General features: G+C 38.7%; 8 protein-coding genes and 1 non-coding gene across 10 annotated transcripts; 5 read left to right on the forward strand and 4 right to left on the reverse strand.

The window, feature by feature from the left end:
- The first annotated feature begins 8,426 nt into the window (after positions 1-8,426).
- On the forward strand, positions 8,427-15,420 carry LOC108698440 (ankyrin repeat domain-containing protein SOWAHD). Its single transcript, XM_018229924.2, has 2 exons — positions 8,427-9,279; positions 12,175-15,420. The coding sequence occupies exon 2, from the start codon at positions 12,324-12,326 to the stop codon at positions 13,200-13,202; it is 879 nt and encodes a 292-aa protein (XP_018085413.1). The 5' UTR covers positions 8,427-9,279; positions 12,175-12,323; the 3' UTR covers positions 13,203-15,420.
- A 3,483-nt stretch (positions 15,421-18,903) lies between these two features.
- Positions 18,904-24,589, reverse strand: rpl39.L (ribosomal protein L39 L homeolog). Its single transcript, NM_001171666.1, is given in 3 exon segments — positions 18,904-19,073; positions 22,796-22,899; positions 24,541-24,589. Coding segments are annotated over 3 exon segments (156 nt in total). The 5' UTR covers positions 24,544-24,589; the 3' UTR covers positions 18,904-19,024.
- On the reverse strand, positions 19,855-19,984 carry LOC121397456. Its single transcript, XR_005963681.1, has one exon. It is a non-coding gene; the product is annotated as a small nucleolar RNA SNORA69 (small nucleolar RNA).
- Positions 24,590-28,585: 3,996 nt separating the features above from the next.
- upf3b.L (UPF3B, regulator of nonsense mediated mRNA decay L homeolog) lies at positions 28,586-43,896 on the reverse strand. Its single transcript, XM_018229925.2, has 10 exons — positions 43,666-43,896; positions 43,041-43,147; positions 42,102-42,208; positions 41,364-41,462; positions 39,830-39,940; positions 39,381-39,424; positions 38,575-38,763; positions 37,669-37,814; positions 31,643-32,105; positions 28,586-29,425 (listed from the first exon to the last, which is right to left on the reverse strand). Exons 1-10 carry the CDS (start codon positions 43,777-43,779, stop codon positions 29,285-29,287), a joined length of 1,521 nt encoding a protein of 506 aa, XP_018085414.1. The 5' UTR covers positions 43,780-43,896; the 3' UTR covers positions 28,586-29,284.
- A 231-nt stretch (positions 43,897-44,127) lies between these two features.
- On the forward strand, positions 44,128-46,814 carry ndufa1.L (NADH:ubiquinone oxidoreductase subunit A1 L homeolog). Its single transcript, XM_018229926.2, has 3 exons — positions 44,128-44,320; positions 46,200-46,289; positions 46,706-46,814. The coding sequence occupies exons 1-3, from the start codon at positions 44,219-44,221 to the stop codon at positions 46,724-46,726; spliced, it is 213 nt and encodes a 70-aa protein (XP_018085415.1). The 5' UTR covers positions 44,128-44,218; the 3' UTR covers positions 46,727-46,814.
- A 6,919-nt stretch (positions 46,815-53,733) lies between these two features.
- On the forward strand, positions 53,734-59,389 carry LOC108698443 (A-kinase anchor protein 14). 2 transcript variants are annotated; one of them, XM_018229928.2, is made up of 6 exons: positions 53,734-53,869; positions 54,799-54,919; positions 55,893-55,984; positions 57,400-57,579; positions 58,297-58,349; positions 58,714-59,389. In XM_018229928.2, exons 1-6 carry the CDS (start codon positions 53,819-53,821, stop codon positions 58,796-58,798), a joined length of 582 nt encoding a protein of 193 aa, XP_018085417.1. In that variant the 5' UTR covers positions 53,734-53,818; the 3' UTR covers positions 58,799-59,389. The 2 variants fall into 2 exon arrangements, with proteins under 2 accessions (XP_018085417.1, XP_018085418.1); XM_018229929.2 differs by lacking the exon at positions 57,400-57,579.
- A 1,174-nt stretch (positions 59,390-60,563) lies between these two features.
- On the reverse strand, positions 60,564-70,414 carry nkap.L (NFKB activating protein L homeolog). Its single transcript, XM_018229930.2, has 9 exons — positions 69,988-70,414; positions 69,393-69,473; positions 69,225-69,298; positions 67,212-67,307; positions 65,841-65,889; positions 65,254-65,366; positions 64,668-64,746; positions 63,249-63,398; positions 60,564-61,626 (listed from the first exon to the last, which is right to left on the reverse strand). Exons 1-9 carry the CDS (start codon positions 70,266-70,268, stop codon positions 61,452-61,454), a joined length of 1,098 nt encoding a protein of 365 aa, XP_018085419.1. The 5' UTR covers positions 70,269-70,414; the 3' UTR covers positions 60,564-61,451.
- Positions 70,415-81,491: 11,077 nt separating this feature from the next.
- On the forward strand, positions 81,492-94,812 carry pgk1.L (phosphoglycerate kinase 1 L homeolog). The gene is given in 11 exon segments (NM_001093459.1): positions 81,492-81,624; positions 86,412-86,462; positions 87,117-87,272; positions 87,594-87,738; positions 89,237-89,340; positions 90,604-90,723; positions 91,478-91,592; positions 92,044-92,223; positions 92,717-92,894; positions 94,039-94,137; positions 94,351-94,812. Coding segments are annotated over 11 exon segments (1,254 nt in total). The 5' UTR covers positions 81,492-81,559; the 3' UTR covers positions 94,392-94,812.
- Positions 94,813-100,426: 5,614 nt separating this feature from the next.
- On the forward strand, positions 100,427-140,028 carry xpnpep2.L (X-prolyl aminopeptidase (aminopeptidase P) 2, membrane-bound L homeolog). Its single transcript, XM_018229931.2, has 21 exons — positions 100,427-100,694; positions 106,322-106,389; positions 107,151-107,261; positions 109,541-109,604; positions 114,535-114,639; positions 116,383-116,469; positions 121,329-121,475; positions 125,570-125,671; positions 127,110-127,191; positions 129,435-129,627; positions 130,985-131,074; positions 131,419-131,528; positions 133,312-133,389; positions 134,406-134,477; positions 135,142-135,202; positions 135,509-135,578; positions 136,815-136,919; positions 137,098-137,157; positions 138,695-138,771; positions 139,032-139,130; positions 139,748-140,028. Exons 1-21 carry the CDS (start codon positions 100,649-100,651, stop codon positions 139,946-139,948), a joined length of 2,028 nt encoding a protein of 675 aa, XP_018085420.1. The 5' UTR covers positions 100,427-100,648; the 3' UTR covers positions 139,949-140,028.
- The last annotated feature ends 4,151 nt before the right edge of the window (positions 140,029-144,179 follow it).

Genomic DNA, 144,179 nt, shown 5'->3' on the forward strand with positions numbered 1-144,179 from the left:
TATATATATATTGCTGTACCAGTGCAGTCTGACTAAAACATGAATACATATTCCTATAACAACGCAGTCTGACTAAAACATATATAATACACAAAAGCCATGAATATCCTGTAAATTATATCCTTATAAACGGTGAGTTCTGATGTCATCAGTTATAAACGGTGAGTAGTGATGTCATTTCTGTCACATGACTCACTAAAATTTGTGTATTATAATAAATAAAGTACCCCCAGTTGTAAAATATGAGGATATTATAAGTTACCTCGGAGTTCCATGACCTGTATAAAAACACTCGGCCTTCGGCCTCGTGTTTTTATATGGTCATGAAACTCCTCTGTAACTTATAATATCCTTATATTTTACAATAGGGGGTACTTTATTCACTATATAATACACAAGAGTTGTGCATATAGTGTAAACTATATCCTTATAAACGGTGCTTAGTGATGTCATCGGTTATAATCGGAGCTAACTGATGTCATTTCTGTCACATGACTCACTGAAATGTGTGTATTATAATAAATATAGTACCCCCTGTTGCAAAATATGAGGATATTAGAAGTTACCTCAGAGTTCCATGACATGTATAAAAACATGTCTTCTGCCTCGTGTTTTTATATGGTCATGGAACTCCTCGTTAATTTATGATATCCTTATATTTTACAAGAAGGGGTACTTTATTCACTATATATACATTCCTATAACAGTGCAGTATGACCAAATGACTATATATATATATATATTTTGCTGTTGTATATTCTATAAGCTGTTATCATTAATCCAGTTTATGATGTGCACCAACAGTTGCTTCCCTCTATGTGGGTATTTATGGTTTATGCCAAGTATATTTTTACAATCCCTGCTGCCAGTCTGGGTTAGTGGGTGGCTGTGCTGTCATCCTGGTTTTTTCCTCAGTTGAGGCATTCTGTATAGCGGGCATTGCGGCCCATTTTCAAATTTACACCGGCCCTCAGCCTCCATCATGAAATGAATAATATTGTGGCCCGCCAGCATAGTGCGATCAGTAATCGTATAGCCATAGCAGTAATATTTTGTGTTAAGTGTTAGCAATGCGCCGCTCTCACATACTTCTTTAGGGCTGAAGGTGTCAATAGACATACTGACGTGCCAGTACAGTAAACTAAAGAAGTATGCGAGAAAGGTGCGTCACTACGTGCCAGTACGTGTCTATTGCTAACACCTTCAGCACACAGGCAGCAGTATAGACCAAATGGCAGATCATTTCACTAATGTGCCCAAATATTACTGCTACGGTTATGCGATTCTTGTAATTTAATGTTAATGGTTTAAAGAATGTCGGGCTGAATGGTTGGCCCCCACACATTTTCACCTCACCAAATCTGGCCCTTGTTGCAAAAAAGTTTGGACACCCCTGCTGTATAGCAATTTTTACAACAGCTTATCCTAGAGCCCTTGTCTTTGCTAGTCTGATTTTTTGACCCTGGACCCACATGCCTTATTCCCACAAAGCTCCAAAACCAACCCAATAGCAGCCCTTGTAAAGTATCATATCAAAGCCATTAGTCAGTTAGTGGAGTGCTATAGCCTCTCTACTGTTTTACAGTTACACCAAATCCCATAGCAGTTTTTTTAAAAGAAGTCATCTCAGCCCATCCTTTTATTTTGATTTAAAATGGCAAGAGACCGTGCTGCATGGTAAGTCTCTACCAATTACCTGGACTGCTGTATGGCTTTATGTTTAGAATGAAGAATGTCTTTATTGAGTCAAACAATGCTGAATGGCAGCTGTAGTACATCTTACTGAATGCCTGTTTAGGTCAGTTCTTCTTGGTGTCCTGTGTGGGAGCTGGCAGCTTAGAAATGCAGGCAAAGTACCCCCAATCATAACGTATTATGTTCTTGTGGTTTTGTTTATGTGCCTGAGGCAGATGTAATTATAAAGCTCTTTCCCTAGCCAGCATATAACAGCATATAAACAAAGTCATGCTAGAACCCCTGCTGTGTATTTATAATTAATGCCAGCAAAAGCAAGATTATTACTCTGTGCTCTACCTATGTTATATTCAGATTTCAGATAACACATTAGCATAGGGAAAGTAATCATTGCCTTGACTACATAAATGCTCTGGTCAATGAAAGGGAGCAATTAATCCATTCAGTATCGAGTGCATGAAGAAAAGTGAGGGAAGCCAGGCACACAGAACTGGAAAGGGCTCATTTATTAATAGTGGGAAAATGGGTACCAGTGCAGTATCCAATAGCCATCAATAAGGGATTTGCTTTCATTATACTTCCTGCAGTAGATTAATCAAAGCTAATCACTGCCTAGTTACTATGAGTTACTGAACTTGTGCAATATTGTCCGGTGTTAGCAAATGAGCTCTTGTAGTATTCATAAAACTGGGGCCATTGCCAACTTTCATATGGAAGTAAAAGCAGCTATTTAGCAAAGTTATTCAGAAAGCATACAATCCAAAGCACAACATGCCGGAGAGTTTTTATTTAGCAACCTTCTGACCTCTTCATAGTCATGACTGCAATGCAGGGTGGTGGCATCAATTCAACTTCCCAAATGCAATGCTTCTCCATTGGTATTTACTCCATTGGTATTTTTTGCTTCCCAGCTCAACTGAAGGGTAAAATGCTAACCAAGAACAATTACTTTCATATACTTAGCAATTCTGGAAAAAAAAAACAACCAAAAAAATTACAAAAATGAAGATTGAAAAGTCAGTTGATATAAATGTGTTTATATGGAAACTATGAATGCAAGTATTGTCTGCATTTAAAGGAAAACTATACCCCCAAACAGTGTAGGTCTCTATAAAAAGATATTGCATAAAACAGCTCATATGTAAAACCCTGCTTCATGTAAATAAAATATTTTCATAATAATATACTTTTTAAGTAGTATGTGCATTGGGTAATCATAAATAGAAAATTGCCATTTTAAAAAAATAAAGGCCACCCCATGGAATCGCATGATTCACTGTTCACACAAACATACCAAACAAACCATACATGTTCGGTCACATGAGCCAATTGACAGACAGAGTTGCGTCTTTTACTTCCACACTTCTTCCTGTTACAGTTAGAGCTGCAGTATTTCTGGTCAGGTGATCTCTGAGGCAGCACAGAGACCATCACAAAATGGTGGTTCAAGGCAAGAGATGTAAAAGAGCAATATTTACTTAAATATATATTCCAGTTTGGTAAGATTCTTTAATATGCCACTTAATATGATGTAAACCATCTGTTGCTTAAGTATTCATTTTGGGGGTATAGTTTTCCTTAACCTGGAAACAATATGTAATACTTACAGGGATTGTAACATATTTTACCTTCCCTATTCCTATTCCCACAGGAGACACATGAAAATAATTGGATCACGTAGTGGCCATGGTTCCCATACACGGCCCAGGACAGTCCTTGGCTGATGGGATTTTCCTGCTTCTCTGACTGATGTGATAAATGATTGGGGAGAGGATCTATTTGGGTCTATAGATGGGTCAATAGGCAAACTTACCAAGGAGTACCCAAGTCTGCAGTGAGTGGCACGCACACATGGGCATTAAAGTAGTGGTTTGGTTTACATTAACTTTTAGTATGTTATAGAATGGCCAATTCTAAGCAGCTTTTCAATTGGTCTTCATTTTTTCTTTTTTATAGTTTTTGAATTATTTGCCTTCTTCTTCTGACTCTTGTTCAAATGGGGGTCACTGACCCCATCTAAAAAGTGCTCTGTAAATCTATTACCATTACTACTTTGGCATTGTTTGTCTTTCTATTCAGGCCCTCTCCTATTCATATTCAAGTCTCTTATTGAATGCACTGCATCGTTGCTAGGGTAATTTGGACCCTAGCAACCGTATTGTTGAAATTGCAAACTGGAGAGCTGCTGAAATAAAAGCTAAATATCTCAAAATCCACAGATACAAAAAAAATTGAAAACTGATTGAAAATGTTCTCAGACTATCACTCTCTACGTCATACTAAAAGTTAATGTAAAGGTCAATAAATGCAGATAAATAATATAAAAATGTGTAAATTGTATAAGAATTAATGGTCAAATTCCTACCTGCAAGGGGGCTCAAGACTAGTGCTCTGTCCTTGCCATGATCTAGTTACTCATTTTATATATGCTCCTGACCAACTGACCATGATCTGCACTTTGAAGTATGGGAGATATCTGTAGCCACTAAACCTGTATAAACTGCTGTCGCCTCGTAACTTGCCCTTTATCTGGTCTTTATATATGTTATAGTATACCATTTTAAATATATCCAGTCACCTTGCTCTCTGCCTTGCCAATGTACAGCCTACCCAAGTTAGATAATCCTATACAATAACCACTTCTCTCTCTGCAGCACAGTTCATTAGAATGAGCAATGATGGACAAGGTTAAGGAATTAGGGGTGTGTGGCTTGCTGCAGCAAATGTTGACATTAGTTATAAAATTCTCTCTCCACCATCAGGTAGGAGCATGTTTAATCATGTCTCAGAGATATACTGTTGGTACCAATTCACTCCTGTTCCCAAACATCACTCAATATTGGAAATATGATGAGAACTGAACGCAGTGGAAATTAGAGCACAAAATAGTCAATAGGAGTCAAGTGCTTCACATGGAAACAGAGACCATTAACCCAGATAATCTAAGGAAAAGGTTAAGACAACACGCTTGCTAGTTGAGAAGCTTCAATACCGTACTTCAATACTCACCACACTCTTCAGTCTACTTTTATTACTTCAGGGGAATTTACTTCAGGCCTAATGGGTGACTAAAGCACTCAGATACTTGATACATGGAATTCTAACAAGTACTGTATTTCTGAATGCTATAGACAGGGTCGGAATGGGCGGACTGAGTTCAGTAGCCAAAATGACCACATTTCATTTTCACATGAAATCCCATAAGCACACACTGTATGTACTATTTAGTGTCATACTGTATGTACTATTTAGTTATCTCTGAGCCCAAGACTGCCACACTGAAACTTTTGCTTCTTATCTGCTCTTGACCAGACCCATCCATTATTTACAAATGTCTAAACTAATAGTCTATAATAAAGCAGTCCTACCATAATACAAAATCCATTTCCAATTTCTGATTATGACTGGAGGTTTTAGCACTAGGTGTTCATGCAGCTGATAAATACTCTTAAAAGATGGCATGGAACTGGGCAGAGAACATTCAGCTTGAAGCACTAGGGCAGATAGTGACATATACGGGGCAACCAGGCAATTTTGATCATATGCCAGACTGGCACAAATTTTCGCCCTGATGTCTTGCAAAGCCCTTTCTCTCTGGCTTCTGTATAATGTACATGAGCAGATGATTGGCATGTAATGATCTGTAGAGTGGTTTATATGACTGCTATCTCTTCTTAGTTATGCCATCTATTTACTATTAAATAACCAGTTAAGCAGCTGTAGACAGTCCCATAGAGCACCACTTACAAAGTAACAAAAAAAAGGCACTGATTCTGCTTGATTTGATTCGATTGCTTTTTTCTAACAGAAGCAGCTCTCCAGTCCCATGGATTATGAGGGAGAAAAATACATTTTAAAGATATTTACTGCCCCCTGATGGAAGCTTTATTGTACAAACTACTTTTGTGTTTAGCTCTTTCAGGTAAAATAAGTGTCTATTTTCATGGGTTTTCAATGAGCTATTAAGGTAATAAGGTATTTTCCAGGTCCGTTAAAGGGATTCTCCACCCAAAAACAATTTTTTTGCGATGTGAAAGGAAATTTAATTCTTAATAATTTTCCATATGTATAATTACAGTTTTGCTATCATATGACATTGCTTTCAATGGCAATTATATTTACAAATAACTTATTTAATTATTTAATTTAATAATCACTTATTTAATCAATGCAAATTATAGCTGAAAGCTCATTTAAAATAATATTTTCTTTTATTATGCAACAAGCTATTATTTAAGTCATAAGGCATTTGGTCTGTTTGCCAGGGCCGGAACTAGGGGTAGGAACAAGAGGCACTTACCTTATGCAGCCTACCCCTAGTCCGGCAAGTGTGTTGAAAAGTGGGTGCGCTCTGTGAAGTGCTTTGCGCATAACCACGCACGCGCGCCCTCGGCTGCGCACAATTACGCACGCGCGTCCTCGGTTACGCACGATTACGCACGCGCGCCCTCGGTTGCGCACAATTACGCACGCGCGTCATCGGTTACGCGCTCTTGTACACAGCTGCGGCGGGGACCGAAGTTGCCAAAGGCCATCTTGGGGCAACTGACAGACCTGGCCCGGCTCTTCTGTTTGCTATCAACTCTGCTGTTTCTGATCTGTCTCGAAGAGCCATGCTAGTAAAAATGATTATATTGTAGATCAAAATATTATGATTTCTAGAAATAATACAGAGTTTCAAGAGTAAATGAATATTAGGAGTATACCTCTTGAGGAAGCATATCTCCTGGCTGCTGGGGGCCCATGAGGTATTTGAGGGCCCAAGGGGATACTAATAACACTAAGTTTCAGTATTTATTTATGAAAAATGTCTTATTTCCTGTTTAGTGGGGGGGGGATTTAAAATTATTTTTCTGCAGGGCCCCATAACTTTTGTTTATACAACTGATGAATGTGTAAAAATGTGTAAATGTGAGTAAATTGCTTGAAAAAAAATGAAGATTATATAGATATATGGATTTTAGATATTAAAAGAATAAGTTCAAATGTAATTTCCACTCTTTGTAGAATAAAGGATAAGTATCGGATCCGTTTCTTTGCCCCTTATTGTGCATACCTCCCAACTGTCCCGTTTTTAGAGGGACAGTCCCTCTTTTGACAGCTCAACCTGCAGTCCCTTATTTGTACTGGAAAGTCCCGTTTTTCTCTGCACTGAACAGCCAGAAAAAGAAACAAAGTGTCTAATGCAATTGGCTTTTGGCAGAGAGCCCAGAACAGCCACAGCAGCAGATAAGATACTTTGTAACAATTTTAAGATAAGCAAATAAGTAATTGTAACAATATAAGATAACAGGTCCCTTGGGAAAAGTCTCAATTTAAGCTGGCAATTCACCTTCATTAGCAAAACTGTAATAACTGGAAAAAAAAAACACAGAAATATGTTCAAACTTTTATAACCTGCCAAATTTTGTAAAATGAACATGGTAATTAGGGGGTTTGGTCACAAAAAAAGGCGTGGTCAAAATTGCCGCGCTACGCCACAATTTATATTTATACCTCTTTTTATTTCCAAAATGTTGGGAGGTATGATTGTGTGCTTTACATAAAATGTTTGACAGAAAGACCAATATATAACACACGTACAGTGCTGAGGTGCAAAATATTCAAAGATAAGTGGACGTCAAACCACTCCTTATAGTGAGTTTGCCTGTATTCTGTAAATGAGTGCTATGTAAAATCTTCCTTGTAATTGTCAATAATCTGTTATTTGTGAGAGGGCTGGATTAGTTTTAAAGAAACAGTAACACCAAAAAATTTAAGTTTTTTTTAAAATAATTCATTTATAATGTACTGTTGCCCTGCACTGGTAAAATATTTTTATTGGCTTTAGAAAGACTACTATAGTGTATATAAATAAGATGGTGTGTAGCCATGGGGGCAGCCATTCAAAGGAGAAAAGGCTCAGGTTTAAATAGCAGATAACAGATAAGCTCTGTAGAGATAACTTTTCAGTTATGTACTATTTAACCTGTGCCTCTTCTCCTTTTTTCAGACTGGATGGCTGCCCCATGGCTGCACAGAAGTTTGTTTATATAAACTATAGTAGTCTTTCTAAAGCCAATAAAAATAAACTATAGTAGTGTTTCTGAAATATCAGTTTTACCAGGGCAGGGCAACAGAACATCTTATTTTAATTAACTTAAAACACTAGAATTTTTTGGTGTTACTGTTCCTTTAAACAATAGTGGAAGATAGGTCTATGGGGGTCTTGGGCATTCTGGGGTTCATACAAATCTCTCAGAGGGCCAATCGTGGCCTGCAAATGGGGAAACAGCAATTTACTATTTTCTATACTGCCAGAAGCAGTTTCACCGTAATGGTGTAGAAGGGTACAACAAATCAGTTTACAAAAACATAATCATCTCTAGAGACAAGTGGCAGTACCCATGGCATGGGGATGTCAAATAAAGTAACCAATATTGCCATAGGGGAAGTCTATGTGTATTACATATAGATTTTCCGTATGGCAATATTGGTCAGGTGGGATTGTCACCTGAAATACACACTCTATATACAGAAATAAGTAGGGATGCACCAAATCCACTATTTTGGATTTGGCCGAACCCCAGAATCCTCTGTGAAAGATTCGGCCAAATACCGAACCAAATCCGATTCCTAATTTGCATATGTAAATTTGCATATGCAAATTAGGGGTGGGAAGGGGACATTTTTTTTACTTTGTTGTTTTGTGACAAAATGTCACGAGATTTCCCTCCCTACCCCTAATTTGCATCTGCAAAATAAGGATTCAGATTCGTTTCGGGCAGCAGGAACAAGTATTCGGCCAAATATGAAATCTTTCTGAAAAAGGCCAATCCTGGATTCGGTGCATCCCTAGCAGTGTCCGACTGGCCCACCGGGATACCAGGAAAACTCCCGGTGGGCCCAGGTGTCAGTGGGCCCTCTTGCTTCTAACCATTTTGCTTTCCCTATATCTTTTTAGGGAAAAAGAGGCTTATTACTGGAACAATAGAGTTTAGTAAGTAAATATAAAAGACTTGGCGAATAAAAAGGTTAAGCGAGTAAAGGAGGAATAATAGTTTGGAAAGGGGGCCAAGGTTTTCAGGTGGGCCCCTGGCATCTCAGTCCGACACTGATCCCTAGAAAAAAGTCATGAAACATAAGGGACATCAAATTACTACTAGTCCTCTAGCTTTATATAGTATAGTTCCATGGATGACTGTCGGTGTATGTTGGAAGCTGTAGTTCTTGCCAGAGGAGGGGCTGCAAGTCTGAAATGTCATTAATAGAGTTTATCCAGCTGTTTACATGGGTGGCTGTTTTCTCCAAGGACTCATAGAGGAAGTGGAGCATTGCATTAAGGCCCTTCACATGTGACCTCTGTATCTGTATATATGCTAATCCATTTTCTTGCATTCTCTCTTGTGCACTGCATGCTTCTGAGGTTAAAGTCTGAGAAATCAACAAGCCAAACCTGTTCTGTCAGGAGGCAGCTGAGAGCTAAGCTAAGGAACGTTTGCATACTGCTGATGTGTTTATCATTTGGCAAGTTCCATAGAACTGAAAGCGGAAGGCAAAGAAGCCGAGACAGAAGGGAGGGAATGGACGTTGCTCAGTCTGCAGGTAGGAGCTGCGTTTTATTGATCCTTTCCTATATCCAGCATGGAAGCGCTATGTATATAGTTACATAGTTAGTTAGTTACATAGTTAAATTGGGTTGAAAAACGACAAAGTCCATCAAGTTCAACCCCTCCAAATGAAAACCCAGCATCCATACACACACCCCTCCCTACTTTTAATTAAATTCTATATACCCATACCTATACTAACTATAGAGCTTAGTATCACAATAGCCTTTGATATTATGTCTGTCCAAAAAATCATCCAAGCCACTCTTAAAGGCATTAACTGAATCAGCCATCACAACATCACCCGGCAGTGCATTCCACAACCTCACTGTCCGCCTTTTAAATTGGAATGTAAAAGACATTCAGAGGAAATTCCTTTTCAGGTGGTCCAGGTGTGAGCATTATGATATATTTGCAATTCAATGCAGAATAAATCACATTTAGGGTAAGGCCAGACGAGGGGATTCGGGGAGATCTTCCCGAACTGCCTCAGCGTCTTTTCCCCATAGGCTGCAGCACAAAATCGCCTGCGCTAATGCACATGCGCCGATGTGTTTTCAATATTCGCCCAAAGTTGCCTCGCCGCGTGTGCATTAGCGCAGGCGATTTTGCGCTGTAGCCTATGGGGAAAAGACGCTGAGGCAGTTCGGGAAGATAGTCATGCAAAAGACATGGCGATAAGTCGCCTGGCGACAAAATCTCCCCGAATCTCCTCGTCTGGCCTTACCTTAGGTTCATTCCTATTTATCACACAAAGGATAACTTGTAGAACGCACACTGTTCTGTGCAGTGGATAGTTGCAAACTGAGATTACGTATCCAGGATTATATAGGTTGTAATGTAAATGTAATAAATAGACATGTACAGAAAGGTCAATAGTGATGCAGTACATAATGTAAGCTGCATTAATTGCTTAGTAGCAAATATGATCATCTATGCCCTTAAAGGGGTTGTTCAATTAACTTTCAGTCTGATGTAGTGATTGATATTCTGAGACAATTTGCAATGGGTTTTAATTTTTTTTATTATGTGTGGCTTTTGAGTTTTTTATTCATCAATTCTCCAGTTTGCAAATTCAGCAATCTGGTTTCTAGGGTCCAAATTACCGTAGCAAGTTGCAACCATACACTGATATGAACAAGAGACTGCAATATATTAAGGGATACATGTACTTTTAATATGAATGAATTTTGTTAAACAGCGCCACCTGCTGGTCATTTTCCCACCAGTCTGACCACCAAGTAGTCAAGGAAGTTGTCAGGAGAAAGAAAGAGGCTGCTCTCATGTTTTTCTAATTAGGAAATATGTGTGAAAAGTTTCTATTTTTTTATTCCTATGCAGAAATACATCAGAGCAGCCTCTTTCTTTCTCCTGACAACTTCATTGACTACTTGGTGGTCAGACTGGTGAGAAACTGACCAGCAGATGGCGCTGTTGTAACAAAATTCATTCATATTAACAGAACAGATTTCCCTTAATATCTTGGAATGAAAAAAGAATAAATAATGAATGTAAAGGACAAAAGTGCTTAGAATAGCACTCTCGTCAATTTTACATTCACTTATTTAAAAGGTTTACTTATCCTTTAAGTAACTTTTATGAATGTTATAGAATGGCTAATTCTAAAAAAAACCCTTTGAATTGGTTATTTATTGTATATAGTTTATTTAATTATCTGTCTTCTTTCCAGCTTTAAAAAACAAATGGTCTGAAAAGCTACATATTTATCGGTATTGCTTCTTTTTATTACTTATCTTTCTATTCAGGCCTCTCCTATTCATATTTCAGTCTCTTGTTCATATCAATGCTTGGTTGCTGGAGTCATTTGGACCTTAGCCACCAGACCGCTGCAAACTGGAGAGCTGCTGATTAAAAAGAAATAAGAAAAAATGAAAACGATTGCAAATTGTCTCAGATTATCACTCTCTACATCATACTAAAAGTTCATTTAAAGATGAACAACCCCTTAAAGGAGAAATGTGGCTCTTGAGCTGTAGATTATGCTAGATGGTGGCTGAAGATGCTGGGAACTGTAGAAAGTTGGAAGTTTCCTATTCATGTATGTAATGATCAATTTAAGAATGGAGAATCTTTTCATGTTTGATTGGCGATTCGAAGATCATTAGTTGCTTATATTTTAAACCCAAACAAGTTCACCCAAGGGCAGTAACCCATATTAGAGAGGAATAGCAAATCAGGCATGAATAAAGAACTGTTCATTAGCCTAGGCACACCCCTCATTCTGCCCCTTCTTCTAATCAATCTTTGCATGCATATGAAAGTCCATGCACATGCCCTAATTGCATAGGAGAGCTCCCAGATCTGTCATCAGATTTATCCGCAAGTAACAAACTGTGGCCTGGTGGGATTTATAAAAATGTTTCTTTATAGGCTGGCTCCCTTGGCACATGCCCTTGGGTGCCTTTATAGAAATAAATGTGCCTTGGGAATTGTTAATACTGAATACTAGAATCCATATGAGTATTATTAGGAAACAAACAATGAAAGCAACAGTAGCAGTTTTTTAAAAAAATTCCTAGAAAAAAAAAAAAGAACTCTAAATGAATTACCATTTTTTTTTTCTTAAATTATTTTTTATTAAATTTGTAAAATAAATCCAGGGGTACAGAAAAGAAAAACGGGGGGTGCAGTAAAAGCAGTACATGCCATTAATACATTGTATTAGTCTTGAACCACTAACATCAGCATAAAAATCCACAGCAAATAGTTTGAAGTACTAATCTATGTAGGCACAGCAATTCAATACAAGAGATATAAGAATGGATAATCATGTCAAAAGGGAATTAGCAATTTTTAGGCCCCTGGGATTATCATGGGTTAAACAACTGCATTCCTCCCACTTTTTAATTTTTTTTTGTTTTATAAACAGAATGCGGAAGTAACCACTGTCAAGGAAGGAGACACTTAAATTCCCTCTTACTTAAGGCGACATCTTAAGATCAGAAAGTCTGTGGTATCAAATGACCACTAAATATATCAGTGTATCAGGGCTAGATCTATGCTGGCATAGAAGAAACAATGGCAACCGCATGGGTCAGTGCTGGAGAATCTGGGGAATTTCAGAATTCTCATTATGGAAACAAAAAAGGAAACAATGTTTGTAGACAAGAAAACACAAAGACCAGCTCTCCCAGGGTACGAAGGACAGAAAGTGCCAACAGGACTCCATCACCTGCCACAATATCAAGAAGGAAAAGAGTGGTGAGGGGCAGTATGTGGAGCACTGCAGGGTCATTACCTCTTAGAGGAGCATCCATCTCTGCAGCTAGTTTTGACACTATCGATGGACCAGAAGAACAGGTACTGGATTCAGCTGTCAGCAGCTTGGTACTGGATCCTAATGAACATGCATGGATGCTGATTGCTGCAGAGGGCAATTTTGATGAGCTAAAGGAGTTTTTATGGCTAGATCCAAGCCTTTTGTACAAGAGAGACTTTGTTACTGGTTACTCCATCATCCACTGGATGGCTAAGCATGGCCACCATGAAGACCTGATCAAGGTCATGGATTTCGCTTGTACTAGTGGTCACACCGTGGATATCAATGTCCGTGACAGCGGTGGACTTACTTCTCTGCATATTGCTGCCTTGCAAGGACATGTCATGGTTGTCAAAGTGCTGGTTGGTGCATTCAATGCAGATATCCATGCTAGGGACCACAATGGACGCAAGCCCTGGCAGTATCTAAGACCAGGCACTGCAAGGAAACTTCAGGAGCTGCTGGGAGCTCCCGAGGAAGAGAGTGAGGCATTAGCTGCAATGAACGTAAATAATAATTGCCACCCCAAAAACCTTCAAGTGTGTGATGAAAGAACTGCTGCTCCAAAACTCATGGTTGCCATAGCACCTCTCCAAAACCTTTTCAAAAGTGCGTACAGTTTTCTCAAGAAATGGTAACAGACTATTACAATGCAGACACTTTATTGAACAAGCACAAATAATATGCTGTATATGCACTATAATAGCATGACCTACAGCAGTGAATTCCTTATGTATGGTACTCAGATAACTGTGAATGATTTTGAACTGTGTACTTGGAAGGGCTGGTGATTGACCCACCTCAGTATCATACAATGTGTCTAGTGAAAGCCTCTAGCGTTTTGAGTAAGCTCAGTTTTCTGCTTCATTGGGTGCTGTACATGTATTACAAAAAAACTGAGCTGACCAGCCTTAGTATATGGTCAGAAACAGGTAAGAAGATATTTTTGGAAACTGTTTAGATGATACATGACGAGATGCAAAATCAGTCTCATAAAGCCACATTTTCTGACCGGTGCTGTAATAATTAAGTAATTTTACCATTCCTCTCATTAGTGAATGCTGCAGGGAAAATACATTTGAGTGGAATGTGTCAGCTAATATTGGCTCATAGTTATGTACCTACTATAGTTTATGATCATTAAATAGTTTGCCTGGTAGATATGTTCCAATCCATTATCTGCCAGTCCTAATCTGCTTGGAATAGTGTCAGTTTCCACCAGGCATCGTAGTTTGTCTGTTTGACTGCACAGCTCCATTATGTGATCCAGTTGTTTGAACAAGAGCCAAAGCACAAAATTCTAGTCTTGAAACCTGTGGTTTGGGACAGGTCACTTATAAGTAGGAATGCACCAAATTCAATATTCTTTTAGGGATTTTCACAAAATGTGTTTAGCCTAATTGAATACAAACCCTTAGGGTAGGGCTACATGGACGTTTTCGGCGCAATTCCGACGAGCTGTGACAAGTCGTATGCAACTGAAATAAGGCAAGAGATAGAAATGTCGGATGAAGTCACAGCGCTGATCCGTCGCGACACGACCGCCGGATCTCTCCAAAAACGTCCATGTAGTCCTAGCCTTAAACTGACCTAAAAGAACTGGACAAATAATGCAGTTGGATTTTAATTCTCAAATTTGAAATGTCAAATTTGGCTCTGGATTCAGCTTGGTATTTGGCTGGACCTTTTGTGGAGGATTCAGTATTCAGCAAATCCAAAAATGCTGTGTCTGGTGCATCTCTACTTTTAAGCTCCTTTGAAAGCAGTTTTCAATTCTGCCACTAATAAAAATGAATTTGCTTTTTATATTACTAGCCAATGAGAAGACTCTAATTAGAATAAGACATATTCGCCATGTTTAAAAATTAAAGGAATAACCATTATAGAGTTTGGCCATTCACTGTGAAGGCAACATTTACATTTTAACAAGGAGGTACACAAAAATGCTCTATAATTAGACTGTGCTGAACCCCACTAGAGATAAGGTACCTATTAAAGCATTCAGTAAATAATTACCATTAACCAATACTTCACACACTGCTTATTTTTAAGTATCATTCTCTCTTCAACCCATCTTTTCCTCTTACCAGTGGAGTAACTAGATGTTACTGGGCCCACAGCAAATTAATTTTAAGACCACCAACATATCCAGAGGTTGTTTTAGTTTTACCAATATATGCTTTTATCAGAATGTTATAATTTCTCAAAATTAGAAATACTGTAGCCATTATTAACATAAAGGCATAAAAACAAAATTCACATTGCTGCTGGTTAGTAATTTATAACGGATTTTTCTGAGGAGCTACCAATGTGATGCATGATGTGTCAGTGAAACTAGTGCTAAGATACATGCCTTATCACGCCTAAAAGCACTTCCTTGTGGAGACCCAAGGGTGTTGGCACACCCTGCAGAGGAAATGCTCAAGTTCCTTAATTTGAGGGCCTTAAATAAACATTGTAATGTCTGTTTAAAATGTAAATTTCCTGATATGAACTTGAAATGCTGGTATGTTCCGAATAAAATAAACGGAGCACAAAAAAAAAGAAGTATTCTCTATACAACAGCTACATTCCATAATGAATCATTTGCGCTTTATTTTATAACGTGACATAGATTTGTTCCTGCTCGGAAACCTTTAATGTTGCTTTAGGTTTCTGCTCTCAGGCAAATTTACATAGAGAGCCTTATTGACTTTGTGTATGTGCCAGTTTATATGCATGTAATCTGTATGTTTGATGTACGCACTCTTCTACTCTACAGCTCTGCACAATATGTTGGTACCGGTATTGGACCTTTTATCCAGAATGCTTGGGACCTGGGGTTTTCCGGATATCAGATCTTTCCATAATTTGGATCTTCATACTTTAAGTCTACTAGAAAATCATGTAAACATTAAACAAACCCAATAGTCTGGTTCTGCTTCCAATAAGGATTAATTAATTTAGATCAAATACAAGGTACTGTTTTATTATTACATAAGAAATGGGAATCATTTTTTAAAAATCTGGATTATTTTTTTTTTTACAATGGAGTCTATGGGAGAGCCATTCTGTAATCGGAGCATTCTGGATAATGGGTTTCTGGAAAACAGATACACAAACCTGTTCTTTATAAACAGTTGTTTATAATAATCACTATATATTGACTAGACATTTGCCCTTTATTTCTAATATCATATTAGAGTGAAATATTTGCCTTTCAGAGGAGTTTTTAGCAATCTCATAACTGGTTCATGGGCTGGAGAGGTAAGTGTGGTGGGATGGCATTTGGTCTGTCCCCACAGGAGACATATTTCTTTATTCCACAAGAGGTGGTGAATAGCTTGAATGCTTGTTGTTGGCTATACAGTATATAGGTATTATTGTTTTTGTTTTACACAGGCATATTAAACAATTTGATTTAGGGAAAACAATAAAACATATTTCTAGGTGGCAATCAGGGTTCTGCATCTTTAAATACAGGTATGGTATCTTATTCGGAAACCCTAGATCAACAAGGCTGCAAATTACTGCAAGGCCTGTGCCATAGTGTCCATTCTAAACAAATAATTCAATATTTCTGTAATTTCCTTTTTTCTCTGTAACAATAAAACAATGGTAACAAAGCCGTGTGAATCCATATTGGTGGCAAAAAAAAATCTTATTGGGTTTAATGTTTAAATGATTTTTAGCAGTCTTAAGTCTATGGGCGGCAAATTTTTTTTGACGCACTAGGCGGTACAAAATTTTTTTTCACCCATTGGAGTCTATGGGTGTCATTTTTGCATTAAAACATTTCACTTATCACTAACGGGGAGCCATACAAGATGCTCAGAGGCCTAATTTCTTTTCGAAAGACAAAAAACATTTTTAGAAGTACAACATAGATCACAGTAAGATATACATTATTTATGGCTACTGGGAGGAAAAAAAGCATATGGAAGAAAATGTAGAGGAAAAAAAAAACGATCAGCAGGCCTAATTTCAATGCAATCTGCGTGTGAATGTTATATATTATGAAGCCTCATACAACATCATTATGAAGTCCCTTGAGTTGTGAGTGCTACTGTTCTACACACAGATTCTACCGACAAGCCTGCAGTTGAAATGAATCAAAATGACTGCAGTTGCTGGTAAAATGCAGATGTGCAAAAGGTAAACTAAAGTTAACTAAACACTACTGATAAAACACAAAAAAAAACCTAAATTCTAAACTAAATGTAACATTCATGTATTTTCATACATTCAAAGATCACTAGAGACCTGTTAGCCGTTTCTAAGGAAGAACGGTTTCTACTCAACAATCGGTCTTCAACAAAACAGGAAGCTGTTCCTCATCTATTGTGATCTCAAGGTTTCTCTCATCAACCACTTACAATGGATCTCAACCCAAAAAAGGTCATGAGCAAGTTTCCCTGTATTTATTCATTACATGTTTTAAGTTTAAGTTTAGAAATAATGTGCAATTGCATTTGTTTACCCCTTTCTGTTCTCTGGGTCTAATTCTTAAAACTATGTCCTAGGGGACAGGGCTCCACCAGGGCTGTTTATTAGCTGCCATGCAACTTGAGTTCAACTGCGTACAGTAACACAAATCTAAGTCTATAGGATGACATTTTGGAGAGTTTTGTAGCAGTTTCTTATAGGGAATGTTCACCTTCAGATATTAACCTTTGATTTTAAAAAGTATAAAGCTAGCAGTATCTGTGCAATGCATTTTAGCATCACATCAATTGCCACCTACATTGACTGAGCTTAATAGCCTGAGGTTGCTGATAAAGCGGATTCAGAAACAAGAAACAGAGCTCAAAAAATTCTGCAAAGCAGGTCAAAGCTTGAATGGCTACATTATAGCCCACCTCATTTGCTTGTTGCAGATAATGCATTTAGGGTCCTATTTATCATGCTGTGTTATGTATATGAATTAAATCTACAAATAGGAATATAAACTGGCATATATCCCAGACAGTAATTCATATGGGTGAAATTTACAGGCCAATTACTTCTGTGACTCATTCCATTAACTCTAAACAGGTCTGCTCTTTCTTAATTTGTACTTTTTGATATTTGGTTAATTTATTAACTCTCATTGCTAGGTGTCCAGACACCTGGATTGTGTTGAGCTCAGTGTTGGACTGGGCCCACCCAAAAGCCTTAGACCAGGGGCCCACTCAGTAATATTATTCTTCCTCTTCTCACTCAACCTCTATTCTTCTAGTCTCTTTTCTTTACATACTCTTATTTTTCCATCTATTTAGCCTCTTTCTTCACATAAAAATACGGCATGGCCATGAAATAGGCCAAATGTTTAGAAGCAGGAGATCCCACTTGTATCCCAGTGGGCCATTCAGACACTGGTTGAGCTTCTTTATTTCAAAAGTTCAACCACAATTTACCTGTTTATACAATGTAATCCACGTGACACAAAGTGTAAGTAAACTCTCTACACTGGCTAAATAAACGGCTAACACTGAACTAAAACTTTAGTTTGTTGTACAACCCTGTGTGAAGTGATCAACTGTTGCTGTTAAAGGTGAATACTCTTGTATACTGCCCCACTTCAGTTCGAACTGAAATCATTTATACATTTATGTACTACAATTTCATTTCCTGGTGGGACTTGATATGGCTAGGTATGTCTAGGAATTTGTTTTATTATGGTATTCTCGTATTTTTTTCAGTAAACATTTTTGAGGCAAGGCACCATTATTGTGGTTTCATTGTAGAGAATAAACCTCTTTGCAAGCTGCACCATACAAATCATAGCATTTGGTTAACTAATAACAGGAGATTATATTTTGGGGTTGGAGGTTGATATTTTTTTACCATAGTAGTAATGTTTCTGTTCCTGGAGGGTAAAACAAGCAAGGCAAGTAAAGAAGTATCTGAATCAGTACAGGTGATTTTACATCTGCTACATTTTCCACCTACTGAAAGTGTTGTGCAAGTTTGACAAATGTGTACAACCATAAACTATGTTTAAAAATCAGACACATGGCAGGTCAAAGAGGTCTTTGCTATATGCAGGCTAACCGCACTTATAGAAGCCAGTATGCTCACGGGGAGGAATGAACTTAAATAAGTTAGATAACTTAAAACTTGGCCTCCCTTCTCCTTCTGGCACACCACATAGCCATTGATGATGTGTTTTTATTTGAAATATCTTGTAACTTTTTTTTTCTCATAAGCAATTAAGTGACTAGCTATGACTCTGCAGCATGCAACCGTTTACTAAACCTGTATTACAGTGATAAATGCACCATATAGTAAACTTCCTGTAGCATACTACGCACTGAGGAAATAGCACATAGCAAGGGGATAGAATAGAAGCTTTATGTACATAAATGCAATAAGACAGAGCAGATGACATGTTTATTTATTTCCAAATAGATACAGCAGAAACTGCCACATAAGGACTTGAGTGACAAATTCAGGCTTTAAGAAAGAACCCATCAGCTCTCTATCCTTGTGTAACTACAGTTTACAGGCCAAGCTTGGTCCTTCTCCAGTGTCTCCTCTTTGAGTTGTATCTGTGGGAAGAAACAGAAGTAGTTATGGGTAACATTTGATTGTGGCTAAAGACTCACTATTAACACTGTGATCCTAGGGTGATTCACAATTCCCTGCTTATTAGCAGTTCTCATATCTTCTTAAGCATCAAGCGCACATAAATACATCTAATCGCCTTCCAAACACTTTCAGTTCAGTTGTTTTCAGATTGCTCACCTTAAACAAAGCCTTTTTACAATTGCTTTCCATGTTATTTTTTTTTACTGTTTTACCAAAAATTAAAGTTCCCGTCTCTGGTGTTTCAGTCAGGCAGCTCACTGATCCAGGAGCAGATTCTGAACTGTTAACATTTGCTACATTTAGTTGATACATTTCTCAGCAGTATCTGTGGAATATTAGCAACTATTGTATCAATTCTAACAGCTGCCTTTAATGAAACTCAAGGATTCTGCTCAGCAGGAACAAAGATAAGAAATGTATTAACTAAATGTATCAATTTTCAACACAAAGCGTCAGTGACCCCCCTTCTCCCAGAGCTGCTTTAGAAGCTGAAAAACAAAAAAACTTTACACTTCAATATTAGAAAACGGTCACAAATAGAAAGTGATTGGAAAAATTCTATTTCTGGCAAACAACCTGAAACCAACAGAAAAAAAAAAAGTGTTTAAAGGTGAAAAAACCCTTAAAAAGAAAACTATCCAAGGAAGGGAATCAAAATCATTGCTGCCCCATTTGCCATGTTTTGTTTTTAGGAAAAAAGAACGCTTTTGCAGTAGAAAGAACAGATTCAAGAAGGTAATTAGCTGTTAATGTCAGGAAACAATGATTCCTCCTATGATAAGGTGAAACCAAACGGTCTGACATATTTACTCTCAGCAGGATTAATGACAGCAATTCCACAGAAAGAAGAGCTGCAATTGCAACCTGCTTTGGGTTCTAGGCACACTCCAAAGAAAGGGCTGGACTTTATTCTTTCAGCAAGGAAACATGACGAAATTTAAGTTACTATAGAATATGACATTTAGAACTTAATAGGAACAAATAAAGAGCCTCCAACAAGAGTCCGACACGGGCCCTCTTGCACTATTAGTGTTGATTGTCAACATATTGGCATTTATTCTTATGAATAAAATGGGTCATAGCTGCCATGATTGGAATACTCCTAATTATTTAGTGGCCTCTGGTGATTAAGTTATGAAGCAATAGTCGAAGACTTAAATAGGGTCATTATAACAATAAAAAAAATCTATTAAACCAAAGTGGTCAAAGGTTACAGTAACCATAAGCCACCTACATTAGAAAATACTCTAGCTTTATATAACATCTGTGTATTTCAAACCTTACATTTAATCTCCCACCCGTGCCTTCATTCATGGACAACTGGTCTAGAGCAAACAAGGATGGGGGGGGGAACCACTGGCAGCTCTACAACATATCCTTTTGGAAGCTATTTAAATTACTTTCAAAAAATGTAAACCTTTCAAATAAACGAATGTAGAATTGAACAGAGCTGTATTCTAAGCCCTTTTGTAATTTGCTTTTATTAAGATTCCAAGACAGAATATGTACTGCTAGTTTTAGGATTTCTGTACAAACAGCATCACCCGCTGGCCTGCTGGAATATTGTCTCTTAAAAAGCCTAAAAAATATACAGTAAATTACAGTTTTTAAGGTTCTACAACTAAACACTCCTAAGCCATGTTTCACTTGTGTTTGCAATACTGTAATAGAAGTATGGAGTTGCCTAAATGAAAGCAGACTACACCATTCAGTGGTACATAGTCAGGACCAGCAGAGCAAAGTGCAAAATGTACGGCTATTAATATCAATGTATAATTGATATGGGAAAGTAGCTTAGAATTATTTTTATTTTTTCATTAAAAAAGTTTCATATTTATGCTTACACCTTTAAATGAGAACTTAAGTTTAAATTACTGGAGTGTGCTGAAGCTGGCAAAGAGGATCTTCTACAGAAATACCCTGGGGCCAGTTTTTAATAATAAATATCAGGTAAGGATTTTTATTCAGTGGAGGGGCGGGAATTGAAGGTACTCCATGTTTGGTCCTTGCGAGGCAGATAAAGGTGACCTTTTGTTTCTTGAGCGCAACAAAAAAAAACTTACGTTTTTTATGATTAAAAGAAAAGACAAAGGGCATTTCGCTTCATTCACTGATCACACATTGAGCAAAGGAAGATTTCTGTGATTTAATTTGCAAAGTATGATCTTAAATTTAAAGCCATCACTCATTTACTCATTCACTCCCATCTCAGTATGTCAGTTAGGGTTTCTAATGCATTCAAAGATAATATAAATATATATATATATATATATATATATAATTATATATATATATATATATATATATAGAATATTTTATGATGTCAGTATCTCTAAGCAACAGCCAGTATTAAGTATTAAAGGAACAGTTCAGTATAAAAATAAAAACTTGGTAAATAGATCGGCTGTGCAAAATAAAAAATGTTTCTAATATAATTGCTTAGCCAAAAATGTAATGTATAAAGGAGTGACTGGATGTCTAAATAGCCAGAACACTACTTTTCAGCACTCTTGGCTTCCACTTACTGGTTACCAAGCAGTAACCAATCAGAGAGGGGGGCACATGGGTCATATGTGTTGCTTTTGAATCTGTGCCGAATGCTGAGGATCAATTACAAACTCACTGAACAGAAATGTACCATGTGGCCCCCCTTCAGGTTGCTGACTAACTCAGAGTTATAGAGCTGAAAAGCAGGAAGTAGTGTTCAGACTATTATGTTAGACATCCAGTCACGCCAGCCTTTATACATTACATTTTTGGCTAACTATATTGGAAAATATTTATTTTGCACAGCCTATTTATCCAGTTTTTATTTTTACACTGAACTGTTCCTTTAATTCTGCGCCCATAAATCATTTTTACACAATTATACCTAGAGCCTTTTGCCCCCTTTAATGTAATCACTTCAATGATGCCTCTCAGCTGTATGCTCATGTGTACACAATTTGAGCTCTCACAAATGTGTTTGCTTGAACAATACTTCTCACCACTACATTACAGATTTGCTTTTTTTGGCTGGTTGTCAGGAAAAGTAAAAAATAAATGAATGAATAAATCGGGTTGTTGTTTTGCATAGACAATTAGGTTAGAAGAGTCATCCTAAATTTCTCTAGTTCATTTTTTCCTGACTGTAGACAGCTGGCTAAAATGACCACCACACACCTTGTGTTTACAAATAAGAAAAATAATTTGCCACCCAAAAAAAAAAAAAAAAAAGCCAATACTCTAATGAACAATAAAAAACATTTGCATGAAAAAACCCCCATTGACTTCAACATGTTTGAGTTTCTTCCCTTTTTATTTTTGGAGAAGTGAAACGGGTCAGATTTGCCCATCACTACTTGTGTCTGATAGGCGGATATTGGCAGCTGTAATGAACAGGTCTGTTTACCTCCTGTCAATCGGTATCTGTATAAATTACACATGATATACACACACACACAGATGATACAGCCTTCTATTGGACAGTGCTTTGGAATATTTTGGAGCTTTATTCAGAAGTTAATGGCAGTAAAGGAAAACAATCAGCCGTTAGTGAGAAAACGATGGTTCTCTTAAAAATATTACATATATACATTGTGTGTGCATTAAAAGCCCAGGGCAATGCTTAATTTCCCTACAACCAATGGTGCTGCACACATCATATACAGATGCACACACCTTGACTATACAAGTGACATACCTGATCTTGTTGCCTGTTTTCATGCGGATCCACTGTGGGATAGGTCTGTTCTGTTTCTGCTTCTTGGCGAGAAACCTCTTAATTTTGAATGTCTTGTGGGATGACTGAAAGAGGGAATATTTTTGGTGTAAATGCATAGATTTTACTCTCTATAAGGAACACTGCACAGTAACAAGCTCTGCTGGTAGCAATACATCTGGCCCCATAAAAAACTGATTTTATGAATTAAAGGGCAAGTTCACCTGAATATCTTCTATAAAGTTATAGATTGACTTGGCAATAAGGCTTTTTAGGTTTTTCAATGATTACTCTTCCTATTCTGCACTCCCAAATGAGAGCATGAAAAATGCTCACTGGCTCGTGCTCTGTGGGGGTGAGATTGTATTGCTCTTATAGTTCTGAATAGGGCATCTTCCCTCCATCACCAGTTGGACTTTCAAGCCATTACCTGGTTGCTAAGGTAAGCAAGACCCTAGTAATCACAACCCATCAAATTCCAAACTAGAAGGCTGCACAAGTTAAAAACAAAAACCAAAAGCATTTTGTTTGAATAAAAGTTGAATATGAAAAAACAAAACAGAAGAACAAAGACCAAACACTAATTGTCATCATTGTTTGGAAGTAGGTGAACGTCCCCATAACTTAAAGGGACTGTTCACCTTGAGTTAACTTTTAGTATGATATAGAGCAGTGATCCCCAACCAGTAGCTCGTGACCAACATGTTGCTCTCAGTGTCCTCAAAGCAGGTGCTTATTTTTGTATTCCAGACATGGAAGCAAGTTTTAATTGCATAAAAACTAAGTATAGTGCCAAGCAAAGGCTGCCAGTAAACAGAGGCTACCAAATAGCCAATCGCAGCACTTATTTGGCACCCAAGTGACTTTTTCATGCTTGTGTTGCTCCCCAACTCTGTTTACATTTGAATGTGGCTCACGGGTAAAAAAGGTTGGGGATCCCTGATATAGAGAGTGATATTTTGAGACAATTTGCAATCTGTTTTCATTTTTTTTTTTAAACATTTGTGGCTTTTGAGTTAGCCTTTTTATTCAGCAGCTCTCCACGTTAGTGTCAGCAATCCAGTTGCTGGGGTCCAGAGTACCCTAGCAACCATGCATCGATTTGACTAAGACTTAAAGATGAATTGGAGGGCCTGATGAATAACATCATGTAGTGATAATACATTTGTAGCCTTACAAAGCATTTGGGGTTTTTTTTTTAGATGGGGTCAGTGACCCTCAATCTGGAAAGAATCCAAAGGAAAAACATTCAAGAACTAGAAAGAATAAATAATGACTGCCAATTGAAAAGTTGCTTAGAATCGGTGTAGGTGCAGAGTAGTAGTATTAGGCATCAGACACAAGCTAAGAGACATGTTTTAAATAAGTGCGTAAGTCTATCCATATTAGATGAACACAACAATAACACTGGCAGAAAAAGGAGGTTATTGAACACAGATTTAGGAAGAGGAGCAGCAAGATCGCTCCCTGGAGCTTTAGACTGACTGGGCGCCCTCATAGGAACATATACTGTTAAGGGCTTATAATTAGCGGGACTCGCGCTAACACCGAGCGCTCTAAACACCGGCTAACTTCCATACAGTCTCTCTGGCCGTCCCTCCCCCAAAAGGCAGCTGCCCGCATAATAGGCACACGGGGAAGAAGGACAGAGTCTAAACAACGCAAGGGAACCCGCCCGCTAGTTACTGTGAGTCCAACACGGGAGGATGGGTTTGGATGCAACTCACCATGGTGAACGACTGCAAACCTAGCACCACTATGGCCGCCGAGAAAGAGAGAGAAGGAAGTGGGAGGGGCAAATGTTACCGGGTTGGAATCATAGAGTGAGAAAACGCTACATATCCCAGTCTCACAATAAGACAGCGCCCCCTGCTGGAACCTAGTGGCACCAGCTTAAAACCACGTTGGGAAGTAGTGTGTATAGCCAATGACGTTACTCAGGGAAGAGTAATAATTGAGCAGTGTTGCGTTTATGGCGTGGCTCTGTCATTTTGGGGAAGGTTTTACAACAACAATCCTGGATTTAGGACTAGAGTACTGTTTCAGAAAATCAGTCAAGCTCTCAGACCATTTATTTTAATGTATACTATCAAACTATCAGACTATACTTTTCCTAGTTGCGCTAATAGAGCCATCAAGTTGACCCCCATGTGAGTCAGTCCACAGTTTCACTGTTGAAATTTAGCATAACACTGAGCCAAATTCAGGGGAATAACTAAAGAGGAAGCAGACCCTGAGGCTGCAGGGGGGCCCAGGAGGTATAAGGGCCAAATGAGACCCTAATTAATGAGTAATTCTGGTTATGGTAATTTATACACTTCATGTGCCAACTTCTGTTACCCATAGCAACAGCAAGACACATGTCCCACATATTCCACTACTACTGTTATTAACCCCTCCACCCCCCAAAAAAATAGCAATTTAAGCTTATTCAAGTTAGTAGTTAGTGGTTATAAGAAGTTTTACAGATACAATGCTTTCACCTCCACACTTCTGTGTAGCAATTTTGTCGGTGTAATCATTATGGACTCTCTCTCTCTCTCTCTCACACATTCATTCACTTACTCATACACTCAAACTCTCACTCACTCACAATCTCTATCACTCACTCTTTCTCATAGCAATATTTGGTGCTCTCTAACTCTCTATCTCTCTATTTCTCACTATCTCTCTCACACTCACTCATTCATTGACTCACTCACTCATAGACTCTCAAACTCTCACTCACTCAGTATCTCTATCACTCACTCTCACTCATTGCAATATTTGGTGTAGTGTTATGGTAAATTTCAACAGTGAAATGCCACCAAGCTAAGTGAACTGACTTCTGGGGATCAACTTCATGGCACTAGTGGTGGAATGCATGGAAAATGTGTTTTTCTGTTGCTATGGGTAGCAGAATTTGGCACATGAGAAATTAGGGTGACCTGGGAAATATGTTTCATTGTTGCTTTGCAGAACTTGGCACATGAGGAGGAGAAGGATTTCGCACAAGTAGAAATGAGTATGACTTGCAACATTTGGCGCAGTGTTACAGTAAATTGCGACAGTGAAATTGCACCAAACTAAGTGGACTGAGTCAGGTGGTTGTCAACTTTATGACTCTAGAGGTGAATTGCAGGGAAAATGTGTTTTGCTGTTGCTATGGGTACCAGAAGTTGGCACAAAGAGGTGAAATATGTACAATTTGGCATATTTGGTGCAGTGCTACGGTAAATTTCAACAGTGAAATTGCACCAAACTATGTGGACTGACTTACTTGGCAGTGGCGTTACTATAGTTTGCAGGGACTCCTCCCCCTCAGACAACTAATGAAGCACATGCTGGCCAGCAAATGTATGTATACCTTGCAAAACTTACAAACCCCCTCAGACTTGCCAGTAAGACCACTGCAAATACTGTATGTCCAATGATCACTCCATTAACTCAAGACTTGCCACTAAAATTACTGCAGAAATGGCCTCTGGGCACTGCACTGAAAGATTGAAAGCATTACCTCACCAAGCTGAATATCACACTTTTTTTTCCCACAGGTTTGAAACCTGCTTTCTGCTAGATCACTAGGCTGTTCTATAGCAGAAACCTGTAACATCAAAGATTTAATGCTACACCACTGACAAGACTGCATCATCTGAGAATCCATAGGGCATGAAATTGGCTTGCAATGTTCAGCTCTGCATGGGCCCTCCACGTGATCCAATTGTTGGCCAGAACCTCACAATTAGGTGGACAAATGGTACATACCTTTTACTTAATCCAAACTGAGATATGATTTATCCTTATTGAAGGCATTTAATGTTTACATGATTTTCTAGTACACTTTAGGTATGCAGATTCAAATTACAGAAAGATTCCTTATCCGGAAAACCCCAGGTCCCAAGCATTCTGGATAATAGGTCCAATACCTGTACTATTTTATGATATTAGTCAAGCAAAATAATCTTCCCTTGTTTTTGTAGTCTTGGAATTCGCAATCACAACAAGCAGGCAGGCGTCATTTTGTGGACATTGTTATCAAGGCAAGCTTTGCATCATGCCAAAATCTTGTGCCAGAACTGGGCACCTGATGCCCATGCCCTGGCTACACAATTAGATGAAGAGGGAGGGGGAATGTGGGGGAGTGAAGTGACAATCTAAAAAACAGAAAGTCAAAGTAATTGCCTTCCCACCTCTACTCCGAGTCCGAAGGCATAGAGGAGGGGCAAGAAATATAGGATTGACTGCAGAGAATGAGTTTGTAACAGGTATGAATGTTTTAATTAAACAAAAATGTTGGTTTTCATGATTTAATTGGAAATAAACTTTTATTATACAGCTTTTTAGGTCTGGGTGACAGGTCCCGTTTAATTACTGTTTCTGATGGAAACTTTGGATCTTCCATTTTGCCAGGTTATTGATTGTAACAATATAATGTACTGTTGCCCTGCAGTGCTAAAACGGGTGTGTTTAATTCAGAAACACAACTATAGTTTATATAAACAAGCTGCTATGTAGATATGGGGGCAGCCATCCAATCACAGGATACACAGTTGATAACAGATAAATTCTGAAGAATCCCACTTCATACTATGGAGCTTATCTATTATCTGCTGTGTACCCTGTGCCTTTTCTCTTTTTTCAGCTTTGAATGGCTGCCCCCATGACTACACAGCAGCTTGTTTATATTAACTATTGTAGTTTGTTTGAAGCAAACACACTTTTTTACAAGCGCAGCGCGGCAGTACATTATATTTTAATTTGTTTAAAACAACTTTCATTTTTTGGTGTTACTGTTCCTTTAAGTCACCACAAGTTTCCCTATAGTATAATTCCACAGAATTACAGAAGCCTTTCTGTACAACATCACAGCTTGCATCAATGTTGCTAAGAATCACCCAAACCATCAATAGATGTCATGACTAGTCTTCAGGGATGGACTGGGCCATCTAGAGACCACCATGACTGCAACTGAAGCACCCCAGCATTGAACCATGCTCCCCCCCCACTTGCGTCACTTACCTCTTCAATTTGGTACTGCGTTGGGGCAGGGGAGAGCCTACGTTCCTGAGGGGGAAGCAGACTGGGTCATCAGAGCTCATAAGCCAAGTTCAACAATGCTGGGCTTTGACTAGTAATGGAGACCTAGAGGTCAGGGCTTCCCTTGCTAAAATAAAGTGTTGTTGGGAAGGGATGTATAAGTTGACCCTCACTCGTCTGGCTACAGGCAAGAAAAACCTTGCATTTTTGGACAATTTCAGCTCCCTGGCCTAAAGTCTATGTAAAAAAAGAAAGAACTAAAAGAAAGAAGGACTTGGCACTTTGGGTTCTTCTCCAGAACAGCACAAATGTATGTATAAAGTCATATGAAAAAGTCTGGGAACCCCTCTTAATTCTTTGGAGTTTTGTTTATCATTGGCTGAGCTTTCAAAGTAGCAACTTCCTTTTAATATTTAACATGTCTTATGGAAGTATTTCAGCAGTGACAAAGTTTATTGGATTAACAGAAAATATGCAATATGCATCATAACAAAATTAGACAGGTGCATAAATGTGGGCACCCCAACAGAGATATTACATCACTACTTAGTTGAGCCTCCTTTTGCAAATGAAACAGCCTATAGACACCTCCTATAGCCTTTGATGAGAGTCTGGATGGTGGTATTTTCATGGTTTCATATGGGCTGTACTACTCTGCATGGAATACAGTGTGTTTTAGAGGTCGATTTCTCCTTTAAGATGGCCAACATTTGTTGCTTTTAAATAACAGCTGAGAAATAATCAGAGACAAAACTCTAGTTTTTATATTCTCCTTTTATTTTCCTAGAAAAAAAAGTTAAGTTTAAGAAGATATTCTTAATGATTCAGACATTCTGATAAAATAGGCTGCCCAGAGATTGATAGCTTCAAAGCAGACTTTTCATACTGTAAGTAATAAAGATTTGTATGAAAATAATTCAGAAAAACAAAACTACAGAGCTTCTCTGTCATTACAGCATATGAGAGCAGATATATATTCTCTTCAGAACGTCCGATGCAATGTAATAAAGGACAAGCAAAATCTTAGGCAACACATACACTGCAGGACTGAAATACTGGGCTAGTTCTACCTAAACAGCCCATGTACCAGAGCTGACTACAACATCTCAAAATATTCTGCCGTCATGAACCTCTGCCAACACAGGAACGGAGGACTTGTGTTTCAATAAGGCCACAAGACACACAGATTGTAAACTTGAGATTTCAGCTTTTTTCCCCCACCATGTCCACTAGAGCACAAAAGGATGTGTGTCTGTGAACAGTCCAATCACTACAAATAGAGCCATTTTTCATTCTGAGCCAAACTCAGTGGGTTTGCAGTCACCCACATGCACCATGAGGACACCTTTGAACACTTCTCCTGCCTGCTTCCGACTCCTTCTCTCTGAAGGCACTTTGGATTGCTGAATTTGTTTTCTTTGGTTATTACGCTGGGCAGGACAGTCTTCTAGCTTTTTACTCTCCTTCTTTCACCTTACTGTCACCAACTTTCTTCTCTGCACTTTGCTCTCCTGTCTTTGCCGGGCTTTCATCACACTGTGTCAGCCGGCTCCTGCTTCTACCTCCAGGCTGGTATAACTGCATCGCAGGCCGATCCTACACAAGCAAAATAAAAATTAATAAAATTAAATCAAAACACTCTCAGTAAAAGCAGAAAAGTATTTGCAAAAAGGGACAACGTGTTGCAGTAAAAAAAAAACCCTTTAGTAAGTAAATTGTTTTTAATATTTCTTTGTTTAATGCTCCTTCCTTTCTTTTGAAGGTTTGCAGCATAACTAAAAAATGGTGCCAGATCCCGGGACTGCACTGAGGAAGGTATATCTGAAACTTTCCTATCACGGTGCATTGTTTTTATTATCCTTATTTTAACACTATACTTTTGTATTGAGATGGGTATGCACTTTGTCTATCCAGGACACAAAGAATAATGGATTATCAAATCTCTAAAAAGATGAAGCAATGGACTAAGAGATTGTTGAAACAATGAGGTGCTGCAGCAGTATTTTATTCCTGTATGTTTATGCAAACCCCTGGCAAGGGTTTCCAAGATGCTTTGCACTCAGCCTACAAGCTTAAATTAAGGTGGTTGAAGCACACACAATATAGTCTATTTTGGAGAAACTATTTATGTCTATGGCAGGCATGCTTCAAGCCACTGAACTACAAAGACCAGGATCCTCTGACAGCCCATTGTGAGAATGCAATTTATATCTCTGAATGTTTGGATGATGAATGATAGTTCCAGCTGCCATCTGAGTTCAGTGGAACATTACAGAACACATATTGATCATCACCCTAGGGTTACACATCTGGAAAATGCTGTGCAGTTTTGGCCTCCAGTGTTTAAACAAGATATTGTCAAATTAGAGACAGTTCAAAAAAGGAGTTGGGTGTCTTTTTAACAAGAATATACAGGATTTTTGAAAATAGTTCTTTTAGTAGAGTACCTAGTTTATATAGGGACAGGTCTGATTGCAATATTGAGAGTCAGGAAGGATTTATGCCCCCTTTGAGGCAGATTGGAAAGGCATCAGATTGGTTTTTTTTTTTTGCCTCATGATAAACTAGCAGTTAGACAAATTTTATATAGACATAAATGGGCAAATTTATAAAAATATGAAAAGAATCAGATCACCAGAGAACAATTCACCCACTTTCTATTCATTCCTATTGGATTTTTGGAAGTATATTTATGAAATGGTGAACTTGTAACTTTCATTCATTGATAAATACACTTCTAAAAATCCCAAATGAATGAATAAAAAGTGTGATTTTTTTGTGGTAAACTATAATCTCACATTTTGATAGATCTGCCCCAAAAGACTAAACTCTATGGTCATGTTTTTTTTTTTGTTTTAAGTCATCCTTCAGAGGTACACTTGTTGCCATTTTCAAAGGGGTTGTTCACCTTCCAAACACTTTTTTCAGGTGAATCGTTTTCATATTGTTCCCCAGAAATAAAGAGTTTTTTCAATTACTTTCCATTTTTTTTACAGTTTTTTCAAAATCTTTTACGTTTAATTTTCCTGTCTCTGGTGTTTGAGTCTGGCAGCTCAGGAATTCAGGTGCAGATTCTGAACTGTTACAATTCTGCAACAATTAGTTGATACATTTCTCAGGAGCATCTCTGGAGTATTAGCAACTATTGTATCAATTGTAACAGCTGCCTTTAGGGCTAGTCCACACGAGGAGATTCGTAAGATTTTGCGATGTGTTTTCAATAGCCGCCCAAAGTTGCCTCACTGAGGCAACTTCGGGCGACTATAGAAAACGCATTGCTGCGTGTGCATTAGCGCAGGCGACTTTTCATTGTAGCCTATGGGGAAAAACGCTGAGGCAGTTCGTGGAGATAGTCGCTCAAAAGACAAGGCGATTAGTCGCCAGGTGACAAAATCTCCCTGAATCTCCTCCTGTGGCCTTACCCTAAATTAAACTCAGGAATTCTGCTCAGCAGGGACAAAGATAAGAGTATCAACTTAATGTATCAATTTAGAACAGTTTACAGGGTTGGCGACCCCCCTCCCAGAGCTGCTTTAGGTGAGAAATGACACTTTACACTTCAATATTAGAAAAAACAGTCACACATAGAAAATAGAAAGTAATTGGAAAAAGTCGTTATTTCTGGTGATCTATCTGAAAACAACTAGGTGTCTGAAGGTGAACAACCCCTTTAATAAAGTAAATTGTAAGAAGGCATATACAGCATATATATACAGAGCATGATATTATGTGTGACAGAGGGAAAAAACTGCAAGCAGTCATTTTTAATACAGGAAGATGTGTATTAACATGACAACAATAAAGAAAACATACCTTATTTCTGATTCGATCTCTTTTGGCATCTTCTTTCTTCTTCTCACGAGCTATTCTCTCGGATATCTCTGTGCTCTGAGGACTCTCTTTCACATCCTGCTTTCTTACTCTCTCTCTTACCAAATCCCGTTCCTTCCTATAGTCCTCTTCTCTCCGCCTGAAAGACCTGTCTTTCTCAAATCGATCTCTGGGTTTACGGCGATCATCCTCATGATCTCTTGATTTCTCCTTATCTCTTTGTCGCCTCTCTCTGTCGTACTCCTTATCCCTGTAGTCCTTTTCACGACAGTCTTTATCTCTGTATTCCTTATCCCTGTAATCTTTGTCTCTGTATTCCTTATCGCGATAATCTTTGTCTCTGTAGTCCTTATCCCTATAGTCTCTCTCTCTATAATCCTTATCCCGGTAGTCTTTTTCTCTGTAATCTTTATCCCTGTAATCCTTCACATATTCCACTTCAACCCTAAAATAAGAAGGCAGATAACATTTCAAAATACTTACTGCAATGAGACCCCAGCAAAGTTACACAGACATATTATCTGTTATATATAGTGCTGACACATTTAAGCACCACTTTAAAGGAACAGTAACACCAAAAAATGTAAGTGTTTTAAAGTAATGAAAATATCGTGTAGTGTTGCCCTGCACTGGTAAAAGTGGTCTGTTTGCTTCACAAACACTACTATAGTTCATATAAACAAGCTGCTGTGGAGCAATAGCGGAAATTGAAAAACGGCTATATGGCACAGGTTAAATAGTGGATAACAGATAACCTTAGACAGACAGAGCTTATTTGCTATCTGCTGTGTAACTTAAGCTTTTTCTCCTTTGAATGGCTGTCCCCATTGCTACACAGCATCTTATTTATATAAACAATAGTAGTGTTTCTGAAGCAAACACAGCAGTTTTACCAGTGCAGGGCAACACTGCATTGTATTTTCATTACTTTAAAACACTTATTTTTTGACGTTACTGTTCCTTTAAAGCCACATGCCAAGACACAAATGGGAGACAGGATTAGCAAGTTTACACAACGTTGCTCTAGTTAATAAAGTAAGTAAAATGAAAGCTACAATTTAAAGCACAGTCTTGGCCACAAGGAACTGGCCAGAGAAATTACATTTTGATGAAGTATCTTAATAAATTGAATGCTAAATGCTAAGTTACAGCCCAGTCTTAGAAGAAGTACATTTACAACAGGTTTCTGTATTAATAATCCTAACTGGTAGTTTATTTGCCTCTGGAGAGAAAGAAAAAAAAAAAAACTTCAGAAAAATAGATTTTTGTACTTACAGTTAAATCCTTTTCTCTTGTCCTACATTGGGGGACACAGGCACCATGGGGATGAAGATCCTGTTGCTTGGAGAAAGGACACTAAAAGGTTAAAGTTGCTCCTCCTCCTCCTGTTCTGGGCTTCATCCCCGCCTACCTCCTCAATCCTCAGTTTTCTGACCGAAGAAGAGATGACGAACCCTACCAATTGCCCATGTGAAGAGAAGGAGCACCTCCCCAATGCAAGCTAAGCACGGTATGAACCACCTGCTGTTTGAACTTGTTGGTATTTGAACAATAAAAATTATATAAGATATTAACTGATCAACATTAACTTGAACTAATACAGGGAGGGAAGGCCTGTGTCCCCCAATGTAGGACAAGAGAAAAGGATTTAACTGTAAGTACAAAAATCTATTTTTCTCTTGCCTAGATTGGGGGACACAGGCACCATGGGGACGTCCCAAAGCTACCCATGAGGGCGGGACTTTTTACCCCTAGTGTTCAGGGAATAACCACCTGCAACACTTTCCTGCCGAAGCTCGCTTCAGCTGAGGCGAATGTATGCACCTTGTAGAATTTGGAAAAGGTGTTTGTGGATGACCACACTGCAGCCCTACAGACCTGTTCTGCTGAAGCCTGGAGGCGAACCACACAAGGAGTGCTGAGTGAAGAAGTAGAATGAGCTGAACCCGGAAGGGTGTGGCCTTACCTCGTACCTCATAGGCCTTCAAGATTGTTGACCTAATCCATCTTGCATGGGTGGCCTTAGATACCTTAAGGCTTTTCTGTGGTCCTTCTGGTAAGACAAAGGTTGTCTAGCTTCCTTCTACTCTTGGTAGTGCTGGTGTATGTTCTGAGAGAACGAACCACATCTACGTATGTAACTGTTCCAAATGTGTCTTTTGTTCAGGACAAAATGAAGGAACCACCAGGTCCTGGTTAAGATGGAACTCTGACACCACCTTAGGAAGAAATCCATGGTAGGTCGCAACACCGCCTTGTCCTTGTAATAAATCAAAAATGGTGGACGACAGGATAGAGCTGCTAGTTCTGAAACTAGTCTAGCCGAAGTGATGGCTAATAGAAAACTACCTTAAGAGTCAGCAGAGGTAATGGAATTGATCCAATGGCTCGAACGGTTGCTCCTGCAATACAGAAGGTACCATAATGAGATCCCAGGGAGGGATTGTATGACGGTATGGAGGTATCATCCTCAATGCTCCCTGGAGGAAGGTCTTGATGTTGGGCAGCCTTGCAAGCTGCTGCTGAAAAAGGATAGATAAGGCTGATACCTGAACATTCAGTGAGCTGAGCGCCAGCCCTTTTTTCTAAACCCTCCTGAAGGAATAACAATAGGCTACGTTCGTCCCAGGGTCTTTGGCTTTAGATTTACCCCAGGATATGAATGTCCTTCATACCCTGTGGTAGATGCGTGCAGAGACGGGCTTTTTGGCCCTTAGTAAGGTCGGTATGGCCTTTTTTGGAACTCCTGATCTGGCTAGGATTATGGCTTCAAGTGTCATGCCGTTAAAGCCAGCCATGGTGAACTCGGGTGGAGGATCAGTCCCTGAGATAACAGATCCATACTGTCTGGAAGTTGGAATGGTGCGTCCACTGATGAACTTATGAGCTATTCGAACCAAGTGTGGTGTGGCCAGTAGGGTGCCACTAGAACTGTTTCTACCCTTCTTGATTACCCTTGGCAGAAGTGCCAGTGGTGGGAAGACATATGCTAGGTGAAACTGCCACGGAACCACCAGTGTGTCCAATGCTAGGGCCAGAGGGTCATTGCTTCTTGTGAAGAACCTCGGAAGCTTGTTGTTGCACCTGGATGCCATTAAGTCTACTTCCGGAGTGCCCCACCTTGCCAGAATCAGTAGAAAAAACCTCTGGGTGTAGGCTCCACTCTCCCTGATCTAAGGTCTCTCGGCTGAGAAAATCTGCTATCCAGTTGTCCACTCCAGGGATATGAACTGCGGAGATAGCTGGTACTTTGTTTTACACCCACAGAAGCATTTGCTGTGCCTCTGCGAGGACAGCTTGACTCCTTGTGCCTTCTTGGTGGTTGATGTAAGCCAACGCTGTCACATTGTCTGACTGTATTCTTACAGGTAGATCTTGAAGTCTGCCGGACCATTGGAGCAATGACAGGTAGATTGCTCTTAATTCCAGGATGTTGATGGGGAGTAGTTCTTTCTGTGACCAACGTCCCTGTACGGTTAGGTCTCCCAATACTTCTCACCAACCTTGTAGACTGGCATCTGTTGTGATGGCTGTCCACTGGTGATTGGGGAAGGGTTTTCCTGACTGAAGTGTTGTTGGTCAAAGCCACCAATTGATAGAGGTTCAAACTAGTTCTGATAGGCGAATCCTGCAGTTTAGGTTCGCTCAGTTCCTCCTCTGGTGTTGGAGTAAGGCTCTGTAAGACTCTGGTGTGGAGCTGCGCATATGGAATCGCAGGATGACACTATAGTCCCTAGCACTCTCATGGCAATCGTAAAGGTACCTAAACCGTTATCTGCAGAGCTGACAGGAGCCCCTGCATTGAGGTGATCTTGGATTGGGGAAGGAAGGCTCTTCCCAATGAATAATTTAGATCAAGCCCTAAATATTCTGTACTCTGAGACGGTATGTATCGAGATTTTTGGAAGTTTATCTGCCAGCCAAACAGCATTAGTGTCTGGAGATGAGTTGCGGCCAGTGCCATGGAACGGGCCTTTACCAGTTGGTCGTCCAGGCATGGTATGACACTCACTCCCTGCAGTTGCAGGTCCTCTAGAGCCGCAGCCATGACCTTTGTGAATACCCTTTGCGCGGAGGATAGTCTGAAGGGGAGTGCCAGGGATTGCCAATGTTCTCCTGCCACTGAAAGTGAAGGAACCAGTGGTGGTTGGGATGTATGGGGACATGCAGGTATGCATCCTTGATGTCGATCACCGCCCTGAAATCCTCTATGTCTAGGGACATTAGGACTGACTGGATGGATTCCATCTTGAAGTGGTGCTTCTTTACATGGTCGTTTAGTGCCTTTAGGTCTAGCACCAGGTGAAAAGATCCATCCTTTTTGGGTACTATAAACAGGTTTAAGTAGAAACCGAAGCCCCTTTACCTTTGAGGGACCGCCATTACAACCGCGGAGGCAGTCAGTGCCTGGGTTCTGTGGTAGGGAGCCTTGAGATGGAAAATCACCTCGGAGGTAGCTGAGCGAATTCTATGAGATAGATATGATCTGTAGGACCTAGGGGTTCAGTACTCTATGCCGTCACACCTCCCAAAAGTGACTTAAGCGTCTGCCAAAGGGTAAGCTTTCAGGGGTGGGCACCTCCTCATGCGGAGGCTGTTTTGTCCTGTGCGGGCTTAGGTGCTGCTGTGCTTCCTGACCAGAAGTGCTCTGCCTTGACTGGAATCTGGGGCGGGTCGGAGCTTGTTGCTTTTCATGTTGAGACCTTTGGCTCTGATTTTGGCGAAAGGGACGAGAAAAATAAATAAATAAATAAATAAAAATGGTTGCCTTTTGAAGGTAGTCCTCTTGGGTCTGTTTTGCAGAAGTAAAGTGCTCTTGCCTTCTGTAGCTTGAGAATTTACCTTCTCTGTTCAGCACCAAAAAGTTGGTTTCCGAGAATGGGAGACCAAGCAGAGAAAATGTATATTGTTATGTTTAAACATCTATTTATTATGTAACCTTAACATAAATATCTGAATAAAAATCATGAAAAGGCTGATTTAGACAAACTGTGTGTTGACAGTGTCTTGAGATCTACTGATGACCAGCTAAAGGTCTCCTGGTAGATCCAAATCTACCTTTTGGACATCCCTGGCCTAGGGAAATCTTTGTCAGAGAATAGCAGTGAAAGTGAAACTAAATGCCTATGGAAATCTCTGTGAGAGAATAGCAGTGAAAGTGAAACTAAATGGCTTTCTGCAGAGCTGACAGGCAGCATGTAATGGGGGGAGGGAGGAGGGAATTGACTTACCTCCTTGTGCCAGCCAGGAATGCTCAATAAAATATATACCCTCCGTTGTGGCTACTGGTGCAGCCTCCGGAGAGCGGGAACCAGTGCCCAGGGTAGTGTGGGGGGGAGCTCCCCAGCCTGCAGCCTCCGTAGAGCGGGAAGGCTACAGAGCATCTTCAGATCAGAAGTCCTTGGCTGGAGGGGTTCTGGAAGAGAAACACTGACCCCTAGTAGTGGCATGATACTGAATAAATCTGTACCATTTCTCCCAGCCACGAAGTGTCCATCCTCCTTCTGAGGACACTAAAGAAAACTGGGGATTGAGGAGGTAGGCGGGGATGAAGCCCAGAACAGGAGGAGGAGGAGCAACTTTAACCTTTTAGTGTCCTTTCTCCAAGCAACAGGATCTTCATCCCCATGGTGCCTGTGTCCCCCAATCTAGGCAAGAGAAATAAAACTGCACATAAGGAAACATGATAAATATCACTGGTGATGCTTCCCATAGAAACCAATCAGCAATTAGATTTGAACAGTCACCTGCAAAACAAAAGTAAAGAACTGACTGGCATCATCACTGGTGATATTTATCTCCAGTAATAATATACACACCCTCATGTGATCCTGGAGAAAATAAAGCTAAAATATATATGACAATACAGCAAAATAAATTATACCAGCTTTAGAGTGGGGTTATAGACTAAGTAGAGGACACAAACTGCAGCACTTTAGAACTACTTGTCCTTTTCTTCAAACATGCATCATTTCTTCAAACAACGTAAAGAAAAGAACCCTACATACTTTTTTGTTTTCTCCTCCCCGACTTCACCATCCGGTTTCTTTGCTGCAGAGCATCGCTCTTCTTTTATATTTTCTTTTTCAAATTTCCTTGTCTTAAACTTTTTCTCTGCATCTTTCTCTTCTTCTTTTTCAAGCTTTTTAAGAAGCTATAGTAAATGAAATGGGTTTATTTCTTTTTATATATCTTTTTTTTATCATATTGGGTTTATCAAGCCACTTTAAATGTAAAGATCTAAGGACAGTTCTTTAATCATTACATTTTTTTTAAATATATAGGATCCCTTAAAGGGAGTGTTCAGTGTAAAAATTAAACCAGGTAAGTAGGCTATGCAAAATAAAAGGTGTTTTTAATATAGTTAGCCAAAAATGTAATGTATAAAGGTTGGAGTGAACAGATGTCTAACATAACAGCCAGAAAACGACTTCCTCCTTTGCAACTCTCTAACCGGTTATCAATAACCAATGAGGGAAATAACTGCTAGTTTGCTTTTGAATCTAACCTGTGTGCAAAGGATGAAAAGCAAACTAACTTAAGTTATGTCACATGTGGCCCCTCTTCAAGTCACTGACTAACAGGGAGGAGTGTTCTGGCTTTTATGTTAGACAATTGTTCACTCCAGCCTTTATAGAATATATTTTTGGCTGACTGTATTATAAACAGCCCATTTAGTTACCCAGTTTTATTTTAACACTGAACTGTTCCTTTAAACCAGTGTTCCTCAAAATGTGAGGTCAATACAGGCATAGACTTAATGGATTTTCCAGTCAGCCTGATGGATATCCACCCTACAATGTTTTTTTTCCAGTGGGAAGGGCTAGGGAGTATAAAGAGGCAGAACAAGTTGGCGATGCCACATATTTAATCACCATGGTAGTTTCACCAGACAGAATGTGCCGCAGATGTACCTTAATTTTTGGCTCATCCTTTGACTGTTCCAGCTCTTTTTCTGGAGGTTTATCATATTTCTTCTGCTTTTCTGCTTCTTTCTTTTTTCTTCGTTCGTCCTCTTTCCATTTTCTCCTCTCCTCTTCTCGCTGTTTTTTTCTTTCTAGTTCTCGCCTTCTCCTCTCTTCACGTTTTTCATCTCTTAGTCTCTGGAAGATGGCAGCAAAATAGGAAATGGGAAAAAGTCATTAAAAATGTAAGTCCCCATATTAGCTATATCTAAAATTTTACACAAAAGAGAACACAAACAACACAAGCATCCTAAACAAAATCTAACAGCACTAGCTATATTTATAATCCCTTCATCTACCCACAATGGTATGCCATTTCTTTCCTTCAGTTCCTCCAAACAAAAATTCACACTGACCTAGTACCAACACGCTCTAAATTTTCTTTTGAAAACTTGCTTGGAAACTATTCATATGGACTTTTAGCTTAATTTGGTGATGTGAATCCCTTCACAGACCAAGATGGCCATTTTATCAGGGTGTAGTCCACAAATATTGTTTCAGAAACAGTGAATTGACAGAAAGAGATTGATGGAAAAAAGTTAAAACAAAGAATAAGCAAAGTACTCTCTGAGATACACACCAATGCTTATATAGTTCTAATAATTAGTATGCCTGGCAGTAAACTGCAGCACATCAAGCAAGTGAAAGTTGCATGTAATACCCGCCTATAATAATATAATAACAATGTCTAAATATGGGATACATGTCTAGCTACTAATGTATACAGCATATAAAATCTCAAAGAAAGGGCATACCTGTCTGTTTTTCAAAAAGCTTAGCAGGGGTGTAGTCTTCTTGGCTAAAAAAAGGAAATACTTTTATGAGAACCTTTAAACAAACATGAGTCACTATCAAGAAACACAATTTCTAATACAAAATACACATAAAACAGTACAGCATGTTTTGGACAGTGGGTCATCAAGGATCTTGACACCAAACTAAAAAAAAATAACCATACATGAATACTAAAAAAAACCATACATGACCAAGAAAATGTACTATACACGTTTCTGAAAATTGCATATGGAGATAAACATACATGCTAAAACAGTACTAGTCACACAAAATACCATAACTGCTTAGTTTTTGTGATGCCATGCCCAATTGTTTTACTTAAGTAATATTCACACTCATATTTACTGAACAAAAGCCAATTCTCCATATGTATACATGGTCATAAATCAGGGCCACCAGGTCATTTTACCTATCATTTCTTTATTTTTTGCCTCAATTTCTTCCAGCAAAGTCTCTGGTGTTGATGTCAGTTTCTCTTCATCATTAGTGTAAGAGTCAAGAAACTTTCTGTATTCTGGATCTTATACACAAAAGGGAAAATTTTAAAAAAACATATTAGATTGGCAGTGATCAGACATATTTTGAAACAACCACAGCACAATATTTGTGTTTAGTGACAAAGGCAATTGTTAGATGGACTGACAGCATAATAATCCCATTATAACAGATTAAGCAATTTGTTTTACAATTGTGTTCATTGGAGTTTTGGAGAGAATTTAAGAAATAGAACTAAAGAAAAGGAAATAAGTTAAAGATTACAGCTTCTCAAGTATATAGAAATGTACAGACATACAATTTTGTAAATAGAACAACCAACAGTAGTATGCTGTATTGCTAAATTCTGTAAATTAATATTACCCTTAATAAATTGAATTATTTTTAGCAAGTGTCATTCCTGTTAACCTGCAGAGAGAAGGCCAGACTCAGACCCGGATTTTTTTTTTCAAAGGGCCATGGTTCAGCTTACTGGTTTCCAAGAAAGGGTTGCATTGGAGGGTATTGCAATACCATATGGAAAAATTGAGCTGTGGAATGGCCACACTTTGGTCAGATATGTCCTATACAGAAACCAGAACTGTATCATCTTGGATGCTCATTGGGGGGGGGTCATATATAATATAGCCCAAAGTGGATCCAAGAAGGCTCATGTATATTGGTGTAATCAACTCTGGTGTAATTTGCAGATCTGTTACTAACCGTTTTTTTTTTCTTTGCCCCCAAATACCACCCCCAGTGCCAAAGTGAGTACAGACAATGAGCAATTCCGTTTAGAAAACTGCCAGGGATTCAAAGTTTCACAGCCAACACATTAGAAATTAAACTGGGATCAGCCAAACTGCAGCACCGTGTTGCCCTATGTATGGGCATCTATGACTGCAGTAATACCGACTTCATCTTCTCTTTTTTGTGACCATCCAAAAATTTGCCTAAAGAATCAACCTCAAACTTTAGTTTACAATTGTCAACATTTTGACAGTCTGGCAACATGTGTGGTTTGCATTATATGCTACTGTAGGGTTAGATTGTTAGAGTAGCTGAAATGCAGACTACAGTTCATACCAAACATTAGGCTATATAAAATATTAAGCTGCCAGAGTATTCAGTATATCAAATAAGAATTCACTGCAAATATAAAGCATGCTGTTGTAATCTACTGCTTTAGGATCCTCTCTAGGGGGCAGTCCCACAGTTTTGGAATCTCTCATTTAGATATGAATGAAAATTCATGAAAACACAGCCTGGGGCACATCCTGACATTACTTTTTACATGGTCAGCCACTAATGGTTTTCTACAGTTACAGCTTCAGCACAGACAGGTCCCTTCATTTTTAGAGACACAGGGAAACTATGTGTCCTGTAAAATGAAAAACTCATGGATATCTACTTTAGAATAAAGAACATATTTAAAGCACTATAGTGTTATTGAATTAAAACTAACTTACCCTCATCAATGGTTCCAATTTTTGAGTCCTTTTTCTTGTTTTTCTTTTTTGCTACTTTTTGAAAAGGTGCAAATTCCACAATAGCAGGATATTCCTGACCTGACATCCAAACATAGATAAAATTTGTAAAAGAAAAATAATTGGCCAGAAAGAAATGATATACTATTTAAGAATTCCCTCCCTTGACAAAACTGAAGTTACACAAATTCAACCACATCCAGTGAGAAAAATTATTTTAATTAATAATTAGCCAAGATGATGTTTCGAAATTGTAAGTTAAAATATGCAAGGTTTTCTTTACCTTCTGTATTGGTTAGTAGGTATGTTATGTGTATGTCTGATGTATACACCCTTCATTTGTACAATGTTCTGGTGCATTATAAATACTGGTTATTATTCATAATTCAAAGATTATTTGGTATAAGGGCAAAACAGACCACATTCCCATTCATTGTTTATGAAGCTTCTCATTCATCCAGGTCATGGTATATCTGTAGAAAAAGTCAAATTGCTGTGTTTGTCCTGAACACACACACAGAAGAAAAACAGAGCAAGTCCAGTTGATTTGACTTTTTTTTTTTTTTTTACAGATCCACATTCATTATATAATGCCTTACTAATCAGTAGATGCAAGTTAGTAACCAATCCCAGAAACGTGCTTGATAAATCTGCATTGCATTTCACAATTGGTCACCACCTGCCTTTATGCAATCAGCAGAAATTAAGGAAACACCTCACCTCTGTGATCGATAAATACATATCCATCAAAACGATCTCTAAATAACACAATGTCATCTGGACTTTTGAAGTTTATATATGCCCTGGAGAACATATGAGGAAAAAAACTGAAAAAGAGAATAAAAAAAACAAAAGAGACAAAGATTAGGGATTACATACATTGAATTACTATTGCCCAGAAGGCAGATTATTGAGATTATTAAACAGCAATAAGATTCATTGTTTCCAAAGTGATTCGACTACAACTATGCCCTGTAGGGAGGAAATTAATGGTATTCTACAGAGGTATATCTAATTGATAAATATGCCAATCTGAAACAGATAATTGCTTTACGTGCTACTCGCAACATTTTTCTTACATCTAAAAGGCCTACATAAAGGCGGCAGCTCTAAAATATCTTGAAAGCTATTGCTAGGTTAGTCTTAAAGGAGAAGGAAAGCTATGGAGGCATATAATTGCCAATAGAATAGCTGCAATAGTGCAAGCTAGAATGCTATATTTATTCTGTAGAATGTTTTACTATACTTGAGTAAAAAGCTGTAGAAACTCTCTGTTTGTTTAGGATAGAAGCTGCAGTATTAACGTGGTGTGACATCACTTCCTGCCTGAGTCTCTCCCTGCTTTGGGCTCAGATTACAGCAGAGAAGGGGCGGTGCAAACTGAGCATGCTCTTGCCCAGGGCAATGAGGTTTAAGCTGAAGGCAGGAAGTCTGATACAGAAGTCCATGTGTACACAATAGAAGGAAAGAAATGCAGTGTTTCTTTTGACATGGGACTCAGAGCAGCACTACTTTGGGGGTTTACTGGTATATTTAGATGGACCTTTCTGATAAGACTTACTTAGTTTTAACCTTTCCTTCTCCTTTAAAGATTCTCTATAAAATTAGAATGACAACATAATGTATTCGATGCTCTCCAAACACAAGTGAATTAATTACCTAGAGTCGCTGGAAAAAAACTCAAAATAGTCATGGTCCGACAAAGGCTGAAGATGCTCCTCCAGTTGCTCTTTGGTTAGACTGGGAGGCAAACGACGGATGATCACCTACAGAACAGGTTTTTATTGTGTGTACAAATAAATATACATTCTGCAATTGCCATTATGCAAAAAAACATACTACTTTACAAGGTGTATGAGAAACTACATGGATAAGTGCATGCTCACAAGGTAACAATAGTTACGAACTAGATTATATTTTGACAGAAATTCACGTAGCAGCGACTCATTTATAAAAGAGAAAATCAACACAACTGTTGGGTAAGAGCAAATAAAGTGCTGCAGTATAAATAAGCATTACATTCAATACAAAATGAGACCAAGTCCACAGATATTTAATTGTGGCTGGTCTCTCGCCCAGTCGAGTCTATTATTAATAGTCTACTATTATTATTATTATGATTTGAATTCTCGTGGCAGTGCATAGTGCATTTGAAGCCATAAAGTGAAGCGCCGTTTGAAACAGATTGCTGACAGACTCACACGGAAATACATGGGCAAGTTTTCCTTTGCAGTGTCAGGTAAACACGCCCATGTGGTACAAGCAAGGCCCAAATCCTGCGCACCTTACTCAGAACTTCTTTCTTTTCCTTCAGTTTATCCGATTTATCCCCTTCCTCCCCTGCTTCTTGTTCTCCTTTTCTCTCCTTGGGCTTGGCATTCTCCTTGTCCTCCTTCATAACTCTAAGGGAGGTTGAAAAGAATTATTTTCAGGCCAGAACTGGCTCTTCGTAATTCCTCTCCAGCAAACTGCAGATCCCTCCGTATGATAGGATGGAGTCACGATCACGTGATCTGGCCCGGAACGGCAGCCATCTTACGCGGGGAATATCCATAACATAAGACATTCTTCTTGTCATTCTACGGTTGTTGTAGGAATTTGGCCATTAAGACCTCTAATGTGTGGGGGTTTTTGCTTTAGCAACATTTGGGGACGCTGTTCTTGAAAAATCATGTTGAAAATATACTAAAAAAAGAACGGGTTTGCCAATCTTAAAGATGGCTGCCACATACGTCGCTGTCTCCTGACGTGGAAAAGGGTAAAGCGCACTGCGCAGTGGCCGGGTGACCCTGAGCTGCTCTTTTCGGATTCTCGCGCAGCGGAGCTAGTGAATCAGAATGTGGTACGAAATTCTCCCCGGTTACGCTATCATGACCGCCTGTCTAATGGTGCCGGGACTGGCTACAGCATGGATCCATCGATTCACTAATGGGGGCAAGGTGACCTATTTTCATCTACGTATCGGTTAGACAACGTACCTTGATCCCTATTAGCAAATGGAACAGTCGAGTCTTCTTTAGTCACTTGCCTTCAGTCACATCTAGTGATTTTGTATGCATTTGTTTTTTGTGCTTCTGTTCCTGTTTATCTTGTCAGTGTCTTTACGCCACTGCCTCCCTTATATCTTATGTGCTCCAACTACAGCTTTATCTCCAGCCAGTATGTTTGCCCATTCTATGTGCCCCTGTTACACTGGGTTCCTACACCTCTTCTTCTTCAACATTCCCCCACAGAAGAATTACAGAAGCGTTGTACATTGTCTTTTAATAAACTTAGTTCTTACAATAATATAACCAGCCAGAATTGCAGAATAAAAATAGGCCCTACACATACGAGTTTACCATCTATTGCCACAGTCCTTTAGGCAAATTCCAATAGCAATTTTTTTGTACATGTATTTTCTGTGTGTAGCAGAATTCCCCTCCATAATTCTAGTCCTGCCCATCCTCTGCATTTTTTTTTTGACTTTCTGCCGCAGATTTATCAAGGGTCGAAGTGAATTCGATGGAATTTACAAAGTAAAAATAGAAATTTACTTTGATTCGAAGTAAAAATAGTTATAATACTCACCATTCGATAATCAAAGTACTGTCTCTTTAAAAAGACTTCAATACTTCGCCAAATTAAACCTGCCGAAGTGCTATGTTAGCCTATGGGGACCTTCTACAGCATTTTTCTAAGCTTTTGAAGTCAAAGTAAAAATCGTTCGATCGTACGATAAGATCGTTCGATTCAAAGGATTTAATTGTTCGATTTTACTTCGACCGCAGAATAGCCAAATTCGATTGAAAAAAAGTTCGAATTCGATATTTGAATTCAAAGTATTTTAATTCGATGGTTGAATTTCGAAGTATTTTTAACTTTGAAATTCGACCCTTGATAAATCTGCCCCTCTGTCTTCCAACCATTATTTCCAGCATATTTGTATGGGCCACCACATTCCAAATGTGTCATTTAATTTATGTTACTGTGCATATTCATTATGTCAAAGTTCGTATGAGTCAGCGCTTAAAAAGCTCGGGGAAACAAGAATGCAGCATAAAGGGAAATCTAAGGGGGTTATTTATCAAGGTCCGAATTTATCTGAGTATTTCTAAGTTAGAAATCCGAGCCCCAAGAAAAAATAGGGTCAGGCAAACTTCGGAGCTTTCCCCGAAAACTCAGAATGGTTTCAAAAAACTCCAAAATCTACGAACAAATTATAGTTTTCTGATTTTTTTTGCACAGAAACCACAAACTCATCGGATATCGGTACAGACATCAGCGCAGACACTGGGACCTTCCCCATTGACTTATACAGGACCTTGAGCTTTTAGATGCCGGGGGTTTCGGATTCTGAGTTTTTCGACCATTGGACTTGAATAAACCACGAAAAATTTGTTGTAGTTTTTTTTTTTTTCCCTCCAAAAACCACAAATTATTTGAGGTTCGGATATTCGGACCTTGATAAATTACCCCCTTAGTGTAGTAGATTATCTGTTGTTGTAGTTCCACAACTTCCCAGTCTTACTATAGGGTGTCCGGTTACTTCTTACATTTACCACGTGTGTTCTTTAAGTTAGGTACTTACAATGTTTAAACTTTAAAACGCACTCCTCAAAAAGACCAAGATGGTACTGTCAAAGGTTGCTTTATGCTATTATAAATGTAGAGCGCAGATATGTAGTGTAAAACCTTTTATTACATACATCTAAAATTCCACCAATTTTACTCGACTGTCCGTGCTGCTTCCAAGTTTGAAAGTTAGATGGGACACGCAGGTCATTGCCTTTTGCTTACAGTTTTAATACATTTTAACTGAAATAATTTATTTTACAGGAGAAGAGAATTGCTCGCTTTGATTATCAGTGGTATCTCATGGAGAGGGATAAAAGAGTTTCAAGGCAAAATTTGTATTACAAATCAAAGGTACGAGAAACAGGCAACTTCTAATGCTTTGTTGTGACCGTTGGGCAGTTGCTGGGGGAGCAGTTGTTGCATGTTCCTGCATCATATTCTCTGTTAACTGATGGCGTGTCATATGTTAAAATTCACTTATAAATAATGCTGCAAGTAAAGGTGTTATACCGTATTAACCAGCCAAAAAGTTATAGGTTAAAACCTTTTGATGTGAAACATAATAAAAGTGGTTTAAAGGTGATATGTTTATTAGCTAACTAAGATGATCATAGTGAGCTTTCAGAATATTTTAGTTACTTTTTTTTTTTTAATCTGATAATACCTGTGTGTTTCCTTAATGTATAGTGCTAATAAAAGCTTAAATGTAATAAATGCATCAATGTAATATTCATTCCTGTTAATATTCTCTATGTATTTGTTTGCAGGGCTTGGAAAATATCGATTGAACTGTTAAAAGTTTAATAAAGAAGCTGTGTGCGGAAAAATGTAACAGTGTCTTTTCACTTAATTTAATAAAATAATACATATATATTATTTTTTGAGTATGCACACCTTTTCTTCTCCTCATATTACACATTGCTGAACACTGCAGGGTCAGATGGAATTTGTTTGTTGGAAGGAAAAGGACACAGTCTCTCATTCTCTCGTGCAGCTTACCTCCTGGAAATCTCATCTATTGCCTCTCCTTCCACCAGCACAGGAAGAGGTGCCAGCTCAGGGCAACACAATTAGCAGGATCATTTTGGTGAAAGCAACAGTACATTATTTATGGTGCCATTGAATAAAAATAGATCAGAATGGGGTGCATGACTGCAACTGCAATCAGGCAGAAAATAGCAGTGTTTAAAGGAGTACTAAATGGTTAAAGGTTAACTAAAGTCTTAAATAGAATGCTGTATTTTGTATACTAAACTTAAATATGAACTCACTGCACCAGATGCTTAATTAAACAAATGATCTACGCTTTCAAAGATGGCTGCAGGGGGTCATCATCTTGTAACTTTGTAAAACATCTTTGCAAGACCAAGACTATGCACATGCGCAGTGTGGTCTGGGCTTCAGTTGGGAGGTTAAGTTTAGGGATCGTCATAAAGTATCAAAACAGCACAAGTCAAATAATATCTGCCATAGAAGCAGATACAGCAAGACTGATTAATAATCAGAATGTGCAGAGTGCACTGGATCTGTGGATTCAAATCTCTACACAGTCGCTGCCTAGCTGCTCGAGGTCAGGGAAGTAAGGTGGGGGGGGGGCTCCCCCCTGCTATTTGAAAGAATGATTGTTTCCCTGCAGAGCAGTTAGGGTATGGCCACACGGGAGATTAATCGGCAGGCGACCACTCTCCTCTTCTTCGCATCGACTAATCTCACAGATCTGCCTTCCGCTGGCTAAAATGTAAATCGCCTGGGAGCAGGCACACGGAACGATTCATTTTCCGAAGTCGCCCGTAATTGCCTCACGAGGAAACTTCGGAAAATTAAGCGCTCGGTGTGCTTGCCCCCAGGCGATTTACAATTTAGCTGGCGGAAGGCAGATCGTGGAGATTAGTCGCCACGAAGAAGAGATTTCTCGCCTGTCGACTAATCTCCCCGAATCTGCCCTTGTGGCCAGATCCTTAGGGACCGTCTGACGTTTCCTATCTGCAGCAGTCGGAGGAAGTAAAACTAAGGGTTTATTATAAAAACAGTACACATTTTTTAATCAAAGTATGTTGGAGATAGATTTCTTTTTCATTAAAGAAAGTAAAAATTGGATTTCATTTTTTTGCCTTTACATCCCCTTTAATCACTTGGGTTGCATCTGTCCCCTGTTAGGTACCTCCTGCCATCGATAATCTCTTTCCACGCTGAAAAAGGCACTAGCTTGGACTACTATTCTAGTAAGTGCTGTACTGCCATCTGTTTGTCCCAGGAATCCATTATGATCACTGTGCACAGCCCAGGGACTGGAAGATGATTTTGGCGCTCTCTAGAATAGTATTTATCTCTGGCTATATGCCACATAGCAGAATTCACCCAGTAAAAGTCTGCCAGGTTTCATAAGGGGAATTTCAGAACTGGCTGCTGTTGTATAGCAACTAGTTATCATATCAGGCATGTTTATTTTTTATGTGTAACATCCCAGACATTTTATGACCTGCCCCTATCCTCCTGTTGCCTATCTCACTTTGTTAGAATTCCAAGTTATTTCTATATTATAGATTTTTTAAAAGTTGTATTACCATATACATCAAGTCGGCAGAAGGGTGCATTTAAAAAGATCATTGCACAGCTGAAAGAACTAGGGACCTATTTATCCTGCTGTGTAAGAAGTGGAGTGAAGCATGTTGCTGGGGAACCATTCAGCAATTAGATTTCAACAGTATGGGGCCGATTCATCAAGGGTCGAATATCGAGGGTTAATTAACCCTCGATATTCGACTAGGAATTGAAATCCTTCGACTTCGAATATCAAAGTCGAAGGATTTAGCGCAAATTCTGCGATCGTACGATCGAAGGATAATTCCTTCGATCGAACGATTAAATCCTTCAAATCGAACGATTCGAAGGATTTAAATCCAACGATCGAAGGAATATCCTTCGATCAAAAAAACTTAGGCAAGCCTATGGGGACCTTCCCCATAGGCTAACATTGACTTCGGTAGCTTTTAGCTGCCGAACTAGGGGGTCGAAGTTTTTTTAAAGAGACAGTACTTCGACTATCGAATGGTCGAATAGTCGAACGATTTTTACGAATCCTTCAATAGTCGTAGTCGAAGGTTGAAGGTCGAAGTAGCCCATTCGATGGTCGAAGTAGCCCAAAAAAACTTCGAAATTTGAAGCTTTTTACCTTCGAATCCTTCACTCGAAGTTAATGAATCGGCCCCTTAGAAAACAAAAGCAAAGATGGTTATGAGCAACATCACCGATAATGTTTCACTGCCCTTTTTACACAGCATAATAAATAGACCCCCAAAAGCACACAGTACTTCGCCTCTTACCTGATTTCTAGCTGGAAAATATCCAATTCCATAGACTATAATGGCAATCATGCTGACGCTGCTGGTGCAATATCAGGTCAAAAATTGATACTCGAAAACACAGCGTCACCCAAATTATAACCAAAATAGTTACATTCTTACTATGTTTTTGAAACTTGCAATTTGGGAAGATTTGTTTTGGAATGGGTTCAAATATTTAAAGTTTGTGTGATCCTTGACACAGCTTTTAGAATGAATTGTTTTTCTTAGTAATATGACTTGTCATGTGTGTAATTACATGACAGTCACCTATGCAGGTTTATTCTATACAAATAGGTGCGTGTTGTATACATACATACATACATACATACATACATACATACATACATAAAGTACGTACTTAAATAGTGATGAGGAGAAACTGATGAGGAATGTTTAAAGATTTTATCATGAGAAGCCAAAGCAACATCATTACAAACATGGAGCTTATCCAGGTCACTGTAGCACCACTGCTGCATGTTACAGATGCATCTGGGGAGACAAGACAATTATTCTTTAAAAAGCAGTTCTCTTTGCTATACAACATGCTAGACTATTTGATTTCATTTAACCACAAACATAGACCTTTTGGGGCTACAGGAGTATTTGGACTTTAATCAGCACAATGTACATAAAGTAACACATTCACCTGTAACTTGGACAGTGACTGGCCAGCTCCTAATTCAACTCTAAACATGTGGAATCATTAGATTACTTATTCAAAATTCACTGAAAAATTAACTTGTACAGTGAAGGCTAGTGTCACACTAGGAGATTTGTAACTGTTTTCTAGTTTCAACTCTTCTCTGGCATATTAGCAGTGATAAAATATAAGTTTTTAGCCACCAAATGGCAATTGTGCCAACTAAAAATGCCAAATGTAGATGTGCTGAAGTGATTGGAGCTAATCCTCCTCTAATTTTTCATAACTATAAAATACTGACACATCTCACAGTATGACATTAGCCATAGTTGATCCACAGAAATGCCAGGCAATGCTAGAAGGTAATTAACTCGGGATATGTTTTAAAAATTCATCTTTTTCATTGTGTGACTCACCCTTCCAGTCCAGACAAAGGAGGATCGAACAGCAAGCCAATAGGTATCAAACCACAGTTGCTCTACGAGATACATATAGGGGGAAAAAACCTGACAACAATCAAAAACACATTTGGCATTGTTGTTTCAATCAAAGATTGTCTTAAAATCACCCAAGTAAATAATGTCTTTAAGATAATAGCAGGTTCATCTGGCAGTTGAAGGTTAACATAGAAATACCTGAAGACCAAGAAGAAAATATTATCTTGTATTGGTTTCAGGTCTGTCATTTGCCCCAGGTAACCCAGCTGGCCATTAACAACTTCCGTTCCCGCAGCAGCTGTGCGCAAGGGCGCGCAACCGTGGACTCGCGTGCGTAATCGTGCGCAACCGAGGACGCGCGTGCGTAATCGTGCGCAACCGAGGACGCGCGTGCGTAATTGTGCGTAACCGTGCGCAACCGAGGGCGTGCGTGCGCAACGGCGCAATGGATCCAGATTTGCTTTTCCTTAGAATTTAACTCGATTCTGATTCACAGGTCTGTCCAGTTCCACTCCATTAACAGTCACCATAATACCCACAGATCATGTGAACTGATCACTTAAATACTGAATAGTAATTAAACAAACATTTCAATAAATGAAGACCAACTGAAAAGTTGCTAAAAACTGGTTATTCTACAGCATATTTAAAGTTAGCTGAAACGTTAACTGCCATTTTAAAAACTTACTCCAAATTATATGAAATGCACTCTGACCAATGATATATCGAAATGTGATTAACTTACTAAACATCTTTTAGTAATATGCTTAAAATTGCAGGGAATACCATTGTCATCAGTGGGAAAAGTCTTGGTTGCACACTGTCATTTACATTTTTTATAACAATGCCCCTAAAGGTGGCCATACACGAAAAGATCTGCTCGTTTGGCTACATCGCCAAACGAGCCGATCTTTCCCCGATATGCCACTGATGGAGGGTAACGATCAGATTACGATGAGAGCGCAATGGGCTCTGGAGGGATCGGTCGGGACACAATCGAACCTGTCCGATCGACCAAACAACCGATCTCCGCCGAACGAAAAATGTCAGGACTCTCCACACGGTTCGAATATCGTTCGAATCCTCGATTCGTACGATAAGATCTTTGCGTCTATGGCCAGCTTTAGTTTATGAGTCAGTTTTTTATTGGCCCACAGTATGTAAAATCTTCAACAGGCTGAAGAAACACACACCACTAATATATTAACTGTACTGTAGCTGTCTATGCAGAGACTGCATATAGAGAGACTGAGAGGTGGATAGTAAAGGGTAGCTTGATTATTTCAGAAACCAAACTGTACACAGTGTTTACCAATAATGATAAAATCATTATATTGTAACAGCTTCTTTTGCAGTGTAGATGAGGGCCCTAGTGGAACTTGAATATTAGCCACCATGTCTATATATTTTCTTATTCATATAATATGATACTTAGTGCAGGTTACCATATATTAGGGGGCTTAATTATCATTCTGTGTAAAACATTGGAGACCAGGGTCAGACTGGAGCCTAGGGGGCCCACGGGGGCTGCAAACTAAGGCAAGCCCGGATTTCTCCGGCGGGCGCCCCTAGGCCGAGCGGTCTGATCGGCTACCGCCCCGTCCTAGCAGTGGCGTAACTACCGGGGGAGCAGGGGGTGCAATTGGGCCAGGGCTCACACCCCCGCAGGGCCCCCGGCAGCGCCACACAGAAGAGGGTGGGGGGCGGGTGCCAGCTGCATGGCCCGCACCAGGGCCCGCCCCTACCTAGTTCAGTCTCTGCGTCCTAGTGCCTGCCTATACTCCCAGTGCGTGCCGAGAACGCGCGCCGGCAAATGACGCTATTGAATGAGGATGCACAGGTCCCCACAACACGGCCTCCCCTAATTTTTTGCCGCCCTAGGCCCGGGCCTATGTGGCCTTGCCACAAATCCAGGCCTGAATGAAGGGCCCTCCTGGCAGTCCCCGGGGGCCCCTCACAACCTCCAATTCCCTGGCCCGCTTCCCAAATTGTCATGGTGCACGCATGCGTGAGCATGCACACGCATGTGCGAACACATCACGCCTCAAGTATGCACGAGTGTGGCCGCACAGTTCAACACTTTAAGGGGCAGATGGGGGAGCAGTTCTGGGCTGGCAGGGGCCCATGTGGGGCAGGAACAACAGGTTTTTTCCAGGTGTCCTGCCGACCTAGTCCGACACTGTTGGAGACAAACATCACTGGTGACTAATAAAATCTAATTGCTGTTTGGTTCCTATGGGCAGCATCACCAGTAATGTTTTTCTCCAATATTTTACACAGCATGAAAAATATGCCCTTATATATAACTACATACAAAACATTATCATTTTTTTTCTTACTGGCCCTTTAAAAAATATTAATTCTGTGACTTAATGATTTGTTGTGTAGACTGTAAAAAAAAGCAACCATAACACAGTTATATGACTTATCTTATGGCAGGAGTAAAATTGCTGGCGTGGAAAAAGTACTACTGTATGTATAATCAATGACATGGTTCTGGTCACATCAAGGCACTCAGAAAGAATAACAAAGAATAAGAATTAAAGTCATAGATAGAAGATAGAGAATTTATATGCTTCAAAAAAATGGAGAAAAATGTCTGCTACTGTTATACTGTGAGTTTAGAAGAGGTGCTAATGATTGGATGTGTGTACAGTGTAATTCATAAGATAGTCTGTCGGGAAAGTGTAACCTGGAAGAACTCTACAGTGTCAGCAGTCATGTTGTGGAATTTAAAGCCCACATCAGACACGAACGGAACCCAAATGATTATGTTACTATCCAGGGTGCCCTCTGTCCGTTTTTCACCTGGATAGCCCAGTCTTAGCCCCTAAGTATTCTTGCACATGCATCTGGGCTCTCTCTAAATGACCCCTTTAATGTGTCTTCCCTGTTAATAATCGGCCCCACACAATAGCCTAAGTGTTCAAACACCACATTACTTTCTCTCAGTTTCATGCTAAATTCACTTCAGCATCTGCCAGGGCCGGACTGGAAATCTGTGTATTCTGGCAAATGCCAGGGGGGCTGCTGTAAGTTGTTATAGACTGTGGCGTGTGCTGGTGGGGGGCTGTTTGGGCCTCTGTGTACTTGAAATGCCAGGACCTATTTTAAATCTTAGTCCAGACTAGTGTTGCCACCTTTTGTGGAAAAAAATACCGTCCTTGCTATATATTTATCTTTTTTCCCTATGAATAACATTGGGATCAACCATAATTTTTACCGGGCAGTCCGGTAAAATACCGGCCAGGTGGCAGCCCTAGTCCAGACCTGACAGCTGCTATTTTTTCAGAATTGTTTTCTGTTTGTTTCTGTATGCGGAGCTCACACTGTCACTCTGCAGCACAAAGTCTGACCTCTGTTGGTGACAGGGAAACAGTGCGGTCGCAGCCAATAACAGACTCCAGATCTCCTTAGTAACGACTGGGTTCAAACATTGCAGTATAGAACATCTGACACATGAAAGGCACAGAGCAGAAGCTAGAGCTGGGTTTGAGTAGCAAAAATAAGGTACAATGTTGATTTTTTAAAATTGTGATTTCACGCATTCGCAAATGCACATGTACATATGCAGTATGAAAGGGAAACACATAATATAATATTTTGCATAAGATTGTTTTAACATGGAAACACTGCAGTGCATTTATACAGATCTACAGCAATTGGAAGGTTGAATAAGAATTGGTTGACTGGGTCTATATTTGAAAACACAAGGTTAGCACTTGGTTAGCATATAAAACACAGTAGTGAAATCCTAACGTAGTGAAACCGATACATGACTTCAAAATGTGTACCCGGAAATGTAGGTCTGATTTTTATCATCCATATAAAGGTATGGGATCCGTTATCTGGAAACCTGTTATCCAGAAAGCTCAGAATTACAGAAAGGTCTTCTACCATAGAGTACATTGTAATCAAACCATTAATATTTTAAAAATTGATTACCCTTTTGTCTGTAGTAACGAAACAGAACCTTGTCCTTGATCTTAACGAAGTTATAATAAATCCTAATTGGATGCACAGCAATCCTAATGGGTTTAATTAATGCTATTTCTAGTAGACTTCAGGTATGGAGATCCATATGATGAAAAGATCCCTTATCTGGAAAACCCCAGGTCCTGAGCATTCTGGATAAAAAGTCCCATATCTGTCATTTATATTTCACTAATATACAATGCAGCACTTTTGAGGCATGTTCAATTATTCCATCCTGCCCTACCCCTATGGAGCTGACAGTCTAAGTTTCCTGCCCTACGCATACAAATACTATGTTTCTGAATGGTGGGAGGAATCTGGAGCACCCAAATGAAAGCTTAATAATGCAGGGAGAACAAACAAACTCCATGCAATTAGTGCCCCAGGACAGGGCGATATAAGGCAGCAATAGTAACCACTGTAGTACCATGCCACTCACATAATAATTTGACTCTTGTCTTTAGCTTGCAATGGAGTCTGAAGACAGTTACCTTGCTGCAATAAAAGAAGTAGCCTGCACACTAGTGGAAACAACAATGAGAAATGTGGAGGAATATTTCCAAAACTTCCCTCTTCAGGAAACAGGTTTCACTATATTATCAGTTTTTTCTTTTCTTTTCACACAGAAGTGTTGGGTATCACTCTACCATTATTCACACAATCTTATAAACATGATCTTAAACCTTTCAAAACCGGCACTGGCTTTAAAAGAGAACTTCTGAACCCAAAGCCTGATATTAGCAGTCTAAAATCGCTAATATCTCAGAAATTACTAGAAATAGAGAATCAATATAAATTGCAGAAGTGCCTGGAGAAGAACTGTCAATTCATTTTTTTTGGATTTAGTTCCCCTTTAACAACTAAGGAGGAATTAGGCCTAGGCACTGGGGCCAAAGAGTTCACCACAGTTCCCAAAGAGGACCGCCACAGCTCTCTCTTCACTTCTGCAGGATATTTAGCAACATATTTACCATAAGCAATATATTATCCCTATAATATTTCCCTAAAATATACAGCAAACTACAGTGAACCTTTGTTTCACCATACCTCCCAACTGTCCCTTTTTCGGAGGGACAGTCCCTCTTTTGACAGCTCAACCCGCAGTTTGTACTGGAAAGTCCCTCTTTTCTCTGCACTGAACAGCCAGAAAAAGAAACAAAGTTTCTCACTTAATTGGCTTTTAGCAGAGAGCACAGAACAGCTAACAGGTGCAAATAAGATACTTTGTAACAATTTTAGACACAAAAACACAGTTTAGATAAGGAGAAATATTTTCAAACTTTCATAACCTGCCAAATTTTGTAAAACAAACATGGTAATTAGGGGTGTGGCCACAGAAAGGGGTGTGGTGAAAAAATGCTGCGCTACGTGCAGAAAAAAAATTGTTGTCCCTCTTTTTACTTCCAAAATTTGTGAGGTATGGTTTCACCCTTTAATAAATCTGTACATTTTCTCATAAAGATAGCCCCAAATGCAATCTGAGTTGGTTAAGGTCTAGAGGATATGTGATTTATCTTCTTTTTTTCTGCTGTTTTCATGCTTAAACTGTTCTTTTCAGAAGAGAAATACATGGCCCAGAACATTACATGGACTTCTTGCAAGGACTTCAATGTGGAGCTGGGAATGAAGCAAATTGAAGAGTACATTTCAGTAAGATGACATATTTGAATTCTAATGTTCTACCTACCACATTAATGTTTCTGTAGCCCATCTGCTAAGGATCTCATTAGTCTAGCATTTTTTGCTGCCCTTGGTTTTTATCTTGTGGCTTCACTAGTAGCGCTCTGAATACAGAGGAGCCACAACCAGGGTAAAGCAGGTTGGATCTATTTTAAACCCCTGGTTGTGAAGCTTTGATTCAGATTTCTTTACTAGATGCAGGGTTATCCCTAATTTGTAGTACAGTTATGGGATCCATTATCTGGAGACCCATTATCCAGAAAGCTTTGAATTACAGAAAGGTCATCTTCCATTTTATCCAAAGATTTTTTTAAAATGATTTCCTTTTTCTCTGTAAAAATAAAACAGTGCCTTGCACTTGATCCAAACTAAGATACAATGAATCCTTATTGGAAGTAAAACTAGGCTATTTGATTTATTTAATGGTTCCATGATTTTCTAGGAGACTTAAGGTATGAAGATCCAAATTACGGAAAGATCCTTTGTCCGGAAAACCCCAGGTCCCAGGCTTTCTGGATAACAGGTCACATACCTGTACTATGTTTTAAAGCTAGTAAAACTATTTAAATAATGCTGCACTTTCAGTATGAAGTTATGCTAACTTAGTTATCATCAAGTACAAGGTAGTGTCTAACATATCAACAACATAGGAGCTATATTACCCAGTTTATTTTGATCAGTCTTACTCTAAGGCAATATAGAAAATCAAAGCAAAGATGGTTACTACTGGTAACTGCACTGGTGCAATTTGGTAACTGTGTAAGATGAGCCCCACATTTCCTCTAGCTGCAGTTGAAAGCAATGTTTGTTTATACCTTTATACCTTATTGTTCTCTGGTTCAGAGTCTTCAGGTGGCCATGCAGAGATCTGCTCATTTGGGGATCTTTCTCTGATACGCCCACCTTGATATCAATATCGGGCTGATCAGAGAATACAGGCAGTCGGACCAAGGACCGCATCAACGAACCTATGCAGTCCTCAACCCGACAAGATTTTTAAACCTGGCTGATCGATATCAGCCAGATATCGATCGGGGGAATCCCATCGGAGGCCCCCATACACAGTTACACTGCCCAGTGTATGGCCACCTTTAAACCATGTAGTGGTCAGATTCATAGAATATAGTAAGAATCAGAAGTGCAGAGAATATTATTAGGAACAGGCATTTCTCAACTGAGAATGGCACAACATTGCTATATCTGCCCAGCACACTGGAAAGCTGAGAGTAGAAAGGCAGAACGTGCCAGGATCTGCAGTAACTTATGATTCAATTAAGAATCCAGTGTTGTTTTAAGATGTAGCAAGTTCTCAAAAATATGAATATACTGTACCTCATGCAGTGACATGCAATACATGATTATGGTTTATACGTTTGTGTTTATAGAAGTGGGAATTCCATGAAAGCTGGTTACACTGTATAGACTTCCTAAAAGAAGAGGAGGTGGAATTTAGTAAACTTTACCATTATAGAACGAGGTGGAGCATCCCAACCCGCAGAAAACCTATTCCCAGAGCCACTGCATGCGTTTTCTTTACTATACAGATCTCCAAAATTAAACCATTGGTATGTACAGTCATTCATTCTATTGCTTACACTAATCACAGATCAAGGGAAAGTAAGGTACCCACTGCCTGTATAATGCTAAGTATTACAATATATATATATATATATATATATATATATACAGTAGAACCCCCATTTTATGTTTTTCAGGGGACGAGAAAAAAATGGTGTAAAATTCAGGAAAATGTAAAATCAGGGAAATGTAATATGCATAATATAAAGATGGGACCACAAAACAACAATGCAGGGGAAACTTAAATTGAGGTTCCACTGTGTATATATCAGAAATTGATGGGGCAGTATGTTTGCTGCACCTTTTCCTATAATACAGGTATAAGATCAGCATTTCTTTAAAACGCCTCCCTCCTTAAAGTAGACATATAGTATAAATTACCCCCCCAATCCAATCCTACAGTGCAGTGTGCTGAGTGCCTGGGAAAGAAGGCAACAGGAAGTGGAACAGATGGGTGGGACTAGTAGGGTTTTTGCAGAAATTTTCAATAAAGTCAAACACAACTTTTTAAGGCACATTTCTTCTATATCTATAAGAGTTTAATTCACTGGTACATTCTTGGTTTTTTTTACATAATATATGCCCTTAAAGCAGATTTTTTGCTGTCACTCATGTATAAGCAGAGACAGACGCCCACCCTAAATAAATAGAATAATTAGTAATTATTTAAATAAAATCCTTATTTGCATGTACTTTTATTTCAGACTCTACCAGTGGAAGTATTTTTTATCTTTGAATCAACCAGACTGGTACACAGGTATGATTTTACAATAACCAAAACCATCTTACTTCTGTATCCAACACTGAGTCGTGGGATTGATGCCTCTATGAATGCGGTGTGTGGAGTGAATATATACCATGTACAATACCACCTTGTTCAGCATGAGTTTAATGAACAGGGCTTGTGCTGAAAATACCTTTTTTTGCATTTCTTCCCCTTTTATTATGCATACATTGCATCCTTTAATGTAGAGCAATTAATGGACATCATATCTAGAGTGCATGCATACAGCACAGCAAGCAATAAGCTCCAATAAATCAAATAGCTACATGCTATGCAGTTATGGTCAACGATTGTTTTGTATAACAGCTTATCTTGTACTTATTCTTTTCACCCTTAGACCCGGCCAGTCGAGATTTAGAGAAAAGTGGCTGAAAGACATTATTGAAAGCAAGCTGATCATGATGGAGAGCATTACTTTTTAAATGAATTGTTTCACAGAACTATGCACCTTAAAAGCATGAAGTGATAAATACCACAGCCACTTCTGTTATTTCTTGTGTAATCTATTAATGTATACTTTTATCATATGGATGGGCAGCCTTACTTGTTTTTATACTGGTCATATTTATTGTGGGGCGGTGTCATATTGTTTCCAGTGCCAGGACAAAATTAAATCTCATTCAAAAGTTACAATGATAAATTGCCCAGTATAGTAACATTATAATAAAAAGACAAACATCCAGCACACGGGTAATTCCAGGTGGGGAGGTCCTCTGCATTTATTGTGTCAAATTAAAACATTTCAGAGACTTACCCCTTTGGTTACAAAACGCTATATCTCAAAACAATAAACATTGTAGATTGCATGGAATTGCCTGTGTGGTGGGTGTTTGTTGATTCCCACCCAACTGTGAACTAGGCTGAACCATACGGAGGAGGACAGAGTATGTGGATGCAGTGAATATGTCACATTATCATAGAGAGGGGCAGAATTTGCGTTAGCGTCCGCTTCGCTCACATCGAAACACTTCGCCAGAAGTAAATTCGCCAGGACAACGCTAATTCACTAAAATCCGAAGTTGCGTCCAGGGCGCAGAACATTGGCGAAGTAGCGCTAGCGTTACTGCGGCAAGTGAAACAAAGTTGCGCTAGCGTTGCCTAATTTGCATATGGCGGGAAGTTAGAGTTGAATGGACGTATATGTTGTAGCAAATACATTACATTACACAAGCCTGGGAAACCTTAATAAAATAAAAGAGTTGTTATATTGCCCTACACATGAGCCCAGTGTTTAATTTATGTGCCATATGTTAGGAAATGTAGGGGGGAAGCCAGGTACCCCAGAAAAAATTACAGCCAATCACCCTGAAAAATGAAAAGTCGCCAGCGTTTTTGGGACTATTTTTTTAGGAAGTCCTATCTACTCTATTGCACTTCGCCTGGTCTGAGGTGGCGAAGGCAAGTCTGGTGCAAGAGGTAACGTTCAGTAAAATCCGCATCTTAGTGAATTTGTGTAGTTACGTCCATTTGCCAGAGAGCAATTCGCCGGCGTAAGGGAGCGAATTACCTAACCTCTGAAAATTCGCCAGCGACGGTTTTACTCACATCGCAACACTTCGCCAGGCCAACGCTAATTTACTAAAATACAAAGTTGCGTCCAGGGCGCCGAACGCTAGCTAAGTTGCACTATCGTTATTGCAGCAAGCGAAGCAAAGTTGCGCTAGCGTTGCCTTATTTGCATACGGTGGGAAGTTAAAGTTGAATGGACGTATAGGTTGCAGCAAATACATTACTACACAAGCCCAGGGAAGCTTCATAAAATAGAGGGGAAGCCAGTTACCCCAGAAAAAATGTACAATCTTTTGCAGCCTATCACCATGAAAAATGAAAAGTCGCCAGCGTTTTTTGGGACTCGGATAAATTTTTACCTATTTTCAACTACTCTATTGCACTTCTCCTGGTCTGAGGTGGCGAAGGTAAGTCTGGCGCAAGAGGCAACATTCAGTTAAATCCACATCTTGGTAAATTTGCGTAGTTACGTCCATTCGCCAGAGCGCAAATTCGCCAGGTGTTCGGTAGCGAAGTACCACTAGAGTCTATTTCCTTCTCTAGCGAAGTTACACCGTTAGTAAATTGGTGAAGTACCGAAATGGCGTCATGTTGTCGCTAACGTTAGTCACTTCGCCCTTTAGTAAATCTGCCCCATACATGGTAAAATGCTTTTTAATATACATAGCAAACAAATTCTGATTGGAGAATCTCAGACATTTTTATTACTGAATCAATCAAACCAACAATGATTTTATTAAAAACTTTTTTTTTTTTTTATTGACTGACAGCATATATTGATTTAGTTTAAATGAACACTTTCTGCATAAAATTCTTTCAGTGACACCATAAACCAAATATACATTAAAGAGATACTGACACCTGAAATTAAACTTTTTTTTACATCTATTATAATATTGGCTTTGCAAGCTACTTCTAACTTTGCCATAAAGTATTTGCATGATGCTTTTACATTACCTGTCTGATCCCCCATGTTCCTGTATGAGGGGGCTGCCATATTTGTGCAGCAGGAGTCCGTTAGCATTAGAAACTGTAACTAACAGGCTGAGATGGGACAGTCAGATTGGCAGAGAGTCAGGCTTAGGAACTTCAACTAACAATTATATACAAAAACAAACCTCTCAGCAAAAAATGATCAACATGACCTATAGGTAACATTTAATGTACATTCATATGCTAAAATTCATTTTTTAGTGTCAGTATCACTTTAATGTGGAAATTAGAAGGATGCTGTTATGGTAATAACTTAAATGCTTGTCCCTGATGTGTACATGCAGAGGGGACTCAATATACTATTGCAATACTATTCATATTTACAAATAGAGAACAAACCTTTATGATCCCTAGATTAGTGCTTGCTGCTAGGTAACACCTACTGCAGAAAATATGAAGCCACAATAAAAAAATCTTTTTAGATGCACATATGTTTTAAATGTGTCCCACTGAACAAAAAACAGTATTCTTTTCTCTCACTCAATACAACACCAAGCAGAAAACAAAGATGTCCTCCAGTTAAAAGGCACAGGACATCAGCAGCACAAGGAAAACTGGAGTGCACACAGTGGTTTATTTGTCCTCCTTTCCTTTTGTCTTTCTATAAACCATCTCTCTGAAGCTGGACAAGATTTTGTTTTCACGTTTACTTCTTTCCTCTTGGTTGAAGGACGCCAGGGCTCTCTTTTCATCTGCGCTGTAAATCTGGTTTTCCTTACGCAGACGCACAGCCTCCATACGGCGATGTCTAAATGAAAAATTAATACACTTATGAATGAATGGAGAAATTAATTTTAATCAAACATGCAGAAAATCATATCAGGATGTATATGTAGCTTTTTGCTTTTCTCTATTACAGATTTAAAGGTGAAGTTCAACATCAACATTTGGCTCCTTTACAAACTCCAAATAGTTTTCTAGCGTTTGTCATTTTTGCTTAAATTTTATTTTGTCTTTATTACAAACAGAATCATAGACACTGCAGACTGCAGCTGCCAGCAAAAAATGCTATGAAACATAAAGTAATTGGGAATATGCTTCATACATTGGAAAAGCTGGAAAAAAGCAATATAATAAAAGCATTGACAGACATAGGTATCATCGATAAGAGTGTTATTTGTAATCAATAAAATACTTTTCTAGCAGTGATAATGCAAAAAGAATGGAGTAAGAAGCACCTTCTACCAATCAAGAAACAAAATAAATGGTGTGCAGGGTCAAGTAATATATGAAAAAGGTTCTATAGAGAGTAAAGGTGGCCATACACGGGCAGATAAAGCTGCCGATATCGGTCGTTTGGACCGATTTGACAGCTTATCTGTCCGTGTATGGGGGCTTCCGACGGGTCTTCCCGATCGATATCTGGCCACGATATCGATCGGGAAGGTTGGATTTTTAACCGACCGACCCGTCGGAGCCCCTTGGCGCATCGTAATTCGATCGTTCGGCCATACGGCCGAACGTTCGAATTACCCCCGATATAGCCATGCTGTTAATGGCACATCGGGGAAAGATCCGCTCGTTTGGCGATGTCGCCAAACGAGCGGATCTTTGAGTCTATGGCCACCTTAAAGAATGACCCCAAGATTGCACCACCTATTTGTTATTCCATAAGTCCCATGAACATAAAGGTAAAACTTAACCTTTATTAGTATGTATTAAAATGACACCAAGGGTGGAAATCAAAATAATTAAAATTACAATCAGGAGGAGCACATTATAGCTGAATTGTGTAGTTTATCCCAGATGCTTAAGGATTGATTGTGTTCAGAACTGGTAAGATCATATAAGAAGCATCATAGTGGGGACTCACTACATTAAGTCATGTGAATTAGGGAAAAAGGCCCATAGTAGTCGCCCTCTGTTACCCAAAGGGTTAATTGACTGAGGAGTACGAAAATATGCAGGTTCCAACTATTTATCAGATAGAATTGAAACGTGGGCATCAATTGTATCAGCCCAAATCAATTCACGAAGTAGCCCTAATAGGACAGGAAGTATATAGTTTAAAGCCCTGCCGGTGTGAATTAAGTTGTCAGCGTTACATTCTATCAATGTTAACCGCTGTTGTGCCGTTCAGCCAAACACCTTTGTCGCACCCCCAGATACACTGTGTTGCCAACGGTAGGGTATATTTCAGAACGAGTGACTAAAATTTCAGCAACAGTGTCTACCTGCCTAGTTGAGCTAAAAGAGTAACCAGCGCCTGACGCGCGTTTCGCTCGCTCTGCGAGTTTTGTCAAAGGCAATGTTTCGGGGGGTATGCCCCTTTTTCTGTATACTTTGTTTGGTTAAAAAAATTGAAAATATCCAGTTTGTAGTTAAGACAGCGCCTGAACACCAATTCCCAGTATCAATACAAATACAAACCTGCTACCACTCATCACATAGCCAGACTTCTCGAATGAAGCAATTTCATCGCTCGTTAAGCCAATTTCGCCTCTTCTTGGAATACGCTTTCCGGCTTTCACATACTCTGCCATGGCTGCACCTTCACCAGGCAGCAGAGCATGACCATAGCTTTGAGAAAAGAAAAGGTTATTGGTAACAAAGGAACTATATAATCATATCAGTTATTCTTTCAGTATATGGATATTAAATCCTAAGAACAGTGCTCTGACCATAGTGCAAAATGCAGCATACAACATTTTAATTTTGTGTGGTTATGGTATATTACAGTCCTCTGTACTAAAATGGTATTTTTCACAGTAGAACACCTAAGCTACAAAAATAAAGCATATCTCTATAAATGTTGATTGATATTGGAAGTTTATTGATTCCCATTGTGTCACAAAGCTCAATCAGACTTGTATTATAACAAGTAATATATCCTTTACTTTAAAAATATAAAAGTATCCTTTACTTTAAAATATAACGGATATTTTGCAGTCCATCAGATTTTCATGACTTGCATAAAAGCCCTCAGCCGGCAGTCGTAGAACACCTTGGGGAGTTTGAATATCCTTATAATTCACAAGAACCCATGTGGTCTAAAGCCTGTGCATTTATAGTCATGAAACTTTATGGTAACATTTAATATCCTTATATTTTATATTCACCAATGTATTAAATTGTGTGCCATTGACGATTATGATGGGTTCCCTCACATAAGATACTCAGATAGCCCAGGGTATGCAGTTTTAAAGACAATACTTCTTGATGTATTATACTGTATGTCATGCTTAAACTATAGCAAAAGTGAAAATTTAATATAAGCTTCATCGTACTGAAATAAGAAACTTTCTAAATACAAATCCATTAAATATTCTCAATAATTTCTGAAATAATCAAGTTTATGTTCACTGTCCCTTTCTTGGCATCTGCTTCTCTTAATTCTGTCTTCTTGCAGCAGCTGGGTGTCAGATAGTAATTGACAGTTAGATCCAATAAATCATATAGGGGGGGGCTTCCTTTCCTAGCAATGCTCATTCCAATAACTGATTCCAGTATAAAGAAAATCTAACAAAATAACTGCCTTTTACACAAATCCTGCATTTAAAGAGACATGATTTCTGGTGATTCTCATATCTCTTCTAGGCAAAAGGAGCCCCCCCCATAAGATATATTGGATTTAACTATCAATCAATATCTGACACCCAACTCCTGCATGAAGAGAGAATGAAGAGAAACTGAGAGAGGGATAGTGAAAATAAACTGGATTATTTCAGAAACGGTACAGAATTTTTAATAGATTATATTTAGGAAACTTATTTCAGTATGCTGAAGCTTATAGTAAATTTTCATTTTGCCATAGTTACCTTTTAATATAATAAGAAAAAAATGACTTACTTTAATGGTTTATCATCTTGTGACAGATGTGTAATTGGCACTTCTGGTCCCACGAATTCAAACTCATCTAAATTATTTTCTGTGGAGAATAAAAAAAAGTTTTGGATTGTTTTCCTGTCACCAATTAAACAAGCACAGATTCACCACTTTTGGTTTGGCCGAATCCTTGCTTTTTTTTTTTTTGCAGGATTTGGCTAAATCCTGGGTTTCCAAGCTTACTGAATCCGATCTCTTAAGTCATGTGATTTTCAAGGTCTGAAAAACTGAGCACAATATTTTAAATTTGGTTTCTCAAATTTAAATACACTGTACAAATTAGAGTTTGGATTTAGTTCAGGATTCGGCCAACCTTTTGTGGATGTTTCTGAATTCGTCCAAATCCAAAAATGACAGATTTGGGGCATTCTGACCAAAAAACTAATTATTAAAAGAAGAAATTGACATAAAACCAAAATAAACACTTTCTACTAACCTTAGTTTTACCATGAATTTATTCTATACAGCCCTTATAGCCATTCTGGTTTTACCCTACTGGGGCAGTTTCAGCAATATGGTTAAAGACCATTTTTAAACATATGATACATACTTGTTTTCTCAACCCATTGATCTTCCTCCTGTTTTTCATCATCTGAATCTTCACTGCTTGAGTCACTGCTTTCTTCCTTTACTTTCTTGCTTCTTTTTTTCTTTGACTTCTTCCTATTTAAACATTTGCATTTTTCTATATTATATTGCATTAAAGGAAAATGGAAATCCTTACAAACTAAAATATATTCTATTGTTTAGCCATGCTAAAGCTACATAAGTAAAATTCATTTGAAGGAGCAGTTCAACTTCAAACAGTACATTGGAAGCAAGTCATTTTTATAGCTGCTATATTTTTACTACCATAATTATTTTGTTTCAGGAGAACACCTGCTACTGGAAAACATAAGGAGGGACAAAATAATCTTAAAATATAATTTAAAATGTTATCATTTGTTTTATAATATCTGAAAAAAATACAAAAAAATACAAATTCTCCTTAAATATCATGGTCTACATATATACTAAAGTTCATTTTAAGGTAATCTACCCCTTTAAATAAATCCCTGTCTTGCAGACAACAGACAAGTGATTTATGGTATGAAAGCCCACTATTCGGCCACAGCAAAATGTTGAACAAAAATTTACTTCCTGTGTTTTTTCTTCCTTCTCTTAGACTTCTTTTTCTCATCTTCATCTGGAACAAAGCACATTTTAAAATAATCTAATACATGAGAATATAAAGATCTTGGTTTAAATTTTGACAGAAAAGAAAACAATAGAGAATGTCACTAAAAGGAGACATTCCTGGTCTCTCCGTAAACTTTAATAGCAATACAAATGTACACTTACACAAATGTAAGTGTAGTAAATAGTCAAAGCATCTGCAGAAGGAAGCTGCAGCAGGAACAGTGAGTCCAAGTCACAGTTAGAGAGAGAGAGGAGTTACTGCAGAATTTTGCAGTTTTCATTCACAGTTATGGTCATTCCTGTGAGAGAACAAAAGGATATTCTCAGCCCTAATTTCAACCTGGGCACTGAGCAGAAATCGCCTTTCTGCAGTTCTGATTTTTAAGAAGTAAAATCGGGCATTATATTGTGAGTATAATACTAGAAGATGAAACTGACACAAAGCCCCATATGTAATAAGAGACACTAAATTTGCCCAGAAGCAGCAAGCCATAGCAACCAATATGATGTAACGAGTAAAGGTGGCTAAGTGTGGGTTAATTATAGGCTCAATTCTCCAGTATACACCCCTGCCACAGGTGTAATCGCAATATGCATAAGGAAAACAGGAACTGTGAATGAGCCACTGAAGCAGTACTAGCTGCAAAAAGTGTTTATTCCAACCATTGGAATAAACACTTTTTGCAGCTAGTACTGCTTCAGTGGCTCATTCACAGTTCCTGTTTTCCTTAACCAATATGATGTATGCTTTAAAGCAGGTGACCAGAAAATGCTACCTGTTAATTGGCTGCTATGGGTTACTGCTCCTGGGCAAACTTTTTTTTCTTCTACATAACCCTGTATATGTCTCCTTTAATACAGCACCTAGCATGTGAAAGTGTTTGCTAAAATATAAAAAACATCTTCATTCCACCACTAGGTGGAGAATGACAAAAAAGCAACTGACAATTGTATTTCTGCTTGAGATATCACTGAACAATGCTCTTTTGGAATTTTTGCCAACCCTACCTTCTCATGAAAATGTCATCCTACAAATTTTTGCTTTATTTAAAAACAGCCGCCAGATGCCAGTATAAAAAGCAGATTGCACATGGACCCTCTTAGTTTAGCATGTATTAAAAACTCCACTCTCTCTGGCTAGCAGGCAGCCACTTCTAAACCATGAGGTGAAATTTCCCAAGCAATTGCAAACTATCTGAACTAGCTTCTTAGGAATCTTTTCTCCCTGAGAGAACCTTGGCCAACTCCGTTATGCCAACATGCAGCGTTGGTCACACCAGCATGAATAGGCTTCAGTTCTGGATCATTAGAAGTAAAATACATATTTACCACCACTATCAGATTCAGAGTCATCTTCTGAATGTTTCCTGCGCCTTTTCTTAGAAGACTTTTTCTTTTTTTTCTTTTTCCTTTTCTTCTTCTCTTCTAAGGAATTACACAAATATACAAGCATATAATTGCATTAAAATTGAGCTTTTTTTGTCAATTAAATCAAATAAATAAATATACATGGAACACTGCCTACTTATATAGCTGGATAAATGAAACAAGAGGAAGCAGGGTTGGACTGGGCCAGCTCTTTTGGGCCCCGCCATCCCAGACCCACTCCCTGCACTCCCTCTTCTTACCTACCTCCTTGACCCATGGACACGCCGGAAGAGGTATGCACGCGGGGGTGCCAGCAGAGAGGACTTTGCGGCTGGGGGATCGTGTGGGGGGCCCCTGAGGCTGCAGGCCCTTTAAGTAACAATTACTTACAAAAGCAGACCAATTGGTCACCTAACAACTTTAAATGTACATTAATATTTTGAAGTTGAACAGATTTTTTGTGTCAGCATCACTTTAAAGGAACAGTTCAGTGTAAAAATAATGACTGGGTAAATAGATAGTCTGTGCAAAATAAAATATGTTTCTAATATAGTTAGTTAGCCAAAAATGCAATTTATAAAGGCTGGAGTGACTGCTTGTCTAAGCCAGAACACAACTTCCTGATTTTCAGCTCTCTAAGTCTGAGTTAGTCAGCGACTTGAAGGGGGGGCCACATGGGACATAAATGTTCAGTAAGTTTGCAATTGATCCTTAGTATACAGGTCAGATTCAAAAGCAACAGTTATGAACCATGTGGCCCCCCTCAAGTCTCTGATTGGTTACTGCCTGATAACCAATCAGTGGAAACCAAGAGAGCTGAAAAGCCGGAAGTAGTGTCCTGGCTATTATGTTACACATCCAGTAACTTCAGCCATTTTTGGCTAACTAACCATATTGAAAACATTTTTTATTTTGCACAGCCTATTTACCTGGTTTTTATTTTTATACTGAACAATTCCTTTAAGATGGCACTCCCTTAAGAAAGTATGAATAAGCACCGAATCTCCCCAATGGATGCAGTATACAATTTGAGAAAATTTTGTATAACCAATATTAGATTAAAGATTCCAGTGGTTTGGCACCATACTCTGTAATGTTACACAAACTGTCCACTTACTTGACCTCCTCTCTGTGGTCGAGGAGTCCATGCTACATAAACATATTCCTATTTAGTAATTTCTGAGACGTAGTGGCCAAGTGATTAAAAAAAAAAAAAAGACAAACAAAAACCCTATCTTTATGGTCGAGAAATGCTCAAGTATACAAACACACGTCTTGGGAAACAAAATATCCAAAATCTCTACCCAGAATTAGCAAATCTACTCCTATTCAAAGAAAGATGCATTATAGTAACTAGAAAATCAGCCAATTGCCTTGGTAGCAGAGTTTCAAGAATGAAATGCTGGGTCCACAAATGACAGTTTGTCAGGGAGAACAGGGAAAAACAAGTTTTGCACTGCAGCAGAGACCAGTGAAAACAGAAAGTAAGGGTTGAGGGACAGGCTCTGTAAAACCCTAATCTAAAGAGTCAACATTGGCATCAGACTGAGTCACATAAGTAGCAGTGTACGTTGCTGTGCTACATATCAGGTATAAAATGTGTATTCTGCTTCAGGCAAGATTTATATGAGAGTAAACACCAGTTCCTGGCAAGCAATAGTTTATGAAAAAACCTAGATTCAATTTAATTAAACCAAATGAAAGTAAAGAAATGAAGAAGAGTCCTGTCTAGCAACTTTAGAAGGACAGTCGTGTACCAGAGAGTATCTGATCAGTGTATTTTTTTTTTTTAACTTGGGCTCCATATACAGTTTTTATTTTCATTTAACTTGTCTGAGCCTAAATCCAGCTGGCAATACACAGGCCAAATATCCAGCAGCGAAAGTACAACATAAAATGTATATTTCCTGAAGCTGACATCCGATTCTCAATTTTAATACGGTTTCTGCAGAAATTTTAAACTTGTTCACCTACCTTCTGAAGAAGATTCAGAACTGCTTGATTTATTTGACTTTTTGTCCTCTTCTACCGGTGTGTGCTCATCGGAACTGCGCAGAAAGTAAAAAAAAACAAAACACGTAGCATTAAATTCAATAAAGCACTTATACAAGAAAATTTGAAAAAGAAAACAGAGTGGCTTACTCAGGTTCAAGAACTTTAGGAGAAAGACCCCAAACTTCCGGTGCTCCGAGCTCACCAATTCTCTCCCTCTCATTTAAACGCCTGCAAAAAAACAACACAAGATTATCATGTAATTAAATTATTTTAGAACAATTAAGTTGGCTTACATTGCCAACTCTACTTATCTAAGCAACAATGTATTGATCTTTAATAATTCAGTAACGTAACAAAGTCTATTCATCTGTAGGCACTATGTTTTCAAGACATGTAGATTTCTTTAAAACCTTCTAAGCACTTTAGCAATCTTCCTGAATAGATTTTCAGTTTCGAAGCAGTTATTTACTTTTTATGATAAGTCAGTTCTGCTGTCAGTTCTGAAGGAAAATAGAGAACTGTTCTGATGTTGTTCTACTCAGGAAAGAGATGGGAAAAAACATGTTAGGTTTCTGATTTGTCTCCTAAAGAAATTGACCATAGAGTGAATGCGATAAAGACTCATAAGCTAAGGCAGAGACTGGTGTGTGTTATGTATAATATATGTAAAGTGCTGCAGAATATCAGTGTTATATAAAGAATAGTAATAGTAATGCAGTAGTAATAGAAAATACCCTGGTACCTTGCAATGAAAGCCTCCTGCCTTTGTCTCAAAAGTTCCTCCTTCCCCTTCTCAATATAGTCTCCATATTGCTTCCCGTGGTGGGGTCTACCGGAGAATGTTCGCTCTCCAGAATGGCTCCGGCGGTGATCATTGGCAGCCACTCGTTCCCTGGATCTAGATCTTCTTCCTCTTCTATCTGGGGATCGTTGGTTGCTTCCGTGTCGCCTTTTCCGTGGTGAATAATCTGAGCTTCTACTACGAGAACGACTAGGTGCCATGATTCTACAACATAATCGCATAAAAATAAACACTAACTTCGCTAAAGTATCAGTTCTGTGTATAAGGTATAGCAGAACGCCTGCTTGGCGGAAGTCATGTGACCAGATGCACACGGAGCTCAGCCATAATTGTTATGGGCAAATCATTACAGGAAACGACTCGTTCACATTGCAGGAAGTGGATTCATTTTGAAACACGGAAATTGCGATTATTGGACAAATTGTGTCGGATATCTAGGCCTGTAGATTAATAAACTAGTTCAAATAGGGAGTAATTTGAGGTAGCCTGACATCTAAACTTTTATCTTCTGAGTTGTATTTTGTTCAATTATAGCAACACCACGTGACAAAAATTCTGCTGTAGATTAAAGGTATGCTGTCATGAAAAAACATTTTTTAATCAAAATGCATCAGTTACTAGTGCTGCTCCAGCAGAATTTTGCACTTCTATCCGTTTCTCAAAAGAGCTAACAGATTTTTTTATAATTAATTTTGAAATCTGACAGGTTGCTACCCGGCCGGTATTTTCCCGGCCTAGACGGTAAAATATCTGCCAAGGCTGGGGCCGGTATTACAGATTTCCTGTTCCTTCGCATGGCAGTGGGCAACCAATGGGATTCATTCCCATCACGTGACCTAAATTAGCAAGCAATCAATAAATTTGGCTCCCCACCCCCAAGCATCCATCTCATTTCCTGTCACGCGAGCTCACCCGATGTGCCAGCAGGGTCTCTGGGCTCTACCTGCTGAAGCTCCAGGTCCAGGTACTTTTGCCTGTGTGAGGCCTGTGAGGGTCCAAGGAGGACCATGGCCATGTGTGCCTATCACCACAGTCAGTCACAAAACCTTTGGGTGTGTGCAATAAGTTGGTGTTTGCATCCAAACAGAAAGTGTGGGGCTCTCCTCACGGTGCACTCTGCACTCTGCCGGATAGCGTTCAGTGAAGAATGAGGACTGCAGGTGTATGATACAGAGATCTGAAGGACACGAGTTATCTGGCAGATGGGCCATTTCCTATGATGCCCAGAGTGAGTTGGTTCATTTGTCTCCCCGGAATTGAAAATGGGAGAAGAGGGTGAGTAGGAATAGCAATTCAGAACAGAGCACCTGTGGCTGGATCATCATGTTGATTAGGACTCATTCAAGTTGAGGACTGAAACAGGTAAGGTGTTCAACTACATATATATTTATTTACATCATGTAAGTAAAACAATTCACCAACAAAGGATTGTGACAGCCTTATCACTGCTAGTGGATTGGATCCACATCCTTGTGGAAAGTTTTTTAACCTAGCCTCTGTGTTATAGGTTCATTGCTTGATGAAGCATAAGCTGTTTTAACTATGCTGCCCCTTTAAGGGAAAGGCAAAGGGCCTGGTGCACTAATTGCCTCTGGCATGCTAATGACCTTTCGAGAGTGCTGCAGGTGTATGAGCTGATGTAGCAAATTGTCTGTCGGCTATACCAGCAAAGGATCTTCATACAATTACAACTGTTGTGGGTAAGGTTATTCAACCAAATCCCTGGAATACACAGTATTGTTGCTTTCTCAGCACAGTGTTTCACAAACACTATGGCTAATAAACCACTTACCTTGAAAAGGTTAGTAGGAAATTGTGGGTAAATTACCACCAGAATCTCCAAATGAAGCAGTGAGTATATCAGGAATCTTTATTTCAATCCTCCGGAATCAAGACGGTGGTACTTACCTGCAGTTTTTCCTTGTGTGTAAAATGGTTGTTTATTCCTGAATGGCAATTTAGCATATAAATTCTAACGGCATTTATGGTTGTTATTACTATATGTCTACAGGTATCAGTGCTATCGTGATATAGCCATACTGTGTGTGTGTTATAATCACACCCTTGCACTTAACCAGGATTTTGTACCACAATATCCGCATTAAGCAGTATCATAATACAGCATATCATACTAAATGCATGCCTAACTTTGTTTTGCTACCATACGACAGCATCTGCATTTAACCTGTGCTACCATGAAGCTACCATTCAGCATATGGATAAAGTACACTTCTGCACAGGTAGGTATACTAAATGTTCAACTACAGCTCCCTATACCACCATGGTGTAATGACTGCATTCAAACGATATTAGCAGAATAGCCACTCGGCATTGGATTAAATGCACTTCTGCAGCACCTCATTATTATTATATTACAACTTGTGTAACAATATGCTATCAGTACTGAGCAAAGCTATCATTGTATAGCCATTCAGTGTGTTGTGTTGAGCATGATGATATAGTTCTCTATACTACATATCGTAATGTTTGCATTTAACCAGTAATAACAGTATAGCATTCAGCATATGGAGTATTCATTATTACCATTTTACAACGTATGTAATAATTGCTATCGGTATTGATCAAAGCTATCATTGTATAGCCTTTCAGAATATTGTACGTATTGTATTGTAAGTGCTCACCTACAGTTCTCTATACTATCATATCACAATGTCTGCATTTATCCAGTAATGGCAGGATTAGTCATTGGTATTTCGAATGGATAGACCCTCGCACACCCGTTATGCAGTATAGATTAGCTCGGTGCTCAATGGATGGAGGATACGGTAACCTCCCAGTAACTGGAACAAAAAAACACACCAGCACACGAGACTTGTATCTGCAGGGCAAGCCCTTGCAAAAGTTTTTACTGCGGTGGTGCTTAGTCATTGAGCATGTGGAGGCCATAGGCTGTCCTACAGGTGCAATTCTGCAGTTCATACAACTATGTGTCTGCAAACATCAGTTTTATCATGATATAACCATTCAGTGGGGTTCTAATCACACCCTTGCATCATACTTAGGGTACCCTTGATTTCATTTGTTGCCTTACTAAGACATCTGCATGTAACCTGCCCATCATAATGTAGCCATTCAATTATGCCAAATTTTTTGTACTATGCAATTCAATATATTAACATATTGCAATCTTTACAGTTGACTGTATTCATATGTTTAAATGCTAAGGGCAATCCGGAAGTGCAACATGTTTACCACATTGCAATTTCTGCAGACATGAGCACTATTACAATAGATATGTAAACGTTTCTGCAGTCCATTGATATGGCCTTACAGCTGTGTAAGTACTATCATGATGGATATTCTACATTTTATGGTTCATGCACCATTTTAACATGGTGATTCAGGTCTTCATATTCCCTTCAAATACCTCTCCAGGTTAATCCAGCTATTGTCACATCACAACTTCTGAAGTCATTATGATATACCATTCATTACATTGCTGAAGCTCTTCATGGCGGTTCGATAAATTGTACTGGGGTTGTGGCCTTTTTCCATGATTCTATCCTACAGTGTACTCTGTAGGTTATCTCAACTATGCTCAATAGCAAAGTATATCAACACTAATTGTACTGCACTCATGGGTGCAGGTCTCGGCAGGTTATATATATTAATTCCAAAATATATGAATACTGGATAGATAATGCTGTGTCTTATTATAATGATACAATTAATTATACAACCGAGTTGTACATGGCTAGCCTATAGTGACATATAGCTTCGTAACGTATAGATTACAGAGCACCTTTGCTGTACTTTTACTAATGTGTTTAGATATTGGGTTATTAATGTATTTATAATCCCTATAATATGACTTCTCGCCATGCAAGGTTTTTGGTGCATATTCGCAGCTAGTGGTACCTTGTCCATTACGCAGTATTATTTTATACAGCACTGCAGTTCACTACCATTATATCATGACCTTGTAAAGTAAAAGGCTTATGCATTCAGGAAACTTTGAAATTATAGTCCATACTATGAACCAATCTTGTTGCACAGTTGGTAAAGCGCTGGTTGTTCCCCCGAGGAGTCCAGGGTTCAGATCCCAGTGTGGATACTTTCCCTGACTTTTTGAGGGTTGTCATTTTAGGTATAGGGGTTGCAAATATCCTATTACTCATCTACAGTTATTAATTACTCCCATAATGCAGCTCATTATTATATTATAACGGTATTGCATCTGCAGTTAACCATTTCAAATGTGTACTTAGAAATCTGTTTGTAACGTGGTATTCAAATGATTGCAATTCTTCATTGGTGTTTCAATTCCTAGGCTGTCCTACATTCTATTATCTTTACCAGCATTCAACTGGTACTGGCCAGGGAGTATCATTGATCCCACATGATAGCAATGCAGCATTTAAAAATGCAGGCATGCAAAAAATGGTGAGTATGGGGAGTTTAAGCGATTACTAGGAGACTCTGAGACGCAGACAGTTATTCATTTAGCAAAAATGTTTGTTTCCCGTTAATATGTATAAAAATACACAATGCAGTAGGATACAATGATAGTGGGACATATGGTGTCAGGCTAATTAAATTGAGGGTGGTTCACCTAATAGTTAGATATGCATTCTGGAGCATTACAGCAGTATCTTTTCCACAAGTACCAGGTCCATGCTATGCCTGGTCTCCTTCCACGTGGAATGTCTACCATATATTCAGCACTTTATCTTAATTTTCTGTTATGGTATTTATCACCATACGGCCCTCCTAAAGTGGCTATAAGCTTTCTACGCTATTTTTGATACAATATGTATGGCTACAGCTTTCCTAAGTGAGACCGTTCAAATGTACATAATATACAACATGAAACAAGAAATCTTCATCAGCTTTAGTCTGGCTTTCAGTAAGTTAATAATGAGGGTTTGGTCGCAAATTATTGCTGTTCCACAATATTCTCCATTATAATACTGTGTGTATTTTATTTTACAGCTCACCATCAGAGCAGCCAAGTCTTGATGCTAATTGGCAAACTAATAGAATATAAACGATATATCCATTTGCGATGTCATTCTCTTGCAATAACTTTAAATAGTCGGTATGGTACTATTGCGGTATTTCTTGTATATAAATGTATTATCCATAAAACGGAGCCCTATAGTACTACAAATATAAGTGGAGTGGTGAGTATGCTACAAGGTGGAGTAACATTCTAAGGTATCCTCATATCATGCAACTGTATTGCCATGTCCCTTTTCAATGTTTAATCTCTCAATGAGAAAACCTATTAATGCTTCTGCAACTGCATGGTGGTCTATTCTATTGAATATTGTTGAATGTGATTTCCTTCGGTCAATATATTATTGAGTTGCAGTCGCAGCTATCCACAGTACCAAAGTTGATCTTTGAAATAAATACTCTAGTTGGAGGGTGCAGTGGCCTGTATATCAGTTAGCTCTCTTGGTTATACCCTCCCTATATATGATGCTTTTGTACATCCCATTGGTTGCCCACTGCCATGCGAAGGAACAGGAAAAGTGAAAATCCTATCATACTTACCGAGATTTTCCTTTCCTGGACTGTAGCATGGCAGTGGGCATGGCTTCCCGACCCTAGTGGGGAGAGCTCTCTGTTTTAAGTCAATGAGATGGATGCTTGGGGGTGGGGAGCCAAATTTATTGATTGCTTGCTAATTTAGGTCACGTGATGGGAATGAATCCCATTGGTTGCCCACTGCCATGCTACAGTCCAGGAAAGGAAAATCTCGGTAAGTATGATAGGATTTTCACTTTTACCGGCAATGTAGCTGCCGGTAAATTTGTAATACGCTTAAAAAGACTCCTCGGCCTACCCCCAATCCCATACCTCCCAACATTTTGGAAGTAAAAAGAGGGACAAAAATTTTTTTCCCGCACGTAGCGCAGCAAATTGTTTGACCACACCCCTTTCTGTGGCCACACCCCCTAATTACCATGTTTGTTTTACAAAATTTGGCAGGTTATGAAAGTTTGAAAATATTTCTTCTTATCTAAACTGTGTTTTTGTGTCTCAAAATTGTTACAAAGTATCTTATTTGCACCTGTTAGTTGTTCTGGGCTCTCTGCTAAAAGCCAATTAAGTGAGAAACTTTGTTTCTTTTTCTGGCTGTTCAGTGCAGAGAAAAGAGGGACTTTCCAGTACAAATGAGGGACTGGGGGTTGAGCTGTCAAAAGAGGGACTGTCCCTCCGAAAAAGGGACAGTTGGGAGGTATGCCCAATCCCCTGGAACTTAACTTTTCTTTTGCTTCTTGAAGTGTCCGTGGCGCGCCCCGTGCGTCCGTGACATCACGGTCCACCCCTTTGTGTCCCTGCCCCCCACCAGCCGGTAAAGAATATTAGAAAATGTGGGAACCCTAGGTTAGACTAGGGTTGCCACCTGGCCGGTAAAATGGTGGTTGATCCAAATGTTATTAATAGGGAAAATATATAAATATATAGGAAGCCCGGTATTTTTTTCCAAAAAAGGTGGCAACCCTAGGTTAGACATAGCCCCCCCCCCAGCAGGCTAACAGCAGAACAATGGGAAGGTAACCAAATAGCAGCTCCCTAACACAAGATAACCGCTGCCTAGTAGATCTAAGAACAGCACTCAACAGAAAAATCCAGGTCCACTGCAACACATTCAGTTACATTGAGTAGGAGAAACAACAGCCTGCCAGAAAGCAGTTCAATCCTAAAGTGCTGGCTCTTTCTGAAAGCACATAACTAGGCAAAATGACCTGAGATAGCAGCCTACACATAGGGTTGCCACCTGTCCAGTTTTGACCCAGGTCTATACTTCCTGCCCGGTTTTCCAAATAAGGAAAACCGGGCAGGATTCCCTTGATTGACAGGGCGATCGGCCAATCTCCGCATCATAGCCCTGCCCACTGACGGCATAGCACCGCCCACTGACATCCTGCAAATTATATGTTATTTAGGGCATTGCATACAGCTCATGCAGTGTACTGGCAGATAAAACAGTAAATGCTGGGGCATACTTAGTAAGTAAATAGTCCATACAGTCATCAGCAGTCATCAGGGCCCCCCCAATAAGTTAAAAAAAATCATTGGTGGTCAGGGCCCCCCCAATAAGTAAAAAAAAAACATTGGCGGTCAGGGTCCCCCATAAAAGTTTAAAAAGAAACATTGGTGGTCAGGGGCCCCATAGAATATTTTAAAAACAACATTTGTGGCAAAGGGTTTAATAAAATAAATAAAAAAAAACATTGGTGGTCAGTGGAACTTACCTTAGGTTCTTCTTCAGCTTCTTTCGTGGCTTCAGGACTTTTTGGGTCTTCGGCTCCGCTGGCAGCTTCGGGTCTTTGGCGATTTGGGTCTTCGCCTCTTTTCGAGACTTTGGCAGTTTGGCAGCGCATCACTTAAGGGGGGCCTGGCTAATCAGAAAACTGCAGCTTCAGTCCCAGTTGTACACCCTGTCCCCCTGATGGCGGCCATGCTTGAACATATACACCATGTCTTCCTTAAATTAAGAGAAGAGCAAGCATGTAGGGAATTTTCTGTATTTTAATGTACTAACTCAACTTTTAAAAAGCCACAACTACTTTAACATCAATAATGTGAAAAAATATAGAAAATTAAGGTTGTCGTTTTATAATTTTACATATTAAATAAAAACTAGGGATCCATACTAGTTAGTTAGCAGTGCCTCCCCATTAAGGGACCCCTAAAGAATAGGCATTGTCAACTAAGTAGAACTGGGTACCAATTAAATGCTTACCTAATAGACTATACCCCTGACCATTGCATATATATGGGTCCTCCACTGGAACCAGGCCCGTGACAGCATCTGCTTGTCCCTGGCAATAGCAGCCCTGCTTTGGGAATATCCCATGGGACATATGTGAACCTTTTCTGTATTGGACTGCAATGCAGAAGCTTATTATGAGGATGCAAACCCTAAATGACAGCTAGAGATACAAATTCTTATGATCCATAAGCAACCCCAAATACAATGTTTAAAATGTTTGCATGCCCATGATAAAGGGGAGTACCCCAACAGGCTCCCACTTGCAAGGCAAAGAATGCCAAATTGAATTGCTACAGGTTCTACAACAAAGCATTCCCATCACAATGGTCTGAGTTTCGATTCAAAACCCACTTTTTACTTCCCCAGGGTCCGACTGGGCTGAGACCCACTCCCTGCCTGAACCTATTGCTGCTGTCCCAGACCTCCCTCCCTGGCCCTGAGAAGAAATAAGGTCCTTTAAGTTCTAGTGGGCCCTGGGCCCCCCAGTCCTATGCTGCACATCCCTGCAGAATTCCAAACCCTCAGATTAATTAGCAGAAAGACTGAATTAACAAAACATAGAAACTCCTCCCTGGCAGTTTTAAAATATGTAATTTTATGAAATCTGGATACAGTTATCCCAGTGCATAAAATGAATTAGAGATATTATAGGTAAGTGAAATTTTAGGGTGAAAAACTCCCTTAAAAGGGGTAGTTCACATTTAACTTAACTTTAGTATGATGTAGAGATTGTAGACAGTGATGTTGTGAGCCAAGTTGCAAGTGGCCTGCATTTTTAATGTTTTGGTTATTAGCTTTTTGTTTAGCAGCTCTCCAGTTTAGCAGTTGAAAATCTATCTGGTTGCTAGGGTCCAATCTTTCCTAGAAACCAGGCAGGATGAATAGGAGTGGTATGAATAAGTATTAAAAAGTAACAATACCAATAAAGTCAAAGTCTCACATAGGCTCCCATATGAAAGTTTGCCTGCTGTGACTTGTGTCACTTGCAGGCCTGGATATGTGGAAAGGCCACCTAGACCCGGGCCTAGGGAGGCAGAATTTTAGGGGAGCGGCATGCTGCCCAACCACACCTACATTGGTTCAAAAACACTGGGTACAATCATTTTTTAAAATTTCCGGTGCGACAATCCCAATTGCTCCAGTCCAGATGATGAAAATTTGCACAAATAAAGGGGAGGGGACAGAGGCGATGAACGGCAGTGGGCCTAGGGGCGCCCACTATGTAAATCCAGCCCTGGTCACTTGTGTGTAATCTTGTGTAAACTTTAAAAGGTATCAGTACTGAGATTAACTGGACCCTGCATTGTTTACACCTCAAATTCAGACTGTAAACTCCTGCACTGTTCACACATGTAACCCCCCCTGCATTGTTCACACCTACAACGCCTCTATTGTGCACCGCTCAGACCCAGACCCAGCATGCGCAGAAAACCAGGAAGAGATGCGCGCGCTCCTAACTAGACTGGCAACTGCAGAGGAGAAGTTTGGCGCGGCTTGGGGTCCCCGCCGAGGGGGCAGCAGGCCCTATGCTCCCTGTGTGTGCCATACTCTGCCTTCCCTATGCTTCCTGTGTGTGCCATACTCTGCCTGCCCTATACTCCCTTACAACAAAATTTTTGGGGGCATCCCATAAGATAAAAAAAAATGTTGTCGCCAGGGCACCTCTTACAAGTTAAAAAAAAAATTGGGGCCCAAGAGAATATTTTAAAAAAACATTGGTGGCAGGGGCCTGTAGAGTTTTAAAATAATACATTGGTGGCTAGGTCTTTAAAAAAAAGGGACTTCGGGTCTTTTCCCGGCTTCAGGATTTCAAATTTGTCTCTTTCCGTGACTTCAGGTCTTTCCGTGGCTTCAGGACTTCAAGTTTGGCTCCTTTCGTGACTTCAGGACATCTTCAGTTCATCTCTTTTAGTGAATTCAGGACTTCGGCAGTTGGGGACTTTAGGTATGTTTTAATATGACTTACATTTTTCATATATAAGAGATCAGCGATATCCCTGCAGTGAGCATGAACCATTAATGTGGATATGGTCTTTAAAGTTCTTGTCATAACGTGGGTGTGGTTTGAATTGGGTGTGGTTTAAAACAGGGTGTGGTCAACACTGACTTCCATTATTAGCCCTCGACAATGGTGGCCAGAAAAAAATCCGGCCCTCTGTATCACAGAAGTTGGACAGCACTGTTGGTTAAGTACAGAACTGATGTGCAAACCCTAGACATTTCCTCACGCACAGGACATTTAATTTTTTAATTAATTAGCCTTTTGTTCAAGAGGTCTTTCCATCCTCCCAACTTTCCCGTTTTTCTTGGGACAGTCCTGATTTTGACAGCTAAAACCACAGTCCTGGATTGTTACTGAAATGTCCGGACTTTCTCTTTGATCTCCTGCACTGAACCCCCAGAAAAAGATACAAAGTTTCTAAAACATAATTGGCTTTTGGCCGAGAGCACAGAATACATGGCAGGTGCACTTAGAGACATTTGTTACAATTTAAGATAGGCAGTTCTCTTGGGAAACTGTGACTTGCAGTTTAAAGGGCACTTCACCTCCATTAGCAAAACTGTAATAACACATAACAACCACAGAAATGTGTTCAGACTTTTCGTAAACTGCCAAATGTTCTAAAATGAACATGGTAATTAGGGGGTGTTTCCAAAATTTTGGGAGGTATGGCCACAGGGGTGATTCTCTGCCCCTTGCCGCCTGAGATGGCTCCTGTTATGCCTCTCCTCCCTAGCGCTTACCATTCTTGCACAGGAGTGGGTCCAGGATCTCTGCACTAGTAGAGATGCATTTCTGGTTTAATAACTGGAAATTCAGCTCTTAAAGTTACCAGGCCTTCCCTGGTTGCTTGGGGGCTGCTGCCTACTAAGCTCGCCTCATGGCAGCAGCACCCATGGTTGGCCAGAAAAAAATCTGGTCCTCTGTACCACAGAAGTTGGGACAGCACTGTCTGTGTTAGAGGAAGTGACTTAGTTGTTTAAAAGGGATGTTCACCTTCAAACAACTACTTGTTTCCAGATACAGTAGATCACCAGAAATAATGACTTTTTCCAATTACTTTCCATTCTCTATGTGTGACTAATTTTCAAATTTTAAAGTGTAAAGTGTCATTTTTCACCTTCTAAAGCAGCTCTGGGAAGGGTGGGGAGGGGGGTCGTCGACCCTGTAAACTGTTCTAAATGGATACATTTAGTTGATACATTTCTTATCTTTGTCCCTGCTGAGCAGAGTTTCATTACAGGCAGTTGTTAGAATTGATACAATAGTTGCTAATACTCCAGAGATGCTGCTGAGAAATGTATCAACTAAATGTTGCAAAATTGTAACAGTTTAAAGTCTGCACCTGAATTACTGAGCTGTCAGACTCAAACACCAGAGACAGGAACATTCAATATCTGATTGACACAGCACTGGCACATTGTCATTTATTTCCCCATCATCTATAACTTCTCGTTTTCCGTTACAGAACCTGCCAGATTGTTTCACATTTCTGCTTCCTAGAACATTTTCTAGCCAATCCCAGACGTGACAGACGTGATCCGAGCGTTTGCCAGTTTCTCTTCGCCTCAGCCAATCATTGCGGGGCGGGGCTCCCAACTGTCATTACAGACAGCCGCATCTGCGAATCACGAGAGTCCTTATACCGTGCTACCTGCGGACGCGTCAAATGAGTTGTGGGCGGGCTCTGTGCGAAGATAAGGTGACCTGCGCTGCCGCACACTTCTTGCGTTTGGAAGGGTAACGGAATAGCAGCAGTCATGTCTCTGTCCAACAAGCTGACCCTGGATAAGGTGGATGTGAAAGGGAAGCGGGTAGTCATGAGGTAAGAGCGAAGTAGGCGTTCCCTTGGAAAGCTTTAGATATTGCAGAGTCCACATTTGTTAAACTACAGCTCCCACAATCCCTTCTGGTGTAAGGGCGGTGTAGCTTATTACGGGTGATCGCGAATGTAATCTCATACAGTGATGAAGCTGTTCTCGTACTTTGTATCTGAATGAGCGCTCGAATGATGTGGAGGAACTATCGTGGTTGCCCATGGCAAGTGGCCAATGTCCATCATCGCATGAGTGGCCTTTAAATCTATGAGGGTTGCTAATCGCAAAGTAGCGTCATTCCTGGGCCTTCCTATGCTTACGGCGGGTTTAATAGGTTGATGAGTGAGTGGGGCAGGTTAGTTAGACTGTAAATGCAGTGGGATTAGCTGTGTGACTGGCACTGTGGAACAGAACACGTATGGGGGAGTTTAACCCAGCTGAGGGTGTGACTAGTGGTGTAACTAGATGTTTCTGCCCCTCCACAGCAATTTAGGGCCCTACAATATTTATAAGTTGGCCTAGTCTACCAAGATATAATAATATTGCTCATTAATTAGGGCCTCACTGGGCCCTCTGCACTCCTGCACCCCCTGCACAATTTGCTTCCCCTGTAGTTACACCCCTGTGTGTGACAATCACTTTAGTATTGCAGCCGGGGTGCCATTTTGTGCAGCATGTCAGGCCTACATCCCACTACAACAAGGCATATAAGATGCACAGTATTGCTTCATAGATTTATAGTGTGATCCACCCTTCATTCATTCATTTTCTGTTGTAGGCATATACAACTTGTCAATGGGAAAGGTGATCTTGATCCAAACAATTACTGGAAGTTTCCTCCACTGACCTGACAGGGATCAATTGAACAATCATTATCATGTCACAGGGATGAGTGGGCCTTGGTTATTTGGCCCTGTACATGAAATTCTGTTAGGGCACGAAATAACGGCAACCCTTCTGCTTCCTTCTTCCTTATGTGGTGTAACTAGAAGTTCCTGGGCTCCACAGCAAATCAGTTTAGACCCCCTCCCCGCCCATCCTTCAAGCTGTCTCACAAGTATACACTGAATTTGTGTATCAGACTGGGCCCTCTGTGAAACTGAGGTTCCCAGCAGCATAATGTCCCCATGTTAAAACCTTTTACTTTATTAACTAGACGGCCGTTATCTTGTCTGCTAGCTTGTACTTAGATATGAAAGCATCCCACGCTGCATAGAAGCCAGAGACTTGTGCAATGCTACTTGGATTTGCTCTTGAAATTTATTTGCACCCCTGGAGTGGCATTTAAAAGCAACTGTAGACATAGAGAATCTATTTATAGGCTTCTGCCACTCCTACCAGCTCTTCTTTGCCGCATATTTTATGCTGTCAAGGACAAGAAGGTCATATATGATGCAAATGGATCCCCAGTGAACAAGCTATCAATGATGGCCTGTCAATATCACTTCTTAAAAATCTTTAGTGTCTTACTGAGCATACTAGGTCCCACCAGTGAACTTGCAATTGAGGGCCTACTCCAAATTAGATGTAGACCGTGCTGTTAAAACAGACCTATGGCAGATATTTAAAGAGAAAAATGAGTGATTTGTTTTTGACTGGAACCCACCAGTAGATCCTCTGGTAATCTGGCAGACCAGTCTGACCACCATGTCTCGCTATATGCAGGTATGGGACCTGTTATCCATTATGTTCGGGACCTGTGGATTTCTGCAAAACTGATCTTTCTGTAATTTGGATCTGTTATCCAGAATGTTCAGGTCCTGGGGTTTTCCGGATAACTGATCTTTCTGTAATTTGGATCTTCATTAGGGATGCACCAAATCCGCTATTTTGGATTCGGCCAAACCCCTGAATCCTTCGCGAGAGATTCGGCAGAATACCGTACCGAATTCTAATTCTCTGCATATGGAAAACATTTTTTATATAATTGTTTTGTGACAGTCGCGTGATTTCCCTCCCTCCCCAAATTTACATATGCAAATTAGGATTCACATTCGGTTCAGCCGGGCAGAAGAGTCTGGCCGAATCCTGCTGAAAGGTCGAATCCTGAACCGAATACTGGATTCAGTGCATCCCTAATCTTCATACCTTAAGTCTTCCAGAAAATCATGTAAACCTTAAATAATAAATAAGATGGTTTTGCTTCCAGTAAGTATTAATTATATCGTAATTTGGATCAAGTACAAGCTACTGTTTTATTATTACAGAGAAAAAGGGAAATCGTTATTACAAAATAGAATTCTGATAAAATGGAGTCTGTGGGAGACGGCCTTTCTGTAATTCAGAGCTTTCTGGGTAATGGGATAACAAAGCCCATATCTGTTCTATACAACAGTATTTTGTTCCTAGATATCCTCACAGTTCTGCAGGTAGAAATTGTCATAATCTGTGAGATGACTTGGGCATTTTATGTTTGTATGTAAAATTTAAAAGAGAAACTTTTTGTTGTTGAGGCCTAATGACAGAAGCTGCAGATTTTTCTCTGGCTAGACTCATGGAAATGAGTCATGGTCGTGTCATAGAAAATACATGTGCATCAATTTGTATACTGGGGTGTGCATCTAATTCTTTTACTGCACTAGAAGCACAGCCACTTTTTTTTTTTTTATTCCGTTTCACTCTGCCTTTGACTGGATTAGGTGGTCTGCTGATGTGACCACTTCAGGGTATGTGGTTCATCCTTACCTAACCTTTTGAAGTATAAATATATTCTGAACTAGTGACCAGATACAAGGTTGTGTCAAGAAGGGCAAGGGCTGATTCTAAATGGCATCCCTGAAAGCAAAAATAGAGCGATTTGAATGACAGGGGGCCCTGCTTGTATCTGCGCTCTGAACAGCTTGGAAGGTACATGCTGCCTATCCATACACACACACACACTTACAGAAAACACAAGTAAAGTATATTCAGTTGTGCAGCACACAATGGGACTGTTTGTTTTAGCTGCACTGACTTCTGGCAAAAATCCAATCTAATTTAACTCTGCTCATCAACTGCAGATTGATTAAATGTAAGCCAGTTGGAATTGACTATAAAAGTGACTTCATGGGACATTTCATAATAACCTAATATTAAAAGTCAAGATAATTAACAGTCCTTACTATAGCCTGGCAAGCATTTTGTCAGGTAAAATATAGCTCACTGAAATGTTTGTGCACAGGATTGCTTAAAAAAAAAAAAACGGGTCAAGAGATCAGTTTGTTTTTCATTCAGTGCTTGTAGGATCAGAGGCCTTTTTTTTTTTTTTTTTTTTTTTTTTTTTTTTTTTCTTATGCTTAAGGGGTGGTTCACCTTCACGTTAACTTAAGTATTTATAATGGCTTATTCTTAGAAACCTTTCAAATAGCATTCGTTTTTTCTTTTTTGTAGTTTTTGAATTGTCGTTTTCGGAAACTTTCCAGCTTTCAAATGGGGGTCACTGGCCCCCATCTTAGAAGCAAGTGCTGGATCAGGCTGCAGATTTATTGTCATTACTACTTTTTGTTACTAATCTTTCTATTCAGGCCCTCTCCTATTCATATTCTAGCCTCTTGTTCAAATCCGTGCATGGTTGCTAGGGTAATTTGGACCCTTACAACTATATTGCTGAAAGTGAAAACTGGAGAGCTGCCGAATAAAAAAAGCTTTTATTCTCAAATCACAAATAAAAAAAAAACCCAATTACAAACATTACGAATATCAATGTCTACATCATACTAAAAGTTAATTTAAAGTTGAACAACCCCTTTAACAGATGATATATTGGATGTTATGGGGCACCAAGATCTGTGACCAAGACAAGGCATTTAGGGTAAGGGCACACGCTATTTCGGGAGATTAGGTGCCCATTGACAAATCGCATCTTCTTCGGGCGACTTAATCTCCCCAAATTGCCTTCCCGCCAGCTAGAATTTAAATTGCCAGCGGGATGGCACTCGGAGCGCATCAAGTTGCCTCATGAGGAAACTTCGGGCGTCTTCGGAAAGCCGAAGCGATCAGAGTGCCATCTAGTCAGGGAGACTAGTCGCCTGAAGAATCTATTTGTCACTGGACGACTAATCTCCCGAAATAGCAGCATGTGCCCTGGCCCTAAAGAGTACAATGACCAACGCATCTAGAGGCCTATTGCATACTTATACTCATCAGGCATAAAAAAAATAAAAATTTTCTACTGGCGTATCCACAAAAAATGCTAATTACCTGTTTTGCTGAAACACTGGGTTCTAGCTTGCAGCATGACTGAGGTTGTTCTGTATAAAGGCAGACTCATTAGTTGCTTCCTCACACGTCTGTACAGTCAATTACAGGGCCCACTGAAAAATCTTATGCACCCCACCATCCCAAATGTGGGAAGCAAGACATTCTTAAACCTATATTATCAGTGATCCACTGGGCTTCCAATATCTGGGCCAGTCTGTAGTTACTCCCTTGTGATCATGGAGCATAGCTTTGTCATTCTAGGTCCCTCAGAATAAAAATACAATGAGTTTTGGCATACTGGGTGTTATCTAAAATGTACAGTTTCTAGCTCATTTCAGTTTGGGATTATGTGAAGATTACAGTATGTATTTAAAAACGTGATCTGAAGGCAGACGGTCAAACTGACCAGTAAAGGCCAGTTCTGTTCTTTCAGCAGCCATCTACCTGTTTGATTGTACATATGAATTGATACAGCCATTTGCTGAATGTATTAACAATAGCAACCATATTTCATCAGAATCAGTTTATTGTTTATTTTTTGGAGGGGATGCAATGCAGATGGAACAAAGGTTTGCTGGAGGATTATGTCTAAACTTGTGACACTTGTATTTTCTAGGGTTGACTTCAATGTCCCAATGAAAAATAATAAGATTACAAACAACCAAAGGTAAGTTGTGCTTTATTTTATACTTGATAGCTTTTTAAAGAAGTTTTAACATAGTGCTTGTATTGTACTTGCTATCATACTTATTTGGGGCATGTTAGATCATGCTCCTGATTGGTCCAACAATCTTTAGTTACATCTAGGCATGTCTGATAACTGCTAAAAACCCTCCCACTTTTTTAAAGGGGTGGATCATATTCTAAACACTCCCCCCCCCTTTTTAAATAGTTATCCAGAAATGACACTTTCAAAAATTGCTTTGTATTTTAATCAGTTTGCTTCATTGTATAACCTTAATTTCCCCAGCAGCAACTTGGGTCAGCCATGGCTGCAAACTTTGTGTACAGTTAAATTGATCGGGTTTGGACCCTGGGTAGCTGAACATTGATTAATGAACAATTAATAAAGTTGAAGTTACCACTTGTGAAACATTGCAATCACTTTAGTTGACACCATGAAGAATAATTGTTTGAAATCCTTTTTTTTGAATTTGAATCAGGGAGTAATGATGCGAAGGGGAGATGGTAGAGTGCTACACCACTCCTTTGTGCTGAGTATTTAACTTGTTTATCGGCATTGGTAAAGGTGTCCACTTTTAAATTGTTTTTAACTGTATGTAAAAGTGTTCTGATTAAATTTATTTTTTTTTTATTCAAGGATTAAGGCTGCTGTTCCCAGCATCCAGCACTGCTTGGACAATGGTGCTAAATCTGTGGTTCTTATGAGCCACTTGGGCAGACCAGATGGTGTCCCTATGCCTGACAAGTACTCTCTGGCACCAGCTGCTGAGGAACTCAAAGCTCTGATGAAGAGGTAGGGCGGACACACTAGTTTGTCTGAAAAGTTCACTTTTCGTGTACCAAGGATATAGAACTCCATATAAACTGTTAAAATGATTAACTTTCCTACATTGCTTTGCAACTCTTTCTGAATTGCAGTTTTTATCATCCACAGGCAATTAAAAGTTCTAATGGTTCTAAAATAGCTAGCTGTAGGGACAAGAACACTCTTGTTATAAATAAAATTTTGGTATTAATTAGGATAGTTGATAATTACATAATAATCTAATTCTTTGTACATGTATTGACAGCATTGCTGTTCTCTTATTCCATCAATCTTTTTTAACACCTATAGAGAGATTGTCTTCCTGAAGGACTGTGTGGGCCCAGAGGTGGAAGCTGCATGTGCTGACCCAGCCCCTGGAACAGTGTTGCTTCTGGAGAACCTTCGCTTCCATGTGGAGGAAGAAGGGAAGGGTAAAGACGCTTCTGGGAACAAGGTTGGCAATGTTTCAGATGCAATATTCTGAAGTGTAGTATGTGGGATTCATTCTTCTAAGGTCCTATTTCTTAACAGCTGTTGTTTAGCTATTCCTCTCTCGTGTGCTTCAACATAAAATCAAACTTGCTTGGAGCAATAATCCAACCTCTTCTAGGGACCTAGGTTTAATAAACCAAGGTATAAGGAGATTATGTGCAAGTGGGAGGCCAAGTCCATAAGAAAATAAATAAATAAATAAATAAAAGCTGCTTTCTAAATTTGAGCCAGTGCTGAGGCTTACATCTGATACTTTCTACAGTTTGTGTGACCTCTGATATTTTCCTGAATGTTAAGAGGTGGGAGGCTGTTTCTCTTTTTAGAAACCCGTGACCCAGTTTAACATGCTGTCCTTGTAGCAAGTAGTCTCACTACTGTACATGTACAGCCTGTAAATGCTGACCTTTACTTGACATTTTACAAACAAGACGTTCCTGTAGCAAAATAAATGTACTGTAGTTATTAGGTCTGCTTTGCAGAGACCCTGTAATACTTTGTGCAGGATACGGTTAGACTGGCTTCTCTGTTTACAAGGACACCTGCTTTCAGGGTGAAATTCAAGAGACCTTTATTATATAATATTACTGTATTTAACAGTCATAATGCAAAGGATGCTCCATATACAGCGTGCAGAAGGATTTTATTGGGATTCACCTCTAAATAGGGTGCATTGGCTAACTAGAAGGTACAGGTATTGGCAGTTTAAAATTGCTGTGCAGTTCTCATTCGGTCAATTTTCTGCACAGTCTGATTCAAACTAGCTGTACATTGTGAGCTACACTACAGCTTTGGTCTAATATTGTGCCAGACTGCTAATGATAATGTAACTGCTTCTTTAAACCCCCCCCCATGATGAAGGTCCGGGCCCCCTGCTTTCTTTGAGAAGTTCACCCCATTGAGTGCTATTCGATTCTTTCCATGCATAATTTACTACTAGTTGGTGTCCAAGTGAAAATTTGCCCAGTATTGATAAATGAGCCTGTTATGTATTAACCAGGGCATTTTCCACTAAATATCTAACAGTGACAGGCCAACAGGGTGATTCAATGGCCACTGTTTTCTGCAGAATGGTGGTAGTGGCCAAATTGCTCCATGCCATAGGTCTAATCCTTCTAATTCCTGCTGTGCTGGCAGGGATATTGGGAGACTAGACATTTGGATATGCAGCGCTTTATCCAAGAGGGTTGGGGAGTCAAGTAGGTGTAAACGTGTCTTATTCAGACACAAAATTTAGGGAGTGGCAGGTGCAGCAGCCTGCAACAAGGTCCTGTCAATACCCCATAGGGCAGGTCTAGTCTGTACATCCTGATGCTGTGCTTGCTCTTGTGCCCCTTGTTCTTGTACTTGCACCCTGGGGTAATGTAAATGACACCTTGTGTGTTTTGTTTTTTTTATAGCATTTACAGAAATGTAATGTGTGCATACAGACTTAATATTTCTGCCTTCTCCCCCCACTCCAGATCAAAGCAGATGCTGCCAAAGTAGATACATTTAGAGCATCTCTTTCTAAACTTGGCGATGTTTACATCAATGATGCATTTGGAACTGCACACAGAGCTCACAGGTAATTCTGCGTATTTTCTGGGGACTAGACAAGACTAACAGTTTGTAGCCAGTGCTTTTTTTTTTTCCCCCTTCATTTTATCCATGCATAATGCTTTAAACGAGTTGTTCACCTTTGAAATAACTTTAGTATGATGTCGAGTGCTTTGAATTACTCTACTTTAGTATGATGTAGAGTGTTATTCTAAGACTGTTTGCAACTGGTCTTTATTTTTATTTCAAGTTTTTTTTTTTTTTTTAAGTTCTTTAGCTTTTTATTTAGCAGCTTTCCTGTTTGCAGTGTAGGCAATATAGTTGATTTCAAATTACCTTAGCAATTAGCCCTAATTTGAAAGGGACTGGAATAGGTGAGGGACTGAATAAAAAGATTTAAGCCTTGGAGACAATGTTGATATATTTTTTTTTTTTCCTTAGATGCCTGGAAAGAGTTAGAAGGCAAATTAATTCAAACTAAAAAAAAAAAAAAAAAATATGAAGGCCATTCTGAACAACATGATGATAAAGTTAAAGGTGAAGCCCCCTTTTGAAGGGGTGGTTCACGTTCATACAACTAGTTGTTTTCAAATAGATCACCAGAAATTACTTTTTCCAATGACTTTCTATTTTATATGTGTGACCGTTTTTCTAATATTGAAGTGTAAAATGTCATTTTTCACCTTCTGAACAGCTCTGGGAGGGGTAGCAGACGACCCTGTAAACTGTTCTCACGGATACATTTAGTTAATACATTTCTTATCGTTTTCCCTGTTGAGCAAAATCTCGGTTTCATTACAGGCAGCTGTTAGAATTGATACAATAATTGCTAATACTCCAAAGATACTGCTGCAAAATGTATCAACTAAATGGTGCAAATTTGTAACAGTTTAGAGTCTGAGTCTGGCAGCTTAGTAATTCAGGTGCAAACACCAGAGACCTGAACATTCAACTTTAAACTTACATTTTGAAGAAAAAAAAACCAGTAAAAAATAATGGAAAGTAATTGGGGGGGGGGGGGGGGGGAAGTCTTTATTCCGAGGAACAATTGAAAAAGTGTTTGGAAGATGTACAACCCCTTAAGTATCCCAGGGTATGGAGTGTTAATGGAGACGACAGCTAGAACTAGTAACTGCTAGTAGTAACCGATAGCAGTAGTCTTAAATCTTGTTATAGCACTCATGTAAAATATGTGTAGTATAGCAGGAAGTAACAAGAGGCTATAGTGTGATCATGAATAGCTTGGCTTTTATTAGTATAGTCAACATGACCATTTCGACTTATTTCCTAGCTCCATGGTTGGCGTAAAGCTGCCCCAGAGGGCTGCTGGCTTTTTAATGAAGAAGGAGCTTGATTACTTTGCTAAGGCTTTGGAGAACCCCGAGAGACCTTTCCTTGCTATCCTTGGAGGGTAAGAATATCTTAATTAACCTATGATTTACTAATGCAATTTTGTTGGTTCTCCTGTGTGTAAACATTACTCCAGAGATGACTGTATAAAATAAATATTTAGTGGAATCCAAATTCCCCATTCAGCATCATTCTGTCTAGTTTCATAGGCCTTTTTGAGTTCCCTAACCATAATTTTCCTCCTCTATGCTGAGTCAGCAGTGAGGCTTGGAGCAGCTATTCAATTGCAACAGACTGTAAAAACTTGAATTTGTAATACTGTACTGACTTGCTGCCCTTGTCTCCTTTTCTTTAACCCTCTCTGTCCTGTTTAGTGAACAGTTGATAGTGGGACTTGTCTGTTGTGTTAATGCCACATAGTTCCTTGGCCTGCATATATCTGCCACATATGCCTTTACCCAGGCTGATTCAATGGTTCCAGGTGCAAGCCAGGGAGGAACAAATTTAGCTTTAGATTTTTTTCTTTCTTAATTTTGATACCAGAGAGGACTTGGCTATCCATTTTAATACCCTGTTCTTAGGGTATTTCCATACAACTTTATCTTACATTTCATAAGTTTGCTTTTTATTCTCCTGTGACATAACACACTTTAATGCTGTTAATGACCTTTGAAGCTACAAGGGGACTAGTGTTTGGATTTTTGAATGTCCAGTATGATTTAGGTTTTATCCTCTGATGTAATGTTAAAGGCTTGATGCTTTGGGTAGGATACTCCTTCATGGTTTTTTTAAATATATATTTTATTTATTTTCAGTGCTAAAGTAAAAGACAAAATCCAGCTAATCTCTAACATGCTGGATAAAGTGAATGAGATGATTATTGGTGGAGGGATGGCCTTTACATTCCTAAAGGTTCTCAACAATATGTCCGTAAGTATATCTAAAAATAATTTGAAATATAAAGCTTGCAGGCTTTAGAGTGAACATTACCTCGGGCTGCAGGTTACTAGGGTTATTCTAACTATTCTAAAGTCTAGTGTTTAAAATTAAAATACACTTAAAAAAAAAAAAGGGGTTCAGTGTTACAGAATCAGGCCAGACTGTGCCAGTATATCTTGTAGAACACCATTATCTGTGGCTTAATATTACCTCTTATTTTATTTTACATTGCGTCTCCAATGTAACAGTTTGCATTCACCAAAGTGAGCATTAAAAGTTAACAGCCGTCTGAATATACAGTTTTGGCACTTAAAGAAAAATTTGTGTGTGTTGTTACTGTGGGTGAAGGTAGGGGTGTTTGTACCCTTTGATTCTCTTGCAATTGGTTCGGTGCTATAATTGAGGCCTTGAGTTTTTAATTTTTTTTTTTTTTCCCCCATAGATTGGAACCTCTCTATATGATGAAGAGGGAGCAACCATTGTTAAGGACTTGATGGCCAAGGCTGAGAAGAATGGAGTGAAAATTACACTTCCTGTAGACTTTACCACCGCTGAGAAGTTTGATGAAAATGCCAGTACAGGACAAGCCAGTGTCTCTGCTGGAATTCCTGATGGATGGATGGTAAATATGCCATGGCTGGGATTGAAATACCATCAAAAACATTTCGCAATTAGTTTTAGGAAGGGGCACTGACAGTTGTTACACCTATAGGAACTGAGCAGAATTGGCTTAAACCAGCAAGAAAACTTGTTGCATTATTAGATACCTTATCAAATTTACATTATCACTTATAAAAGTGTGCAAATCATATTGAGCTTCAGAGAGTAGATTCCTACTGTAATATTGCTATGGTATGTGTAGTTATTTTTTGCCTCCCTAGATATATAAAGTATTTAGAGGAACACATTATATTCTAACCATTGTGTTAGACTGACTGCTGTATAAGTTCCTGTGCTTAAAGTAGTAACAATGTTTAGTGCTTGCATAGAGCCATTATGCACATTATTTTCATTCAGTATGTGAATATCCTGCATGATGCTGCACACTAGCAGCAGTTCAAACAGATAATTACTGCCGCTTTTACTTCTTAGTTGTGATTTGTTTTCTAACCTAGGGACTTGACTGTGGCCCAGAGAGTGTGAAGCTATTTGTGGAAGCTGTGGGCAGAGCCAAGCAGATTGTGTGGAACGGTCCCGTTGGGGTGTTTGAGTGGGACAATTTTGCCAAAGGAACCAAAGCTGTTATGGATAAAGTGGTAGAGGTCACTGGCAAAGGCTGCATTACAATCATTGGTAAGTTTCCCACATTCAAGTAGAATTAACAATCACAGGTATATTGTATACTAAATAACTATGAAGTGTGTTTTCTGCGATGCTTCTTACTAAAATGAATATTTGTCATTCACCCTTCAGATTAAGTAGTTATAGAATGTAATATACAGTAAATTGTTATAGCTTTCTGTTGCTTTAATAAAGAATTTGTAGTTCTAGCCCCAGTAATGCCATATAAAAAAGAGGCACAGGTTACATAACTAGGGATGCACTGAATCCACTATTTTGGCTGACTACCTAATTTGCATATGTAAATTAGGGATGGGAAGGGGGAAAAAAATATTTTTTTACTTTCTTGTTTTGTGACAGTCCCGCTATTCCCCTCCGACATATGCAATTTAGGATTCGGTTCGACCGGGCAGAAAGATTTGTCAGAATGCTGCTGAAAGCCCGAATCCCACATAGAATCCTGGATTCGGTGCATCCCTACTCATAACAGATGAGCCCTGTCCAATATGATGGCGTTTTTATCTGTTATGTAACCTGTGCCTTTTCACTTATTTTTCCCAGCAGCTTGAATGGCTACACAGCAGCTTGTTTATATAAACTATAGTAGTCTTCTGAAGAAAACATGCAGTTTTTACCAGTGCAGAGCAATACTGCATTATAATTTAAATGCTTTTGGTTTTTTTGGTGTTTTCTTTAAAAACAGGAGTCTGAGCTAGCATAAACTGAGGCATCTTGAGTTGGTGTTGAAGGATTTAAGTTCAGATTCCACAGCCCTGCATAAATGGCATTTGACTCCTGTTCATGTTAATGTGTAAAAACTAAGCCTACTCTATTCTGCACAGTTTATATGTAAACTTGTGCTTTTTTTTTGTTTTTTGTTTTAGTCCTATTCAGCTTGAATGGCTGGCTACACAGTAGTGTGTGTCTATATACAAACTATAGTAGTGGCTGTGCAAACTTGCAATTTTTACCAGTGCAGGTTAAAAGTACTCTTTATTTAACCAGTGGTCTTGGTGCTCCATTAAAATATCTGCCTGTTTAAATGGTGACACTACTGTGACGAATCCTTCTGAAGCTCTGTATTGTTTTAATATGTTCAACCCCCCCCCCCCCCCCATTCTTCCCCCTAACACTATTGCATTCTCTTGTCCCACAGGTGGAGGAGACACTGCTACCTGCTGTGCAAAGTGGGATACGGAGGACAAAGTTAGTCACGTCAGTACAGGAGGAGGAGCCAGTCTAGAGCTGTTAGAAGGTAACTCATGTACAGATTTTCCTGTAGTGAAGCTGGTAAATGCATTGATATCAAGCACAATGTATACTGTATATATTCTCTAAAGGGTCTTTTCGTTGTGGCAGTACCCCTGTATTAAGCAGCATAGAAAGTCTTTCTCAATATGTAAATATTTAATGGGATAGAATTGTTCAGTATATCCTGTAATGCATTTTATTCTTTACCCTCTTCTAGGAAAGGTCCTACCTGGAGTTGATGCTTTGAGCAATGTGTAAAGGCAACCGTAAGAATTTAGTGAACGGTTTGATCCAGAGTCCTAGGGAATAAGCACTGAAACCAGACCAGATGAGCTGCCCAAACAGAACCCCCAGCACTTTACAGAAGCAAACCCACAGTTCTCGGCTGAACATTTCATTTTTTATGTTTGGGCAACACCCCTGTACTTCCAGATTTTGTAGTTGTAATGGGGTTAATGTAATTTTGCCAGTAATCCATTTGCTCCTTATGTGGCCAGGGTACACTGCAGTATGGTCTAGGGACTTGCTGTATGTTGTGCATTATAGATGTGTATATATTGCCCTGTAAGTCTCTTCTGCATTACTGTACCTTCACCATCTTCATATTTTATTTACTGGTTTACAGAATAACAATGTAGGCTCCTCTGTTAGCGCTGCTCAGAATAAAACCATTACCCTATCCTTTCAGTACTTGTCATTTATATATGTGTATTGTACTGTAAATGTAACTAACCACCATTTCACCTACGGAATGGCACGGTTCAATCTATTTTAAACCTGCCACCGAAGTGTAACTTTATACATTTCACCTAAATTATTGAGCAGTGTCTTGACTGAAGAGTTAAAAATGTCAATATATTATGTTTCCAATTCATTGACCTGCCACAACAAAAGTATTGATGGCTTATGTATGACACTGCTGCAGTTGCACCAACGGCAACCTTCGACCCCTTTGCTGTTATGGAGCATGAACTTCTAGAATACTGCTCAGGTTAGCTATCACACAGGTCATAAGAGCCTATGATCCGTAGTTCTTTAAAGGGTATTCTAATCTGAGCACATGCTATTAAGATGTGCGCTCTGAAGTCGAAGTGCTTTGCGCGCTGTTACGCATGTGCGTCCTCGGCTGTATGCCCAGCTACGGCGGGGACCGAAGTTGCCTGGGGCAAGTGACCGACCTGGCCCAGCACTGATAGAGGTGGTAATTGCGGATTATTTAAATTAGTCTAAATGCTGTAGAATGTCCATTTTGTACTTGATCCCATTTAAGGTATAAACTAATCCGTATTGCTCTGCAACAGGTCTGGGGAATAGTGCTGAATTAACCTTGGCACCTAATATAAAGTACTAGGACAGTATTATATGGTCACTACCAGAAATGGATCCCGCATTCAGCTAATTACTATAGTGGATCTGGTCCTATGACCAATATAATGTGGGACTTCCCTATACCTAAAAAGCTATCAAATCGGGGTTTGCAATTTACTACAGGTATGGAATGGGTTATTCAGATAAATCTTTCACACATTGTCTAAAAAAAAAAAAAAAAACCACAACTGAATAATATAGTTTGATCACCAATGCCAGATTCTCCCTGCAACTCTTAGAGGCACATTTATCAAAGGTTAAATTTCGAATTTTTTTTTTACTTTACTAAATTCGATTTACATCAAAATTTGATGTGAGGTTATTTTATATATAATTTTTACTGACCCGAAAACTCTTAATTGAATTCAATTTGAAATCGACCAAATTTGATTCGGGGGGGGGGGGAAGTTACAAACCTCTCTCAATTGGTCACTGGACCGCTCCCATTGTCTTATCCATGAATTCGGCAGGTTTTAGGTGGTGAATAGTTGAATTCTTAAAGAGCATAAGTATGGTAAATCTTGAAAATAGATTACAAATTTAAAAAAAAAAAAATCTAAAAGTTGGATAATTCCCTATTCGAATTTGAGTTTTGGAAAAAATAAATAAATTTGAATTCGAATTTTCAATTCGACCCTTAATTCTGCCCCATAAATTTCAATTGCGCCACTGTTGTATTCCACTATTATCTATATTGATGGAGTGGGGTGTGCTATAATTTTGCAACTTGACCCAACTTTCAGCCTTAGAAATAAGTTATGAAAAAGTTCCAAATGCCCACGATCTTTATTTAGTCATGTTGGCATAACTGGTCCAATGTCTGTTTTAAACAATCTTAAGATTTGAAGTTTTATTCTGGGAGGTGACAGGGCATAGTCGTTTAATAAAGTACTGTTGGGAAAATCACCATTTAAATAACTGGAAATGAATTATGAGAAAATGGATCACATAGAATGGGATTTTACACATTCACGATAGCTTAACAAAAAAATGCATAGGAAAAGGCACATTCCAAGTGGTGGTCAATAACTTGTATTGCAGTACCCTCTAGTGATGATAAAGTGTATAGGATTAGTCCAATAAATGTAGTATTTAGAGACACTTTTATGTCATTTTATATTCCTTAGCCTTTCCTATGCAGCAATTCTCTCGTGTCCACATGCTTCTTTTTCACCTAACACACAATTCCTAAATACCCCCTTATGATATAACCAAGGACACTGGTTCTCAAACTCTGGATAAATAGCCTGTGCAAAATAAAAAAAAATGTTTCTATTAGCCAAAAATGTAATGTATAAAGGCTGGAGTGACTGGATGTCTAACATAATAGCCAGAACACTACTTCCTGCTTTTCAGCTCTAACTAGTTAGTCAATAAGCCACATGGGACTTAACTGTCCAGTGCGTTTACAATTAATCCTTCTCATTCAGCTCAGATTCAAAAGCAACATCATGTGGCCTCCCCACTTCAAGTCACTGATCCACAATCAATGGAATTTGTGGTTTCCATTGATTGTGGCTCAGTGACTTGAGGGGGGCCCATGGATCATATCTGTTGCTTTTGAATCTGAGCTGAATGCTGAGGATCAATTGCAAACTCTCTGAACAGTTATGTACCATGTGGTCCTCCTTAAAGTTGCTGACTAACTCGGTTAGAGAGCTGAAAATCTTGCGCTCAGGTCAATTTGCATAGGGCGGGAAATTTAAAGTTGTATGGACGTCTTTATGTTAAGGGGCATATTTATCAAGGGTCGAATTTCGAATTGAAAAAACTTTGAAATTTGAATTCAAAAAGTTAAGTCGAATTTTTTTTTTTTTGGCCGAATAGGTTCGTATTTGGCCAAATTCGATTCTAAGTTTTTCCCAAAAAATTTCGATTTTTCAAAGTCCACCAATTGACTCCAAGTAGGTTCTAGGAGGTCCCCTATAGGCTAAAACAGCAATTCGGCAGGTTTTAGATGGCAAATAATCGAAGTTGACCAGTTTGCCAAAAAAAATTTGTTAGGACTTTTGCTGGCAATCAGGCTGAAAAAAGGAAGAGACACCAGCGTTTTTTGGACTTTGATGAATTTTCGGCTCACAGAATATAATGTAACTGACAGAAGATTGAGGAAGAACTAGCTTCTTTTATGCATTTCGTCTGGTGTGAGGTGGCTAAGCAACTCTGGCGAAAGAGGTAACGTTCAGTAAAATCCGCATTTTAGTGAGTTTGCGGAATAGCGTCCGTCTGGCGATAGAATGTGAATGACTGCTAGCGCCAGTCTCTCTCATTAGCGAATTCTAGTGTCCTTCTGGCGATAGAGTGTGAATGACTGCTGGCGCCAGTCTCTTTCACTAGCAAATTGGCGCCTGCACCCGTTCGTAAATCGGCGATGCCCCTGCGGGTGGCAACACTGACGAAATGTCACTAGCGTTGGCCACTTCGCCCTTTAGTAAATCTGCCCCTTTAAATCTTGTAAAACTAAGTCAGAAGAGATATTCCCCTGTTAGGAAAATGAGTAATACAAATATGGGGTATATATACATATATATGTGTAAAGTAATACAAATGAACACACTAACCAACTGTGAACAGAATGAGCAAACCTATTTGTTTCTTTGTCTTCTGCATTAATTACAATCAAACAGAAAAAAAGAAAAATAACGGGTAACAAGGTATCTTAGTAAGTTTTCTTAATATAAAGCGAGGCTGTTTGATAGCAAAATCTGCAAATGATCATTCTGGGTTCAGAGGAATGTGATAAGTTTTATTCTCGCTGCGAGGGGACAAGCAATACAGAAATAAGCTGCAGGTTGACCAGCTAATACAGAAAGTATCTGGCTTTTTATAGATACTGTAAAATGTTAATCTGTCTGCAGCTGATTTGACCCCACGTTCACGTCATTTATTCAGGGGACAGTTAGCTGCGTACATGTGCACTGTTTCAAATTATCACAAAGACTTGTTATTGTTAAAGAAGCTACAATTATCACAAGGACATGCTATTGTTAAAAGAAGCTACATTTCACATATCATGCATTTCAAGTATTAACTCAAGAATATACTTACACTGTTCAACTGAACAAATGTGGTAAATGTGATGACCCGCTAGAGAGATTTTGGCACCCACCCAGCCCAGGGGCTCCATAATGTCTGACACCATTGGTTTAGTATAATTTAGCCCCTAAACAAGTGATAGAACTGGATTACTTGCCTGCTGACTGGAGACAGTTGGACAGCACTGAGCCAGAAAAAAATATTTAACAGCTAATATGTATGCCTGTACTGTATGATAACCCTGAATGTAAAGAAGAGGGAAGTAGGAAATTACTGAAATACTGTATACCTCCTCCATGTGACAATCAATCCATAACCTATTACCTACAATTTAAATTAAAAGTCAGCTGCCTATGGTATGTGCAAAGAAAGCTCTCCTCAACTGTATAGTATTGCTCATGCTATATCACTAAATAACAGAAATGTTTGATTTTTATTTTTGGTCAAAATCAGTATTCCGTATTATCAAAGGATCAAACTAAAGTCTATTACATTGTTACACACAAACAGTGTTCCCTGCAATGCTCCTGTTATGTGGAAATGCACAACAGAATGCCATTAGCTGTTGAGAGGGGCTCCTCTCCCAAAAATGCATTTCCCCTTCTTCTCTGCCATGTCCAGTGTACAGTTCAAAAGCTTCTCCCAGCTGTCTCACTACAGCTCCTGTAGGTTATCACTAACCTACTCCTAAATGCTGATATCCTTAACTGGCGCACAATCACCCGGGGTCCTAACCCCAAACACTGACTCCTCCTCAGCCTTAGGCTGCTCTTACTGACTAGCTCAGTTACCTCTCCCCTCTGAGGTGAGCCTGGTACTGACCTCCTAACTTGCCTAGTCCTAGCAGGGTGCAGCCTATTAACAGATCTGGCATCTACAGTGTCCTGCCTATGATGTCATTACGTCTAAGAAGAAGTTCCTGACGCCTACACTTCTATGTATAGACTCCAAAATAAAATAAAGGTCACCTCCTTACAAAGAGATACTTTAGTACACTCATGAAATGATTATTTATTACCAGTGGGGCAGAAAACATTACTGATCAGTTGGACCCCACAAATTAATTTCTCCAATCCATCTCCTCCATAACTATAATTACTGGGCCCCACAATATCAATGTATTGCCCTCCTAAACTTTCTGAAGAAGACTTTTTTCATACACACTGTATATATTTAAACTTTTAATCAGTTAGTTCTTCACTGGGTCACCCCCCTTAGCTCTCCTCCAGGTCTGCTTTTTCTATAGATAAGCCCCTGCTCCAGACACAGTCACAGTGTGAAACACAAGGATTTAATTCCTTCCAGTATCTCTATCATGTAATATATATCACAGGTAATTTTAGAAATGACAACACCTTTGAAATCAGTACCTGACCATCTCGTGGGCACAAACTCACACTGCTGACTGTTTCCCATGAAACAAGTTGGGTTCTGAAGCTATAGCTTAATTTCAGAAATTACAGGACATCTTTTTTACTCTGACCTGCATGTGCCATCTTCTAATAGTTTATGTCTTCCATCATTTGTGCTATGCATGTTACGTGGTGTAGTGAGTTGAAGCCTGCAAACCCATTGGCACCTTGTTCCTACTAGACATACATAACAGAAAGTGAACTGTGAATTGCATTCACTCTTTGACAGATATGCCCCTTGGTGCGGGAATCTTTCTGCCCCTTGTTGTTTGAAAGTCACAAAGCGGTTAGTTAATCAGTCACTTACTGATGCTGAACTAAACTTAATCTGGAAACACATCTTTGAACTTTGTTTTGTTAAGTCATTTATAACCAGTGCATAAAACACTTGTATTCCCCAAGTCCCAGAGCAAGATGAGTGTTGGCTGTGTCTTAAATAAATGGATTAGCTAATATGTGGTGTACAATACTTTTACACCATTTAGCAGCTAATATACTTTAACCTGTCCTCTCTTAACAGCTTCATAGGGAAAACGTACTATAGAGCCAGTCTTAACGATCATTAAACTGGGAGGTGCAGAATAAAGGGTGGGAGGTGCTGAAGGATATAGTGCAGTGATATTTGGCTCAGCGTGTCCTTCTTTTATATCTCTGCACACACTGGATTTCTCTCTTCTGGCAAGTTCAGCAGTTAACAGTATGAATTCCCTCTGGACCTTTGGGACATGGATATTTATTTTATATGGTATGTACCACTTGTGTCTAAAAGGAGGCACACAGGGATAGCAGGTATAGTATGGAGTGATGTTGCCTATAGTAGCAGTAGGATAATAGTCTCTTGGAAGGGACTGTGGCTGTGGGATAGCAGGTATAGTAGCGAGTGATATTGCCTATAGTAGCAGTGGGATAATAGTCTCTGGGAAGGGACCATGGCTGTGGGATAGCAGGTATAGTAGGGAGAGATGGTGACTATAGTAGCAATGGGGACAATAGTCTCTGGGAAGAGACAGTGGCTTTGGGACAGCAAGTATAATATTGAAATATGGTGCCAGAAGCATTGGGGATAGAAATACAAAATACAGAACTTGTTTCACTTGTGACAGCATTTATATACTGTACATTAGGAAGGCACCAAATCCACTATATTGGGATTCAGCTGTATCTCAAATCTTTCATGAAGGATTCTGCCAAAACCTGAACCAAATCCCTGAACTGAATCAGAACCCAAATTTGCATATGTAATTTCCTTGTTCATGTGGTGAAAAGTCATGATTTTAAGGATTTGGATTTGTTTTGACCAGGCTGAATTTGAATCCTGCTGAAAAAAGATTAATCCCAGCTGAATTCTGAACCAAATCCTGGATTTGGAGCATCCCTAACATACATTTTATAAAGTATGTATAAAAAAACAACTGCCGTAGTCAGCCTAAAGGTCATTTGCACTGACTTCAAGGGCACATGTTGGGCGAAAATATTTCCGTAACGGTAGTTTTTTCTTTTTTAAAAAATTGCCCCTCGCCAGCGCTATGCACATAATGAGCAAGTTGCGGCATTCGCTTATTAAGCACATGCTTGTGCCCCAACATTGTTGCTCGAACTGGGAACTCCCTCCTGGTGCGAGTGTCCTGGCGCTGGTGGGAGGCAATTTTTTTTTTTTTAATAGTAACTTTTTATTGAGTTTTCATTAGGTGGGAGGCAATTTTTTTTAAAAAAAAAACTACTGTTAGCCCCGACAGGAGTGCAGACTCTACTTTCTCTCAACAAGTGCCCTTTAACTGGTGCTAATCTAAGTATTCTGCTCAAGTCTTCTATTTCTGTAATATGAATTTATTAAATCACAGTCTAAAAATGTGGATAGGGGCACATTATCAAATGCCCTGTGTGTGCTGATTTTTTAAATTAGATTTTATAGGAATTAAAAATAATTTTATCCCATATGTGTTTGTAGGCAGATGTGCTGCCCCTATGCTGTCTGCTAATTTATGTATTTATTGTAGGTTAAAAGGAGTAGTATAGATATTTTTTTATTCCTGAATTGATAAAAATAGAAATCACTGCTGTTGTGGAATAACCCTTGTGCTTTCTGGTGTAGTTGGGTTTTGTTTGCATGTACAAATGTAATATGCATATGTTTGCATCACTGGATACATTCAAAGATCAGCACCACTATTCAGTAAGTCTATATTATTATTATTATTATTATTATTAACATGTATTTGTATAGCGCCAACATATTTTGCAGCACTATATATTAACTTATGCAATCATGTAGGATAGGAAGGAGCTGACGATCCGCAGGCTTAGCTGCAAAATTCCTTTATTAACACAACATGTTTCGGATCATCATGGATCCTCTTTCAAGTGAAAAATACAATGGCAAAAAACCCCACTTTTAACACTAAACCCACATTGTTACTCCTCCCTCTGTGACATCACATATTATTCAATCAGTCCATAATCATTTCTGTTAATCCATGGTAAATGTGCAGTTCCCATCCTCAACCTAAAATCGTATTTATCCACCAGAGGAAATGTGCATTTTGTAACACACTGCAACATTAAAACAATGTAACTATTAAAATATGACCTTAATAAATAATTTCAACCATTGTTACAATATATAAAAAACTGATACAACTTCCTGTTAGCTCATAACAAATGACTTGAAAAATAGGCACTACTCTTTTGAGAGTCTGCCTACCATATGTATCCAAAACTGTGTCACTATTTTAGAAGTACTTTAGTTTGAACTGTCTGTTAGACAGTGTTAATTATTTCTTCATAAATTACTTTTATAAGATATACGCAAGTACATTTAGGATCGATAAATAAATATTTCTTACCGTACCTACACATAAATATATATGGGAGTCAAAAGGAGTCTAGAAAAAGAAAATCCATAATTCAAGTTAAAACAATTCATAGGAAACATTTTACACTCCACGCTTCATTTAAACCTTTAGGGGCTAGTGCATTTAGCCTCAAAATCCAATTAGCTTCTCTATGGAGCATTTTTTGTTTGAAATTACCCCCTCTATTCAAAGGTTTTACTATTTCTAAAACAACCCATTTCAGTTGTCCATGTGTATGTTTAGCTGAGTTAAAATGACGAGCCACCGCTGTGTCAGTCTGTGTATTATATTTCAAGTTACGTTTGTCATTTTTATGTTCCTTTATTCTAGTTTTGATGTTTCTTATAGTTTGGCCTACATATACTAACCCGCATGGGCATTTCAACATATATATAACCCCTTTAGAATTACAAGTCGCTAACTAGTGTTAGTATAAAATAAGGGAATGAATCGATTGTAAAATTATGCTGATAGTGGGCAGTGGCGTCTCCCCAGGGGCACTGCTCTGCCATGAGGCGAGTTGAAAAACTACCAGGGGTGGCAAAAATCTGCTCCTTGTAACTTTAAGAGCTGAAATTATGATTTCAAAATCATAAAGCTATGGCTCCTCTTCATTTCCTGCAGTTTTGATTGCTTGGGATGAATGGAACAATAGAATGTAGACATTCACAAGTATGGCCACTGTCAATCATACAGAATAAATCAATTTGGCCCACAGATCATGTGGAAGGATGCTGTGGCAGGTTGGTGGATGTATGGCAGATGAAGTGTTTAAGCCTATCCTATTCCCAAAGTGAGTGATATTTCATAGTACATGGCATCAGTCGGCATTTGGAGGACCACAAAACATTTGCCAATAATAGTTCAAAACGGATATCATTGGTACATGTATGGGCAGCTTTAGGTTTATGAAGACATCAATCCTGAGACTTGGTTTATGATTTGCTCAAACTAAACGTAAATCCATGTCAAGTGTCAGAACAATATTTAGAGAAACCCTGCACGAAGACTTCTGTACTTAGAATAAAGCTCATGCAAACAACTTTCCCAGATATGCTGCATCTAGCAAATAGCAATGACTGATATTATAGATAGGGTGTACACTTCCTTTATACTTAATTTGTGCTATCAAATGATTCATTTGCAATTGGCTAACACAGTTTTTAATCTGTCAGCTAAGAATGTTATATCTGCTTTTTTTATATCCTTATCTTCCTTACTTTGACCCTTAAATATAAAAATGATTAAGCAAAATATTAAGCCAGTGACACCAGAAAAAAATGAATGTAGTAAGTTTATTTAAACAGTCTAGTGCATATATTGTAGAAAGCATAATATTTTGAAATAGGCTTTCAAAAAATATTTTTTCTTAAAAATTACAATTTAGTTTTCAACAACATACATTTTTATGGATTGTGCTAAAATTTATGTAATTGTGGTTAAATTCTTGAGCTAAATTCTCCAGGTGACACTTTGATGGACATTTCTGTATTTGGTTAAAATCTAAAAATGTTGAATAGCATGCATCCTTTTTAGAGCAATATTGTTCCAGGAACTGGCAGGCCCGGATTTGTGGAGAGGCCACTAAGGCCCGTCTAGGGCGACAGGATTTTAGAGGGCGACATGCTGCCAAACCACACCCTCATTGGTTCCGAAACACTGTGGATGCGCAGGAAATACAATCGTTTTTTTATTGCTTCAGTCCCAATGATGAAAATTTAAGTAAATAAAAAGGAGGGGACGGGGAGATGAACGACAGTGGGCTTATGTAAATACGGCCCTGGGGACTGGTATCATTGCCATTTTGCAGTCAGGAAGAATTTGTATCCCCATGAGTAAAAATGGAGACTGCATTTGATTTTGTTGCTTTCTGTTGAATCAACTAGAAGTTAGGAAGTTAAAATTAACACTGGATGGACATTTGTTTTCAGTCTTAAATACTATATTACCTTGAAACCACAGCATCACTGCACACTGACCAAGAGTGCGTGTGGTGCAGACTTCAAAACTGCCCTTAAAACTTTTCAAAAATATATTTTTTACTAAATGGGTGATTTCATCTTTGCTAACAAAACTCCCTTGCAGTATGGGGAGTCACTGTAAGAGGTGATGATGAGAATAATGCAGTTCTATTCCTTCTTCCATTTCTTCTTTTTATATTTAATGATTTCCTTATATCTGACAGCACAGAAACAGGAGATGCATCTAATATTGTTAAGGTGGCCATACACTGAGAGATCCGCTCGTTTGGCGATGTCGCCAAACGAGCGGATCTCTCCCCGAGGTGGGCATATCTCTCCCCGATATGCCCACCTTGATTTTTTGTCCCATCCGATCAAGATCTGGCCGACTTTCGTCCACATCTCAATCGGTGAAGCCCATCGGGGGGCCCCATACATGGGCCAATAAGCTGCCGACACGGTCTGTCAGCAGCTTTTATCGGCCCATGTATGGCCACCTTAAGTCTGTTAGAAATACTCATAATAAAACACAGTCTAAAATAAGTTATGCCCATTTTCAGGTTATAGTAGCAATATTTAGATAAGCAACAGAAATCTACTGCTGTAAATATATTCTAAGCAACATGCCCTGCTGCTAAGATAGTGCTCAAGACAGGAAACTGAAGGAAGCCATCATTTAATGTTGAGATTGATATTATTATTATTGTTAATACAATTTGCACAAAATATTTGGTCACATTTTTCGCAGTTGTGAGTTCTTTTTTTCCTTTGATTTTATAGCTTTAAGATAACTTTTAGTATGTTATAGAATGACAACTTTTCAATCAGTCTTCATTTTTTGAACTGTTTTTTAATTATTTGCTCTTTCTTCTGACTCTTTCAGATCAGTCTTTTTCAAATGGGGGTCACTGACCCCATCTAAAAATGCAAGGCTACGCATTTATTGTTATTGCTACTTTTTATTACTCATCTTTCTATTCAAGCCCTCTCCTATTCATATTCCAGTCTCGTATTGAAATCAATGCATAGTTGCTAGGGTAAATTGGCCCTAGCAACTAGATTGCTCCAATTGCAAACTGGAGAGCTGCTGAATAAAACGCTAAATAATTCAAAAACCACAAATAATAAAAAGTTAAGACCAATCTACATCATGCTAAAAATGAACTCAAAGGTGAACAGTCCCTTTAATGAAGGCTCTGTTCATTTCACTCCTTTTAACTGAAGTATTATAATGACCCTTTTAAAGTGTGTTGCCAAGGAAAGTTGCATTTGACGTTTTGCATCCAATATACCACCACCATTTTGAAAATTAGCTTACAATAATGTATATCCCATGTAGATTTCCAAGGTCAGGCTACACTTTGCACTATTTACCATATGTCTAATAATAATATATACCTCAATTTAATTTCCCTTCACATTCATTTATTGCTTTGAGATATTACTGTGTCAATATTTGTTTTCCCAAAAACATATATAAAGCATCTTAATAATATGTCATCATGGTTTGTTTGTTATACATTGTTCCTGAGTGTTTTTTTTTATTTCTTTATTGGCAGCATGTGCAGAAGGCTTGCCAAAAGCACCTCGAGATGCGACTGAAAGGAACTGTACAGTCAGCCCTCCGGTGAGAGGATAAAGGAAGAATTCATTTAAAATAGATTAATGTCCCGCACAGAAATCTGTATTTTACACACAGTTTCAACAGTGCTCTAATTGGCCTGCAGTCTAATTTGCTGTAAAAGATTGTTAACAACTTCTACTCTAAGGGGCCCATTTACTAAGGGTCGAAGTGAATTTTCAAATTAAAAAACGTTGAATTTCGAAGTAATTTTTGTTGGACTACCCTATTCGATGGTGTAATTTCAAAGTTGTTTTCACTTCGAAATTCGACCCTTGATAAATCTGCCCCTAAGTTTATTGAAAGTAAAATGAGAACCTAGCTATTCCCTGTTACTTTTCATATAATAACTACAATAATTACATAAGTAACAAATGACATACACATGATCCATGCATCACCTTAGACCTGCAGCCTAGTGCTTTTATATGCTCACAGAAATCTGGCGGTATAGCTAATATCAGGACAATATACAAAAGCAATTCATATTTTTTATAATTGTGTTTTATTTTTGGCATGAGTTAATTCAGTTGAGCTTATGCAGGAAAGGCGCAAACTTTTTTGTCAGATACATATTCTTTTACATTATAACGTGGCTGCTTTATTCTGTATTCTGCATGTGCAAAAACTGACTCTAGCGGAACTGAATATTTTCAACACTGTACTGCACTACATTTTGTCCATAATATGCCTTTATTAATTAATCAGCATGATAGACTGAGATACCTATGTTTAATCTTTAACAATGTGCAATGATTTATATCCAGTATCTTCCGCCAACTGTAAAAAATACCACAAGACAACTGAATGACCTGCGCCAGAAGATGAGAGAGAACAACATCAGTGCATACATTGTACCAGCCACAGATGGACATTTGGTAAGCCTGTGAGAAATTTGGGTTCAAAATATATCACCAGCAACATGGGAGTAGTGGGCACATACTTGACGAACCCAAAACCTAGGTTATCTTATGTCCCTTACCTGGATAACTGATGTGTGATGATGCCTACAATAAATCCTACATAAATAAATGACACCAGACCGGAGAATGTGGGGTGAAAGGCCTCAGCTGCTTTTATTATAACTCAGAATTAACAGAACCAAGTATTTAATTCCTGTATACAATTTCACTATTAATCTTTTAGCCAGGAGCAATGCTCTCAGTGCCCTCCATGACTTAAATGTTCTGCCATGACCAAAGCCAGAACCATCATGCAACATCACCATCTATTGACTAAATTGAACAGCTGCGACAAAAAGGTTTCTTTTTCTTTTTTTGTGGGTGGGCTGGGAAGTTCCACGAGTGGCACTCCCAAAGCTGCAATGCGCACTACAGATGACTGATTGATATAGCCCCTGCTTTCGTGGGCTTTTGTCAGACGGGCCAACGCACCAATCAGTGCTCATATAAGCGCTCCCATTTGCCTGCTCTATTAGCCTAATAGCCCACCTGACTAGAGCCCTCCTATATTATATATACCTAATCTATATTTGTTATGCCACACTCCCATGCCCAACTAAAGGGGGGTTAAATACCCCCCGCTGAGTCCATAAGCTTTGCACATGCAACCAATGTACAGACTAGTGAAGACAAATCAGTAATCATTATACATAGGTGCCACGTATTCATTTTCAGCAGTCTGCACAAGGAGAAATAAAAATGTCTAGTCTCAGGCGCGGCTGAGCAGTGGTTACATTTGGATAATCTTTCTGTGATGGTAACACTACATTCAAAAAGAGCAAACATTTCAGCTATGTAGTATATGCATAACATGTTTCCGATTTATTAGATGTAGTATCACCCACCAAGCAATGCATGCTGCCATTACATGAAAACATGGTAGGCCTATTTTTTGAAGGTTGATATATATAGATGGGGTCAGTGACCCCCATTTGAAAGCTGAAAAGAATCAGGATAAAAAGGCAAATTATAAAAAAAGTACAAAAAATAAATAATGAAGAACAGTTGAAAAGGTGCTAAGAATTGGCTGTTCCATAACATACTAATCTATTTCTCTAAAAAAACAAATGCCATGAAAGTTATTAAAAGATCGCAATATAAAAACTAAGAATGGAAAAAAAAACAATGTATGGAGCTCTAAAAAAAATAAATATTTCTAAAACCTCTAAAAATTCGAGTTTTTTGGATAATTCTGAATCTGAACTCTGAATAGTTTAAAGAAATGTTCAATAAAATCAGCACAGCTCCCGAAAAACATCTATGGGACCTCAACTGCTTTTACTTAGAGCACTTTTTAATTCGAGTTTTTCGAGATGTTTAGTTATTTTTACACTTACTAAACATTTTTGGGGTTTGAGGAAAAATAAATTTTTAGAGAAAAATACAATTCATGGAAAAAAGGAAATCCGAATTTTAGTAAATAGACCCCATATGTTTGGTCACATGGTATAAAAACAAGTGGATTTTTTGGAAGTCAAATATTTACAAGGTAATATTTCTATACAGATATATATATATATATAATCATTACATATTTTGCCATCTTAATGAAATTATTCAAAATGTGTACATTTTTCTTACAGCTGGGACATTTACAATGTAGGAGCAGTGATGTTTTTTTCTATTTCAGACCATTCACTGGGTTGTATTTGCCTACACTGAAGCTAGTGATTCATGTGTTAAAGTCCTTTTCTAGTTGGTAGAGTCCTTTTTTATGTGCTCACCACTGCTTATAGTCAAAGTAGTTACTTTATATTACACCTAAAAGTACATAACCTAGTGCTGGCCATTAAAATGTTCTTTTATGGTTATGGTTTGTTACCAGAAAATGTTCTGGGATTAGTATTGGTTGGGTGATGGCTTCTGGATTTTGTAGGTTCAGAAAATATGGAGCTCAAAACCATAATTTTATTTAGAACTCTTGCCGTGTTGGTGGTGCTGCCCTCAAAGACGTTTTTAGTTATTTTCTATGCTCATCCAAAATCATGTTAACATATATCAAACACAGGCTGACTGGGTCACCATAAAGTCCTATGAATATTCAGAAGTCAAAGCTTCTAACCACTCAGTTGGTCAGTGCTGTGCTGATGGTTACTGATTAGTAGATTTAAGTATTTTTCTGGAACCCATTTTTCCTGATAAACAACAACATGACCATCAGTTGATCAATGTTCAAATGTAATCTTCTGCATTAGGGTGAATACATAGCTGATCGAGAGAAGAGGAGGAACTGGTTGACAGGCTTTACAGGATCCTCAGGTACAAAATAATTTTAATAACACAATAAACTTGTTTAGTATTAATCTGTGATATTTTTATTGGTGATAAAATACGACGCAAATACTGTATATTCTTCAGAAAGAGTTGGATTTTTTTTTCAAAATACCTTGATTTTTTTCACAAGTATTCCAGTTGAGTGCAGCACTATGTTACTATATATATATATATATATATATATATATATATATATATATATATATATATATAATGGCTCAAAAGAAGCTAGCACACACAGGACTCATGGAGAAAAAAAGGTTTTTATTTTAACAGAATAAAAGTGAATGAAACAAACAATCACAACCATTTTAAAGCATCAAAGGCGGGAAAAGGGTATGAGTGACATCATAGAGTGTCATGGATGTGGGTGGGGCAATACACCAACGTAAAAACAACAATAAAGTGTGTGAAATATACAAAAAACAGTTTGCAAACACAAAAGGTGTCAGTAAAGCTGCAATAATGTACTGACTACTCCTCAGAGAGCTTTCTCAGTCCAGAGAAAGCACTCACGGCATTGACCATCAGATATATTTCAAAGTATATTTATTCGTGCATGGTGCATCAACGCGTTTCGGCTCACATAGAGCGCCGTCGTCAGGACTATTATTGATTTATTGGTTAGCACCCGGCGAGAAACCCAATGAATGGTGAGTGTCGTTTGATCCCACATATATATATATATATATATATATATATATATATATATATATATATATATATATATATATATATATATAACAAACTACTGGATAGGTGCACTCAGAAAACAATGGAAATGCCTAGGTGCTGGAACATATATCAATATCAATAGAGCAAAGAAATCCACACTCATAGGTCTTTGGGATGAAAAAAATGGGTTTATTCAACTTTTCGGCTCTTAGACTCTAGCCGTCATCATCATCATCCCTTCCTGATGACGGCTCGAGTCTAAGAGCCGAAACATTGAATAAACCCATTTTTTTCATCACAAAAGACCTATGAGTGCGGATTTCTTTGCTCTCTCTCTCTCTCTCTCTCTCTCTCTCTCTCTCTCTCTCTCTCTATATAATACACAAAAGCCATGAATATCCTGTAAATTATATCCTTATAAACGGTGAGTAGTGATGTCATCAGTTATAAACGGTGAGTAGTGATGTTATTTCTGTCACATGACTTACTAAATTTTGTGTATTATAATAAATAAAGTACCCCCAGTTGTAAAATATGAGGATATTAGAAGTTACCTCTGAGTTCCATGACCTGTATAAAAACACTCGGCCTTCGGCCTTGTGTTTTTATATGGTCATGAAACTCCTCGGTAACTAATAATATCCTTATATTTTACAAGAGGGGGTACTTTATTCACTATATAATACACAAAAGCTATGAATATCTTGTAAATTATATCCTTATAAACGGTGAGTTCTGATGTCATCAGTTATAAACGGTGAGTTCTGATGTCATTTCCGTCACATGACTCACTGAAACTTGTGTATTATAATAAATAAAGTACCCCCAGTTGTAAAATATGAGGATATTAGAAGTTACCTCGGAGTTCCATGACTTGTATAAAAACACTCGGCCTTCGGCCTCGTGTTTTTATATGGTCATGAAACTCCTCGGTAACTTATAATATCCTTATATTTTACAATAGGGGGTACCTTATTCACTATATATACTATATTTGTGGGAATCTGCCTTGCAAGGACCAAATACGGAGTAGCTTCATTTTCCCGGTTTGCCCCATTTAGCTCAAGAAATGACAAAAATGTTTATGTTCTGCTTATAACCCTTCTTTTTTGTCACACAAATGTTGCAATTGAATCATGTTTTCTTTTGAGAATAGTATCAAAATAAAAATCTTGTCAGGACAAAAACCTTTTGGTAGAAGAACTAGGATAGGAGAGATTAGATTTGGGATAGACTGGGGACATCTGTCAGAGCTAGTGAGGATGAGGTAGATTTCCTCACTGTGTTGTTTTTATATTGAGTAAATCTGGCAATTTGCAGTGACAGATGTTCAATCTCTGTAGTGACCCTCTGATCTCTAGCAAATGGTTTGACTTTCACCACTAAAACGTGTAATTGCCTTAATGAGTAACCTTGTCCATCCAGCGAGCATAAATGTGGAAAATAATTTACAGATCCACCAAGTGAGTAATGAACATTAGTATCATAAAAACAATCTCTTGCCTGTGGAGACAGTGTAGATTATTCTCTAGTTACTAAGAGATAACACATTTTATGAGCCGATGTTTGCGAAACAGGTTTCAGCTGTGATTATGTTATTTCCTTCAGCTTTTGGGTCAGATGTTGTGACAGTGTTGTTGCTGCCAAGAAGGGATCTGCAGTGCGTTTGAATATTCATTTTACAGCTGTTTGTGGGTAAACAAAATATCATATTTTATAAAAAATTGTATAGAATATATATATTCTCACACATCCATTATGTCAAAGATGAAGTTGCTCTAACTGCTGCAGTACAAGAGGGAGCATTTCAGAAAGGGTGGTGTCATATGGGCAGTTGTTCTCCCTTGTCCCTAACAATGAAAGCTAAAGTGAGTGGAAGATACAGAATAATTGGCCACTGTAGAGATGTGTGGGTTGTAGGCAAAGGACAGGTCAGCAGTACAGCTCACAGCTTGTTATTGCTAACTTGACCTCATGACTGGATTTTTGCTCAAACAAGGTTACTAGCTGCAGGTAAGTATCTGTAGTTCTTGTTAGTGTAACATTTGGTCACCCAAACCCAGAGCAAACCCCAAGGTCCTGGTCACGGCTCACTGTTGTGCCCATAACAACTGCCTTTCGCTTTGGGAGGAGCACTCCACTACTCTGATGCCTCCATGTCTTAATGTGAGAGGACCATGGAGAGAACTCTAGGCAATCAAGGGAACCGTACAAACAACTGGAACGGAGAATATGATTGTAGTCAAAGGACAGGACGAGGCTAATCGTGATATAGAAGCATAGTCGAGGTCACAGGATGAGGCAGAATACCAAATAAGGAAGCGAGGTACAAGATCAAGAGACAGGAGCGTAGTCAAGGTCACAGGCCAAATCATAATACAAAAGTGGCGGGTTCAAATCAGGATCCAGGAGAATAGTCCAAATACAGACAAGAGTCAGGACAGGCAACAATCAGGACAAGATCAGGGTCAGGCAAGGTCAAACACGGAATAACAAACTAGAATTACCACCCAGGAAATACTAAAATAGACGTACGTTGGGCAATGCAAAAAAAAGACGCCTTTATATATTAGAATTTTGAGATAGGCGCAATGACACCACCCACGTCACTCGCTCAAACCCGTAAGTGGTCGCTGCGGTCAGCCCTTCAGTACACTCATCGCCATGTATGAGAACGGACGCGGTGGGCGTCCCTGCCATGGGTGCGATGGGCATCCCCGTTGCACACCCTCTATACCACTAGGGTGGGTTCTGACAGTTAGGCAATACAGTACTGACAAACACAATGGTTTTAGGTTCCTGGTGATGCACAATACCATTTAAAAAAGTTTGAACATGCATTACATTTAAATGTTAGACAGTGGTAAAATTAAACATGGGTTTCGCAAGCTGTTGATAAATGTTCCAGTAGAGGGAAAAGGACTGACAGTAAGGAGTTGACATACCCTACCATGTGGGAATTCAATATAAAGTATAACAAATGCCTGATGGGATTATGCTATGGGTATTCCCTAATATATGTGATCTAGGGGTTGCCACCCAGCTGGTATTTTACCAGCCCAGCCGGTAAAACAGCTGCCAAGGCCAGGGCCGGTATTTACAATGTAGTTGTCAGTAAATTTGTAATACCCTTAACAAAACCCCTTGGCCCGCTGGAAACGTAACTGTTCTCCTCCTTCTGGCCATCGACGCAAAATGGCTCCGCCTCCTTTTACACCACAATCTGCCCCTTTTTCATCACGGTCCACCCCTTTTATTCACGCCCTCCCACCGACCGAAAAAGTGGCAACCATAATGTGATCTAATCAGTTTAGCTATGAGCTATGCTTCGTTGTATAGAAGGGAGAGATGAGGGTTAGTAATTCAGTGTTTATGTTTAAGAACCACTGGTACCCAAGATTTCTTCTGAAAGTGTGTGTGAGAAGCATGTAGCAGGGTTCTCTTACAAAAAAAGTGCATCCATTATGACACATTCTCTCCAACATCTTATTAAAATCTTTATTTCTTTTATTTATTTAAATACATTAAAAGCTGGCAGCATTGGCTCAGTGCATTAAACAACTACTGACACATTTCATGCCCCATTTCTAGGCATTTCCTCAAAATTCCTCATAATGGATGTCCTTTTTTGTAAGAGTATACAAGTATCCGCTGCCAGGAGGTAGGATTAATGAACATGACTATTTGGGTCGAATTGGTGAGCTCCATACTCGTAAGTAGAAGTTTTGTAGCAGTGTTCTATCTAGAGACCAGAAGGGCTTAAAATGTTACCTTTTTCAAAGAACTACATGTATTTAGCAGCAAATGAACAGAACAGACAGATCAAAACAGCAACAGGCCCGACAATGTACAACCCGCAATGTTGAGAAGTGATGTTAAATGGACAGATAAATGCATTTTTGTTGAAAATTCTCTTGTATTAATGAGCCTTACATGCTATTGAAAGGTAAACTAAAGCCTAAAAATAACTATGCCTAGAAATGCTGCATTTTATACTGAACTTACTGTAGCAACAAAGAAGTTTAGCGCTTATTACACTACTGATGCAGGCCTTCCAAGCTATCCACAGGAGCTCGCCATCTTGAATTTTGTCGGACTATCTTTTGATCTGCTCTGGACAGTTCAGAAGCCGAGGAGCTACTAATAATGTGTTAATTAATACAATATATATAATATAATCCTAGACATTAAAATGTAAAAGATTTGCTCTCACAAATATATTGTTTTTGTTGTGTTCTAGGCATTGCAGTGGTCACGCACACACGAGGGGCTGTGTTTACAGACAGCAGATACTGGATTCAGGCAGAACGAGAGATGGACTGCAACTGGGAGCTGGAGAAGACTTGTTAGTAAAAATACTAATTGTCAAACATATATGTACACAAAAAAACTGTAATTTTATTTTGTAAAACAGAGGCCAGATAATTATCACTTATTTTGGAGAACATGGCCCTGTCTGGTTGATGTACAGGTTAGCTTTTTATTAAAGATTATTTATTCATATTTTATTTATTTCTTAAAGCATATTTCTTAAAGGGATCCTGTCATCGGAAAACATGTTTTTTTCAAAACGCATCAGTTAATAGTGCTACTCCAGCAGAATTCTGCACTGAAATCCATTTCTCAAAAGTGCAAACAGATTTTTTTATATTCAATTTTGAAATCTGACATGGGGTTATACATTTTGTCAATTTCCCAGCTGCCCCCAGTCATGTGACTTGTGCCTGCACTTTAGGAGAGAAATGCTTTCTGGCAGGCTGCTGTTTTTCCTTCTCAATGTAACTGAATGTGTCTCAGTGGGACATGGGTTTTTACTATTGAGTGTTGTTCTTAGATATACCAGGCAGCTGTTATCTTGTGTTAGGGAGCTGCTATCTGGTTACCTTCCCATTGTTCTTTTGTTTGGCTGCTGGGGGGAAAAAGGGAGGGGGGTGATATCACTCCAACTTGCAGTACAGCAGTAAAGAGTGATTGAAGTTTATCAGAGCACAAGTCATATGACTTGGGGCAGCTGGGAAATTGACAATATGTCTAGCCCCATGTCAGATTTCAATATTGAATATAAAAAAATCTGTTTGCTCTTTTGAGAAATGGATTTCAGTGCAGAATTCTGCTGGAGCAGCACTATTAACTGATTCATTTTGAAATTTTTTTTTTCCCATCACAGTATCCCTTTAAAGCTTTTTATTCTCATTGGCATCAGTCTTGCTCGAGACTGGAAAAATTCAGCCACATACCATGGAGAATTAGATTTGCATTTATTTTAGCGACACCTATCAGGCTGGAGGCTAACTGGGTATTTAAAACTGACCAAAGTTAATATATGAGCCCTTATAATTTGTTGTAAATACTGAAAGCAATTGTATTGCTGGTATAGTAATAGTTTTGTACCTTAGTAGTATCCATTCTCTCACAGCCTCTTGACTCTCCAGCTTTATGTGAAGTATTTAAAAATAATCCCTTTGTGCCTGAATACTTCCCGTAAAGATTTTTTGCAAGCATTAAAAAAAAAACTAAATGCTAAAATTTAAAATAGTCAGCAATTTAGTATTTTATATACCGAAATTGATTCGTACGATCGGATCTTTGCGTCTGTGGCCAGCTTAAGAGGCATGTTACTAACATTGAAGATAAATATCTGGAGAGATTTCTGGAGATATTGCCCATAATGTTACTAAACATGCTCCTAATTCTTTGCTTGTGATGGACAATTGGATATGAGAGGTCACTGGAAAGTCTTCAAAGCCAACTGGAAGGTTATGCTAGGATCAGCCATCTGCCTACATGAGATACTCATAATTAGTGGGCACAATGTACAGTATGTTGCTTCTATAGCCTATAGAAACCAGTTACCAGTTGGTTTTATCAGTCTACTACTACAAATAAGAAAATTCCTATGAAGTTGATAAACTATGAAAAATAAGTTATTTGCATTTCCGGCAAATACAAAATGTGGCTTCATACCATATGTACTAAGACTGAAGGTAATCACAGTGGTTGATAAAGGCAACTCAACTATTGCAATTTAGCACTTCAGATTATAAATCGGCTGCTATGATTTTTATGTCAGATCTTACATTTTTTACAGTGTCATCCTATGCTGTTGTCACTTGGATCCAACAAGAATTAAAACCAGGAGAAGGAGTTGGCTTTGATCCCTTCTTGTTCTCCATCGGTATGTAACAGTTACAGGTCCACTAAAACACTTGAAAGCTCTGAATTAATAAGTAAAGAAATTGTTTAAAATGTGCGCTATCATTTAATGGGTATATGTACATCGTAATAGGCAGTTCTATGATACTTGGCAATATGGCCTATTATAGTGAGCCTTCATTGGCAAGTCTTTGTCTACTACCAGTAGCTGAATGCAAGAGATACTTACAGTGACCACACTAAGGTGCAAATTCACTAAAGTGCGAAGCGGCTAACGCTATCGCAAATTCGCCAGCGTGACGTCATTTCGTTACTTTGCCAATTCACTAACAGGTGCTGGCGTAAATTTGCTAGCGAAGTGGACCTACTCTAGCGCTACTTCGCACCCTTACACCAGGCGAAGTTGCGCTATGGTGAAGGGACCTAATTACGCTAATTCACTTACTTGCGCATTTTACTGAAAGTTACCTCTTGCGCCAGACTTGCCTTCGTCACCTCAGACCAGGCGAAGTGCAATAGAGTAGATAGTGCTTGCTTCAAAAAAAGTTGACATTTTTTCTAAGTCCCAAAAAACGCTGGCGTCTTTTACTTTTTTAAGGGTGATAGGCTGAAAAAGATCGTAAATTTATTTGGGGGTACCCTCCTTCCCCCCTACATTTCCTAACATATGGCACCTAAACTATACAGTGGGCACATGTATAGGGCTAAATAACAACTCTATTTTATTTTATGAAGCTTTCCCAGGCCTGTGTAGTGTAATGTATTTGCTGCTACCTATGCCGTATGCAAATTAGGCATCGGTAGCGTAACTTTGCTTTGCTTGATGAAGTAACGCTAGCGCAACTTCGCTACCTTTCGCCTCCCTGAGCGCAACTTTGGATTTTAGTGAATTAGCGGCGCACTGGTGAAGTGCGGCAAAGTGCGGCAAAGCCAATGCTGGCGCAACTTCGAAGGTAAGTAAATTTGCCCCTTGCTGAGACAGATAGCTCATTATTTACTAAACCTAATTTCATAATTACTAAACCTGATATAATAACTATTAAACCTGATATGGGCATAGGTTTTGTAACTGGTCTGTCTAAGACATCATAGTGTTAACCCATCACTACAGAATTAACTCCCTTTGTAAAGGCCAAGGATTTCAGATTCCACAGTTATCAGTTGCCAATAATATGACACCCGTTTGCAATGACTTCATGTTTCAGCAACGAAAGTGTAGATTTGGCTGACTTAAGGAGAGCATAGGAAGTTAAAACGTAAAGGAACCTCCACCCATCCCCAAATTCACAATGATATATCCCAAGGCCCTGCTGGACCTGGCCAACCCATATGGAATGATTTCAAATAATATATTTGGCCCGGTTTCATATAGGAAAACTGTTATGAAAAATTGGCTTGGATATTGGAAAATCAACCCAAACATGGAAGGATATGTAGTTTTACATTAATATTTTTTTCCCCATGGATTTTAATTTATGTGTGCAGCTGTGTGCAGTTACAGTTTCCCATTTTATCTAAGCATAATCAGGCTCATGGAACCAATACAGCTTTTTTCCTTAGTAGATAGATTTAGATCTCATATTTTTGAGAAATGATTTTAAAAATGATCTACATTAAAAAGAAAACAGAGTAATAGACTCCATACATACCACCCAAATAATAATTTATAAATGAAAATGTTTCATGAACCCCTTCCCCTCAGCAATGTATTTGGGACACTTTCAGGGGTAATGGACTATGTGGGGGAAGTAGGGAGGAGACTATCTAGGGTAGTAAGTCTGGGCTTTTCTTATTGGGGGTTTTAGTTCTCCTTTAAACACCATCATCCCCCTCAGACAAATCATTCCTTATAAGAGAGTTAATGAAGAAAGGAGGAAAGGCAAGTTCAAACACAGTTCATGGTATCCAAAAGGGTTAAAGAAAAAGAATAGTCAAGTCCAGGCAAAGGTCGATTCAGGCAGCAAGGTTCTTAGTCAATATAACAGGCCGAGGTCAATAAAAGGAATCAAGAACAGTATATTCAATCACACCCAGGAACACAACAAGTTGAACCTATAATTGGGCAAGGTCTGCAAGGCTCTGGCATCTTTTATAGGCAGATATTCGCGTCAAACAAGCGTTATAACATCGTGCGTCACGCACGGATGTTGCGCATTTTGATGCGATGGCGTCATGACGCTGCACGTGTCTGACACGCTGGCATCCTAACGATGCGCACGTTTTGACGCACTGGCGTCAGAACGTGCCACGTAGAGGTACTGGGCGTCGCCATCTTGTCCGTGGCGTTGGGTGAACAGGAGAGCTGGTAAGAATTCCTTACAAGAACATTGCAGGCAGCATCAGACTGGGACACCTAGGGCACAACAGAAAGCCTAACATAGTGGGCACGCCAGTAACGTAACTATTCTTGGGCAGGCCTGGGTGATGTAATCTGACTGGGCCTCCCTCCCTTCCAGGCGTGCACCCCCACACTTGAGAAAGGGCTTTATTGGCCCGAAACATGTTGGGGTAAATTTATCAAAGAGTGAAGTTCCGCCACTAGAGTGAAATTCCGCAGCTCTCAATTCATTTCTATGGGATTTTGAAAGGCGTATTTATCAATGGGTGAAAGTGAAAGTTGACCCTTTGATAAATACGCCTATAAAAATCCCATAGAAATGAATGGAGAGTGGCGGAATTTCACTCTAGTGGCGGAACTTCACTATTAACTTCACTCTTTGATAAATATTCCCCATAGTGTCTCACAGACTCTCTATAAGATTGGTGCACCCCCAGGAGTTACACTAATGGGGCCCACCAGCTGGAGTCCAAAAACCTTTTTCATCTTGTTAAGAAGAATTATGGTACCCTCATGTTTATTGTGCAAATGTAACTAATTAATATAACCTAGAAAGTGCTCATTCTAGATGCCTGTTCTCTGAAGGGTATTGGAAATATTTTGTTTATATGTCTGTGAAGGTTCTCATTCATCCAGACCAAGGTATATCTATAGTAATAAGTCAAATCAACTGGACTTGCTGTATTTTTTTTTTTGTTCCTTCAAAGAAATACAGCAAGTCCAGTTGATTTGACTTATTACTAGATATTTTGTTCAGAGATATCACAGCAACCAGGATGGCTGCTTCCAAAAAGACATATTCAGCACTAATTCTATGTTGGCAGATGTGCTCTCCTGTGTGTTTTGTTTGTTGCAATATAGCTAGTACAATCTGTGTAAGAGCACAGAGCAATACAGTGGATACAGACAGGCTTGAGAGGATAGCACAGAAAGACAGACAGTGTGCAGGTGGAACATCTCTAACTATATGTTGTTTAGAGCCCAGACTATATGGTTGTTGAGGAATCTATTGATTCTTGTTCTGCCATTTACATTCCTCCTTTAGAAGAACCCCCCCCCCAGCTCTTTATAATTAACAGCCTCCTGGACTCTCCTGCTAATAATAATAAATATGAATTTATGGGAATAAATGAAACACAAGCAATACTGAAAAGGATAGAAAAGAGTTCATGCTCTGTGCTCTAGAAAGGGCAAAGGACCAACTTTACCAGCTTTTCTGTTACTCTGCATGCCAGTCAATACTGATTGTAGGGGTCATTTGGAAAGCACAGGGTAGGTTGCAAAGTACAAAAAACAGATGGAATCCAGCATGTCTTGCACTCAGGCCTGGATTTGTGGCGAGGCCACAAAGGCCCGGGCCTAGGGTGGCATAATTTTAGTGGCTGCATGCCGCCCAGTCGCAATCCAAGGGAGCACTGGGGACGGGTACACCTGTACTCATCATCCCCAGTGCTCCGACGCATGCACACACACGCAGGGGTGGTGCATGCGTCGGTGCCGGCACTAGGACCCAGTGGCCTCAGGTGCCGCAACACGCAACAGATCTCTGCACTCCAAAATGGACTGGTATCTCCATCCCATGAATACTGTGCTGCCTGTATTCTGGGGGAATATCTACCACATGTCCCCGAACATCCCAACATTAGTGAATACTGACAGATGAAGGCTACAGCAGTAGGGCTGGGTGAATTTTTGCGCCTTGTTTCACAGAAAAAATGACGCCCATAGACTTATATGGCGTTGTGCGTCAAAATAAAAAGACGCGCGCCAAAAAAATTTTGCCGCGCAACAACATTTTTTTGACGCCCATAGACTTTAATGGGTGTCGACAACATTTCGCCGGCGGCAAATTTATGGCGAAACTAAACAGGTCAAATTCGCCCATCCCTATACAGCAGAGTTCTGTACTTATGGCCTATGGCAGGTGGTAAGGACAAGTGCGGCTAGCCTACTGACTGCACTCTGCATTCAGCATCAGATTTCTAATACCATCTATGTCACCTTCTCTACAGTGCCCCATTTTTGCCAGTGATTTGATGACAGGAGTTTTTTCTTCAGCTGCCCAAAATCGTGTGTGCAATTTTGCCATGCACCACTAGGTGGTATGAGCGACTATAATAAAAACTATACAGTTATTGAAAAATTCCAGAAACTATTTTTTCAATCCAGCCTTAAGACGAGTGATACATTTAGGAGTGAACAACACACTTACAGGCATCAATTCATTTACAGAAAGGCTACGTAGACACGGGCAGCTTTCTCTGCTTGATTTCTGTGTTTGAGTTTTGTGCGTAGAAACAGTGGGCAGTTTATACTCGTGTTTAGTATCTGCTTTTAGAAAACAACAGATCCCTGCACATATATTTGTTGACAGCAGTTATTCATAGACTTGATGTACATTGTACTTAAGACTGCTATTCTGGATGTCAAAAAACCTATGCAGATGAAGTTGTTTCTACAACATGAAGGTGGATTATTCATGCACTCTATAAGTGTGTTTCTCTCTCTTTATACACATATATATATTTATATCTTCTTTATAGGTGAATGGCAGAGTTATTCCAGCTTAATACAAAATTCAGGGATGACTTTTCAGTCCATACCAACAAATCTGGTGGATTTAGTGTGGGGAAACCAGCGTCCCTCGCTCCCCAACAAGGACATTTATGCCCTGAAAGACGAGTTCGTAGGTAATGTCATTTATATGTACATATTTAATCATTAATTTATATATTATATCTTTCTCCTGGTGCATTCCCTATTTCCATTATGGTGCTTGCAAAATAAAAAAAAAAAACTGGGTGCTTGGCAGTGATTTCCAATTTCTTTTTTAATGGGGGCAAATTGAGCATTTTGTCACTCTTCCATGGAGCTACAAAACACTTGGCCAACCAGATGGTTTAAATTATGAATTTAACATGTCAAGTTATATATAATGTACTTTTAAAGGGGACCTGTCACCCTAAGAAATAATTTCAAATAATTTTTTATCATTTTAGTTGAACAAAATGAAACTTATCTACACTATATTTATTATTTAAATTTAGTTTCCTTCAGTCTTGGAATTACACAATCACAGCACACAGACAGGAGCCATTTTGTGGACACTGTTATTAAGACAAATTGTGTTTCACCCCAAAATCTTGTGTATGGGGGACCTAATGCCCATACACATTGCCCTACACAATTATAGAGTGTGAGGAGGGAGGGGGAATGTGGGGAAAGCAGTGACATCTAGGAAGTGCTGAATTGAAATTAAAGTAATTGACTGCCCCACCTTTATGCTTCAGGCATAGAGGCGGGGCAGGTAATATTTGATTGACAGCTCAGATATTTAAAGGAACAGTTCAGTGTGAAAATAAAACTGTGTAAATAGATAGGCTGTGCAAAATAAAAAAATGTTTCTAAAATAGTTAGTAAGGCAAAAATGTAATGTATAAAGGCTGGAGTGACTGGATGTCTAACATAATAGCCAGAACACTACTTCCTGCTTTTCAGCTCCCTAACTCTGAGTTAGTCAGCGACTCTAAGGGGGGCCACGTGGGACATATCTGTTCAGTGAGTTTGCAATTGATCCTCAGCATTCAGCTCAGATTCAAAAGCAACAGATATGACCCATTTGCTCCCCCCTCTAGTCTCTGACTAGCTCAGAGTTATAGAGCTAAAAAGCAGGAAGTAGTATTCTGGCTATTATGTTAGACATCCAGTCATTCCAGCCTTTATACATTACAGTTTTGGCTAAGTAACAATATTAGAAACATTTTTTTATTTTGCACAGCCTATTTACCCAGTTTTTATATTTACACTGAACAATTCCTTTAAACTCCTTTATAACAGGTATGGATGCTTTAATGAAAAAAACTATTTGGCTTCCATGTTTTATTTGCAAATTACTTTTGTTATACAGCTTTTTATGTGTAGATGACAGGTCCGCTTTAAGGCTTTTTCTATGGTTTATAATTACTTTCTTTGGAATAAATGGTGTTGCTTACAGCCAACTGAAAATGTATGTGTTTGTGGTATTATGAGGGTCATACCCGCTCTTTGCAAAGCACTCTTGGGTCTCCAACCCTTACAAATGATATTACTGAAATAGAGAGAGGAATGTAAGGAAAAAAGAAAGGTTGGTCTAAGTTGGGGTTGTTTACATTGATGAAGAGGCACAAAGGTAATGTCAACCCCAAAAATATTTTTTTTTGCCTAATAAAAGAAAACATAATGCTCAGCAACTTTGCATTATACATTCATTACAATTTGTATATGGTTTTTAAGTTATTTGTATATGTATTGCTATTGAAAGCAATGTTTGTCTGTCCCGGTCTATTCTCTGCCCTGATGGCTCAGGACAAGCCAGCTGATTAACACACCTGTCCATGCTGGAGAACTAAGACCTTTGCAATATTATTTTAAAAAGTATCAACCAAGCAAATGCTGCTTTCAAAAGTAAGGGGCCGATTCACTAACTTCGAGTGAAGGATTCGAAGTAAAAAAACGTCGAATTTTTGTGCTCCTCGACTATCGAATTGGCGTAAATTCGCCTGAGTAGAATGATTCGAATAGATCGAGCGCAAAAACGCTGCGACTATTCGCCATTCGATAGTCGAAGTACTGGATCGAGCGCAAAAACGCTGCGACTATTCGCCCATTCGATAATCGAAGTACTGTCTCTTTTAAAAATACTTCGACTGCCTACTTCGCCACCTAAAACCTACCGAATTGCTTTAAAAGCCTATGGGAAAGTCCCATAGGCTTGTTTTCCAAGTTTTTGATCGAATAAAAAGGCATTCGATCGAATGAAAATCCTTCGAGCGAATATTCGATTGAGCGCCTATTCGCCAGCGCGTAAATTCACCCGAATTGCCTATTCGATTCTATTCCCCAGTCGAATTTCGAGGGATTTAACCCCTCGAAATTCGACCCTTGATGAATTTGCCCCTAAGTGTTTTTACAAATAACTTTAAAAGCACTGAACATTTTTAATACATGTACATTGGAAAGTTTCTTAGAATTAGATTTTCACAAATTATTATTTTGGGGTTGACTTGCATATATACATGGGGACATTACAAAAAAACTGATGCTTTATCAGTAGATCCTTCCAGCAAACATGAGGTCATACATTCAGAAGTTCCATTGTAAGATGTAAAATTGGGCATATAATTGAATCCATGAAAATGGCAAATATATTGTACAGTAGTTCATTGTCCTGTACCCATGTATCTGAACCATGCTGTAATGTGTGTTACATCTGTGTAAAGCCCCTTCCCTCTTTTTCATATACTGTATTGTTATGATCTCTCTAAGCATTGTCCTGCCTTGCAATAGAAAACTGATATGTTTAGGAGAAGTTTGTTTTCCTAGAAGTATTGCTTTCTCCAAAGAAAGAGCAAAAAACCCCTAGTTCTGTAATCACATGCACACTTGTTAATGTTTGTTGTAAACAGTCTTTCTTATAGGAGTCATTTGTTTGTTTCATTTAATCTCTTGTTTTCCCTCCCTTGCTGAGTCCAACAAAAAGGACAATGACACAGAAACATTTACTTTTATTATTTTAGACTGTAAGCTCTAATGAACAAAACCCTCTATACCGCCTGTATTTTTCAGTATTTATATGTAACTTATATCATGTTTATACTCTACTATTGTGCTGTACTGTGGAAAATTTCTCCATTTTGTCCTGGAGTGCCACCCTGCACCACTATAATATTCCAGCTACTTTTTCTATAAGTGCTATCTATCTATCTATCTATCTATCTATCTATCGATCATCTATCTATCCATCTATCTCTATGTGTATATATATATATAAATATATATATATATATATATATATATATATATATATATATATATATATATATACACAATTTATGCAGTATAACATATTTGGTAATTTCAAAAAATCCCTTTTGTAAATGTCCCACAAGTTGTCTTGTATGGAATATTTCCCTTGTATTTCATAAACTGTAATTATATATATATTTTATAAATTATATGCATGAAGATGAAAAATTATCTGAGAATAAACACAATTTTTGCTGCTGTGCTTTTTATAACCCAGGAGTAAAAAAAGAAACTGGTATAATAGATATGTGGGTCTATGATTTTTGCGGATTTTACAATCCCCGGCATTATGGAAAAAACCTCAGTGGTGGAAACCGCTGCAGTGCTTGCTGGAAACTGTGGTGCCGTTTCTTAAACACAAAATCTCTGGAAGTCCCCAAAGTATAATGTACTCTAAGACACCAATGCCAGTCAGAGATTATATTACATGATAATGTTGCTTGCATCAAGAGATTATAAAACGCAAGCCCATTTCCATTTTAGAACACCCACACTTGTCTGTCAGATCTGGATTTTTTGAACATTTTCACCTACATATCTGGAGGAGTTTGTATATTCTCCCCAGGCTTCCTCTGAGTACTACAGTTTCCTGCCACACTCCAAAAACATACAGGCAGTTTAATTTATTCTTGATAATTGGGCCATAGTTTGAGTGATAGGAACCTTAGCAACCAATCAGCCGATAGCATTAGTTGGTCATTGGTTGCTAAGAATTATTTTGATTGTTGCAAACATTGTGCTTTTTATTACATTTATGTTATAACCAATCATCACTGCTATGGGTTCCTAGAAGTGTCCCAGTTTACTTAGTTGGCCCATCTCCCAGGGAGCCAGGGTAGCAATGAGACATTTTACGAGGTCCCTCAGGGGTGTCCCTGCTAACTATATTTAGGCATGTATCTAACATTCATACATAACTCTCTATCTTATTATACCTAAGGAAGCACCTGGCAAGAGAAAGTGTCCATCATCCGTGCAAAGATGAAAAATCATGCGCAGAAACCATCAGCAGTGCTACTGTCTGCATTGGAAGAAACTGCATGTACGTAAATACTACATCAGTGAATGAACTGATACCATGTTAAACTGCTCAGAATGGCATTGTATATATTTGCCTTAAATTCATTACACATTTTACAAGAAATAAACTAAAAGGCATTTAAGAAGACGAGAAAGAAAACAAAGTTCCTTGACTTTTTAAAATGTTACTGTTTCAAACCACAAACTAGACTCATTTACAGGTAAGCAGCAATAGGCAGTTTCCTTGAGGTTTCAAAGGTGATATTTTTCACCAGTACGGTAAAACATAGCAAAATCAGTAAATAACTTTGTTTGGTTTAATGCAGTAAAAATAAAAAGCTAATGCCTGTATGGTTGCTGTATGGACACAGATATAACAGGTAATTTATGTAAAGCTGCAATGCTCTATAAGCACATGTGTCAGTTGCCCCTGAACTGTCACAGAGAAGGCTCAAGAAAGCCCTGTAAAATTATTTGATACAGGTCTCACATAGCACATTGTGCTCTCTCTAGCACATACTGAAAAGATGGCATAGAGGTGGGTGCTTGTATATCTAATGAAAACTAATATTCAAAAGTAAGGTATAGATGAGGACATCAGTAGATCAAAAAAAAAAAAAAAAAAAAAAAAGACTTTCCATTTCATTGGAGATGATTAATTCACAATCTATTTAAGTATAACAAGAAATTCCATCCATCTCCCTGGGGCTGCAATGGGGACAGCACCAAAGACTCTAGAGATGTGAAACTGAATAATTATTGAATAAAAGCACTGACAATTGTGCCAGTTTAATCAATGTATCTCTTTGTTGGTGGTTTAATTATGATTAGGAGAATTATATTTCCTAATTATATTTATTAACAGTTTATATTTGTGACTGCTTTTCTAATATTTAAGTTTACAATTTTGTTTTTCACCATCTTTTTTAGTCTTTCTGAAACAGCTCGAGGGGGTGTCACTAACTGTTCTAAATTGTTACATTAGTTGATACATTTCTTTTCTTTGTCTCTATTGAGCTGCGTTTCATTACAGGCAGCTGTTAGAATTGATACAATAGTTGTTAATATTCCACAGATGCTGCTCAGCAATATATCAACAATTGTAGCAAATTGTAACAATTCAGACATTGCCCTTGCATGAGACTGAAACACCAGAGACAAACATTAAAATTAAAATTTTGGAAAACGGTCAAAAAAAAAGCATGGAAAGTAACTGAAAAAAGTCTTTATTTCTGGTGAACAATCTGAAAGCAACTGAACTGCAAAAGTGTTTGGAAGGTGAAGATCAAGAACATTACTTTTAGCTCTTGTTGAACAATAATTCTTGCATGTAACTCCAGAGCAGTGATATGTTGCAGTACCCAGCTTTCGTGTTCTCATACAAATTCTATTTCCCATGAACATAATTGACTGAATCACAGATTAGCAAATATGTTAATACAATAATCTAATTTTTAAAGGGCTTTTCAATCTTCGAGGACAGGACATTCCATATAACCCATTCTTCTATTCGTATACACTACTTACGCTGGACTCTGTCAGGTAAAGTAAAATTAAACTTGATGTATTGGGCCATTCTGGGCAAAAAATGCTGCCAGTGCATCCTAAAAACACACAGCTCAGCAGCATTTCTTCTCCTCACTGTATGTGTAGCCCTCAGTGTAGACATAAGCCATAGAGCGCCAGCTATGGGTTATCTACATTATATGCACCCACCAATCATGCCACATGTGCTACACTCTCTGACTCAACCAATTAAATTTTTATCTAAGAGTTGAGAATGTCCTTGCACTTGGAACACCATGAGTCAATTATCAACCTCATAATAATGAAAGCTTCATTTTCCAATTGATTTAACAGAATTACATTCAATGTTCAGTCAATTCTCGTTTGCTGTTCCTACCATAATTGAGGAGTCTACCTATAAAAAAGAGTTAAAATAATAAAAAAGGCCTGTCCAATTGGAAATCATAAGGCCAGATGCATGCCTGGCCCATTAAAGGAAAACTATACCCCCCCCCAAACAATGTAGGTCTCTATTAAAAGATACTGAGTAAAACAGCTCATGTGTAAAACCCTGCTTCATGTAAATGAACCATTATCATAATAATATACTTTTTTACTAGTATGTGCCATTGGGTAATCATAAATATTTAAAAAATAAGGGCCGCCCCCTGAGATCGTACGATTCACTGTGCACACATACAAACCACATGTAAGGTCACATGAGCCAATTAACAGACAGAGTTCTGCCTTTTGCTTCCTCACTTCTTCCTGTTACAGTTAGTGTTGTAGTATTTCTGGTCAGGTGATCTCTGAGGCAGCACAGATACAGTCACGAAATGGTGGTTCAAGGCAAGAGATGTAAAAGGGCAATATTTATGTAAATATATATTCCAGTTTGGTAAGATTCTTTAATATGTCATTCAATTTGATATAAACTATCTGTTGCTTAAGTATTCATTTTGGGTGTATAGTTTTCCTTTAACATCTGAATAGTCAACACTCTTCACATGTTCATGGGTCAGGCATGCATCTGACCTTATGATTTCCAATTGGACAGGCCTTTTTTTTATTATTTTAACTCTATATTATACTATTTACACAAACAATGTAAACAAATAAATTTCACAGCCTTTTACTATCATTTGTATATTAGTGCATTGTTTAAAAGGGCACCTATATAACAGAAATTATATTTATCCTTATTTTACTTCCACTTTCCTAAAATTCCTGCTTTTTTGCACACAAAGCAAATCACCCTAAATGTTTTCTTATGTGCTCAACTGATTGTACCTACAGCTGTGGTCTGAGCAGTACCATTCCTGGTGCATATTAATGATCATTTACTTTCAATGCTGTTGATAATACAGTAGAAGGTATTTCATCACTATTAGGAAGTCATTGAAAATACAGTGACTACTACAACTACGTGAACATCATGTTTAGAACAATTCTGTGTTTCAAGTTCACATTATGGACACCTGGGGGCAGATGTATCAATGGTCGAATTTCGAGGGATTTAACTGGGGAAGAGAATTGAATAGAATCGAATAGGCAATTCGGGCGAATTTACGCGCTGGCAAATAGTCGAATTGGCGAATATTCGCCAGGCGAAAAGGCGCCCCGATCGAATATTCGCTCGAAGGATTTTCGTTCGATCGAATGCCTTTTTATTCGATCAAAAACTTGGAAAACAAGTCTATGGGACTTTCCCATAGGCTTTTAAAGCAATTCGGTAGGTTTTAGGTGCCGAAGTAGGCAGTCGAAGTATTTTTAAAAGAGACAGTACTTAGATTATCGAATGGGCGAATAGTCGCAGCGTTTTTGCGCTCGATCTATTCGAATCATTCTACTCAGGCGAATTTACGCCAATACGATAGTCGAGGAGCACAAAAAACCACTCGAAATTCGAAGTTTTTTAATTCGAATCCTTCACTCGAGCTTGATGAATCGGCCCCTAAATAACTCCTACAGATTGGCTTGAAGAGTTAGTGAGTTTTAATACACATTTGTCTGTGTGTGCTTCCTCTCACAGTGAGCCATAAGTCAGTAGTCTTATTCTTGGAGTTTGCTTCCAAAACCATGACAAAGGAGTTTCTGAATCTTGCTTTTCCTTAAATTAAGAATTTCTGTCTAATCAGTGCTTGTTCATATCTATCTATCTTGCTTCTATCAGTCAGCATTGAGTAGGCATTCACTGGCCCTGTACATATGCAGAAAAGAAATCTATGTTGTGTTCTGGCTGACATTTTTTTTTATTTCTGTGCTGTGTATGAATTTAGGATGTTTGTTAATGTAAGCCGAATCACCAGTGAAGTGCAAACCTACCTGAACACCGACTGCACACCATCTTGTGTCCAGCTTATTGAGTACGATCTTCTTAGAGACACACTATTGGAGTATGTAAAGGGAAATGTGAAGATATGGATTGGGCAAAGCTACACCAGTTATGGAGTATATGAAACTATACCAAAGGTACTTTATTAAAGGACAAGGAAAGTCTAAAATAGAATAAGGCTAGAAATACTGTATTTTGTATACTAAACATAAGCATGAACTTACTGCACCACAAGCCTAATCAAACAAATGATTTATGCTTTCAAAGTTGGTCACAGAGGGATGTCATCTTGTAACTTTGTTAAACATCTTTGTCTGACCCTGACACTGCACATGCTCAGTGTGGTCTGGGCTGCTTAGGGTTCGTCATAAACAAAGCTGCTTGAATTCTGCATGGCTGGAAAGTAAGGGGGGGGGGGGCTCCCCCTGCTGTTTATAAGTATGATTGTTTCCCTGCTCAGCAGTTAGGGACCATCTGACAATTCCTATCCACAGCAGTAAATGAAGGGAGAATTTCACTGCATACAGTCAGGTTTCTTATAAAAATGGTACACATTTTTTAATTAAAGTATATTGGAGATAGGTTTCTTTTTCAATAAAGAAAGTAAAAATGGGATTTTATTTTTTGCCTTTCCTTGTGCTTTAATAGTTATTTACCATGTACCCTGTAGATATGGAAAGCATAAAATGTTGCAGTATATTTCCTAGTTAATAAAATAATTAAAATAATACCAAGTGAATCGACTGATGCTGATTGAAGTTTATATTTAATTGCACAAACAACCTTGTTAATGTTCTACCATAGTGATTTAATGTGAAAACGAAACCAATATCCCACTTGTTAAAGGATACCTTAAAGTAAACCATAAAAATGTAATGCAAAGTTGCTTAGGGCACTTTTCTAAGTGCTTTTGCAAGTTACTAATTATTTCTTTGGTTCAGTATTAGAGCTATTTATGTTTTTATTAATTGCCAATATGAGATTTTTAACAACACCTACTGGTCAGTACATGTAAATGTATGTTCAAAGACAGTCAAAGAGATGAACCTTTAGAAGGAAAACAGAGTGTTCTGATGTAGTTATGCTCAGGAAGAAGATGGGAAAGGGCATCTTAGGCTTCTGATCTCTTTCCTCAGCAGAGCAACATCAGAACACTTCTCTGTTTTCCTTCAGAAGGTACATCTTTTGACTGTATTTGACTGTATAGATACTGACCAGCAGGTGGCACTGTTAAAAAAAAAAAATCATTGTATTGGCAGTTAATAAAAGTTTAAATAGCTCGGAAACAGAAAAAAGGAATAATTCATGTAAATTGCAAAACTGCTTTGAAAAACACCCCAAGTTATGTTACATTCATTTTTTTTAAACGTTTTACATATCCTTTAAAATGCTATTAACCACTTATGTAATTTCTGTAATAAGTCATATACAGTACTTACTTTTCATAAATAACAATCAGGTAAAATGATGCTACCGTTTTCTCTTCCCATTTAGGACAAACTTTTGGCTGAAGAGTATTCTCCAGTCTTAACCACAAAGGCTGTGAAAAGTGAAAAAGAACAGAAATTGCTGAAAGATTGCCATGTGAGTGTATATATATATATATATATATATATATATATATATATATGTAATAAAACAATTGATGATGCCCAAAACAAAATTAATACTATGCATTTTTTACACATTTACACGTTAATAGGTCTGTGTGTGTGTGTGGGAAGTTTAATGCAAATAATAATGTCACTTATGTAGACACAGTGCTAAAACTTAGTGGGGTTGTATAGTGCTATGGTTATAATAACTTTGTTATGGTCCACTAAGACCTGAGCCCACAAGGAGATCCTCTGGTGATATGGTAGGTGAGTCTGACCCTGCCCACATATAATTCAAGGAGACTTCACAGCATACATTTTCTTATTTTCTAGATCCGGGATGCAGTGGCTGTCATCCAGTATTTAGTATGGCTGGAGAAAAATGTGCCCAGTGGCTTAGTGGATGAATTCAATGGAGGAGACTATGTAGACAGTCTAAGGGAGTAAGTAATATTTTTGTCTGAATGGATTGCAAAAGCCTTCATAAACCATAATATAGTAAATGTAACACACAGGGTATTGGTGTCAGGGAGGTTTCCATTAGTTCAAAGGTTATAGAAAACAGGTAACAGGACCAAGCATCAAGCTCTGGACTCCCTGTAATCCCTTGTTGTTACTGGACATTCCTCCTGCTATGAAAAAACACATCAGATCTAACTTATGAAAGAAACCATACCATTACTGCATATATTAATTAAGCTGTCATTCTTTAATTCACCAGCTATGAGTTTCTCAGTGATAAGAGAACGGTAATACTTACATTGTGTCATAGTGCTGCTGTGCCATTTACCACAACCAACATCCCTATGACACATAAGTTCAAGTCCCTGGAACAACCATAACTTACCTCCTGAGTTACTCTTGTATTTGTAAATATAAAATGCTACCAGACAGTATAAACATCCATAGAGTATAGTGCCAGGTATGTACCAATAAGGCTTTATTTAAAGCTGCTTATAAATGCTTAAATCCCCACTGGAGCAGAAACGTAGGCTTTTGGGTGGCACTCAATAAAACATCACCTACAGTATTGGATTTGCAATGGAAAAAAAATAGAGGTCATGTTTTTTTCACTGCCAACAAAGTGATCTCAGACTTCAATAAATAGGCCCCATGGTAAATTATTGGTAAAGGCCAAGTGCAGATAATAATTAGTTCCTTATGGCAAACACCGAGCATTAAACACAGTGCACAGTGATATTTAGTATAACATTCCTGTGATAAATCACACATTCTGCCCACCCACGGTGCCCGAAACAAGCCCTAATGTGCATTCTTATTTCCTACCTGGATCTAGCTGTGACCACTTACAACCTATTTGTACCCTAAGTTGCCTAATGTCAAACGTGGTTAAGAGCTGGCTATAATGACAACAAGAGCAAAAAACAACTACAAGTCTCAATTTGTGACACTGGCCTTTAAAAGGCAAATAAACTTGTCAGCAAATATTATTTAGTAAACGTATATCTGCCCTAAGGTTTCATTATATGACAGCAAAGTCACTACCTCCCCAGGTCACAGCTTTTTACTTACACATGATATTTTTCTCCTGGTCATATTCCTGTATCTGATTTGTGTTAGTGGATATAAGCAAAGTTCTCATCTCGTACCTTATATGCAGCCTACCCCTAGTCCGGCAACCGGCTGCGCGCCCTCGTTAGCGCACAATTACCCACGTGCGTCCTCGGTTACGCACGACTGCGCACGTGCGCCCTCGGTTGCGCACGGTTACGCACGCGCGTCCTCGGTTGCGCACGTGCCTCGGTTGCGCACGATCACGCACAATTACGCACTCGCGTCCGCGGTTACGAACAATTACGCACGCGCGTCCTCGGTTACGCACAATTATGCACACGCGACTTCGGTTACGCACAATTACGCACGCGCGTCCTCGGTTATGCACGGTTACGCACAATTACGCACGCGTAATTGGTTGCGCGCCTTTGCGTACAGCTGCGGCGGGGACCGAAGTTGCCAGCGGCCACCTGGGCTGCCTGGGGCAACTGACAGACCTGGCCCGACACTGATTGGACTGCTTTATGGACAGGCTTTACAGTAGCCATTCTTTAGAACAAAGATTCACTGAGGGCTTTATTTGCCTTTTAACATATTGCAGGTGCTTAATGGTCAATCCATTGTAACATATAGCTTTACCACTGACATGTAATGTGTTTGTGTGCATGTAAGCAAGCCATTGACTTATACCCATGTTTTTAATTTCTTTAGGAAACAGCGGTATTCCCAAGGCCCAAGTTTTTCCACTATTTCTGCCAGTGGCTTAAATGCAGCTCTTGCTCATTACAGGTAATAGCACTTTACAGCAAGCAGTTTAAAGGATATGTGCACTTTTATTGGTACCAATATTTCAAGCATTTACGTTGACTTTTTCCAGTAGGTCCTACTTTACCTTGTTCTTCTTGGTTCTGCATTAATTCGTTTTCGTTAACCCTGCATGTTTTTAAAATTTGGTGCTGCCTTTGGATTTTATCAGCCAGACCTATTTATAATTGCACAGTCAGTCCTCTTTGTCTTGTTCTAACATTCTTTGAGTTAAGTTAGTCTTGGCTAACTGTTTCCCCTCTCACTTGATTTGGCTTTTTTTAGTTCTATTTTACCTTGTTTTATTTAGTCGTTCCTTGTCATTTGTTTACTTACTTGGGATAAAGGCTGCAGGATAAAACTTTTATGGTTATGAATTGGACAGTCTGTTTTTTATAAGGTTAAAACCTGCCTGTCTGGGGTTCACAGGTCTAAAACCAGACAACATATTTTCTAATTGACTGAAAAGTCAACCAGTCCCTGTCTACTGCATAATAGCCCTGCACCAAATGTAATTGATCCACCCTAATGTTAACTCCACCCGATACATTAGCTCCACCCCAATGTAAGCTAGTCCAGCCCCTGTCCAGATAACCACAAGCTGCTTTCTGTCTCCTTTGTTTTATACATATGATGTGGAATATATATTTATATATTAGTTTAACAGTGAACAGATAATTACCCTGCTTAATGGACTTAGAGGGATATATACTGGTGATATAATTATGTATCTCACAACAAGTACCAAACAAGTAGTTTTGGTTTCCTTGTTTTCCCGGGTTAGCTTAAGAAATAATAAAACCCATGGATAATTTGGAAAGAAACCCAGCAAAACTATTTCAGCCCAAGCCTTATTCATTGAACTCATGATGAATGAGCTATACTGCCCCTTTTAAAAGCTTTTTTTCCCTAACACAATAATACAAATAAATAGACATATAGATTAAGATATCCATATTTGATTGTGTAAATTGATTTTCATATGTACCTTTATTCTACAGAGCAACTAATGAGACAAAGCGTGAACTGAGAGTGAATGAAATGTATCTTGTTGACTCTGGTGGACAGTATTTGTAAGTGAGGAACTTAAGGAACAACCCGTTTACTTATATTATTGCACACTTCACAGTTGTTTATTGCTTGTTGTATGCTCTAGTTTACTTAAAGATATATTATAAACCTCTATATTCCTAGAAATTGATGTACATGGAAATAGTCAATCAGCAGAGGAGGAAAAGACAGTCAGTCAGTGGGGCTCATACCAAAAGTGAGCACACTTGTACTAGTTTCAAACCCATGGCAGACAATCATATTTTGGTTTCATCAAAGTGCCTGCTGTAATGATAATCACTGGGTTACATCTTAGATGTACTAAGATGTTTGCTGCCATCTCTGGAACACTGGACTAATAAATCACGCAAAATGTGATAGCTCATTTAAACAATCAGCATTAGAAATAACACTTGTAAACCTATATGGCCCATAGAGAGAATGTAGACAATAAGTGCTTTAATTTAGTAAAGAAGAAGTGGCAAAGCAACACACTAAGGCACAATCTCTACAGGAGAACATGCAGGGAACTCAAAGTCAACATGGATTTATGTGACTATATGACTTCCCACATTGCAAAAAAAACACAGACTGGATTTAAAGACGTTGTCTGTTATAATGAGTAACATGCATCATCTTAAAAAGTGTTTTATTGGAAATTCATTCATACTTTGTCATAATTTTCAGCGATGGGACTACAGACATTACAAGGACTGTGCACTGGGGAACACCAACAGATTTTGAGAAGGTGAAATCATTTATGGTGTTTGTAATAATTGCAAATGTGTGGTTAATGTTAAGATACTTGTATAACCCCCTCAAATATTATGTTGCACAGCACAAAACATCCAGAGTGACTAAAAAAAAATCAACAATAATAAATATATGCTATACCAGGAAAACTGATCTGGCCATTGTAGTCTGGATAGATGCACCTCTAATTATAAAGGAAACATGATATTGATTAGCAGAAAGTTCCTCCACATATTTGCATCTATATCTGCAAGCTTTCTTTGTCAAGCTACATTCACTAATCCTTATCATTATTTTATAGGAAGCATATACACGAGTCCTGATGGGGAATATTGATTTGACCAGACTAATATTTCCTCAAAGAACCTCTGGTATGTAAATATTATCAGTCACTGTATTCCTACTATGATTCCTCTGCAAACTGTTAGAAAGCTAGGGAGTGAGTGTCTCCAATATGCAAAATTAACACATGGTGTATAGAATATTAAAGAGGCATTTATGGTATGTGCCATTACTACTGAAAGGTCTCCAACTCACACACACAGACCAATCCTACTTCTTTCATAGAACTGGAATAATGCCCCACCTGCCAATTAAACCTGCACTCCATTGTCTGCATTGAATTTAGTATGTTATAAAAATATTTCTCACAACAGATTTCGTATTACTGTAAACCCACTATTTTCTATAGCTTTAAAGTGGACCTGTCACCCAGGCATAAAAAGCTGTATAGTAAAAGTCCTTTCCAAATTAGACATGAAACCCAAATATTTTTTTCATTAAAACATCCATACTTGTTATAAATGCATTTAAAGATTCTAGATGTCAATCATATATTGCCTGCCCCTCCTCTATGCCTTAGGCATATAGGCAGGGCAGGCAATTATTTTCACTTTCCATTCTGTATTTCCTACATGTTGCAGCACTTCCCACATCCCCGCTCCCTGTTCACAGTTTATAATTGTGTAATCAATGCAAAGGCATGGGCATCAGGTCCCAAATTCTGGTGCATAAACAAGATTTTTAGGTATTACAATGCTTGTCTTAATAACACAATAATATGCTGCCTGCTTGCTGTGTTGTTAAATTCCAAAGCTGACTGCAACCAAGATTTAAATGATTTATATAGTGTAAATAAAGTTTATTTTGCTTAACAAGCACAATAAATAAGAATTTGGAATTATTTCTTAGGGTGACGGGTCCCCTTTAATGGAGTTATGTAATAAAAGGCACTAAGTTTGCCCAAGGGCAGTAACCCATAGCAGGTGGAATTTACTAGTTACCTGTTAAAATAAAAACATTGTATTGGTTGCTATAGGTTACTGCTCCTGGCCAAACCTAATGCCTTATTATTACATATGGTTATATATGTCCTAACCCTTACTCATACAAGATTAGAAAGAAAAATCAGACAATGGACTGTATATAGAATTATATCATCATTTTGGCATTATGTATTAACTGTCATCACATTCTCTGCAAATATGTACCATTAAAATAAAGGCCTTAAGTAACATAGCATCTACAGATCTCGTGGCAGATAAAAGCATTTTTGGTAAATAAAATCTCATTATTGTTCATGTTTATTAAGTACTTTTCTATTTTAGGAAGAGTGATTGAGGCATTTGCCAGAAAAGCTCTTTGGGAAGCAGGTCTAAATTATGGGCACGGTACTGGGCATGGCATTGGTAACTTCTTTTCTGTCCACGAATGTACGTATATCTTCTTAAATTACTGCTTGCTGTACATCAGTATCAGAATTGTAAATCTTTCCTACTTTGTCATTGCCAGAGCTGAACATATCTAACTGTACATCAACATCTTTTGTCTATGTTTCTATGTGAATGGGGGCATTTTGCTGATTTTTTGAATATCCATATTTGTCTACAGGGCCTGTGGGCTTCCAGTCTAATAATGTTGCGATGGCCAAAGGAATGTTCACTTCCATCGGTAGGTATTTTTATTACATACTGTACATAGTGTACAAGGTAACATTTTGAGTTCACAGCAATATGTTATTGACAAAAGTAGACAAAACAGAATTGGACTTTTTAATGTTGCCTTTTTTTAGTACTTTACTTAAACTTTCCAAAAAATACCCAGCAGGTTTTGTAGGTGATCTCACACCTTTGGGCAGCTAGGTTTATCTAACAGTGAACTTCTGCTTATATTTCCCTTTGTTAAAGGAGAACAAATCCCTCACCCAACAACAGTCCCCCTCCAACCTTGCTTCCTTCTCCCTGCACTACCTGCTATTGTGGTAGTTTTTTTTTTTTTACCTGTTTTTAAAATATATAGCTGCGCAACAGGGTTGGCATTGTTGATCCAGACCTGGCTTCAACTGCACATACTCCATGCCGGTAGTTGCACAGATGAGAATCCAAATTGGAGCAAGATGACATCTGGCAACCCTGCTGAGCAATTCTGCATTTTTAACATTTCTAAAGGGGGCACACAGATAGGAACACGTTAGAGTAAGAGATGGTGCAAGGGTATGGGGGCAGTTGGAGGGGCTTGGACTTGAGGGGAGTGTTTTAGTCTCCTTTACAACAAAGCTGTGATTGGCTTCCAATCTCCTACTGCTCTTCTGAGCAGGGACTTTTAGGTTAGGACCACATGAGATCGAAATCAGCCTGCTGGAATCCACCGACGGATTTTGGCACAAAATGCATTGCCAATATCTGCAGATTGTATTCTCACTGGTTTCGAATGTGAACAGAAGAGGGAGGCTCCTGCTCACAGTAGGGGCTGAAAGATGTTCTATAAGGAGATCCAGTAAAGGTGTAATTTTTAAAGTAACATTTATATGAGATATATATTATATGTGAGAAATAAATATCTGCTGTGACTGTAGAAGAAAGAAACTAAACTTCACAAATACATCTTACCAACCAATGTGGCCAAATTAATATACTGTAAATAAATCAAATTAAAAAAAAAAATCATAAAGCTTAGGGGAACATTATTATTATCATCTTCATTGTTATTATTAGTAGTAGTAATAATAACAGGAAAGAGCTAATAAATATGTTAAAATATAGATTGCTGGAAAACCCCAATTTGAATCTGCTCATTATTGTTCTCATATATTAGTTCATTTAAATAATGCTTAAAGGGGAACCATTACTATAGAGAATCAACAAAAACAAAATAGATGTTAAAATACATTTAAATTTACACTTTTTTGTGGGACACTGGATCACTGACTCACAATTTCCTGTTTGAAGTCAGTTAAACGTTTTCTTTAGTGCTTGCTTTTTTTACAACTGTGTCGGGTTGGCAGATATTAATATAAGTATATGCTTCCAAACTTTTCTGTGCATTTCAAAATGTTTGTTGTGCGTTGGTGTCATTTTAGAGGGAAGGGATAAGGGAAGTGCCCTTGTATGCATGGTTGATGTAGCCCACATAGATATGCAATAAGGTTTTTTCCCTTTTAAATGTTAAATTCTGTTGTGTATGAAAATTATTTTGTATATTTCCACAGAGCCTGGTTACTATCATGATGGGAGCTTTGGAATTCGCATTGAAGATATTGTACTAATAGTTGAAGCAAAGACTGAGGTTTGTAAGAGTCCCTTTAAGCTCCTGTTTACTGTCTAAGTTTAAAAAAAGCTTGCTAAATTGTGTTTATCATGTCTTCTTGACTGCTTACTCTATAGTGCATTTTTGTAAATCATCATATGAATTTCAAATTGTATATTTTTATATCTTTAGAAAACATACCACATGCGAATGGGTATTGCAGTTAATATACCGCCTAATTATATGTATCACCATGTATTAAACATTGTTTGTTCTCTGTTTGCACTTGATGAATTCAGCACATGTTTGGAGGTGAACCTTACCTTGCATTTGAGAGCGTAACCTTGGTCCCATATGACAGAAATCTCATTGACATCAGTATTATGACAGATATTCAGGTAACCAAACGAAAGTTCTATTTTGTGAATGTTTTTTTTTTTTACTTATTTGCCCCGTTGCCTTAATGCTTTCTGCATGTTTGCAGTCTTTTTTGTCATAGCCTGCAATGTATATATTTACTGAATTATGTCAACAACAGTGGTGTAACTATAGAGGAAATAGACCCCACAATTGCAGGGGGCCTGGACTGCAAAAAGTTCTAAAGAATTCCTCCTCTCCCCAGCTGCACTATACCTGTGAAAATGTATGCGGGTGGGAGAGTGGGTCGTTGGGGGCATGGGGCAGGGAGTGGGCATGTAGGAATTGCTTTTTGCTAGGCCCCTCTGAAGGTTTTTGCAGAAGGGCCTGGCGCACACTAGGAATGCCACTGACCAACAATATGTCCATTTGCAGTTATATATTGATAGTAAGATTATATTTCCTCAAGCAAGACTAACATCACTCAAAAGTGTAGTTTGTATGTTTGCAAAATAGAGCAAAACCTTGGGCCCTGTTACTCCTTTGGCTTTAAATTGACAAGGTTCTAAATGAGCTCAGAGTCTACAGTGCTGCCAGGAATAATATTTTTATAAGAATAAAAATACTAATAGCAACTCTTTTGTCTGTGGCCTTTTAGATTGATTATGTAGACAAGTACTACAAGAAAATAAAAGACCTAGTGGGGCCTGAGTTACAAAAGCAGAACCTTCATGAAGAATACGAGTGGCTGGAGAAGAACACAAGACCTTTATCACACGGTGCTCTGACCTCTGCATCATTGCTCCTCCTGAGCTTAACTGTGATGGCTAATGGCTTTATGAATTACATATGTGTTTAAAGAAATGTTCTAAAAATGGTTGAAAGATGAGGAAATGAATACATGTTGTTTACTATGTAATAAAATCTAAATGTGTGCTACTTGCTTTCCTCACTCCAATAATTTTTTTACAGATCTTTTTTTGGTCATTGTCTTATTCATTTAACCATACAGATCTCTTACAACTGTACTCTATTGTGGAGTACGTTCAAAAAGGACATTAGAAATAGTACATTGGAATATATTTGTCTATTTGGAAATAGATCTCTTTTTAGTTCTTATTACAAATCATTCAAACTAAGCATCTAACCATATCACTGTGAGTGCCTGATTTCCACGGAAAGACTCAAAAAAAGCCTCCCTCTCCAAAATATATGTGTTCCTCTTCCTGCGAGGAAACACTTTTGTCAGTCTTTTTTTGTATCTCCGAATGTATTCTTTTAACATCAATTTATGCTTCAGCCTGTTCCTCAGTTAATATTCCATCTGTAACTGTGCAGTCCTGCAGCAACATTTACCCTTTATTCCCACAGTTCAGCCCCCTACAGTAGGACTAAATGTCCCTGGTCTATAGGTGCCTATCTCTGTCACTTCCAATAGTTTTACATTGCCAAGTCAACTCTCTGCCAGACCCACAGCTGCTCCTGAGCACCATACACATGTACTTGCCTTAGTTCCACAACTTCATTGATTTCATATTTAAAAAACAAACACACTAATTATATATAATTCCAGGTTTAGATAACTGCTTCAAAACCTAGGGACATCAACTGATTGTGCTGGGAAGTGTCATGCACACCTGGAAATGTGTTTGTGTGTGTTCATTGTGTCAGACAACATAGCAGGAAGAGCAAACAAAAGGTGCCTAGGTTTCCTGAGTGCAGAGACAACCCAGTGAGTAAGAGGGTGTCTTAGAATAATGCCGCATGTTTTTACCCTGTGTTTTTGCATTCATGTTGAAGTTTATCAAATGGTGAACGTATGCATTCTCAATGGGTGAAAAAACTCCAAACTATGCAAGATATTGCAAGTTTTGGAGTTGTCTGAAAAAAGCCATTAACTTCCCATGGGTGTTGATTGCAATCCAATCACAATGGTAACTAACACAAGTGGCTAAAATATGTTGCGTTTTCAAAATGCACCAGCACAAGACTGTGTCACTGCATCATTAGGTGGGACAGGGGCGTTGCACCAATGTGGCGAGTTGAGGGCAGCAAAAATGCCGCTCCTGGTAACTTTAAGTGACAAAGTTCCGGTTTTCAAACAAGAAATATTCCCCTTCCAGTGCAGAGAGCCAACTGCGCTTCTTTGCACTAGCGTCATGGACACCCTCTGGTGCCAAAAAGGCAAGCGTGGGATCTAGGGGGCGGCAGCAGCAAACTGCCTTAGGCTGAAAAGGGTTCAGGATCACCCCTGAAGTGGAACATGCTACCTCATCATTAGTGTTGCCCTGCATTATGTTTATGTAACTACACCAACATAATGAAGCAACGCATCACAGGGGAATGAGAAGTTACTGATAATTGTAATGGAGTATGGGAAAGTTAAAAGAAAATGCAAGCCTGAAATCAGCTTGAATCTGCTTGTGTTTATGCATTGGGGTAATTACTCTGCTGAGTGGATTTTTAGAAATGCCAAATGTGGCATCAGCCTTAGGATTTACTCTAATGTACAAATGGGCCCCATTACCCTTAACATTTTTGATAAAGAAAAAAAAAATTCAAAATTTAATGCAATTTCTTGGGGTAGATTGGATGGTTACTAATTTTGGTGTGTGCCAATGGCAATACCTACAGTCTCTTTTAACTTTTTTAACTATCCGTTTTTTCTGTGAATAAAACTAAAGTAAACCCACCTATGTGAAAGGAGTTTAGTTACTGCTCTGTTTAATTAGCTCACATGTATTGTGCTGCAGTGTTCCTGTTGCCTTTGCTAAACTTTATGTGATTCCCTCTCTTCAATGTTTTAATGTTTTTTTATTAGTGGGGAGTTGGTGTATAATGAAAGTTGGCATGCCGCAACTAAAAGCATAGGATTATTTATGGAGCCTACACTTGAGGTGAGGCAAGAAATGTTACTTTAAATGTCAATAATGTCCCTGCCATGAACATTACAATGACATATTGTGGACCAGTGCCAATCAGCATGAAGTGGTTGTAGAAGAGCTGAATATGACAGCAGTACAAAGCTTTAGATATTGTGGTTTGGGTACAGTGAATCATAATGCAGATATTCTACCACTCTGCCTGAAAACTCTCCATACTTAGCATTCATTATGTTTTGTTGTATGAGCCACATCTGCACAACAGACTTTCTGTCAAGTGTTTCAGTTATTATTCTTGTAACTGATATTGTTTAATGTGGTTAAGATATTTACAAGCACTGCATCACTTTGCATTAGACTGCAGCTTCTACAAATGAAACAAAAAACTTGAGTTCTGAGTTATGCAGATTCTTGTGAAACACTATTGAACTTTTGGGGTTACATCCAGAACATGGGGAAAACACATTTCAGCAATCTCTTAGCCTCTTGAGGGGACACACTGCTAAAGAAAATGGTAATTGTAATTACTTTGCCCCATATATTATACAACTGATAAGGCAGCTCATCATCAATAATTCAATGAGGTTTTTTGCTAGACCTGTAAATGTATTATTTTTTACTTTTTTGTTGGCATCTTTTTGTTTACTTACAAATTAAATTTGACAAATATATGCATTATGGACTTTTAACATAGTCTTTTCAGCAAATGCAATCTCTGAATCTTGAATTTATGACCTCTATATATACATGGCAATGGGACTGATCCCTTTTTTTCACAATATGGACAGCTCAGAAATTCACAGCAGCTTTCATAGGCAAATCCCATGCTATTATGATCAGTCTTTCAGAAGTCTACCATTATGTCTTCCAGTTATAACAAAAATAAAATATATTGAGGCTCATTTATTAACGCAGCGCTAAAAAGAGCGCAGAGGTCTGATATTTGCCCAGAGCATGCGAGTATTTATTAATGTTACGCACAACCCTGCAAGATACCTTAAAAAGTGCGATTGTGCGCTGTTGTAGACGCAGGCAGTTGAGACGGCGCGGAACTGCGTCTCAGTTGTCGCAATGCTTATAATAAATTGTGCGCTCTGGAAGTCCGCAAAGGTAAGGCTTAGTTGTGCGCATGTATGAACGCACATCTTATTTTAGTTGCGCTACCTATCGCGCATATTGCGTTCAATGTGCCCCACCTGCGTTTATTTTTACGCAAATATTTCTTTGCTTCCAAAGGTTTTTCGGCATCCTGGAACTCTTAAAGGAACCTTGGTCTCTTTTAAAATGTTGGGGGCGAGACCTGGTTGCTTGTTCTCCTTTGAGTTATCTTTTAGTTTAACATTTGGTTAGTGGTTATCATTTTCCATTAGTTGTAGAGTTTGTTTTAATTAGCTTTTTATTTAGCAGTTCTCTTGTTTGCAGTTTTAGCAATGTGTTTGCTAGGGTCCAAATTACCCTAGCAAACATGCATTGATTTCAGTAATAGATTCAGATATGAAAAGGTTAGGCTTTCAATAGAAACTGGAGTAATAGACACAGCATTTGTCATCTGAAAAACAAACATCCCCACCAACAGGTAGCAGACACTAATTGCCAGAACCCAATTTAGCAGTATTGCCCTGCACACATAAGTAAAATTGACATTCAATCAACATGAATCGCAAAAATGCGAACAAACTAGCGCAGCTATTTTGAAGAGCGTTACTATTACGCCACCAAGAGGCTGTCGTAAAAATTGTGGTGCTGTTGTGTGGGCGCAAATGTGCGAATATATAGACGCAACTCTGTGACGGCCGCAGCACAAGCGCATTGTAGCCACGCCCCCAGACACGCCCCTCTCAAACACGGCATCGTTTGCGACATAAATGCCCAATATTTTGCGCAAAGCGCATTAAAAAAGCCATCGCAAAAGCTAAGTGATAAGTGCAATAACACGCAAATATATTTGCGGTGTCGCAGTCAAATTTTGCGTCCAATTATGCGCTGCGCTGCATTCATAAATGAGCCTCATTGTGCGTTATTTCAGTTTACTGTTTTCCTTTCCAATACATTTTAATTGTAAAACCTCCGCTTAGTGTCGCTCTCTGCTAAAAATGGCAGTGGGCTGCCACTGCCAGTTTCTATAAATACATGATAATTATACAGGACTGTAGACAGGGACCTAACAAGGTGGTATTGCCCATTTGGCTTCTTTAAAATAAGATAGAA

Source organism: Xenopus laevis, chromosome 8L, assembly GCF_017654675.1.
Source record: "Xenopus laevis strain J_2021 chromosome 8L, Xenopus_laevis_v10.1, whole genome shotgun sequence".
NCBI classification, from domain to species: Eukaryota; Metazoa; Chordata; class Amphibia; order Anura; family Pipidae; genus Xenopus; species Xenopus laevis.

Bases quoted from the DNA above. Each gene is read 5' to 3' on its own strand.
- LOC108698443 (XM_018229928.2), top strand. From the start codon at position 53,819: ATGAAAGGCACAGAGCAGAAGCTAGAGCTGGGTTTGAGTAGCAAAAAT. The intron at 54,920-55,892 runs GTTTCACTATAT...TGTTCTTTTCAG, and splicing joins CTTCCCTCTTCAGGAAACAG to AAGAGAAATACATGGCCCAG. The intron at 58,350-58,713 runs GTATGATTTTAC...TTTCACCCTTAG, and splicing joins TCAACCAGACTGGTACACAG to ACCCGGCCAGTCGAGATTTA.
- upf3b.L (XM_018229925.2), bottom strand. From the start codon at position 43,779: ATGAAGGAGGACAAGGAGAATGCCAAGCCCAAGGAGAGAAAAGGAGAA. The intron at 42,209-43,040 runs GTAATTAATTCA...TCTCTTTTTCAG, and splicing joins TTTTTTTCCAGCGACTCTAG to TTTTTTTCCTCATATGTTCT. The intron at 29,426-31,642 runs GTATGTTTTCTT...TTGCTTGTGTAG, and splicing joins GAGATCGAATCAGAAATAAG to GATCGGCCTGCGATGCAGTT.
- xpnpep2.L (XM_018229931.2), top strand. From the start codon at position 100,649: ATGAATTCCCTCTGGACCTTTGGGACATGGATATTTATTTTATATG. The intron at 135,203-135,508 runs GTGAAATCATTT...ATTATTTTATAG, and splicing joins CACCAACAGATTTTGAGAAG to GAAGCATATACACGAGTCCT. The intron at 138,772-139,031 runs GTTTGTAAGAGT...TGATGAATTCAG, and splicing joins TAGTTGAAGCAAAGACTGAG to CACATGTTTGGAGGTGAACC.
- ndufa1.L (XM_018229926.2), top strand. From the start codon at position 44,219: ATGTGGTACGAAATTCTCCCCGGTTACGCTATCATGACCGCCTGTCTA. The intron at 44,321-46,199 runs GTGACCTATTTT...TTTATTTTACAG, and splicing joins GATTCACTAATGGGGGCAAG to GAGAAGAGAATTGCTCGCTT. The intron at 46,290-46,705 runs GTACGAGAAACA...ATTTGTTTGCAG, and splicing joins ATTTGTATTACAAATCAAAG to GGCTTGGAAAATATCGATTG.
- LOC108698440 (XM_018229924.2), top strand. From the start codon at position 12,324: ATGGCAACCGCATGGGTCAGTGCTGGAGAATCTGGGGAATTTCAGAAT.
- nkap.L (XM_018229930.2), bottom strand. From the start codon at position 70,268: ATGCGATTATGTTGTAGAATCATGGCACCTAGTCGTTCTCGTAGTAGA. The intron at 67,308-69,224 runs GTAGGTGAACAA...GTAATTCCTTAG, and splicing joins TTCTGAATCTTCTTCAGAAG to AAGAGAAGAAGAAAAGGAAA. The intron at 65,367-65,840 runs GTAAATTTTTGT...ATGTTTAAATAG, and splicing joins AGGAAGAAAAAACACAGGAA to GAAGAAGTCAAAGAAAAAAA.